The sequence below is a fragment of the Bombina bombina genome, chromosome 3, assembly GCF_027579735.1.
Source record: "Bombina bombina isolate aBomBom1 chromosome 3, aBomBom1.pri, whole genome shotgun sequence".
Taxonomy (NCBI): Eukaryota; Metazoa; Chordata; class Amphibia; order Anura; family Bombinatoridae; genus Bombina; species Bombina bombina.
In genome coordinates this window covers 748,577,532-748,721,710 of record NC_069501.1, presented here as the reverse complement: position 1 = coordinate 748,721,710, position 144,179 = coordinate 748,577,532, and positions in this window count along the sequence as shown.

Genomic DNA, 144,179 nt, shown 5'->3' with positions numbered 1-144,179 from the left:
AAATCAAGGTGAGTCAATTAAAAAGTCCAAACTTCAATCCAAAAAAATCCAATCCATGGAAAACAGTCCAAAAAAAATCCCAAAGAAAAACAGCAAAAAGGCTATTGAGCAATCTAGGTGCTTAAAAAATGTGTAATAAAAATGTGCAATAAAAATGAGTGATCCTTTAAAAATATAAAAAATAAAAAGCAACTGTTATTATCAAATGGCTAACAGTACTATACAAGTGATGAGCAGTGGTGTATAGCAAAATAATTCTTCAAAGCAGTGATTATGAGACAGTTCTATTCCTGTTGATAAAAGAGCAGAATGGGGCAGACTCCCAACGGTGAATGTATGATAGATGTAAAGAGATAGAATTTATATAGCGATATCCTCCTGTGAATAAAAACAAAAAACAAATAGTGCAGACAGTTTTTTAAAATGTGGGGATAATTAGAATTAGGCTTACCAGTACTCGGTCTACGTGTTTCGGCCCCAGTAAGGCCTTTATCAAGACTGGAGTACTGGAAAGCTTGGTAGCCTTAAATAGTGTAAAGTGATTAGTGACCGGATGTAGAGTTACCTGGGAGTTCCGGTATTCGTGTAATCAATAGTATCTTTAGATAATATCTTAAATTGCAGGCATCAATTAAAGTTTTATTCATACAATATATGCTTCATATAGGAAAATGCTCCCTAAAATCGCAATCTGTAATAGACGATCTGAAAGAAGCAATCTATAAAATCCCTAGTCTCCTATAGTAGTGACGTCACTTCCGGTATGAGAAAAAAGCCGATTGAATATAAAGAGTTTTTAGTACATTTATGCGGTGGCTAAAATATCCGTTTTAAGGGATCGGGTATTTATAGTTAGTAAATCGCTAGTGAATTGTTTTAAATCCAATCAGGCCTAATCGGGCCGAATTCTGGCTTCTGTTATTGGTCGTGACGTCACGACTACTGTCCGGCACCACTATTGGTGGCTAATAGAGGTGTTTGTGGTAAGGGGGATCTGATTGGTTGCTTAATCAAAGGCAAGTGACATGTCAGAAAAGAAGAAAGACAATGTGCTCGTATTTAGTTTAGACAGAGATAGCACAGCACATATGTTTGCAGTTTCCAAGCAATTGCAGTGAATGTATGTGTTCCAAGGAGTGGAAGTTACCTATATTAAAAGTGTGTATGTATATGTACATTAGAAGACAATGTCAAAAATCCTCACTGCAATATGTGTCAATTATTACAATTCCTTATATAGATTAAAAAAGCCTGGTTTAGACTAATTACTAAAAGGTTGGTAAATTGTAAATAGATGGGTATTTGAATACTCAAAGTCTTGAAACTTACTAGCCTAACAGACAATGTGGTAGAAATGTGGAATAATTCTCAAGGTTAATAATATCCACTTTCATATAGATTGGCCTATATTGTCTGTAGAATTATTATTCACATAGTTGAGAATATCAACTTTTAAGCAAATTAGCCTACATTGTCATTTTGGGTATCCACAATCGTAGTGTTAATCAGCACATGATGTATATACATAAATCATATCTATGGAGAATATAAATCATATCTCTGGAGGATATGGACTAGAGAGGGAACTAGGGATATCTAGATAGAGAGCCAGTGATGGCTAAAGGAAGGGTACCTAATCTAATAGATTAGTGAGATGATAGGCCAGTAATGGCTAAAAGAAGGAGTGAATCCACATATAAGGCTTAACATAACCTAAATAAAACTTGAATATGTGTGTTGATGGAGACAAATGAAGTTAGGGCTAGTATACTTCATTCCAGGTTTCTGGAAATGTGTCTCAATGATATCTAACCTAACCTCAATAATTGCTAAACTGGAGTAACAGGCTTACATGTGAAATAAAAGACTTCCGTGTGAGATAACCGAGCAGACTTGAAAACTTGGCGGACTAGGGAGGTGGACCAAGACAAATTTGAAGGACAAATGAAGTTAGGGCTAGTATACTTCATTCCAGGTTTCTGGAAATGTGTCTCAATGATATCTAACCTAACCTCAATAATTGCTAAACTGGAGTAACAGGCTTACATGTGAAATAAAAGACTTACGTGTGAGATAACCGAGCAGACTTGAAAACTTGGCGGACTAGGGAGGTGGACCAAGACAAATTTGAAGGACTAGGCAACAACTATTTTTGTTACTTGTATGTAAAACAATCAGACTGTGATATAAACATCTAGGATTGGCTCATGAGTAATTGAGCTGGAGAGTGACTGATGAAATCAGGGACTAATGTGTTTCATTACAGGTCTCTGGAGATGTGTCTCAATGATATCAGAGCCTAACCTAAATAGTTACTAGGCTAGAGTGAAGGGCTTATGTATGAGATAACCAAGCAAACTGGACTAAGACATGTTACAACTATTTTTAATACTTGTATGACAAATAACAAACAGAATATGATATAAACTACTATGATTGGCTCATAAATATTTGAGCTGGAGAGTGACTGAGCTGAATATGACAATGGACAAATCTAATGAGTGAAACAGTTGGACATATCTTGTGTAGAATATTAGCCTGTACCCACATGTGCCGTTTCTTAAAAAGGGACTATAATGGATAGTGGACAACTACTATTGGATCTGGCTGATGGCATTCCTATAAGCCAAATTATCATTCTAAAATTTAGGTAAGATAAACACTATACTGTCATATTGAAAAGGTGGGAGAGGTCCTCTTTGTTATTCAACCCTTTGGGATAAAGGCAGTCTAGAGTAAAGATCCATTTCGATTCGGTAATTAATAGTTGTTTCTCGAAGTTGCTTCCTCTCCATCCTTTATTCACCTTCTGGATGCCCATAAAGGTTAGATCTTTTGTGTTCCCATTGTGTTTAAGGGAAAAGTGTTTGTAGAGAGGTGTTTTTTCATGTTACATTTTTCGATTAGTAATATGTGTTCGCGTATCCTATCCTTAAGGAGTCTCGATGTTTGGCCTACATATTGTAGGCCACATGAACATTGTAACATATACACAACACCCTTATCGTGGCATCTGATCATATCATGGATCTTGTATACCTGTTTTGTATTATGGCACTGGAATGTAGTAGATTTAATTCCACATTTACATGCTTTGCATGACGGGCAGGGGAAGAATCCTTTAATCTTTCTCCCAAAGAAATCTTTTGTACCAACAGTCTTCTTCTTTGGTATACTTGGTGCAATCTTACTTCTCAAATTTTTGGTTTTTCTATAAATAAACCTCGGTTTTGTTGGTAGTCTTTCACTTATCATTTCATCTTCCTTCAGGAGCTCCCAGTGTTTATTAAAAATCCTCTCAATGATGTTTTTATTCTCACTATATTCAGTGATCATTGGGATGTTTAGGACTTCACTCTCATCCTCCATTGTTCTTATCTTTCTTCTATATTTTTTTAGCTCAGTCATTTCGATTTTTCTTACTTCTGAAATTTTTTGTTCCAACATTGTATCTTTGTATCCTCTTTCTAGGAATTTTGATTTAATTAATTTGGACTGTTCTTCCCACTTTTCTTTGGTGGAGCAGTTCTTCCTCATCCTTAGCATCTGCCCTTTTGGTATGTTGTTTTTCCAGTTGTCATGATGGCAACTGGTTTTATGTATATAGTCATTGCTATCCACCATTTTGAAATGTGTGGATGTTTCTATTTTGCCCTTATTTATCACAATCCTGTGGTCCAAAAAGGTGATTTCTGTGGTGCTCCACTCATATGTGAATTTCAAATTCTGCATGTTTTTGTTCATAATTTCCATCGTGAAATCTAGATCTGTCTTAGTCCCCTTCCATACCATCAGAATGTCGTCTATGTAGCACCGGTAGAGGACCAGGTCTGCGCTTACTGGGCAAGAATCCCAGAAGATACATTCCAACTTCCCCATGTAGAGGTTCGCGTAACTCGGTGCGAACCTGGTCCCCATAGCCGTGCCACAGACTTGTTGGTAGTAATTTCCGTTATCACAGAAATAATTATGGTTCAAGATATACTTGATGCTTTCCAGAATAAATTCCATTTGATTCGTCGGGACTTCTGGATCTCTTGCCAGGAAAAACTCAACCGCTTCTATCCCTTGGTAGTGAGGGATGCTGGTGTACAAGGATGTCAAATCGCATGTGACCAAAATGAACCCTTCTTCCCAACATAATTCATCCAATAGATTCAAAACTTGAGTCCTTAAGATAGGACGGAAGCTGTTTGACATATTTTTGTAGATTCAAATCTACATATTCAGATAGATTGCTACTCAGTGAGCCAATGCCAGATATTATTGGTCTTCCTGGAGGTGTCTGAAGCATTTTATGAATTTGTGGCAGATGATATATTACCAGAGTAATGGGATGGCTTACATTAATATAACTGAATTCTTTCTCATTTAGAATTCTTGATTCTTTCGCTTCATTTAACATCCTCATGAGCTCTTTCTTGTATGTTCCTACTGGATTAGACGGTAGTCTACGATAAGTGTTCAGATCGCCAAGAATCCTATCATTCTCCTTTCTGTAGTCACTCTCGTTCATGATAACAATCCCTCCTCCCTTATCTGCTGGTTTGATTATTATGTTATGATTGTTTTACAACTGTTTGATAGTTTTAATCTGCTGGTTCGACAGATTATGTTTCTTAATCTTGAGTTTCTTTGGTTGTAGATACCTTATTTCTTTACACACTACAGTTTTGAACGCCTCTATGGACGCTCCTTTACTACTCGTCGGATAGAAAACTGACTTGGGCTTTAAATTGGTGTGTATGTAGGGGTCTGATCCTTCCATACCATTAGATGTCCAAATCAGTCTCTCTAGTGAGAACATTTTCAGAGTGAGTTTTCTAATAAACTCATTTGTATTAACAAACATTTGAAATGTATTCAAACTTCTAGTTGGTGAGAATGATAGTCCCAACTTGAGAATGGAGTTTTCCTCCTTTGTCAATTCATGACTACTCAAATTGAAGATGCCACTAGATTCCTTTTAATCATCTGTATCTATGGCGTTAGAATCTGTATCCATGGCGATACCACTAGATTCCTTTTGGTCATCTGTATCCATGGCGATAGAACTGGATCTTTTCTTTACTTTGAGGCCCCCTCTACTTCCTCTATGAGTCTTCTTCCTGTTCTTGAAGTCATTGGTTCTTCCCATTCCACAGTCTTCTGCGATTTCGGAAATCTCTCCTTGCTGTAAGCGGGGTCTACCCCTAAAAAAGAAGGTGACTCTTCTCCACCATCTGTGTAGTTGTTATGACAATTTGGTGGTTCTCTTCTATTTATACTTTGTTGAGTTTTCCACTCATCCCTTGTGGGTATATCTCTTGGAGATTCCTCAGATTGTGTGCTGCCATTTCTCGTAGATCTCTCTTTGCACATAGGTGTTTTGTATGTATCTCTATTATCATAATCATAGTGGGTATAGTTCCTTCTCATGTGGTCATCCAAATATGACTCCTTTCTTTTGTAGTCATATACATTCTCATGACCATCCCGTCCTTGATGGAATTTGCCTTCATTATACTCTCTTCTTGGATAATCGTGATAATTTCTCCCCTTATTTGAATAAGTGGGAGTCCACCCTTGGGTATTGTTTCTTCTATTTTGCCAAAAATCCCTTTTCCTGTCTGGTGAGTAATCCTCTCTCCACCTCATATTTCTATTGTTATAATGTTCCCAATTTTCAGGTTGTCTTGCCAGGTTATAGTTATCCCCAGGTCTTGCCCAGTTGCCTCTTCTATATTGATTTTGTTGTGTATAATTGTTTCTATTATAGTAATATGTGTAGTCACTTATAGAGGCACTTGGTGGATCATACATATTTGTCTTATGTGATCTGTGTCTGTTCTGATGTGGTCTATCTATATACTTGGTTTTGTATATCATCCTGGCGACTAGTTTTAGATATAGGTTTATTTGCCTTAGTTTCAGTCTCAGAAGGCTCAATATTTTTATCAATGTCTGAGTCCCTCTGTGTGTCTCCATTTGTGCTATTACTTTACTTATTTTCTAACTCTCTAAGGAGTTTCTTAGTTTTCTTCTGAATAACGTCCTCTCTCACCTTTTTTATTTTCTTAACCAAGTTCTCTTTCTTTTCCATAATGTCCCTGGTTTCTTGTCCTGAACTCTCTAAATTAAGTAAAATATCTTTGTTCATTTTTATTTCACGGCCCATTTCTGAAGCTAGAGACTCCCTATATTCTATATAATTCTATATAATTCTATATTCTATATAATTCTATAATTAATTAACAAGGACTGTCTTCCATTTATCAGAAATAGATTCTGACAGGGGGAAGGCACATTTTTTATGAGTGATGAGACCCTTTGGTATAATATCCAGCTCAAGGCATTTTTTCAGAAAAGATATTTCAGCTTTAAATTTCACTTAAGACATTAGCAATTTCTCCAAATCCTTGAAAATGGATTGGATATCCAAAGTGTCATCATCTTCTACTAGACTATTTCTTAGTTTTACATCAGTGCGTACATCTATAAGGAGTAGGGCAAGAGAATCCATATAGTGGGTTTAGTAAAAACTATGTGAGATATCTAAATGAAAAGGATTGTACTAAATAGATAAAACAATAAATAAAGCAATAAATGAAACAAGCGGCAGCTAAACCTACTAGGCAGCAAGTGAACAAATGTGATAAATCAGAAGGATAGCGCCTAACTTGATACCCTTTAGCCTGAGGGACGGTGTGTGCCTAGTAACCACCAATAGATAACAATGAGATAAAGAGTAGTGACCTCAGGCGCCTTACCAACGGAGGCAAAGGGGGAAGACAAATGTAAATATCGAAATAAAAATATATATAATTTTATTCATACAACACTCATTGATCCATGCGTACAATACATGTATAAATCAATAGGAGGATGAAGTAAAAACATACATATACAATTGAATAAAACGTCGTATAAAAAACGATAGAAAGAGTATAATGCTTAATAAAGTGACACTCACTTAAGGGTAGCAGCGAGGACCTCTGCTAAACCCCAAGGAGGTGACTTAGGAGACGATGTGGCCGATAAATGAGACCTTCAGAGAGGGGTAGGATACTGGCCTCTAAAAGGTTTGCTGTAAGGTGTCGATAGCTAATTAAAAATGATTTGGTCTGCAAAGAGCATAGAAAAAAGCCACAAAAAGCTGGATATGATATGTGCTGAAATCAAGGTGAGTCAATTAAAAAGTCCAAACTCCAATCCAAAAAAATCCAATCCATGGAAAACAGTCCAAAAAAATCCCAAATAAAAACAGCAAAAAGGCTATTGAGCAATCTAGGTGCTTAAAAAATGTGTAATAAAAATGTGCAATACAAATGAGTGATCCTTTAAAAATATAAAAAATAAAAAGCAACTGTGATTATCGAATGTTTAACAGTACTATACAAGTTTTATAGATTGCTTCTTTCAGATCGTCTATTACAGATTGCCATTTTAGGGAGCATTTTTCTATATGAAGCATATATTGTATGAATAAAACTTTAATTGATGCCTGCAATTTAAGATATTATCTAAAGATACTATTGATTACACGAAAACCGGAACTCCCAGGTAACTCTACATCCGGTCACTAATCACTTTACCCTATTTAATGCTACCAAGCTTTCCAGTACTCCAGTCTTGATAAAGGCCTTACTGGGGCCGAAACGCGCAGACTGAGTACTGGTAAGCCTAATTCTAATTATCCCAATGTTTTAAAAAACTGTCTGCACTATTTGTTTTTTGTTTTTATTCACAGGAGGATATCGCTATATAAATTCTATCTCTTTACATCTATCATACATTCACTGTTGGGAGTCTACCCCATTCTGCTCTTTTATCAACAGGAATAGAACTGTCTCATACTCACTGCTTTGAAGAATTATTTTGCTATACACCACTGCTCATCACTTGTATAGTACTGTTAGACATTCGATAATCACAGTTGCTTTTTATTTTTTATATTTTTAAAGGATCACTCATTTTTATTGCACATTTTTACTACACAGTTTTTAAGCACCTAGATTGCTCAATAGCCTTTTTGCTGTTTTTCTTTGGGATTTTTTTGGACTGTTTTCCATGGATTGGATTTTTATGGATTGAAGTTTGGACTTTTTTTATTGACTCACCTTGATTTCAGCACATATCATATCCAGCTTTTTGTGGCTTTTTTCTATTCTCTTTGCACACCAAATCATTTTTAATTAGCTATCGACACCTTACAGCAAACTTTTAGAGGCCAGTATCCTACCCCTCTCTGAAGGTCTCATTTATCGGCCACATCGTCTCCTAAGTCACCTCCTTGGGGTTTAGCAGAGGTCCTCACTGCTACCCTTAAGTGAGTGTCACTTTATTAAGCATTATACTCTTTCTATCATTTTTTATACAACATTTTTTTCAATTGTATATGTATGTTTTTACTTCATCCTCCTATTGATTTATACATGTATTGTATGCATGGATCCATGAGTGTTGTATGAATAAAATTATATATATTTTTATTTCGATATTTACATTTGTCTTCCCCCTTTGCCTCCGTTGGTAAGGTGCCTGAGGTCACTACTCTTTATCTCATTGTTATCTGTTGGTGGTTACTAGGCACACACCGTCCCTCAGGCTAAAGGGTATCAAGTTAGGCGCTATCCTTCTGATAGGATTCTATCAGTCAATCGGAATTAAGGTAGGAAAAATCTGATTGGTTGATTTAATCAGCCAATCGGATTGAAGTTCAATCCAATTGGCTGATTGGATCAGCCAATAGAATTCGAGGTCAATTCTATTGGCTCATCCAATCAGCCAATTGGATTGGATGGGTAGTTTAGGTTTTTTTTAGAGTTATGTTTATTATTTTGGGGGGTTGGTTGGGTGGTGGGGTTTACTGTTGGGGGTTGTAAGGGTAACTAAATATATACTCTCTTTTGAAGCAGAGTTTAAGAAAAGGTGAGGATCACAACTGCATATAGAATGACATAGTGTGTAACCAATCCACAGCGTGTTAGAGTAGAACAATGCCTGATAGAGTTTAGTATAGATATTACTGCTCTAGTTAAGAATCATTTCTGCTGTGTACTTTAGAAGGGATAACTGGTAACAAGAGGGAGCTCCATTCACCAACCTGTTTATATGAGCCGTGATAACGGGCATCTTCTATCTTCACCCCAGCAGCATGGAGTGGAGCTATCCTGGACTGGCGATGACATCCTGCGCGGAGCATCCTCTTCATACAGTCACCACCGTACACTGAAGCTGAATGCAAGGTAGCCATTTCAAAATGGCGTATCTTGCTTTCCTATTGGCTGATTTGATTCTTGAAATTCAAATCAGCCAATAGTATGAGAGCTTCTGAAATCCTATTGGATGTTCAAAACAGCCAATAGGATCAGTGCTACTAAAATCCTATTGGCTGTTCAAATAAGCCAATAGTATTTTAGTAGCTCTAATCCTAATGTTCAAATCAGCTAATAGGATTTCAGTAGCTCTCATCCTATTGGCTGTTTTTAAAAGCCAATAGTATTTTAGAAGCTCTAATCCTATTAGTTGATTTGAATTTGAAGAATCAAATCAGCCAATAGGAATGCAAGGTACATAATTTTGAAACGGCCACCTTGCATTCAACTTCAGTGTACGCCAGTGACCGTATGAAGAGGGCACTCCACGCAGGATGTCATCGCCGGTCCAGGATAGCTCCACTCCATGCTGCCGGGATGAAGATAGAAGATGCCCCCACGATGGATGAAGATGTCGCCACCTTGTTGAAGACTTCTCGCCACCTGGATGAAGACTTCTCACCTGGATGGAGATGGATGTCCAGACTTCGGGAACCATGAGTAGAAATTCTGGGGTTAGTGTTAGGCATTTTTATTTTTTTGGGGGGTGGGTTTTTTCAGATTAGTACTTTGGGCAAAGTATAAAAGAGGTGAATGCCCTTTTAAGTGCAGTGAAAAAGAGCTGAATGCCCTTTTAAGGGCAATGTCCATACAAATGCCTCTTTAGGGGCAATTGGTAGCTTAGGTTTATTTAGAGTTAGGTTTTTTGGGGGGGTTGGTTGGGTGGTGGGTTTTACTTTTGGTGGTTTAAGAGTAACTAAATATATAGTCTCTTTTGAAACAGAGTTTAAGAAAAGGTGAGGATCACAACTGTAGTTAGAATGACATGAGTGTGTAAACAATCCACAGTGTGTTAGAGTAGAACAATGTCTGATAGAGTTTAGTATAGATATTACTGTAGCCATTTCAAAATGGCATACCTTGCATTCCTATTGGCTGACTTGATTCTTCAAATTCAAATCAGCCAATAGGATGAGAGCTTCTGAAATCATATTGGCTGTTTTGAAGCCAATGATTTCAGAAGTTCTCATCCTATTGTTCAAATCAGCCAATAGGATTCCAGTAGCTCTCATCCTATTGGCTGTTTTTAACAGCCAATAGGATTTCAGAAGCTCTAATCCTATTAGTTGATTTAAATTTGAAGAATCAAATCAGCCAATAGGAATGCAAGGTACACCATTTTAAAAAGGCAGGCTACCTTGCATTCAACTTCAGTGTGCGGCGGTGACCGTATGAAGAGGACGCTCCGCGCAGGATGTCATCACCGGTCCAGGATAGCTCCGCTCCACACTGCTGGGATGAAGATGTCGCCACCTGGATGAAGACTTCTCGCTGCCTGGATGAAGACTTCTCACCACCGGGATGGAGATGGATGTCCAGACTTCGGGAACTGTGAGTAGAAATTCTGGGGTTAGTGTTAGGTATTTTTTTTATTTTTTTGGGGTGTTTTTTTTTTAAATTAGGGCTTTGGGCAAAAGTGTAAAAGAGTTGAATGCCCCTTTATAAGGGCAGTTAAAAAGAGCTGAATGCCTTTTTAAGAGCAATGCCCATACAAATGCCCCTTTAGCTTAGGTATTTTTTAGAGTTAGGTTTTTTGGGGGGGGGTTGGTTGGGTGGTGGGTTTAACTGTTGGGGGGTGTATGGGTAACTAAATATATAATCTCTTTTGAAACAGAGTTTAAGAAAAGATGAGGAGGATGACAGAGTGTGTATGCAATCCACAGCGTGATAGAGTAGAACAATGTCTAATAGACTTTAGTATAGATATTTTTGCTGTAGTTAGGAGTAATATGTGCTGTGTACTTTAGAAGGAATAACTGCTAACAAGAGGGAGCTCCATTCACCATCCTGTGTATATGAGCCGTAGTAACCTCTGATGTCATGAAGAGGGGCGTGGCTAACGCCGGTCTGCAGCGAAGATGTCTATTTTTTTTACAGAGTGAAACTGTAGTAAGGTAGGTGATCAGGAGACAGGGTTCAGTTGCGAGGCTAATCAATAAATCCCTGCCGTAGATTATAGCTCAATCCGTTGAGCAAAGCAAAGTTAGTTCAACAGCCAAAAGGATGATAGGCAGTCCAGTTGAATTAGTGGCACAAGTGTACCAAAAGTCAAAGGCAGTCTCAAGGTAGCAGCTGGTAAAACTGCAAGCAGGTTTGTAGCAAAGTCCAAGAATTGTAAATCCTAGTACTATGATGATAAGCACTCATGTAGGAAAGAAATCCAACCTGGAGAGTTCCAGATTAAGTATTGCAGACAGGACAAGCTTAACACAGCACAAGCCAGTAAGGCAGGATAGCAACTGAAAGGATTTCTTCATTCACTTCCAAATTACTTGCCACCTGGAGAGGGGTGTGGGGGTGATTTATAGCATGCAATTAAAGGGAAGTTAGTAGAGCAATATGTTAAAGGGACGGTATGCTGACATTTTGATGACATATACCCCATCAAGAAAGCTGCCCAGCAGCTGTAGGTCGAGTTCTATCAGGGTTGCGTCTATGAAAAAGAGAGATTAGACAGGAAGCATAGAGTTGGTTGATGGTTCCCAAGAATCTTCCTCTAGAGAATAACCTTTCCATCTGATTAGATATTGTAATGCTGAAACTTCTGGTGGGGGAGGAGTCGTGCAGGTTACCTGTATGCCGGTGCTGTGAGAGGACGCCGTGTCAGCAGCTCCCCGCTCTCCGCTACTTGTCTGGTGTAGCGCTCCGTAGGGCATCGACCCTCTTGAGAGTTTGAAGTTCAGAAGAAGCCTTTTGGTGGCGACTGCCCGGCAGTCTGCTTATACATTTAATTGTCCTTGCCTGTGAAGGAGTATCTGTGGCCGCTGGAGGAGAGCCGTGGGAACCGCGCTGTTTGCTTCAAGGCTAGCGAAGACACCGGTGGCTGGCAGGATAGCGGTATTACATTGGGAGATTGAAGATGCAGTGGTAGCTGTATCATCGGAGTCCCAGTGCCGAAGCAGATTACTCCCTTTGCTGCTCCCTGGTGAGCGGGAGGGTGAAATCCAAGACTAGTACCACGCTAAAGATACCGGTGGCTGGTAGGACAGCGAAGCTGCAGAGTGAGCTTTAAGGCACAGTAGTTGCAGGTTCATTCGGTGACCCAGTGCTGCGGAAGGGTATGCCCCCAGTTGCTCCCTGGTGAGCGTGGAGCGTGGAGGGGACTTCAGGATTGTGTCTACGCCTAAAGACCTGGAGTACAGCAAGCTCAGGTATAGAGCGGATCTACAGTGGGCTGGGACTCGCAATCAAGTCAAGGTAAATCCTCTCCTTCGCTCAATTGTCTGCTGGTGTTATCGCTGCATAGACTCCTGGGGGAAAGTAAAAGCTTTAACATCCGCTTAAGGGCTGCTGTTATAGCAATCTGCTATCCTGTTGAAGCCGGGGTTTCTACATATAAAGCATCTCTCTTGGAAGAGAAAACTTTTCCCTATTTGGGTACTGGGGCAGGCTGTGAGGCTGAAGATACTGTATGAGGACGCCGATCCTTGGTTTGTCTCCCAATGTGCTTTGAGATACCGGTTCCTAGAGCCTTACTGGTGGGATAAAAGGCTGATCTGCGGCTTTGTGGAGATTTTTGTGGGTCTCCCCCAAATAGTCAGCATTATTCAGCACTGTGCTTTCCTCCTTACTTAATATGTGAAAGTGCTGTTACTATCTTGCCCTGTTCCCAGCGTGCTAGCCCCGGTGGGCTAATCCTAACAAATTTTGTTGTTATAGCCGATCATTGCTTGTTAAAGGGTGAGATCAGGAATAATCAACACCAAAGAATTTGTCTCCCTCTGAGAAAAGCCCTAATGGGGGTAAATACCTTCTTAAGCACAGAATTTTGAAGCTTGTGAAGACTATAAAAGCTAATATTCTGATCAGACGTTTTACAACTTGTAGGAAGGACTGCTTTCTTCTTTTTTTTTTTTTTTTTTTTTGGTGTATTTGTGCTTTTTTTTTGTTGCTTGTTTCATATTTCTGTTTGAAATTATTGATGTGGATTGTAATTCAGGGGCTGGCTATATCAACAAATTGTGTATTCTTGTATATGGTATAATCACTCTTGTGAGGAGGTTGAGGTTTAATTTTTGATTAACAAATGTCTGCTCCACTTTTGTTATAACCATAAATGAAACTGCTATGCCTGTATGTTAAGGATATATTAAATATTAGGTCCAGTCTATATGCATAGTGAACGATAGACTGATAGGTTAAACTTATTCTCCTTCTGGCTTATTGTTATGACCAGGATAGTTTAGACCCCCAATTTAGGCTGTGGTGTCTCTAAGATCACCCTTTTAATTAAGTCTGAATGTGTCTCCTTTAGGGTTTTTTTTTTTGTGGTGCTGAAGAAATTCAACAGTTTGTTCTAAGGGTAGTAACCCTGCTCGGATTGAAGGTATAGTTTTGGGTACTTGGTGGCATTTATCCGTTAAGAAGGATACCCTCTGGGCCTTTCTATTCTATAAGAAAATATCCACCTATACCTCTAGGTGTTTTCACTTATAGGAATCTTTATATTTGGTTGGATCACTTTTTTGAGTCTCACTTCACTTTATCTTATTTTCCTTAAATTCTATTCACTAGCACCAACTCTCTCCTTTTTTTTTTTTTTTTTTTTCTCTCTTCTTCTCTTTCTCGCTTTTTTGCTGGTTCACTAATTGTATGCACTGAGACATACTCTTATTTAATTAGATTATCACTTGCACGTACGGGGTCGGGTTTCCCGGAGCCTCGCCTCTATTTTTTCCTTACACATCTGATTTATTCACAATTCTCACCCCCTAATTTATGGATACGTTTCTAGCCCAGGGGAAACCCTCCTCTCCTAGAATGCCGAGTAAATCTAAAGACAAAAGAGCTAAAATACCCGATCCGAGCGCGGATGCCTCAGTGGAACCTATGACTAACCCGCCGGAAACACACTCTTTGATTTCCCAAATGTCTGAATTATTTTCTCCCCAATTTGAGTTGATAAAAAAAGAGTTGGGGTTAATTTCGACAGAAATTACTGTATTATCAACAGAAGTTAGACAATTTTCTCAAAGAATGCAGGAGGCAGAAAGTAGGATTTCTGACCTGGAGGACCAGGTTAATACGCAAGGAAGTGTAATCACCCTCCAGGAGTCTAAAATTTCTAATCTACAGGGACGGCTTGATGATCTCGAAGATAGGGCGAGAAGAAACAATATAAGAATTGTGGGTCTCCCAGAATCCCCTGAATTCGAAGACCTACTTCATTTTACTTCGATGGTGCTACCACAGAGACTGGGAGTCCCACAATCCTTGTTACCTATTACGATTGAGAGAGCCCACAGAATTGGTCCTAAAAAAACCTCAGAAACAGGGCAAGTTAGAAATAGAATGTGTATTTGTAAAGTATTAAACTTCCAGGACAAGATTGAAATAATGAAACTATTTAAGAAATTGAAGGATCCTTTAATTTTTGGTAACAGCAAAGTCCTTCTGTTCCAGGACTTTTCAGTGGAAACCTCCCAGAGAAGACAGACGATGGCCCCTCTTTGTACTCAGATTATTAATAAAGGTATTCAGTCGCGAATGATTTATCCCGCTAAAATAATAGTTGAGTTCGGGGGATCACGTCACGTCTTCTCGGAGGCGAGGGAAGTTAAAGAATTCCTTATAGATAAATGAGAAGAATAGCTGTTTTTGTTTCTTTTTCTTTAACTAAGTATCTTAGGTTTTTTTTAATGTATAATATAATATCATCTCTGATATATTTGAGGATGTTGGGAAGAATTTTTGTTAAAAATTTTTGTGCTGTATGGGATAAGTTAAGGTTGGGCGTTTATTTTATTTTTATTTATTTTTTTTGTCTTGTTGTTTCCTATTTTTTTTTTCCTTCTTATCTCTTTTTTTCTCCCTTCTCTCTCTCTCTCTCCCCCTTCTCCCTTCAGGCCCGTTTGATATTTAGTTTATTTCAGTTCCGAAGGTCATGGGACTAAGAATAACTTCTTGGAATGTGGGTGGGATCTCGTCTCCTCCGTAACGTAAACTTATTATCAAACTCTTAGCTAAGAGTAATCCTGATATTTCTTTTCTCCAGGAAACACACTTGGTAGAATCGGAAGCAAAAAAAACTTAAGATTAAGTGGGTAGGGGAAGTAGTTTCGTCTGCAGCTGGGTGGAGGAAGTGTGGAGTAGCAATTTTGTTAATAAAGTCTCTTGACTATAAGATTATTCAGGCCGAGATAGATCCGGAGGCCAGGTTTATTATCCTGCACATTTACATTAACAAGATAAAATTTACACTGTGTAATATTTATGGTCCCAATAAATTCAATCGTGAATTTTGGGACAAAATTAAAACCAAACTATTCCCTTATTTTAAAGAGAATTTAATAATCGGGGGAGACTTTAACATGACTCTATATCCAGAATTGGATAGGCTCTCTACTAAAAATATTTCAGAAAATAAGAGAAGTTCAAAGCATTTTGTGAGATTTTGTTACAAATTACAGGTGTATGATATCTGGCGTAGGTTGAACCCGGATATACAAAATTTTACTTGTGAATCAAAGGCACATAGAACATTCTCGCATATAGATCTTTTTTTGATTGCCGAGTCTCTTTCAAGTGATAATTTGGAGGCTGAAATAGGGGAGATCCTGATCTCGGATCAAGCTATAATCTCCGTCTCTTTTCTTATGCAGGAGAGAAAGGGTTATAAGATTCCGAGATTTTTTTATCCGCGGTTCCTCTCTGGTAACCCTAGATTTATGTCTTGGTTAAAGGAAAAATGGTATGAGTATGCTAGGCTTAATACTGCGTACCTTCATAAAATTGAAATCTTCTGGGAAGCCAGCAAGGCTGTTTTAAGAGGAGAAATTAAGGGGTACTTGAATGTTAGGAATAAGAAAATACGGGCCCGAGATATACAGTTGACAAATCAAGTAAGAAATGCCTTCCTGAATTATCGTCGTCAGCGATCCAGGAACAATTGGAATACTTATGTTAATGCTAAGAAGGAGAGAGACTCTGTGTTATTGCAAAAATCACAGGAAGAGGAATTAAAAATTAATTTACGGTTTAAGAGTTTTCATGGTAGTTCTGCTAAAAACCTAGCTAGATTAGTCAAAGCTAGAGAAAATAAAAATCATATTCCGGTGTTACAGCATGCAGGGAGGCTTTCCTCTGATTTGGAGGAGATTTCCGGAATCTTCTATGATTATTACCAACATTTATATGCAGAAGGAGATTTTAATTGTGATAGTGAATTGATCTTCTGGTCTGCAATTTCGGTGCCTAAAATTCAAGTCGAAGATTTGGATATGCTAAATGCTCCTATCACAGCCGAAGAGATAAGTTGCGCAATATCTCGGACTAAATCAAACAAAGCTGCAGGTCCCGACGGGTTACCCGCGGAATTTTATAAAACTCTTTCCGAGAAGGTTATACCAATCTTAGAGAAGCTTTATAACAATTACTTTGGAACGAGTGATGTAGTTTCCTCGTTTTTTTCAGCAGCTTATATATCATTGATTCTCAAAAAAGGAAAAAACCCAGAGGATCCGGCTTCTTATAGGCCCATATCAGTCCTTAATGCGGATTATAAAATCCTCGCTTCTATTATCTCGCATAGATTAGTTGTCTGTTTGGAGAAAATTATTCACCCTGAGGTGGGGTTTATGCCTTCACGGTGTTCCGCTAAGAATATAAGGAAATTAACAACTTTAGTTGATTACATTTGGAATTCAGACCAGTCTAAGGAGAGGCCTGACCTTAAGGATGTCGCAGTTCTTACGCTTGATGCAGTCAAAGCTTTTGACTGCATCTCATGGAAACACATGTTTTCAACGTTGGCCAAATTGGGGTTTTCTGGTAACTTTTTCAATTTTGTTCAAAAATTATATCAGAGACCTGTCTCTTATCTAATTGTCAATGGGTTGATCTCCCCCGAGATTATCCTGCAAAGAGGAACAAGACAAGGATGCCCGTTATCCCCCCTTCTTTTTAATATTGTACTGGAACCATTGGCAATCAAATTACGTCAAATTCTGCCGGGAATCTCCTTGGGGGGCCGAAATCTGAAAATATTACTCTATGCAGACGATATATTACTCTTCCTAAATAAAACAACGATTACTATTCCGAATGTGATCAATACTATAACTTTATTCAGTACATTCGCGGGTTACAAAATCAACATGGAGAAGAGTGAATTGATGTGGTTAGGGAGACAGGAGTGAGAGCATCCCTTGACTATTTTTCATAAGGTAGATGCTGTTAAATATTTGGGGTTGGAGATCAACAGAAATCCGAAATTCTGGTATCAGGCCAACTTTGGTAGGCTATTTCAGAAAGTTCAAGAAGATCTAAAATTATGGGTGGCATTTCCTCTTTCGCTATCAGCCTCGGTCAATCTGATTAAAATGATAAGTTTCCCAAAAATTTTATATTATCTGCAGAATTTTCCCCTTCTGATTTTAAACAAAGATCTGAAGAAGTTGGCATCTTGTTTTTCAAAGTTTATATGGAAATCTAAAAAGCCACGGCTATCGCTTAATCGGCTCGCGCAAAAATTCACAAGGGCTGGATTAGCGCTGCCCAGCATTAGACTTTATAATTATGCTTCTCTGTGCAAGTGTGCTCTTGATTGGTTATCCCGATCTGAGTTAGTTACTACATTTGATATGGAATCATTTATGGTAGAACCATGGTCTTTGAAAGCGCTAATTCATTGCACTCCCTGTTCCCTCCCTCATAAGGTCTCTTCTCTTATTTCATTTAAGAATATTTTTATAGCGTGGTATAGGGTTTGTAAACTGCTTAAAATGGAATTTTCATTTTCCGAATTTTTACCTATCAGGGGGAACCCTATGTTCTCTCCGGGTATAGACCAGAAATGTTTTTATGAGTGGCAGGCCAAGGGGTTAGAATATGTGTATCAACTTCTTAATGAGGACCGACAGATGCTTCCATGGGATACAATCCGAGAGCATTTTGCACTTCCTAGACTGAATCAATTTGCATGCTTTCAGATCCGACATTTTATTCATAACCAGAAATGGTATCATGGCGAGAGATATGATTGGTCCGAGGTCAAGATTTGTGTCAGAAAATTCGGTGCGGGTGATGCATCAATTTCGCTTATTTACAACATCATGCTTTCAAAGCAAGGTGTTCTTGAGGAAGATAAATTGCTTGAACATTGACTCCCTCACATTCCCTCTATAGACTTTGAGAAAATAAGTAATAGTTTAGCGAGAGTTGCTAAACTCCCGCTGCCGGCAAGTTGGAAGGAATCTCATTTAAAACTGCTGAACAACTCCTATTTAACTCCGGCCTCACTGGCCAAATTTTATCCTGCTAAAAACTTTCAGTGTGAACATTGTGCATATATGCGGGCCGATCTTCGCCATATGTTGTGGGGCTGTCCAAAGATTGCTCAACTATGGTCGAAAATCCAATTCTGGTTCAATAGAGTTTTTGTAAGGTCTATTTCCCTCACTTATGAAGATATAGTGTTGCTTTTTCTGGAACCAAGAGTGGATTCAAGCTTACATATCCTAAACACTATTATATTAACAGTTAGGTATAATATTTTAAAAAAATGGATAACGAAAAGCGCCCCCAACCTGTCTCAGACGATAAGAGATATTAAAGCTCAGATCATTTTTGAATCCTTTCATCTACAACTAGTATCTGAAAGAAAAGTCAAAGAATTTTTGGAAGGTTGAGCTCCAGTTATCAAGACATATCCAAATAGTTTACAGAGACAGATTCTAAGGCCGTTTTTGGCTTCGGTAAGTTTTGCAGAAATGGTCTTACTGTGTGTGTTTCCTGATACCGGGATTAGAAACAATAACTTGGTGGAGTAGCCTCAGTAAAGAATTGATTGACTAGAATTGGTCGGTGCTTATAGGATGCTGGAGGAGAAGGGGGAAGGAGTTTATATACTAAGTTCTTATTTCCCGTTTTTTTTTTTTTTTTTTTCTCCTTCCTGGTTTGTTCTCTTTTTTCTTTCTTTTTCTTTTCTCCTGTATATAGTGTAGACTGGAAAAAAGTAGCCATCTTTTTTGTTCTTTTTTCTTGTGGGATGATTGTTATAATTTCAAGGATTGTTTAAGCCTGTTTCAGCATAAGATGTACTATTGAAACTTTTTTTTGGTCCTGCGTGACGCTGAATTTGTAGAACACATGCATTTTTTTTTATTTTTATTTTGGCTACAACTAATAAAGATAATTAAAAAAAAAAAAGATATTGTAATGTACCCCTGTAGATATGAGAGTCAAGGATACGGTCTACTTTATAGAGATCTTCATCATCCTGCAGAGCGGATGAAGGACGTACCAGATTCTGTGAGTGGGTGGTAATGTAAGGCTTGAGGAAAGAGACGTGGAAGGTGAAATGTATGCGGTAATTCGAGGGAAGCTTGAGAGTCCTCGTATTTTCATTGACAACCTTGACAATCTCAAAAGGTCCAATAAAAAGTTCATACAATTCCTTGTTTGGAGTTTTGAGCTTTTGGTGCTTAGTTGATAAGGAGGAGCTGATCGTCTCTTTGAATCGTAGTGCATCTTTTGTCTGGCCTGCACTTCATTGATGTTTTCTTTTAGGAAATGGAAAATCTCAAGTAAATAGTTAGTGGTGTCGTCAACTTAAGGACAAGTAGATTCAGGCTGAGAGAAAAGATGGAAGTTCGGATTGAATTCGTAGTTAGCATAGAAAGGAAATGTTATAGTTGATGTATTTGTTGAGTTATTGTAGGCATGCTCTGTCATAGACAGACATGAGATGCATTGGTCTTGTTGAAAAAAGCAGTAGCATCTGATGTACTGTTCGAGCCACTGATTCACCCTCTCCATCTGCCCATTAGTCTGAGGATGGAAAGCAGTGGTGTAGCAATGTTCAATCTGTAGTGCTTTACAAAGTTGTCTCTAGAAGTGAGAGGTGAATTGGGTACCCCTATCGGTCACTATGGTAGTCGGAAAACCATGGAGTCTCACTATCTTGGAGAGAAATAGTTCAGCAGTCTTAGCTGATAAAGGCAGTTTTTTGTAAGGTATGAAGTGTGCCATTTTTGTGAGTAGATCAACAATGACTAAGATGGTATTATGTTTTTTGGAAGGAGGAAAATCTACATTGAAATTCATACCCACTAATTGCCATGGTCTATCGGGAATTTAGAGCAACATTAGTAAGCCATAAGGATGACGTTTTTCAGATTGGAGATTGTACATGTCTGACAAGACTGTATCTAAGCTTTTACTGTTTGGTCCAATGAAGGCCACCAGTCGTATCTTTTGATAAGATCAACAAAAAGTTTTTTGTATACCTGGATGTCCAGCAAAAGGAGAGTCAGGATGAGTTTGAAGGAGAGTCTCTGTCAAGGAGGGAGGTTCATATAGTTTCTTGTTTGAATAGTATAGTCGATCAGCTTCCAATTGAAGTTGCAATTTTGATAGGTTGGAGTCTTGCTTTTGTTTTTGTCGTAGGAGTTGGGAGAAGGTAGAGATTATACCCAGGAAATGATCAAGAGGAATGACCGGACTAGGTTGAGTCTCTGTAAAAGGCATTTTGTCCCTTCTGGATAGAGCATCTGCCTTTCTGTTCTTGGATCTGGGTCTATACTTGATATGATAATTAAACCTAGCAAAGTATAAGCTTTGTTTGCAGGTACTCTAAATTCCTGTGATCGGTGAATATCAGAATAGGTCATTTTGTGCCTTCAATAAATTTTATCAGTGTTCTAGAGAACATTTGATTACAAGCAGTTCTTTCTCCTCGATGGGGTAATTTAATTCTGGGTTGGTCATCAATCTTGAACAAAAAGCAATAGGTTCAACAGGAGAGTTGCATTGAGAAAGGACTCAAAATTGCGTATTCTGAGACGTCTACCTCCAGAATAAATTGATGGCCAGGGTCAGGAAAGGGAAGGATAGGAGCTTTGGTAATTTTTTCTTTTAGAAATTCAAAGGTGGCTTGTGCTGAAGAGGTCCATAGGAAAGAGCTGTATTTGCTGGTGAGACTACTCAGGGGTTTAGAGACAGATGAAAATCCTTTAATAAATTTGTGATAGAAGTTTGCAAATCCAAGAAAACGATGTACATCTTTCATTAGGGATGGAGTAGGCCATTGCTTCAACTTTACTTTCTTCCAAGATATGTGATAGCCAAGGAAGGAGATCTCAGTGGTGTGAAACAGGTATTTCTCCGATTTGGCATAGAGTTTGTGGGTTCTTAGTCTTCCTAGTACCTATCTGACGTGTTTCTTATAGTCTTAGATGTTATCAAAGTAAATGAGGATATCGTCAATATAAACAACCATGCATACGTCTAACAGATCTTTGAAGATGTCATTGATGAGGTATTGGAAAGTGGCAGGGGTGTTACAGAGACCAAATGGCATCAGAGTATACTCGTAAAGACTGTAGTGAGTTCTAAAATTTGTGAGCCATTTGTCTCCCTCCCTAATAAGGATTAAGCTGTAGGCACCCCTTAAGTCCAATTTAGTGTAGATCTTTACTTGGCGTAGATGTTTGATGAGTTCTGGGATCAGTGGAAGAGAGTACCTGTTCTTTATAGTTCTTATGTTGAGTTCCCTATAATCAATTATAGGTCTCAATGATTTGTCTTTATGAAGAATATGTCTGCTCCAGTTGGAGAAGTTGAGGGTCTTATAAAGCCCTTCAGTTGACTTTTGTTGATGTAGGAGTTCAGGTGATCTAGTTCCTGATGGGAGCGAGGGTATATATGCCCATATGGAATGGATTATCTAGGTAATAATTCAATCGAGCATTTGTATATACAATGTGGTGGTAGAGATTCCGCTTCCTTCTTACTAAGTAGATCTATGAAATCTTTATATTCATGCGGTAGATTAATTTCTGATAGTTGAAGGATGGTCAGATGAGGAAAACATGTTTGTTGACAGTATTCTGACTGTAAATCTACCTGAAGTTGATTCCAGTGGATGGTGGGTTGGTGTTGTTGTAACCATTGTAAGCCTAGAACCACGTAAAATAATGAAGAGGGTAAAACATCAAAAGAAATACATTCAACATGACCAGAAGAAGTTTTAGCCTTTAGAGGTATAGTTTGATGTGTTATAGGTCCAGTATTAATGAAAGAACCATCAATGACTCTAATAGAGACAGGGTTTGCCTTCAAAACAAGTGGTATTTTATTATTATATACAAGTGTAGAGTCTATGAAGTTTGAGTAAGCCCCAGAGTTGACAATAGCTTCAGTGTGGTGTAGGTGGTGGTCCCACTATAATGAGAGAGATATGGTACAGTAAGCAGCATTCTTAACTTTTGTAGTTAAACATACAATTTTATTGATAAACTTACTCTTCTTTTGTCGCTGTAGAACAGGGCAACCTTTTACTGTGTGACTGGGTGATGCACAGTACATGCATAGATTCATCTTTCTTCAGTGATTCTGTTCCTCTGGTTGTAGAGGACCCTTTATGAACCCAATATCTATTGGTTCGGTAGAATTATTGTTAGAGTAGGTTGTGGTGAACATAGGACTCCTATATGGTAAATCTGAGAACGGTTGCTCCAACTTCCTTTCTCTGAGCCTCCTATCAATTTGTATAGTTAGGGACATCAGGCCTTCTAATGTCTTGGGGAGGTCGGTTTGGGCTAATTTATCCTTAAGTGAATCTGATAAACCTAGCCTATACTGATTCCTTAAGTCAATTTCGCTCCATTCTGAATCCTTTATATACTGTTGAAATTCGGTTAAATATTCTTCAACAGGTCACCTCTCCTGTTTCAGGAATCTGATTTTGGCCTCTGCAGTGAGTTGCTTGTTAGTATCTTCATACAGTAGTCCCATTTTGTTGAAGAAATCATCAATAGAGGCTAAAATAGGGTCGTCATTTTCAAAGAATGAGTCTGCCGATAATCTGGGCTCCCTTCTGAGATAAGAAATCACTGTAAAAACCTTGACTCTTTCTGTGCAGTAGGTTTTGGGTTTTAGCATAAATAGCAGATTACATGTGTTTTTGAATTGCCTGAAATATGCTTTGTCTGTCATGATACAATGTTTCTTTAATTGGGAATATCCGCCCCTTTAACCTCTCAATAAAAATTACACCCTTCCCATGACCCCTATATAGGCTATACATTATGCCTTATCTAAATAAATAATTCAATACAACACAAGGATGGGTGTAAAGGCCGCAGCCCGCATTTATTTAAATAATGTTAAATAACATTCAGAAATTCAACAATTATTTTAATCATAAACTTCTAACTTTAAAACATAAGGTGCAAGAGCACCGAGATGTACCTTCCCCCGGTTTACAACCAGATACATCCCCCCAAAACTCTCCCGCCTCTTTAGGGAGATACCAGCTTACTTAACCTCCAGATCTAAATCACCCCGACATACCAACAAAACACCAAGCCTACTGCGACAAACTCAACAAACAGGGAGGGAGGGAGGGAAATTTTCCCTTGCGTTTGTATAAGCTACAGAGGACTGGAATATTCCCGCCCAAGCACCAAGTAACCGTTACTTGGCTCCGCCCCCATCAGCAGACGGCTCCATTCGCCAGAATAGGGGTCACATTCCCCTCCGTCAACTTCTTTCCTCCAGGGAGTCCTGACCCCTATATAGGCTATACATTATGCCTTATCTAAATAAATAATTCAATACAACACAAGGATGGGTGTAAAGGCCGCAGCCCGCAGCCCGCATTTATTTAAATAATTTTAAATAACATTCATAAATTCAACAATTATATTAATCATAAACTTCTAACTTTAAAACATAAGGTGCAAGAGCACCGAGATGTACCTTCCCCCGGTTTACAACCAGATACATCCCCCCAAAACTCTCCCGCCTCTTTAGGGAGGTACCAGCTTACTTAACCTCCAGATCTAAATCACCCCGCCACAGCACGCCACCGCGTGCTTACCCCACCCGGGCTAAGGCCTTTAACACTGCTTCTTTGATGTTAAAGTTAAAGAGGTGGAGCCCCACCTCATTTAAATGCACACCATCCTTTAAAAAGAAACAACGCCCAGTCTCCCCTTCAAATTCAACATGGCGAATGCCAAACCCCCCAATCCTACAAACAAAACTACTAATTGATCTATTCACCTTTTTTCTAGAGGCCTCCAGCTTCTTCACATCCCATGCTGCTCTCCAAACTGACCTGGGTTCAATGTCAGACCATACTATTACCATATCAGGGAACAACTCCCGCAACCTAACCAAATCCCTCTTAATTCTGTCCAGCAAATCCTTCTGGGATAGAAAACCTAAATCATTCCCACCTGCATGTACAATTAGAATCGCTGGAGGCCGAAATAGCCTAGCATAATCAACAATCTTTTTTAACAATTGATCCCACCTCAATCCTCTAGTCCCAAACCACCTCAACCTCACTGTCTCCTCATTCATCTTCAGCTGTGTGCCCTGATCTGTACTTGCCGCTGCCTTCCGGGCCCAATAAATGTAAGAATGCCCCACAATCCAACAATGTACTGGACCTGTCAAGACAAAAAATACAATCTAAACTCTCATATCAGGCCTGACATAAGACTTAAAACAACCAGACTTCCAGCCACCAATTCTCTTAATCACACTCTCACCCAAACCTAGATTGGCCGCCTCTGTCGCCGCCCCAATCCGAAAAGAATGAGTGCCAAACTCCTCAGCCACATAGCCCAAACTTGTCAACACCTTTCTAAACACAGCCAAAAACTGAAAACGCGAGAGACTTGAACCATCTTGATGCACAAATAAAGGCAAAAAAACAACTGGGCGCACCTCCAAAAAGGCCTCCAATACCAACACTGGACAACAATTCCCTTTAGTCTCTTTAATCTGGATCCACCTTCCCAACCCTTTTTGATCCGTCTTCGATTTCCTCAACCACACCCACAACACCTTATCCTTGATAGATACATCTCGGGCCCACAAACCTCCAGAATCATGCCTATTTGCTCCAACTAATTCGGATATACGAAAAGCACCAAAAAAAGGCCAACACAAAAGCAGCCCGAAATAAAAGAAATTCAAACTTAGACGAACATTCAACTCTCAAAGAACCTAATATCTGTCTCAAGGTATCAAATACCACCGGACGTCTCCTGTCATTACACACCTGACCTTTACATAAACCCCTTACAGCCAACCGAATGACAAACATCTTTGTTGAATCCTGCAATCCCAACAACTTAAAAAGGAAACTCATAGCTGCAATAGACTTTTGAACTTTTGACTTTGACCATCCCAAACTTTCATATTCACCCACCCATGCCAAGAAATCACTATTCCATCCCTCATTGGCAGACCCCATTCTTCTTCCAGACACATATTGAAACCAATGCCTCCACACAGATACATATGCCACCCAGGTACCTTGAGCTAGTGCTCCCCTGGCAAAACGGATTAGATCCAGAATTTCAAAACCCACAGCTCTGGCGGACATCCAACACCCTCCTTCTCCGCTTCTGGAGCCACTTCCCAGAACCTTTCCCACTGAAAGCGAGAAAGAGCATCAGCAATGACATTCTGACAACCTGGAACATGAACAGCACGAAATAAAACATTCATTTGCATACAGTCCAACACAAACAACCTCAAAAGTCGCACCACTGGCAATGAGCTAGATGTAAGTCTATTAATTGCGAATACAACTCCCAAGTTATCCATGTGGAAAACCACCTTTTTGTCCCTAAGCATATCTTTCCACACTTTTACTGCCACCACCAAAGGGAACAATTCCAGAAAAACCAAATTCTTATTGAGACCAGCCTGTTTCCACTCCACCGGCCATAACCCTGCAGACCAATGCCCCTGAAAATACGCACCATATCCCACGGAACCAGCTGCATCAGTATACAAATGAAGATCATAATTCGAGACTGCCAAAACTTGCATTATCTCGCATCCATTAAAATCCTCCAGAAAAACCATCCACATTTTTAAATCCTCTTTTAGTTCCCTACCGAACCGAATCCAATGGGACGGTTTCTTCACACCCGCTGTCGCTAAGGACAACTTCCTACAGAAAACTCGACCAACCGGAATAATCCTGCAGGCAAAATTTAGCTTGCCTACTAGCGATTGAACTTCTTTAAGCATGAGTTTTTTCTTTTTAAAACAGCTCTGAATGCAATTTTTTAAGTCAACCACCTTTTCCAAAGGCAAACGGCATTCCATATTCACAGAATCAATTTCAATGCCCAAAAAACTCAAAACTGTCTGAGGGCCTTCAGTCTTTTCATGAGTTATAGGAATGCCAAAATCAGATGCCACCTTAAAGAAGTGTTCCATCAGCTGCGCACAATCTTCCTCCCCTGCCCTACCAACAAAAAGGAAATCGTCAAGGTAATGCACCATTGACTTCAAACCTGATACTTGCCTGACGACCCATTCCACAAAAGTGCCAAACTTTTCAAAATACGCACATGATATGGAACAACCCATTGGCAGACACAAATCCACGTAAAAGGCCCCATCAAAATAACAGCCCAATAAGTGATGACACACCGGATGTACAGGTAAAAGCTGAAAGGCTGCTTCCACGTCCACCTTCCCCAACAAAGCACCAACACCCGCTGCCGACACCAACCTAACAGCCTGATCAAATGACGTATACCTCACCGCAGACACATCAGGATCTATACCGTCATTTACCGACGAACCTTTCGGGAAAGACAGATGGTGAATCAGACGTAACTGACCAGCCACTTTTTTGGGGACCACCCCCAATGGAGAAACCCTCAAATTCTTAAATGGTGGGTGACTGAAAGGCCCTGCTATTCTGCCCAATGCAACTTCCTTGACTAATTTACCTCGAACAACCTCCGGAAATTCTTTAGCAGACTTTAAATTCCCCGAAATTTGACAAGCCCCCCCTTCCTCAAAAGGAATCCAAAAACCAGAACTGAACCCCGTTAATAACAACTCCGCATCCCTCTCTTTCCCTCTCACCTTAGCGAATCGCTCTAGCCAAGGCACCATCCTTCTTACCCTCACTGGGGTCTTGGCCCTTAAAAGCAACCTCTCCTGCCTTTCCACTGCCACCTTTCTTGAAACATTTGGTCCAAGGGTGGGTTTCTTCACAACCGGAACATGCATGCTTGTATTTGCATCCGTTACCGAACTTACACACGCCTTCATTGTACTGGAAGCACAATCCTTTCCTAATGGCCACTGCCGCGCCTCCCCCAGAGACCCCCCCGGATGGGCTGTTACCCCCAGCATTTCCTCCTCCGAAACCATGAAAGGACCCACGCATCAGAGTCATCAACTCCAACCAGATCCCCATATCTCGGTCATCCCAACGCATCTCCGGCCTTACAGCCAAGCGCTGACGAAATTGTTCATCATAACGCCACCACGCCAATCCCCCGTATGTGCGGTAAGCCCCTGCTATCTCGTCATAATAGCAAAAAAGAGCTGAACACTGATCCGGAAACTTCTCACCAATTACAGCCGCTAAAATACAAAATGCTCTCGACCAGTTTGAAAGTGTTTTGGGTAGCTTACGGTAACGTTTCTTGCGTTCATCCTCTTCTTTCTTCTCCTTATCCTTTGTATCCTCCTTGATCTCCATCATCTGTTCGAGCGGTAATAATGAAAACAGCTCCAAAAATTCCCGTTTCCATATTTTTTCTTTTATATCTTGCGTCAAATGAATCCCCAGCGGTCCGATTGAGCATAAACATGGTCTTCTCATCGCGCTCTCTGGAACTTTCACAATGTCCCCCGACGAAGCCACGTCTTTTTTCTGCCCTTTGGTCCCCCCAGCTACTTGACCGCTGTCACCCGATCCCGACACCCCTACTGCAGCAAGAGCCACACTTCCCGTCTCAGCAACCACTCCCGGTACAGGAGCCCCACTTCCCGAACCCCCACTCCAGGCTAACGCAACATTCCCTCCCTGAGCTTCCGGCTGCTTTTCAAATTTTGCCAATAACTCCTTTAAACCGCTCACCAAAGCCTGCTGCACATTTCCTCCAACATGCTCACAACCATCCACACTCACTATTCTTGTAGCACCCTCACCTGTGGGCCTGGGCGCCGTAGCTGGCTGAGCTGCTCCGGATTCCCTCGCCTGTTCTGCTCCAATCACCACTGGTTGAGGCCTAATTACTTGTTCCCGAGGCCTATGCACCCCCCGTCTGTGCGAAGATGACCTAGACCTTCTCCTCCTTCCATTCCTTTCTGCTGTTCTTTCCAACCTTCCCCATGTAGGAGAACGCCTTTCCTGACGATGCCGCACTCTCTCTTTAGGAGACCGGGATCTACCACGACGCCGTACTTCACCAGACCTCCTAGGACTGTGGCGCTCACGGGTATCCCTACCGTGAGGCCGTATCTGTGGAGAGGAGACAGTGAAAGGCCTATTATGACATCCCTCCCTATCACTCCTAACACTCGCTACCCTAGACCTGACCACTGAATCTCCAACACCTTGCTGCCCCATCAAACCTGGTGATAAAGCCCTTATTAACTGTTCCAAAGTGGCCAGGTCCCCTACCTGCCGTTGTACCACCGGTCCCGCTGAGGTGCCTTCCCCGGGATCTTCCATATCCAAATCGCTGTATGTATAGTCAAAGCACAATGCATCTCCCTCCATGTCATGCCCTGACGGAACAACAGAAATATCTGTCCCACCGCCCACCTGGGCCCTTCCTTCCTGACCTAAACCTGCAGGAGATAAACATAATACATCAATTCCCCCTCTTTCCTTTTTTCCCTTACCTTTTCCAGATTGCTTCCCACCCCTCAAATTGCTTTTTCCCTTTCCCCTCATGCAAACCCCTTTTACATTATAACTTTTTCCTTCACAGTTTAATTGCCCCACACTACCTCTCCCCACCCCACAGCCCGCTTCAATTTGAACCTTACCTGATCTATTACCTTTTACTAATTTCCTCACACTCTTCAACCCCCTCCTAGAAACTCCCCGTACAGACTGACCTTCCTTAAAACTCCCTATAACCCCTTCAGCAACTTCCAAACCTTTTAATACAGCCTTTTTTGCAGCCCCCACTTTATCCCTCTTCAAAACTAATATTGTGCCTTCACTATCCCCTTCTACCAGCTCCCGCCTTTCCTGTGAGGCAACAGGATTTACATCCTTTGCCGCAGACACCTCCTGACAACTGTGAGTGGCTAAGGGATCCCCATCCCTAACCGTGTCAAATACCCCAGGTGTTCCTGAAATCTGTCCTGACAACTACATTTCTCCCATATGATCAAGGCCCAGCCCTCTCCCTTCAATTATCCTACCTGCCGTAGAACCGGTCCGGTTAGCCGCCTCCTCAGATTGCTCTGCCTCCAACGACCTCCGTACCGGCCTTCCTCCACTGCTCCTCTGCTCACCCGCCACAGCTTTGGACCGTCCCGCCGGGGGGCTCCGACACCGCTGGTCCTGATTTCTGGTGACAAGCGAACCGGAGGCCTGGACCGCCTCCGGGACCTGCCATCACTGCTCCCTTCTGAAGTGGCTCCCGGGAGATTGGCCGCCGCCAAATAATCCCGGAGCCATGCTGTCCCACATGCTGCCGCCATCCTGCTCACCTCTTCCATAATTAATTCCATTCTCTAAGGCCTATTCAAACGCAAGGTTCAAAATTTTCCCTTGCGTTTGTATAAGCTACAGAGGACTGGAATATTCCCGCCCAAGCACCAAGTAACCGTTACTTGGCTCCGCCCCCATCAGCAGACAGCTCCATTCGCCAGAATAGGGGTCACATTCCCCTCCGTCAACTTCTTTCCTCCATGGAGTCCTGATACTTTGCTTGATTTATTTTTTGTATGAGACACCTTCGTTTCAGTCAGTTCTCCTTGCGAAGTTTTCATCCCTTGTTATTCTGAAATTCAGCCCGTTACCTCTTAAATTGTGGGACACTAATAACATTCCGTTATACCTGTTCATCACTTACTACTTAAAGGAACTATTTATTTACCAACCGAAAAGACATCTTTATTTAAGTCAGCTGAACAACGCTGACAGTTTTCTCGGACAACAAAGCCTTGTGTGATGTCACTCATAGCCGCCTCCTCAGATTGCTCTGCCTCCAACGACCTCCGTACCGACCTTCCTCCACTGCTCCTCTGCTCACCCTCCACAGCTTTGGACCCCCCCCGCCGGGGGGCTCTGACACCGCTGGTCCTGATTTCTGGTGACAAGCGAACCGGAGGCCTGGACCGCCTCCGGGACCTGCCATCACTGCTCCCTTCTGAAGTGGCTCCCGGGAGATTGGCCGCCGCCAAATAATCCCGGAGCCATGCTGTCCCACGTGCTGCCGCCATCCTGCTCACCTCTTCCATAATTAATTCCATTCTCTAAGGCCTATTCAAATGCAAGGTTCAAAATTTTCCCTTGCGTTTGTATAAGCTACAGAGGACTGGAATATTCCCGCCCAAGCACCAAGTAACCGTTACTTGGCTCCGCCCCCATCAGCAGACGGCTCCATTCGCCAGAATAGGGGTCACATTCCCCTCCGTCAACTTCTTTCCTCCATGGAGTCCTGATACTTTGCTTGATTTATTTTTTGTATGAGACACCTTCGTTTCAGGCAGTTCTCCTTGCGAGGTTTTCATCCCTTGTTATTCTGAAATTCAGCCCGTTACCTCTTAAATTGTGGGACACTAATAACATTCCGTTATACCTGTTCATCACTTACTACTTAAAGGAACTATTTAACTACCAACCGAAAAGACATCTTTATTTAAGTCAGCTGAACAACGCTGACAGTTTTCTCGGACAACAAAGCCTTGTGTGATGTCACTCATAGCCGTTACGCTCACTCAGCTCACACCTCCGTGAACCACAGCCTCGATCTGGATCAAACACACGAGTAAAGCATAACGGAGATCTACTGCTTACTCACCCCTTTGCCTGCTTCACCGTCTGGGAACTAGGATGCTATCACCGGATCAGATTCACCAAAATCAGTGACCGTATACACAAGTGAATCACAGCTCTTGGAAGCTAGACAAGATAAGTAACGCAACATCCTTTCAGTAACTGTTTATATCGATCTATTGTCTGATACAATCTTATGAATTAATAACTTAATATTGCAATAGCTTAAAGTGAAACAGAGACTCAGTTTTAAGGGTGTTTATGTTACTTTGTTGTTTCTATGCTGATATACACTGGTCTGGCATATAGGATCTAAAAGCTCAAGATTTTAAACTCACAGCATTAAGACGTATATATGTGAGACCTGAATTATACCTATGTCTACATAATCCTATACTTCCAGAGCTCATGCACAGAATAACTGATTTGTTACTTTTGTGTTTGTCCTTCACAATCAAATTCTGAATAAATTCTGCAATTGTACCTAATCTCTCTCACTTTAGGCTTTAAGTGCAGGGCTGTATACAATTGCATACAAAATCTCTAAACAAAAGGGTAATTATCCATTAATATTAAAGTGGATCTTTACACTGTCACCTGCAAATTTATCAGGCATAAATACTTGGGGTTAAGGGCTGGTGTCATTAGAGGTATTTTTGGAAAGCATTGTGTCTTTAATGATGTCTCTGAGACTGTCATTTTGGTTTTGTAAACCCCTTAGTCCTTTGGATAAGAGATCCACACACTGTGAGAGGTTATATACAATGTTAGGTAATTATGCTGGATCCATTCTGAAGTGGCCAAGTAATATGTAAGGGTAACTAAATATATAATCTCTTTTGAAGCAGTTTAAGAAAAGGTGAGGATCAGTTAGAATGACAGAGTGTGTAAACAATCCACAGTGTGTTAGAGTAAAACAATGTCTGATAGAGTTTAGTATAGATATTTCTGCTGTAGTTAGGAATAATTTGTGCTGTGCACTCTAGAAGGGATAACTGGTTACAAGAGGGAGCTCCATAGCACCAACCTGTGTATATGAGCTGTGGCAAACTCTGACGTCATGAAGAGGGGCGTGGCTAATGCCGGTCTGCAGCAGGGATGTTCATTTTTATTATGGAGTGAAACTGTATTAAGGTAGGTGTCTAGGAGACATGATTCCGCTGTGAGGCTAATCAATAAGTCCCTGCAGTAGATGATAGCTCAATCCATTGAGCAAAGCAAAGTTAGTACAGCAGCCAAAAGGCTGATAGGCAGTCTGGTTGAATTAGTGGCACAAGTGTACCAAAAGTCAAAGGCAGTCTCAAGGTAGCAGCTGTTAAAACTGTAAGAAGGTTTGTAGCAAAGTCCAAGAATTGTTACTCCTAGTACTATGAGGATAAGCACTCATATAGAAAAGAAATCCAGATGGAGAGTTCCAGATTAAGTATAGCAGCCAGGACAAGCTTAACACAGCACAAGCCAGTAACGCAGAATAGTACCTGAAAGGATTTCTTAATTCACTTCCAAATTACTTGGCACCTGGTGAGGGGTGTGGGGGTGATTTATAGTGTGCAATTAAAGGGAATTTAGTAGAGGAATATGTTAAAGAGACAGTATGCTGATATTTTGATGACAGGGGGACTGTGTTTTTTTTCCCAGGTAAAAGAGCTTTTTAACTTAGGGCAATGCCCTACAAAAGGCCCTTTTAAGGGCTATTGGTAGTTTATTGTAGGTTAGGAGGTGTTTTTATTTTGGGGGGTCTTTTTATTTTTATAGGGCTGTAACAGGGGTGTATTATTGCCTAGGCAAACAAGGCACTGGCCTAGGGCAGCAGTTGAGTGGGGGGCGGCACTTTTTGCAACCTCTGTGGCAGTGGAAGTTTGTCAATTTAAGCACACAGCTGAGATTGCATTGCTTTGCAACGCAAACCTCAGCACAGTGCTTCCTCTAAGCTGGGTTTACTTCCTACTTGCTCATGTGATGCCTCCTTTAATAGACTCAGCCTCAGGAAACTGCTCAAAAGAAGCTGGTCTGTGTGAACACAAAACTGTTTAATATCATCTTACAATCAGGACACTTCCCAGAAACATGGACAGAAGGTCTTATTACCCCAATTCACAAACATGGGGATCTAACTGACCAAAATAACTAAAGGGGAGTCTGTGTAAACAGCAATGTGAGCAAACTCTTCTGCACAATCCTGTACCAGAGAATATTACAATTTGTAATAGACAGCAGAACCCTGCACATGAGTCAGATATGTTTCCTCCCTAAACAAAGAGCCACAGACCACATCTTCACATTACAAGCTATAACTAACAAGACTGTGAAAATCTCACCATGAGGGAAGGTGTTTGCATGTTTTGTGGACTATAAAAAAAGCATTTGACTCAATCTGGCACCCTGGCCTATACATGAAACTGCTGCAAAGTGGAATTGGTGGGAAGACATATAACATAATAAAGACCATGTATTCATCCTTTAAATGTAAAGTAAAAATAAACAAACTGCAAACAAAGAGCTTAGAACAAAAGAGAGGTGTCAGACAAGGATGCAGCCTCAGCCCCACATTATTCAACCTGTGCATTAATGATCTGCCCACAGTACTGGAGAAAAGCACAGCACCAGGTATATCCCTGAATGGGAAGGAAATCCATTGGGGCCTAGTTATCAAGCCGTCAACCTCAAATACGCTGGAATTCTGCAGCGTATTTGTGGCGAGGCTGATTCGCCTTAGTTATCAAAGGCTCGAGACCGGCAAAAGTAGAATTTTGTGACGTAAACTTCGATCCGCCGGACTCAGTCCGACACAGATCGATTCTTACGTCACTCCAGATGTTCCGCACACAAGTGCGGCACAATCTCACTACTTTTGCTAGTTATCAAAAAACTAGCAGGTACGCTCGGCACTTTTACGGCCCAGCGTATCTGGTTTTCAAACCACCACCCCTGGAGGTGGCGGATCCCATAGGAATCAATGGGAGTCTGACCATAGCGAAAGTACAAGTTCGCTGCTGACAGACATCCCATTGATTCCTATGGGAGCTGTCTATACCTAACACCCTAACATGTACCCCGAGTCTAAACACCGCTAATCTGACCCCCCCTACACCGCCGCAACTAAATAAAGTTATTACCCCCTAAACCGCCGCTCCCGGAGCCCACCGCAAGCTATTCTATACATATTAACCCCTAAACCGCCGCTCCCTGAACCCGCCGCAACCTATATTAAATGTATTAACCCCTATCCTGCCCCCCCTACACCGTCGCCACCTATAATAAAAATATTAACCCCTATCCTGCCCCCCACTACGCCGCCGCCACTGTAATAAAATTATTAACCCCTAAACCTAAGTCTAACCCTAACCCTAACGCCCCCCTAACTTAAATATTAATTAAATAAATCTAAATAAATTAACTCTTATTAACTAAATGAATCCTATTTAAAACTAAATACTTACCTTTAAAATAAACCCTAATATAGCTACAATATAAATAATAATTATATTCTAGCTATCTTAGGATTTATATTTATTTTACAGGTAACTTTCAATTTATTTTAACCATGTACAATAACTATTAAATAGTTATTAACTATTTAATAGCTTACCTAGCTAAAATAAAGAGAAATGTACCTGTGAAATAAATCCTAACCTAAGTTACAATTACACCTAACACTACACTATACTTTAATAAATTATTCCTATTTAAAAATAAATACTTACCTGTAAAATAAACCCTAAGATAGCTACAATATAATTAATAATTATATTATAGCTATCTTAGGATTTATATTTATTTTACAGGTAACTTTGTATTTATTTTAGCTAGTTAGAATAGTTATTAAATAGTTATTAACTATTTAATAACTACCTAGCTAAAAGAAATACAAAATTACCTGTAAAATAAATCCTAACCTAAGTTACAATTAAACCTAATACTACACTATCATTAAATTAACTAAATAAACTACCTACAAATAACTACAATTAAATACAATTACATAAACTAACTAAAGTACAAAAAATAAAAAAAGCTAAGTTACAAAAAATAAAAAAGTAAGTTACAAACATGTTAAAAATATTACAACAATTTTAAGCTACTTACACCTAATCTAAGCCCCCTAATAAAATAACAAACCCCCCCAAAATAAAAAAAATCCCTACCCTATTCTAAATTAAATAAATTTCAAAGCTCTTTTACCTTACCAGCCCTTAAAAGGGCCATTTGTGGGGGCATGCCCCAAAAAGTTCAGCTCTTTTGCCTGTAAAAGAAAAATACAACCCCCCCCAACATTAAAACCCACCAACCACATACCCCTAATCTAACCCAAACCCCCCTTACAAAAACCTAACACTAATCCCCTGAAGATCATCCTACCTTGAGTCGTCTTCACTCAGCCGAGCCACCGATGGAACTGAAGAGGACATCCGGAGCGGAAGAAGTTAATCCTCCAAGCGGCGCTGAAGAAATCTTCCATCCGATGAAGTCATCATCCAGGCGGCGCTGAAGAAGTCTTCAATCCGGCCGATGTCATCTTCAAAGAGGCGCTGAAGAGGTCTTCTATCCGGGCGAAGTCATCTTCCAAGCCGGGTCTTGAATCTTCCTTCCGCCGACGCGGAACCACCTTCTTCACCGACGGACTACGACGAATGACGGCTCCTTTAAGGGACGTCATCCAAGATGGCGTCCCCTCAATTCCGATTGGCTGATAGGATTCTATCAGCCAATCGGAATTAAGGTAGGAAAAATCTGATTGGCTGATGGAATCAGCCAATCAGATTGAGCTCGCATTCTATTGGCTGATTGGATCAGCCAATAGAATGCGAGCTCAATCTAATTGGCTGATTGGATCAGCCAATCGGATTGAACTTGAATCTGATTGGCTGATTCCATCAGCCAATCAGATTTTCCTACCTTAATTCCGATTGGCTGATAGAATCCTATCAGCCAATCGGAATTGAGGGGATGCCATCTTGGATGACGTCCCTTAAAGGAGCCGTCATTCGTCGTAGTCCGTCGGTGAAGAAGGTGGTTCCGCGTCGGCGGAAGGAAGATTCAAGACCCGGCTTGGAAGATGACTTCGCCCGGATAGAAGACCTCTTCAGCGCCTCTTTGAAGATGACATCGGCCGGATCGAAGACTTCTTCAGCGCCGCCTGGATGATGACTTCATCGGATGGAAGATTTCTTCAGCGCCGCTTGGAGGATTAACTTCTTCCGCTCCGGATGTCCTCTTCAGTTCCATCGGTGGCTCGGCTGAGTGAAGACGACTCAAGGTAGGATGATCTTCAGGGGATTAGTGTTAGGTTTTTGTAAGGGGGGTTTGGGTTAGATTAGGGGTATGTGGGTGGTGGGTTTTAATGTTGGGGGGGTTGTATTTTTCTTTTACAGGCAAAAGAGCTGAACTTTTTGGGGCATGCCCCCACAAATGGCCCTTTTAAGGGCTGGTAAGATAAAAGAGCTTTGAAATTTATTTAATTTAGAATAGGGTAGGGATTTTTTTTATTTTGGGGGGGTTTGTTATTTTATTAGGGGGCTTAGATTAGGTGTAAGTAGCTTAAAATTGTTGTAATATTTTTAACATGTTTGTAACTTACTTTTTATTTTTTGTAACTTAGCTTTTTTTATTTTTTGTACTTTAGTTAGTTTATGTAATTGTATTTAATTGTAGTTATTTGTAGGTAGTTTATTTAGATAATTTAATGATAGTGTAGTATTAGGTTTAATTGTAACTTAGGTTAGGATTTATTTTACAGGTAATTTTGTATTTCTTTTAGCTAGGTAGTTATTAAATAGTTAATAACTATTTAATAACTATTCTAACTAGCTAAAATAAATACAAAGTTACCTGTAAAATAAATATAAATCCTAAGATAGCTATAATATAATTATTAATTATATTGTAGCTATCTTAGGGTTTATTTTACAGGTAAGTATTTATTTTTAAATAGGAATAATTTATTAAAGTATAGTGTAGTGTTAGGTGTAATTGTAACTTAGGTTAGGATTTATTTCACAGGTACATTTCTCTTTATTTTAGCTAGGTAAGCTATTAAATAGTTAATAACTATTTAATAGTTATTTTACATGGTTAAAATAATTTGAAAGTTACCTGTAAAATAAATATAAATCCTAAGATAGCTATAATATAATTATTAATTATATTGTAGCTATCTTAGGGTTTATTTTAAAGGTAAGTATTTAGTTTTAAATAGGATTCATTTAGTTAATAAGAGTTAATTTATTTAGATTTATTTAATTAATATTTAAGTTAGGGGGGCGTTAGGGTTAGGGTTAGACTTAGGTTTAGGGGTTAATCATTTTATTACAGTGGCGGCGGCGTAGTGGGGGGCAGGATAGGGGTTAATAAATTTATTATAGGTGGCGACGGTGTAGGGGGGGCAGATTAGGGGTTAATAAATTTATTATAGGTGGCGACGGTGTAGGGGGGGCAGGATAGGGGTTAATAGGTTTAATATAGGTTGCGGCGGGTTCATGGAGCAGCGGTTTAGGGGTTAAACTATTTATTTAGTTGCGGAGAGGTGCAGGATCAGCAGGATAGGGGTTAATAATTTTATAATAGAGGGCGACGGTATAGGGGGGGCAGGATAGGGGTTACTAGGTATAATGTAGGTGGCAGCGGTGTCCGGGAGCGGCGGTTTAGGGGTTAATACATTTATAAGACTTGCGGCAGGGTCTAGGAGCGGCGGTTTAGGGGTTAATACATTTATAAGAGTTGCGGCAGGGTCTAGGAGCGGCGGTTTAGGGGTTAGTAACTTTATTTAGTTGCGGGAGGCTCCGGGGCGCCGGTATAGGGGGTAGAACAGTACAGTTTAGTGTGAGTGCTTAGTGACAGGCTAGCAATAAAGCTGGGAAAAAGCCGAAGGGCAGCGAGATCGGATGAGTGATAACTCTCACAGTCCGCTGCTCATCGCCCCGCGGCTTTTTGACAGCTTTATTTGATAACTTAGGCGTATTTTTTAAGGTCCGCGGCGGCGAAGGTAGGCGAGCTTAGGCGGACGTATTGGGCCGGCGAAGCCAATTGTCTCTTATATGCAGATGACCTGCACATTCTGTCCCCCACAGCAGTGGGTTTACAAGAAAAACTAGACAGACTGCAGACATACTGTAAGTCATGGGCAATGGAAGTGAATATGGAAAAAACTAAAGTTATGATTTATCTGAAAAAGCCCAAAAATCTCCAGCAAAAACTCAAATTCCTATTGTTCTCTAAATAGGGATAGCACACATTAAATTATACCTATCTTGGGCTTACACTGAGTACATCAGAAAGCTTTAAACTGGCTATCAAAACACTGCAAAAAAAAGCCCTTAGAGCCATCCATGCAATCAAGAAGCCGCTAGCCAGTCTAAACCCTCCTACAGAACTGTTACTTAAGATATTTGAAAGCACCATTGTACCAATCCGGCTGTATGGCTGTGAGGTCTGGGGCCCAGTACTGACCCAGAACTACCAAGAATGGGACGAAACTCTCACAGAAATTGCACAGCTCCAATTCTGTAAATATGCACTGCGATACACAGAAGTGCCCCTAACAATGGGTGCAGAACAGAGCTGGGAAGATTCCCATTGCTGCTACCGATGCAAAAAAGGGTGTACAAATTCTGGTGTCACCTTACAAATAGTGACACAAGTACACTTTACCACCAAGTACTCTGTGACCCAGCATCAAAAGCATTTAGAGATTGAGAATATATATCAGACCTGCAAAACCACATCAGTGAAAGCACAGACCATGAGATAGTGTCACCAAACACCTTACAAACAGCTCTGAAAGAGAGGTACACTGGGCACTGGGAGGAACAGATAGGACAACAGAACAAGCTGGAGTGTTACAGGTCTCTACAGAGAGAGAAAAACTAGCTAAGTATCTCACAAGTGTCATCAACCCAAAGCACAGACAGATACTCACTAAATACAAAATCTCTGACCACCAGCTGGAAATAGAGACTGGCAGATATCAGACAAAATGGAGACCCAGGGAAGCCAGACAAAGTGCACAGTGTAACATCGGGGACATAGCGACTGAAGCGCACTTCCTCTTGTACTGTACAAACTCTTAAGGGATAAATACTTCCCAAAAATAATGAAAGATATAACAGACGTCCAACAGATGTCTGAACAAGAAAGACTATGTGTACGCTTAGGAGAAAAAAACAAAGCTACAAGGATAGTAGCAAAATATGTAGCAGACTGTCACATGACCAGAACCCCCAATCAGATTAAATGAACTGTTGCCATATTTACCCACTATACTCCAACTTTATTAATTGTTATTGATATGTTTTATTGTAACATATTACTTTGGCAACACATGTAATAATGTCATGCTAATAAAGTATTCTTGACTTGACTTGAACTTTGCAGGAGTGGTAGAAACAGCTAGACTCTTGCCAAGTTATCTCACTGAAATCACATTGGTGGCACTGGTGTGTGCTCTGTAGTTGCTGGTAGGACACTCTGACACTTTTGCTGTTTGATGTGATAGTTTAAGGGCTATTTGATTTGTGTGATAGCATTCTGTTGCTAAACTATAAACACAGCACAAGAGAAAGGGATCCAGCTATCAGAGCAGATTTATATATATATATATATAAAAACACGGAAGGGAACTGCACTCTCATACCGGACCGGGTACACATCATATGACCCTGCAACATGCTCAGCCCTGGGTGCCACTGGCACTCACAGGAAGCTGTGCTGTCCCCAGAGCCACAAGCAGTTAACCCCAGACAGGTCCATTTTCCATAGGGAAAATTACAAAACAAATTAATACAACACACAGAGAAAACCCAGCACTCACTTACAAGCTCTCAGCTAAGATTTAAAAGCAAAAATGGAAAGGTTAGTCACCGCATCTGGCCAAATGGGACAAGATCAGGTACCACGTCAAGGTCCTTTCCAATACCTGAGACCCTAAAACAGCCACACAATGCAAGCTTTCAAATCCAAACAAACTGAAAACAAGGGAAGGGTGCACAGGAATATGTAACCACCCTAGACATATACAAAACACGGAAGGGAACTGCACTCTCATACCGGACCGGGTACACATCCTATGACCCTGCAACATGCTCAGCCCTGGGTGCCACTGGCACTCACAGGAAGCTGTGCTGTCCCCAGAGCCACAAGCAGTTAACCCCAGACAGGTCTGGGTGCAAGAACCATAGGGAAAATTACAAAACAAATTAATACAACACACAGAGAAAACCCAGTACTCACTTACAAGCTCTCAGCTAAGATTTAAAAGCAAAAATGGAAAGGTTAGTCAACGCACCTGGCCAAATGGGACAAGCTCAGGTACCACGTCAAGGTCCTTTCCAATACCTGAGACCCTAAAACAGCCACACAATGCAAGCTTTCAAATCCAAACAAACTGAAAACAAGGGAAGGGTGCACAGGAATATGTAACCACGCTAGACATATACAAAACACGGAAGGGAACTGCACTCTCATACCGGACCGGGTACACATCCTATGACCCTGCAACATGCTCAGCCCTGGGTGCCACTGGCACTCACAGGAAGCTGTGCTGTCCCAAGAGCCACAAGCAGTTAACCCCAGACAGGTCTGGGTGCAAGAACCATAGGGAAAATTACAAAAATTTAGGGTCTCAGGTATTGGAAAGGACCTTGACTTGGTACCTGAGCTTGTCCCATTTGGCAAGATGCGGTGACTAACCTTTCCATTTTTGCTTTTAAATCTTAGCTGAGAGCTTGTAAGTGAGTGCTGGGTTTTCTCTGTATGTTATATATATATATAAATATATATACACATGTTATTTAAAATGAAAGGGTTTGGCTTTAAAAAAAATGTGAATATTAAAAATGGAATTATTTTTTAAATACAGCATGTCATATTTACCATGTGCCAAAATAATTAACTTCTTTAGAAAAGATTCATGAATTTGAAAAGTTCCACAATATTTACTTATTACTATTAGATACTTCTTTTTTTCCGCTTTTTTACCTCTGTTTTTTGTTTGTTTTTTGCACCCTTTATCACAAATATCCCTTTTTTAATGGATAGAATTTGCACATTTACTTGAGAATGATGAACGTCATCAAAAATAATAATAAAAAAAAATCTGTCATTTTACAGCCTAACAAAAAAACAAACAAACAAACAAATATGGCTAAAAAGACCTAAAACCTGGGGGGGCAGCATAATTCTGAGTGACTAGGGCAGCACAAAACCTAAATATGCCACTGGGCTATTAGATTAGGTGTAATTGTTTTTATTTTTGATAATTTAGTTTATTATTTTTTGTAATCTTAGACGGCTAGATTACGAGTTTTTGTTGGTAATGGTGTGCGGTGCTAATGCTCCTTTTTTTCTCACCGCTCACTTAAGACAACGCTGGTATTACGAGTTTTCTGCAAGCCGGCGTTAGCCTCAGAAAAGTGAGCGTTGAGCAAAATTTAGCTCCACATCTCACTGTAATACCAGCGCTGCTTAAGTCAGCGGTAAGCTGGCTAAACGTGCTCGTGCACGATTTCCCCTTAGGAAACAATGGGGCTGAGCTGGCTATAAAAAAACCTAACACCTGCAAAAAAGCAGCGTTCAGCTCCTAACGCAGCCCAATTGTTTCCTATGGGGAAATACAAGTTATGTCTACACCTAACACCCTAACATGAACCCCGAGTCTAAACACCCCTAATATTACACTTATTAACCCCTAATCTGCCTGCCCTGACATCGTCGCCACCTGCATAATCTTTTTAACCCCTAATCTGCCACTCCGGAAACTGCCGCCACCTACATTCTACTAATGAACCCCTAATCTGCTGCCCCAAACATCGCCGAACCCTACATTATATTTATTAACCCCTAATCTGCCCCCCAACGTTGCCACAACTATATTAAATTTATTAACCCCTAATCTGCCGCCGCCAACGTCGCCACCCAGACAGGTCTGGGTGCAAGAACCATAGGGAAAATTACAAAACAAATTAATACAACACACAGAGAAAACCCAGCACTCACTTACAAGCTCTCAGCTAAGATTTAAAAGCAAAAATGGAAAGGTTAGTCACCGCATCTGGCCAAATGGGACAAGCTCAGGTACCACGTCAAGGTCCTTTTCAATACCTGAGACCCTAAAACAGCCACACAATGCAAGCTTTCAAATCCAAACAAACTGAAAACAAGGGAAGGGTGCACAGGAATATGTAACCACCCTAGACATATACAAAACACGGAAGGGAACTGCACTCTCATACCGGACCGGGTACACATCCTATGACCCTGCAACATGCTCAGCCCTGGGTGCCACTGGCACTCACAGGAAGCTGTGCTGTCCCCAGAGCCACAAGCAGTTAACCCCAGACAGGTCTGGGTGCAAGAACCATAGGGAAAATTACAAAACAAATTAATACAACACACAGAGAAAACCCAGCACTCACTTACAAGCTCTCAGCTAAGATTTAAAAGCAAAAATGGAAAGGTTAGTCACCGCATCTGGCCAAATGGGACAAGCTCAGGTACCACGTCAAGGTCCTTTTCAATACCTGAGACCCTTAAACAGGCACACAATGCAAGCTTTCAAATCCAAACAAACTGAAAACAAGGGAAGGGTGCACAGGAATATGTAACCACCCTAGACATATACAAAACATGGAAGGGAACTGCACTCTCATACCGGACCGGGTACACATCCTATGACCCTGCAACATGCTCAGCCCTGGGTGCCACTGGCACTCACAGGAAGCTGTGCTGTCTCCAGAGCCACAAGCAGTTAACCCCAGACAGGTCTGGGTGCAAGAACCATAGGGAAAATTACAAAACAAATTAATACAACACACAGAGAAAACCCAGCACTCACTTACAAGCTCTCAGCTAAGATTTAAAAGCAAAAATGGAAAGGTTAGTCACCGCATCTGGCCAAATGGGACAAGCGCAGGTACCACGTCAAGGTCCTTTCCAATACCTGAGACCCTAAAACAGCCACACAATGCAAGCTTTCAAATCCAAACAAACTGAAAACAAGGGAAGGATGCACAGGAATATGTAACCACGCTAGGCATATACAAAACACGGAAGTGAACTGCACTCTCATACCGGACCGGGTACACATCCTATGACCCTGCAACATGCTCAGCCCTGGGTGCCACTGGCACTCACAGAAAGCTGTGCTGTCCCCAGAGTCACAAGCAGTTAACCCCAGACAGGTCTGGGTGCAAGAACCATAGGGAAAATTACAAAACAAATTAATACAACACACAGAGAAAACCCAGCACTCACTTACAAGCTCTCAGCTAAGATTTAAAAGCAAAAATGGAAAGGTTAGTCACCGCATATGGCCAAATGGGACAAGCTCAGGTACCACGTCAAGGTCCTTTTCAATACCTGAGACCCTAAAACAGCCACACAATGCAAGCTTTCAAATCCAAACAAACTGAAAACAAGGGGAGGGTGCACAGGAATATGTAACCACCCTAGACATATACAAAACACGGAAGGGAACTGCACTCTCATACCGGACCGGGTACACATCCTATGACCCTGCAACATGCTCAGCCCTGGGTGCCACTGGCACTCACAGGAAGCTGTGCTGTCCCCAGAGCCACAAGCAGTTAACCCCAGACAGGTCTGGGTGCAAGAACCATAGGGAAAATTACAAAACAAATTAATACAACACACAGAGAAAACCCAGCACTCACTTACAAGCTCTCAGCTAAGATTTAAAAGCAAAAATGGAAAGGTTAGTCACCGCATCTGGCCAAATGGGACAAGCTCAGGTACCAGGTCAAGGTCCTTTTCAATACCTGAGACCCTAAAACAGGCACACAATGCAAGCTTTCAAATCCAAACAAACTGAAAACAAGGGAAGGGTGCACAGGAATATGTAACCACCCTAGACATATACAAAACACAGAAGGGAACTGCACTCTCATACCGGACCGGGTACACATCCTATGACCCTGCAACATGCTCAGCCCTGGGTGCCACTGGCACTCACAGGAAGCTGTGCTGTCCCCAGAGCCACAAGCAGTTAACCCCAGACAGGTCTGGGTGCAAGAACCATAGGGAAAATTACAAAACAAATTAATACAACACACAGATAAAAACCCAGCACTCACTTACAAGCTCTCAGCTAAGATTTAAAAGCAAAAATGGAAAGGTTAGTCACCGCATCTGGCCAAAAGGGACAAGCTCAGGTACCACGTCAAGGTCCTTTCCAATACCTGAGACCCTAAAACAGCCACACAATGCAAGCTTTCAAATCCAAACAAACTGAAAACAAGGGAAGGGTGCACAGGAATATGTAACCACGCTAGACATATACAAAACACGGAAGGGAACTGCACTCTCATACTGGACCGGGTACACATCCTATGACCCTGCAACATGCTCAGCCCTGGGTGCCACTGGCACTCACAGGAAGCTGTGCTGTCTCCAGAGCCACAAGCAGTTAACCCCAGACAGGTCTGGGTGCAAGAACCATAGGGAAAATTACAAAAATTTAGGGTCTCAGGCATTGGAAAGGACCTTGACGTGGTACCTGAGCTTGTCCCATTTGGCCAGATGCGGTGACTAACCTTTCCATTTTTGCTTTTAAATCTTAGCTGAGAGCTTGTAAGTGAGTGCTGGGTTTTCTCTGTGTGTTATATATATATATATATAAATATATATACACATGTTATTTAAAATGAAAGGGTTTGGCTTTAAAAAAAATGTGAATATTAAAAATGGAATTATTTTTTAAATACAGCATGTCATATTTACCATGTGCCAAAATAATTAACTTCTTTTGAAAAGATTCATGAATTTGAAAAGTTCCACAATATTTACTTATTACTATTAGATACTTCTCTTTTTCCGCTTTTTTACCTCTGTTTTTGTTTGTTTTTTGCACCCTTTATCACAAATATCCCTTTTTTAATGGATAGAATTTGCACATTTACTTGAGAATGATGAACGTCATCAAAAATAATAATAAAAAAAAAAATCTGTCATTTTACATCCTAACAAAAAAACAAACAAACAAACAAATATGGCTAAAAAGACCTAAAACCTGGGGGGGGCAGCATAATTCTGAGTGACTAGGGCAGCACAAAACCTAAATATGCCACTGGGCTATTAGATTAGGTGTAATTGTTTTTATTTTTGATAATTTAGTTTATTATTTTTTGTAATCTTAGACGGCTAGATTACGAGTTTTTGTCGGTAATGGTGTGCGGTGCTAATGCTCCTTTTTTTCTCACCGCTCACTTAAAACAACGCTGGTATTACGAGTTTTCTGCAAGCCGGCGTTAGCCTCAGAAAAGTGAGCGTTGAGCAAAATTTAGCTCCACATCTCACTGTAATACCAGCGCTGCTTAAGTCAGCGGTAAGCTGGCTAAACGTGCTTGTGCACGATTTCCCCTTAGGAAACAATGGGGCTGAGCTGGCTATAAAATAAAACCTAACACCTGCAATAAAGCAGCGTTCAGCTCCTAACGCAGCCCAATTGTTTCCTATGGGGAAATACAAGTTATGTCTACACCTAACATGAACCCCGAGTATAAACACCCCTAATATTACACTTATTAACCCCTAATCTGCCTGCCCCGACATCGTCGCCACCTGCATAATCTTTTTAACCCCTAATCTGCCACTCCGGAAACTGCCGCCACCTACATTATACTAATGAACCCCTAATCTGCTGCCCCAAACATCGCCGAACCCTACAATATATTTATTAACCCCTAATCTGCCCCCCAACGTTGCCACAACTATATTCAATTTATTAACCCCTAATCTGCCGTCGCCAACGTCGCCGCCACTATAATAAAGTTATTAACCCCTAAACGTAAGTCTAACCCTAACCCTACCCCCCCTAACTTAAATATAATTTAAATACATCTAAATAAATTATTCCTATTTAAAACTAAATACTTACCTGTAAAATAAACCCTAAGATTACTACAATATAAATAATAATTACATTGTAGCTATGTCAAGATTTATTTTTATTTTACAGGCAACTGTATTTATTTTAACTAGGTACAATAGTTATTAAATAGTTATTAACTATTTAATAACTTCCTAGCTAAAATAAGTTCAAATTTACCTGTAAAATAAACCCTAACCTAAGTTACAATTACACCTAACACTACACTATCATTAAATTAATTACATGAAATACCTACAATTACAGGTATACTAAATTACAAACAGCCCTTAAAAGGGCCTTTTGCTGGGCATTGCCCCAAAGTAATCACCTCTTTTACCTGTAAAAAAAAAATACAATACCCCCCCAACATTAAAACCCACCACCCACACACCCAACCCTACTCTAAAACCCACCCAATCCCCCCTTAATTAAACCTAACACTAACCCCCTGAAGATCACCCTACCTTGAGCCGTCTTCACCCAGCCGGGCACAAGTGGACCTCCAGACCGGCAGAAGTCTTCATCCGATCCGGCCAGAAGAGGACATCCAGACCAGCGGAAGTCTTCATCCAGGCAGCTTCTTCTATCTTCTTCCATCCGGAGCAGAGCGGGTCCATCTTGAAGACATCTGATGCGGAGCATCCTCTTCCATCCGACGGCGACTAAAGAATTAAGGTTCCTTTAAGTGACGTCATCCAAGATGGCGTCCCTTCAATTCCGATTGGCTGATAGAATCCTATCAGCCAATTGGAATTAAGGTAGGAAAAATACTATTGACTGATGCAATCAGCCAATAGAATTGAAGTTCAATCCTATTGGCTGATCCAATCAGTCAATAGGATTGAACTTGCATTCTATTGGCTGTTCCAATGGGGTTGCATTATGGCGATTTGCTATTCCGCGATTGCAGGTGTTAATTTTTTTCTAACACTCAGAGGCCCATTTATCAAGCTTCAAATGCTCCATAATGTTGCTCCATAATGTTGTCTGCCTGCTCTGAGCAGGCGGACAGACATCGCCGGAATTCAACCCAATCGAGTAGGATCAGGTTGATTGACACCCGATTGGCCGCAAGTCTGCAGGAGGTGGCGTTGCAACAGCAGCTCTTGTGAGCTGCTGATGCAATGCTGAATACGGAGAGCGTATTGCTCTCCGCATTCAGCGATATCTGTCAGACCTGATCCTCATTGTCGGATCAGGTCCGACAGACATTTGATAAATAAGCCTCTCTCTCTCTATTGATGTCTATGGGGAAAGCGTGCACGAGCAAGTAAACTCAGCCCTTGGCTTTTGTGCGGTATGGAGCTTAACGCATCATAACGCAAAGCACAAGGAGGCTTTTCAGTAACTCATAATGGCAGCGCTATGGAGAGTGCAATAACACATTTTTTGTTAGTTTTGCACCCTGTTTAGCGCAAAACTCATAATCTAGGTGAATGTAAATAAAACAATACCATTTTAAATACCATTAAAATTTAAATAAGCAATATTGTGGATGGCAGCATTACGATTATTACCATTTGTTATTCTTAACCCACTTTGTTACAAAAATAATCGGATAGATTACGAGTCTTGTGTTAGGCTTAAAAAGCAGTGTTGGCCGGTCCCAACGCTGCTTTTTAATGCCCGCTGGTATTGCGAGTCTTGCAGGTACAGGGGTACCGCTCACTTTTTTGTCCAGACTCGGAAATACCGCAAATCCACTTACGTCAATTGCATATCCTATATTTTCAATGGGACTTGCATAGCGCCGGTATTACGAGTCTGCCAAAAAGTGAGCGATAGATCCTCTCCTGTCAAGACTGGTACCGCATTTGAAAGTCAGTAGTTAAGAGTTTTAAACTACAACGCTGTAGCATAAAGCTCTTAACTAAAGTGCTAAAAAGTACACTAACACCCATGAACTACCTATTAACCCCTAAACCGAGGCCCTCCCGCATCGCAAACACTAAAATAAATATTTTAACCCCTAATCTGTCGAACTGGATATCACCGCCACTATAATAAATATATTAACCCCTAAACCGCCACACTCCCGCATCGCAAACACTAGTTAAATATTATTAGCCCCTAATCTGCCGGCCCTATCATCGCCACCACCTACCTACATTTATTAACCCCTAATCTGCCATCCCCAAAGTCGCCGCCTAAACCTAAGCCTAACCCTAACCCCACCTAACTTATATATAATTTAAATAAATCTAAATAAAATTACTACAATTAACTAAATAATTCATATTTAAAACTAAATACTTACCTATAAAATAAACCCTAAGCTAGCTACAATATAACTAATAGTTACATTGTAGCTAGCTTAGGATATATATTTAGTTTACAGGCAACTTTGTATTTATTTTAACTAGGTACAATAGTTATTAAATAATTATTAACTTTTTAATAACTACCTAGTTAAAATAAAGGCAAATTTACCTGTAAAATAAAACCTAACCTGTTACAAATACACTTAACACTACACTAAAATTAAATTAATTACCTAAATTAAATAGAATTAATTACTATTAAATAAAATTATCTAAAGTATAAAAAAACAACACTAAATTACACAAAATAATAAACAAATTACAAGATTTTTAAACTAATTACACCTAATCTAATACCCCTAACAAAATAAAAAAGCCCCCCCAAAATAAAAAAGCCCTACCCTACACTAAATTACAAATAGCCCTTAAAAGGGCCTTTTGCGGGGCATTGCCCCAAAGTAATCAGCTCTTTTACCTGAAAAAAATTACAATCCCCCCCCCAACATTAAAACCCACCACCCACACAACCAACCCTACTCTAAAACTCACCCAATCCCCCCTTAAAAAAAACCTAACACTAACCCCCTGAAGATCACCTTACCGGGAGATGTCTTCACCTAACCAGGCCAAAGTCCTCAACGAAGCCGTGAGTCTTCATCCAAGCCGGGCAAAGTGGTCCTCCAGACGGGCAAAAGTCTTTACCCAGACGGCATCTTCTATCTTCATCAATCCGGCGCGGAGCGGGTCCATCTTCAAGACATCCGACGCAGAGCATCCTCTTCCGACGACTAAACTCAGAATGAAGGTTCCTTTAAATGATGTCATCCAAGATGGCGTCCCTTCAATTCCGATTGTCTGATAGAATTCTATTGGAATTAAGGTAGAAAAAAATCCTATTTGGTGATGCAATCAGCCAATAGGATTGAAGTTAAATCCTATTGGCTGATACAATCAGCCAATAGGATTGAGCTGGCATTCTATTGGCTGTTCCAATAAGCCAATAGAATGCCAGTTCAATCCTATTGGTTTATTGCATCAGCCAATAGGATTTTTTCTACCTTAATTCCGATTGGCTGATAGAATTCTATCAGCTAATCGGAATTGAAGGGACGCCATCTTGAATGACGTCATTTAAAGGAACCTTCATTCTGTGTTTAGTCGTCAGAAAAAGAGGATGTCTTGAAGATGGATGAAGATAGAAGATGCCATCTGGATGAAGACTTCTGCCCCTCTGGAGGACCACTTCGCTCGGCTTGGATGAAGACTTCTCCCGGTTTCGTTGAGGTTAGGTTTTTTTAAGGGAGGATTGGGTGGGTTTTAGAGTAGGGTTGGTTGTGTGGATGGTGGGTTTTAATGTTGGGGGGGGATTTGTACTTTTTTTTACAGGTAAAAGAGCTGTGCAATGTCCCGCAAAAGGCCCTTTTAAGGGCTATTTGTAATTTAGTTTAGGGTATGGCTTTTTTTATTTTGTTAGGGGGATTAGATTAGGTGTAATTAGTTTAAAAATCTTGTAATTTGTTTATTATTTTCTGTAATTTAGTGTTTTTTTGTACTTTAGATAATTTTATTTAATAGTAATTAATTGTATTTAATTGTATTTAATTTAGGTAATTAATTTAATTGTAGTGTAGTGTTAGGTGTAGCTATCTTAGGGTTTATTTTATAGGTAAGTATTTAGTTTTAAATAGGAATTATTTAGTTAATTGTAGTAATTTTATTTAGATTTATTTAAATGATATTTAAGTTAGGGGGGTTAGGGTTAGACTTAGGTTTAGGGGTTAATATGTTTATTATAGTGGTGGCGACGTTGGGGGCGGCAGATTAGGGTTTTATAAATGTAGTTAGGTTGCAGCGACATTGGGGGTGGCAAATTAGGAGTTAATAAATATAATGTAGGTGTCGGAGATGTTGGGGGCAGCAGATTAGGGGTTCATAAGTATAATGTAGGTAGCGGTGGTGTCCGGAGCGGCAGATTAAGGGATAATAATATAATGTAGGTGTCAGCGATGTCGGGGGCGGCAGATTAGGGGTTAATAAGTGTAATATTAGCGGTGTTTAGACTCGGGGTTCATGTTAGGGTGTTAGGTGTAGACATAAATGTATTTTCCCCATAGGAATCAATGGGGCTGCGTTAGGAGCTAAACGCTGCTTTTTTGCAGGTGCTAGGTTTTTTTTCAGCTGGCTCTCTCCATTGATTCCTATGGGGAAATCGTGCACGAGCACATTTTACCAGCTCGCCGCTAACGTAAGCAGCGCTGGTATTGAGGTGAGATGTGGAGCTAAATTTTGCTCTATGCTTACTTTTTTGCGGTTAACGCCGGGTTTGTATAAACCCGTAATACCAGAGCTGTCTGTAAGTAAGCGGTGAGCATAAACTGCTTGTTAGCACCGCACCCCTGTTAACGCAAAACTCTAGGTAATCTAGGCCAATTTTAGCAGAAATATCCTAAATAAAATAAATGTTTCTTTAACAACTAGCATTTTTATAATTGTATCTGCACACACCTTATAATGCTGACTGCCACAAAATGTTTAGAACTCAGCAAAATAGTTTAGCTGGTTTCTTTTCTCAAGAATAAAAATCTGCTCAAACAATAGTTTGCTAATGTATTAAAACATTTCATCAGCTGTGTCAGCTGAATCATTATTTTCTGAGAAAATGTTGTGACAGATGAGGTGTATTATATGCCTTAAAATGTTGTACATAAAGAAACATGAACCTGCAGTGAACCCCATTTCACTTTATTTTAATGGCAAAATGCCCAAAAGCATCAGCCCCTACCAGAGGTTGGTAATGTGAGCCTGCTGCAGTCTTCACACTGAACACTGTGCCCTATTCTTCTGCTTTTTTTTTTTTCTTCCCGACAGTCCTGCATTTTAATTTTTAGTTTGGGGCTCTAATTTTTCAGCTCACATGGTGCTCACACATTTGTTCACATATTTACTGATGTTTTCCGTTTTACTTCCACAGCTGACATATTTAATAAAAAATAAACAGAATAAACAGAAGCTTGAGGGAGATCAAGTCTATCATGGTTTACACAATATAGCCAGCTTGTGGGTAGCAAAATATATAATCTAAAGTATAAGGAAAATTCATTACAAAACTACTGTGTCTCTAAACAAGAAATATGCTGTTTTTTTATGCCCATTAATATGTTAAAAACAGACATATGCACCATATTTAAAGAAAAAATATAATTAACAAAAGAAGAAGCAAAATGAAGTTGTAAATACACTGCACTAGAATCATTCTGTTAAAACACCTGGATAACGGCTTCCCTGGGTCTTGCTAGATTGTGATGGGTTAGGAGGTCTGGCCCTCTTCCACTAGAAGATTTTCAATGGCTCTGTGTTCAAGGACTACCCCAGTGGTTCCCAGGACATGTCCTGAACCTTCCACATCATGTCCAACTATGCATACAAAATACCTAGGCTCTACCCACTACCCAGCTGCGGTTCCATCATTTAAAGTTATGATTTCCGCCAACAAAATGCCAGTGAGTGGACAACTTCCTACAAATTCCTTAATCTCCCCTCTCCCAGGAAATGTTGAGAAAAAGGGAATACTAACACTCACCTTCATAACAATTAAGAGACAGTATAAAGCATTAGTTAACAAAACTATAGACACTATCTATTGCTTAACCCCTTTGGCCGCTTTCAGAGCTTTTACAGAGTTGGCCTCACTAATAGTGGTGAAACTGTGCTATTTCTGCCTGTCTCACTGGTGAGACATCCTGGAAACAGAGCTATGGGGGTCAATTTATCATATGCCGGGCGGACATGATTCACTGTAGAAAATCATGCCCATCCGGTATCACAAAATGCCGACAGCATACGTTGTCGGCATTTAACATTGCACAAGCGTTTCTTGTGAAATGCTTTTGCAATGCTGCACCCTGCACATCCACCACTAGCAGGGGGTGCAGGACTTTAAAACAAGACAAAAAAGTTGCATAAACACATACAATACATTTAACAGTACAGTTAAACTCATATTAACACTGTCTGATAAAAAAAAATTACAAAAAAAACTGTATTAGAACTATAAAAGGGCTCAAAAGGCTGCAAATTGCTTTAACATAGAGATACATACACACACACACACACACACACACATATATATATATATATATATATATATATTTTGGTTTAAATGTGTGTACATATGTATGTATTTATATGTTTTACTGTATGTGTAATGTAAATATTTCACATTCCAATGTTCTTCACTTACAGGATAATGTACGTTTTATTGTAAATACATATTGCTATATGTATCTATATATAACTATACCTATATCTGTATTGAAATACTAAATATAAAACTTAAAAAAATAATAATTGTTTAAAATGATACATACTGTAAAATATTCTAAATAATCCATTTATATATATACTAGTCCTAAAGCTAGGCTGACCATATTGCCGCTTTAAAAAGGGACACATATGAAAAATACATATGTCAGGTTTCTTATACAAAACATTTCTTTAAACAGCCCTGAAAAGAGCCCTGACATATGTGTTTTTCATATATGTCCCTTTTTAAAGCAGCAATATGGTCACCCTACCTAAAGCCCGCATACACGGGACATTTTTTTGCAGTACAGCGGTCCCACCCCTTGCTCTATCTCTCCCCCCTCTCTTTTGCTCTCTCACTTCCCCTCTCTTTTGCTCTATCTCTATTCAACATCATTTTTGCTCTCTCTCCCCCTCTTTTTTGCTCTCTATATCCCCCTCTCCTTTGCTCTCTCTCTCCCCCTCTCTTTTGCTCTCTCTCTCTCCTCCCTCTCTTTTGCTCTCTCTCCCTCCCTCTCTTGCTCTCTCTCTCCCCCTCTCTTTTGCTCTCTCTCTCCCGCCTCTCTTTTGCTCTCTCTCCCATCTCTCTTTTGCTCTCTCTCCCCTGTCTTTTGCTCTCTTGCCACCTTCTCTTTTGCTTTTACTCCCCCCTCTTTTGCTCTTTCTCACCTCTCTTTTGCTCTCTCTCTCCTCTCTCTTTTGCTCTCTCTCCCCCCTCTTTTTTGTTCTCTCGCTCCCATCTCTTTTGCTCTCTCTCCACTCTCTTTTGTTCTCTCCCCTCTATTTTGCTCTCTCTACCCTCTTTTTCTCTCTCTCCCCTCTTTTGCTCTCTCTCCCCTCTCTTTCTCTCTCTCTCACTCCCCTCTCTTTCTCTCTCTCCCCTCTCTTTTTGCTTTTGCTCTCCCCTCTCTTTTGCTCTCTCTCTCTCCCCCCTCTTTTTTCCTCGCTCTCTCTCTCCCCCTCTATTTTGCTTTTTCTTTTTCCCCTCTGTTTTGCTCTCTCTCCCCCCTCTCTTTTGCTCTTTCTCCCCATCTCTTTTGCTCTCTCTCCCCCTCTATTTGTGCTCTCTCCCCCTCTCTTTTGCACTCTCCCTCCCCCCTCTCTTCTTCTCTCTCTCCCCCTCTCTTTTGCTCTCTCTCCCATCTTTTAATCTCTCTCCCCCTCTTTTTTATCTCTTTCCCCCTACTCTTTTGCTTTCTCTCTTTTCCTCTCTTTTGCTCTCTCCCCCCTCTTTTGCTCTCTCTCCCCTCTCTTTTGCTCTCTCACTCCCCCTCTCTTTTGCTTTCTCTCCCCCCTCTTTTTTGCTCTCTATCTCCCATCTCTTTTGCTCTCTCTCCCTTCTCTTTTGCTCTCTCCCCTCTCTTTTGCTCTCTCTCCAATTTATTTTGCTCTCTCTCCCCTCTATTTTGCTCTCCTCCCTATTTTGCACTCTCTCCCCTCTCTTTTGCTCTCTCCCCCTATTTTTCTCTCTCTACCCTCTCTTTTGCTCTATCTCTCCCCCCTCTTATGCTCTCTCTCCACTCCCTTTTGCTCTCTCTCCCCCCTCTTTTGCTATTTCTTTACCCTATATTTTTCTCTCTCACCCTCTCACTTGCTCTCTCCCCCCTCTCTTTTGCTCTCTCTCTCCCCCTCTCTATCCCACCTCCCATTTGCTCTCTCCCCTCTCTTTTGCTCTCTCTCCCCCTCTCTTTTGCTCTTTCTCTTCCCTGTATTTTGCTCTCTCACGCCTCTCTTTTGCGCTCTCTCCCCCCTCTCTTTTGCTCTCTCTTCCCCTCTATTTGCACTCTTCTCCCCTCCCTTTTGTGCTCTCTCTCCCCCTCTCTTTTGTGCTCTCTCTCCCCCTCTCTTTTGCTCTCTCTCTCCTCTCTTTTGCTCTCTCTCCCCACTCTCTTTTGCACTACCCTCTTAATTTTGCTCTATCTCCTATTTTGCTCTCTCTCTCCCTCTTTTGCTCTCTCCCCCCTCTCTTTTGCTCTCTCCCCCTCTCTTTTGCTTTCTTTCCCCCTTCTATTTTGCTTTCTCTCCTCCCTCTTTTGCTCTTCCACCCTTTTTTGCTCTCTCTCTCTCCCCTCTTTTGCTCTCTCTCCCCTTTTTTTGCTCTCTCTCCCCGCTCTTTTGCTCTCTCTCCTCTCTCTTTGGCTCTCTCTTCCTCTCTCTCTCCCCCTCTCTTTTACTTTCTCTCTCTCCCACTCTTTTTGCTCTCTCCACCCTCTTTTGCTCTCTCTCCCCTCTCTGTCGCTCTCTCCACTCTCTTTTGCTCTCTCTCTCCCCTCTTTTGCTATCTCTCCACTCTCTTTTGCGCTCTCTCCCCTCTCTTTTGTTCTCTCTTCCCTCTCTTTTGCTCTCTCTCCCCTCTTTTGCTCTCTTCCCCCCTCTTTTGCTCTCTCTCCCCCCTCTTTTGCTCTCTCTCTCTCCCCTTTCTTTTTGCTCGCTCCCCCCTCTTTTGCTCTCTCTCTCTCCCCTCACTTGCTCTCTCTCCCCCCCTCTCTTTAGCTCTCCTTTTCCCCCTTCTTTTGCTCTATCTTTCTCCCCTCTCTTTTGTTCCCTCTCTCCACCCTATCTTTGCTCTCTCTCTCTCTCTCTCTCTCTCTCTCCCCCCTCTATCTTGCTTTCTCTCTCCCACCTCTCTTTTGCTATCTCTCTATACCCCCTCTCTCCATACCCCTCTCTCCCCCTCTCCCCCTCTCTTCTGCTCTCTCTCTTCTCTTTTGATCTCTCTCCCCTCTTTTGCTCTCTCCCCCCTATCTTTTGCTCTCTCTCCCCTCTCTTTTGCTATCTCTTCCCCCTCTTTTACTCTCTCCCTCCTATCTTTTGCTCTCCCTCTCCCTTATCTTTTCCTCTCTCCCCCTCTTTATTTTACTCTTTCTCTCTCCCCCTCTCTTTTGCTCTCTCTTCCCCCTCTGTTGCTCTCTCTCCCCCTCTCTTTTGCTCTCTCCCCCCTCTCTTTTGAGCTCTCACCCCCTTTATTTTGCTCTCTCTCTTCCAATCTCTTTTGTTCTCTTCCCCCCTCTCTTTTGCTCTCTCTCTTTCTTCTCTCTTTTGCTCTCTTTCCCCACTCTCTTTTGCACTCTCTTACCCCTCTTTTGCTCACTCTCCCCCCTCTCTTTTGCTCTCTCTCCAATCCTATTTTTTGCTCTATCTCCTCCTCTCTTTTATGCTCTCTCTCCCTCTCTTTTGCTCTCTCTCTTCCAATTGTTTTTGCTCTATTTCCCTCCTCTCTTTTGTTCTCTCTCCCAACTCTCTTTTGTTCTCTCTCCCACTCTCTTTTGCTCTCCCTCCCCCTATCTTTTGCTCTCCCTCCCCCCTATCTTTTGCTCTCCCTCCCCCCCTATCTTTTGCTCTCACTCTCCCCCTCTCTTTTGCTCTTTCACTTCTCCCTCTCTTTTACTCTCTCTCCCCCTCTCTTTTGCTCTCTCTCTCCCCCCTCTCATTTGCTCTCTCTCCCCCTCTCTTTGGCTCTCTCTCCCCTCTCTGTTTTGTTCTTTCTCCCCCTCTATTTGCGTTCTTTCCCTCTGTCTTTTGTACTCTCTCCCTCTCTTATGATATCTCTCCCCTCTCTTCTCCTCTCTTCCCCCTCTTTTGCTCTTTCTCCCCCCTCTTTTGCTTCTCTCCCTCTCTTTTACTCTCTCTCCCCCTCTATTTTTCTCTCTTTCCCCCTTCTGTTTTGCTTTCTCCCCCCTTTTGCTCTCTCTCCCCCTCTCTTTTGCTTTCTCTCTCTCCCCCTCACTTTTGCTATCTCTCTCCCCCTCTATTTTGCTCTCTCTCCCTCTCTTTTGATATCTCTCCCCTCTCTTTTGCTCTCTTCCCCCTCTTTTGCTCTCTCACCCCCCCTTTTGCTTCTCTCCCTCTCTTTTTTTGCTCTCTTTCCCCCTTCTGTTTCGCTTTCTCCCCCCTTTTGCTCTTTCTCTACCCTCTTTTGCTCACTATCTCCCCTCTTTTGCTCTCTCTCCCCCATTCTTTTGATCTCTCTCCCTCCTCTTTTGCTCTCTCCCCTCTTATTTGCTCTCTCCCCCTCTCTTTTACTCTCTCCCCCCCCCCCTTCTTTTTCACTCTCGCTCCCCTCTCTTTTGCTCCCTCCCCTCTCTTGCTCTCTAAAAAACTCTCTTTTGCTCTCTCTCCCCTCTCTTTTGTGCTCTCTTCCCTCTCTTTTGCTCTTTCCTCCCTCTTTTGCTCTCTCCCCCTCTTTTGCTATCTCTCTCTCTCCCCCTCTCTTGCTCTCTCTTCCCCTCTTTCTTGCTCTCTCTCCCCCCTCTCTTTTGCTCTCTCTCTCCCCCTCTCTCTCCCATCTCTATTTTGCTCTCTTTCTCCCACCTCTCTTTTACTCTCTCTCCCCCTCTCTTTTGTGCTCTCTTCCCTCTCGTTCGCTCTTCCCTCCCTCTTTTGCTCTCTCCCCCTCTTTTGCTATCTCTCTCCCTCTCTCTCCCCCTCTCTTGCTCTCTCTCTCCCCCTCTCCCTTGCTCTCTCTCCCCCCTCTATTTTGCTTTCTCTCTACCACTCTCTCTCCCATCTCTATTTTGCTCTCTTTCTCCACCTCTATTTTGCTCTCTCTCCCCCTCTCTTTTGCTCTCTCTCCCCCTCTCTCTCCCATCTCTCTTTTGCTCTCTTTCTCCCACCTCTCTTTTACTCTCTCTCCCCCTCTCTTTTGTGCTCTCTTCCCTCTCGTTCGCTCTTCCCTCCCTCTTTTGCTCTCTCCCCCTCTTTTGCTATCTCTCTCCCTCTCTCTCCCCCTCTCTTGCTCTCTCTCTCCCCCTCTCCCTTGCTCTCTCTCTCCCCCTCTCTTTTGCTCTCTCTCTCTACCCCTCTCTCTCCCATCTCTATTTTGCTCTCTTTCTCCCACCTCTCTTTTGCTCTCTCTCCCCCTCTCTTTTGCTCTCTTTCTCCCCTCTCTGTTTTGTTCTCTCTCTCCCTCTATTTGCATTCTTTCCCTTTGTCTTTTGCTCTCTCTCTCCCCTCTCTTTGTCTCTCTCCCCTCTCTGTTTTGTTTTCTCTCCCCCTCTATTTGCGTTCTTTCCCTCTGTCTTTTGCGCTCTCTCTCCCCCTCTCTTTTGCTCTCTTTCTCTCCCCCTCACTTTTGCTATCTCTCTCCCCCTCTATTTTGCTCTCTCTCTCCCTCTCTTTTGATATCTCTCCCCTCTCTTTTGCTCTCTTCCCCCTCTTTTGCTCTCTCACCCCCCCCCTTTTGCTTCTCTCCCTCTCTTTTTTTGCTCTCTTTCCCCCTTCTGTTTCGCTTTCTCCCCCCTTTTGCTCTTTCTCTACCCTCTTTTGCTCCCTCTCTCCCCCTCTTTTGCTCTCTCTCCCCCATTCTTTTGATCTCTCTCCCTCCTCTTTTGCTCTCTCCCCTCTTATTTGCTCTCTCCCCCTCTCTTTTACTCTCTCTCCCCCCTTCTTTTTTACTCTCGCTCCCCTCTCTTTTGCTCCCTCCCCTCTCTTGCTCTCTAAAAACTCTCTTTTGCTCTCTCTCCCCTCTCTTTTGTGCTCTCTTCCCTCTCTTTTGCTCTTTCCTCCCTCTTTTGCTCTCTCCCCCTCTTTTGCTATCTCTCTCTCTCCCCCTCTCTTGCTCTCTCTCTTCCCCTCTTTCTTGCTCTCTCTCCCCCTCTCTTTTGCTCTCTCTCTCTCCCTCTCTCTCCCATCTCTATTTTGCTCTCTTTCTCCCACCTCTCTTTTACTCTCTCTCCCCCTCTCTTTTGTGCTCTCTTCCCTCTCGTTCGCTCTTCCCTCCCTCTTTTGCTCTCTCCCCCTCTTTTGCTATCTCTCTCCCTCTCTCTCCCCCTCTCTTGCTCTCTCTCTCCCCCTCTCCCTTGCTCTCTCTCCCCCCTCTATTTTGCTTTCTCTCTACCACTCTCTCTCCCATCTCTATTTTGCTCTCTTTCTCCACCTCTATTTTGCTCTCTCTCCCCCTCTCTTTTGCTCTCTTTCTCCCCTCTCTGTTTTGTTCTCTCTCTCCCTCTATTTGCATTCTTTCCCTTTGTCTTTTGCTCTCTCTCTCCCCTCTCTTTGTCTCTCCCCTCTCTGTTTTGTTTTCTCTCTCCCTCTATGTGCTTCTTTCCCTCTGTCTTTTGCGCTCTCTCTCCCCCTCTCTTTTGCTTTCTCTCTCTCCCCCTCACTTTTGCTATCTCTCTCCCCCTCTATTTTGCTCTCTCTCCCTCTCTTTTGATATCTCTCCCCTCTCTTTTGCTCTCTTCCCCCTCTTTTGCTCTCTCTCCCCCCTCTTTTGCTTCTCTCCCTCTCTTTTTTTGCTCTCTTTCCCCCTTCTGTTTCGCTTTCTCCCCCCTTTTGCTCTTTCTCTACCCTCTTTTGCTCCCTCTCTCCCCCTCTTTTGCTCTCTCTCCCCCATTCTTTTGATCTCTGTCCCTCCTCTTTTGCTCTCTCCCCTCTTATTTGCTCTCTCCCCCTCTCTTTTACTCTCTCTCCCCCCTCTTTTTTACTCTCTCTCCCCTCTCTTTTGCTCCCTCCCCTCTCTTGCTCTCTAAAAACTCTCTTTTGCTCTTTTTCCCCTCTCTTTTGTGCTGTCTTCCCTCTCTTTTGATCTTTCCTCCCTCTTTTGCTCTCTCCCCCTCTTTTGCTTTCTCTCTCCCTCTCTCTCCCCCTCTCTTGCTCTCTCTCTTCCCCTCTCTCTTGCTCTCTCTCCCCCGTCTCTTTAGCTCTCTCTCTCCCCCTCTCTCTCCCATCTCTATTTTGCTCTCTTTCTCCCACCTCTCTTTTGCTCTCTCTCCTGCTCTCTTTTGCTCTCCCTCTATCCCCCTCACTTTTGCTCTCTCTCTCCCACCTCTCTTTTGCTCTCTCTCCCCCTCTCTTTTGCTCTCTCTCTCCCTCTCTTTTGATATCTTTCCCCCCTCTTTTGCTCTCACTCCCCCCACTTTTGCTTCTCTCCCTCTTTTTTACTCTCTCTCCCCCTCTATTTTGCTCTCTTTCCCGCTTCTGTTTTGCTTTCTTCCCCCTTTTGCTCTCTCTCCACCCTCTTTTGCTCACTATCTCCCCTCTTTTGCTCTCTCTCCCCCACTCTTTTGCTCTCTCTCCCTCCTCTTTTGCTCTCTCTCCCGTCTTATTTGCTCTCTCCCCCTCTATTTTGCTCTCTCCCCCCCTCTTTTTTGCTCTCTATCTCCCCTCTCCTTTGCTCTCTCTCCCCTCTCTTTTGCTCTCTCTCCTTGATTGCTCTCTAAAAACTCTCTTTTGCTCTCTCTCCCCTCTCTTTTGTGCTCTCTTCCTTCTCTTTCGCTCTTTCCTCCCTCTTTTGCTCTATCTCCCCCACTTTTGCTATCTCTCTCCCTCTCTCTCCCCCTCTCTTGCTCTCTCTCTTCCCCTCTCTCTTGCACTCTCTCCCCCTCTCTTTTGCTCTCTCTCTCCCCCTCTCTCTCCCATCTCTCTTTTGCTCTCTTTCTCCCACCTCTCTTTTACTCTCTCTCCCCCTCTCTTTTGCTCTCTCTCTCCCCCTCTCTCTCCCATCTCTCTTTTGCTCTCTTTCTCCCACCTCTCTTTTACTCTCTCTCCCCCTCTCTTTTGTGCTCTCTTCCCTCTCGTTCGCTCTTCCCTCCATCTTTTGCTCTCTCCCCCTCTTTTGCTATCTCTCTCCCTCTCTCTCCCCCTCTCTTGCTCTCTCTCTCCCCCTCTCCTTTGCTCTCTGTCCCCCCTCTCTTTTGCTTTCTCTCTACCCCTCTCTCTCCCATCTCTATTTTGCTCTCTTTCTACACCTCTATTTTGCTCTCTCTCCCCCTCTCTTTTGCTCTCTTTCTCCCCTCTCTGTTTTGTTTTCTCTCCCCCTCTATTTGCGTTCTATGAGCAAAAGAGAGTTTTTAGAGAGCAAGAGGGGAGAGAGAGCAAAAGAGAGTTTTTAGAGAGCAAGAGGGGAGAGAGAGCAAAAGAGAGGGGAGATAGAGTAAAAAAAGAGGGGGGAGAGAGAGCAGAAGAGAAGGGGGGAGAGCAAATAAGAGGGGAGAGGGAGCAAAAGTGGAGGGAGAAAGAGCAAGAGTGGGGGAGAGAGAGCAAAAGAGGGGGAGAGAGGGAGCAAAAGAGGGTGGAGAGAGAGCAAAAGGGGGGAGAAAGCAAAACAGAAGGGGGAAAGACCAAAATAGAGGGGGAGAGAGAGTAAAAGAGAGGGGGGGAGAGATTAAAAGAGAGGGAGAGAAGCAAAAGAGGGGGGAGAGAGAGCAAAAGAGGAGGAAGAGAGCAAAAGAGAGTGGAGAGATATCAAAAGAGAGGGAGAGAGAGAGCAAAATAGAGGGGGAGAGAGATAGCAAAAGTGAGGGGGAGAGAGAGAGAGCAAAAGAGAGGGGGAGAGATAGCGCAAAAGACAGAGGAAAGAATGCAAATAGAGGGGGAGAATGCTCTCTGTCTCCCCCTCTCCCTATCTCTCTCTCTCTCTCCCCCCTCTCTTTTGCTTTCTCTCTACCCCTCTCTCTCCCATCTCTATTTTGCTCTCTTTCTCCACCTCTATTTTGCTCTCTCTCCCCCTCTCTTTTGCTCTCTTTCTCCACCTCTATTTTGCTCTCTCTCCCCCTCTCTTTTGCTCTCTTTCTCCCCTCTCTGTTTTGTTTTCTCTCCCCCTCTATTTGCGTTCTTTCCCTCTGTCTTTTATGCTCTCTCTCCCCCTCTCTTTTGCTTTCTCTCTCTCCCCCTCACTTTTGCTATCTCTCTCCCCCTCTATTTTGCTCTCTCTCCTTCTCTTTTGATATCTCTCCCCTCTCTTTTGCTCTCTTCCCCCTCTTTTGCTCTCTCTCCCCCCTCTTTTGCTTCTCTCCCTCTCTTTTTTTGCTCTCTTTCCCCCTTCTGTTTCGCTTTCTCCCCCCTTTTGCTCTTTCTCTACCCTCTTTTGCTCCCTCTCTCCCCCTCTTTTGCTCTCTCTCCCCCATTCTTTTGATCTCTCTCCCTCCTCTTTTGCTCTCTCCCCTCTTATTTGCTCTCTCCCCCTCTCTTTTACTCTCTCTCCCCCCTCTTTTTTACTCTCTCTCCCCTCTCTTTTGCTCCCTCCCCTCTCTTGCTCTCTAAAAACTCTCTTTTGCTCTCTTTCCCCTCTCTTTTGTGCTCTCTTCCCTCTCTTTTGATCTTTCCTCCCTCTTTTGCTCTCTCCCCCCTCTTTTGCTATCTCTCTCCCTCTCTCTCCCCCTCTCTTGCTCTCTCTCTTCCCCTCTCTCCTGCTCTCTCCCCCCCTCTCTTTAGCTCTCTCTCTCCCCCTCTCTCTCCCATCTCTATTTTGCTCTCTTTCTCCCACCTCTCTTTTGCTCTCTCTCCCGCTCTCTTTTGCTCTCTCTCTATCCCCCTCACTTTTGCTCTCTCTCTCCCACCTCTCTTTTGCTCTCTCTCCCCCTCTCTTTTGCTCTGTCTCTCTCCCTCTCTTTTGATATATTTCCCCCCTCTTTTGCTCTCACTCCCCCCTCTTTTGCTTCTCTCCCTCTTTTTTACTCTCTCTCCCCCTCTATTTTGCTCTCTTTCCCGCTTCTGTTTTGCTTTCTTCCCCCTTTTGCTCTCTCTCCACCCTATTTTGCTCCCTCTCTCCCCCTCTTTTGCTCTCTCTCTCCCCCACTCTTTTGCTCTCTCTCCCTCCTATTTTGCTCTCTCTCCCCTCTTATTTGCTCTCTCCCCCTCTCTTTTGCTCTCTCCCTCCCTCTTTTTTGCTCTCTATCTCCCCTCTCCTTTGCTCTCTCTCCCCTCTCTTTTGCTCTCTCTCCTTGCTTGCTCTCTAAAAACTCTCTTTTGCTCTCTCTCCCCTCTCTTTTGTGCTCTCTTCCTTCTCTTTCGCTCTTTCCTCCCTCTTTTGCTCTATCTCCCCCACTTTTGCTATCTATCTCCCTCTCTCTCCCCCTCTCTTGCTCTCTCTCTTCCCCTCTCTCTTGCTCTCTCTCCCCCTCTCTTTTGCTCTCTCTCTCCCCCTCTCTCTCCCATCTCTCTTTTGCTCTCTTTCTCCCACCTCTCTTTTACTTTCTCTCCCCCTCTCTTTTGCTCTCTCTCCCCTCTCTTTTGCTCTCTCTCTTCCCTCACATTTGATCTCTCTCCCCATTTCTATTGCACCCTCTCACACCCTCTTGTGCTCTCTATCTCCCCCTCTCTTTTGCTCTCTATCTCCCCCTCTCTTTTGCTCTCTCTCCCCCCTATTTTGCTCTCTCTCCTCCTCTTTTTCTCTCTCTCCCCCTCTCTTTTGCTCTCTCTCCGCCCTCTTTTGCTCTCTCTCCCCCTCTTTTGCTCTCTCTCCCCTCTCTTTTGCTCTCTCTCCTCTTGTATGCTTTCTCTCCCCTCTTTTGCTCTCTTTTGCTCTCTCCTCCCTCTATTGCTATCGCTCTCCCCTGTCTTTTGTTCTCGCTCTCTCCCTTCTTTTGCTCTCTCTCCCCTCTCTTTTGCTCACTCTCCCCCCTCTTTTGCTATCGCTCTCCCCTGTCTTTTGTTCTCGCTCTCTCCCCTCTCTTGCTCTCTCTCTCCCTCCTCTCTTTTGATATTGCTCTCGCCCCTCTCTTTTGCTCTCTCTCTCCCCCCTCTATTTTGCTCTCTCCTCCCTCTCTTTTTATCTCTCTCCCCTCTCTCTTTTGCTCTCTCTTGCTCCCATCTCTTTTGCTCTCTCTCTCTCCCCCTTTTTTGTTTTCTTTCCCCCTCTCTTTTGCTCTCTCTCCCCCCTCTCTTTTTCTCAATCTTCCCACTTTCTTTTGCTCTCTCTTGCTCTCCTCTCTTTTGCTCTTGCTCTCCCCCTCTTTTGTTCTCTTTCCCCCTCTCTTTTGCTCTCTCTCCCCCTCTTTTGCTCTCTCTCTCCTCTCTTTTGCTTTCTCTCTCCCCCCTCTTTTGCTCTCTCTCCCCACTCTCCTTTGCTCTCTTTCCCCCCCTTTTTTTTGCTCTCGATCCCCCAATTTGCTCTCTCCCTGTTAGGGTGCCAGGAAGCGCAAAAATAATCTCACCTTTAATAATATCAAAAAATAATAAAAAGTCCACAAGTAAAATAACAAGCCAGGAGTCAAAGCCAGAGCTGGTAGTCAGCCGAGCCGAGTCAGGAGCCAAAGCAAGTAGTCAGACAAGCCAGAATCAGGAACATGGAGAACAGCAGAGTCAGGAACAAGCCAGGGATCAGGAACCAGGAGGGACATCAGACAGCCAGGTAAGACACAGGTACTGGAACACAGGAACTCACAAACAGGTCTAAAACAATCAAATGTACATAAATGTGTGCGAAAAGACTTGCACAACAAAAAAAGGCTGCAGGTAACTGGACTAGTGTAATACTGGACCCATTTAAATAAGTTTAGACAAAGAAAAGTGAGAACAATGTAATAATCAAATCACACACACATCCCCATTTATACTAAATAACTTTATTGAAGAAAAAAAACAAAAAGACAGTTAAAAGTAAACAGGTCTCCGCTATAGAAGAGACCTTTTTCAGTTTAGTCTTTGCTTATTTGTCATATTGCCACTGGCTGGCGCCTTAGATTATAGCAGTCTTACTTGGGAATGGATGCTTGCTGATTGCCTCTAACTTCCACCGCTAATAGTGCCAGCGTTATGCTACAGTTTGGGCTAAATTAATATTACTCTCTATAAGTAATAGTAATTAATAGTATAGACACTTTATTCCTTAGGCAACCGTATCCTGGTGCGTTACTTATACAACATTAATATTAATGGGCTATATATATCGATACAAGTAGCTAGCTCACACCTGTGGATTCGTGCAGGGTGTGTGATTAGGCTAATGTTTGCACCAAGGAATATAGGGAGCCAATGATATATGATCTCAGGCTTCAGTGAGAGTGAGATTTGGTGCTGAACGTATAACTTGTTACATCTTAATACTGGCCTTGAACTTTATAACACGGCTAAATTTAAAATACACCTGTTGATTTTGAATATCGCAAGCACTACAGAAAATCGTATATCTTATAGGAACAGCTACTGATAGTGACCCATTATACTGACTGCTACGTTATTTCCATCGCTAACAGCGGTGCAAACATTTGATTAGAAAAATAAAATCCTATTTAGTTATTGGACAGATACAATAACTCTAGTGGTTGCATATATAGCAACTGGGACATAGAATATCTGCCTAACGGTATAACCAATCTAATGTTGTTACAAAAATATTAGCAGATCTTATATATCTTAGATCCGTAATCGCCAGTTGCAATATTTGCAAAAAATAGTTATAGCCAACCTTTAATCAGTTTGGAACTAGCTACCAAACACATTTATTTTTGTGTTGGTTAGTTATTCTCATATATTGATTCTCCAGCACACCCATCATATAATATTGCAATTGTTCCTTACCTGGAGGTTGTGATTCTTGCAAAGACTTTTATAAAGGAGAGATTTATATTTATACTGTCTATAAATCATTGGTGTATTCCCTGGGGTGAATTATTATAATATATTTGTATACCCAGGTAGCAACCTACAATTATCCACTTTCGTGCTTTTCGATAAGAAATTATATCACACTGAGTTTCAGCTAGTTTTAATAGTGTTTGTGTGAGTGCATGAGTATGAGTCCAGTCGGGCTCCTATTTTTTCTTCAATAAAGTTATTTAGTATAAATGGGGATGTGTGTGTGATTTGATTATTACATTGTTCTCACTTTTCTTTGTCTAAACTTATTTAAATGGGTCCAGTATTACACTAGTCCAGTTACCTGCAGCCTTTTTTTGTTGTGCAAGTCTTTTCGCACACATTTATGTACATTTGGATGTATATCACTGCTTGAGGTTCTGGAGTTCAGGGACTGTTAATATTATTAGATTCGATTTTGCACCCCTGAATTTCAATAGCAAACCCATTTCTCCTCTCCCTCACCATCTCTAGTTTAACAGGTCTAAAACAATGCAAGGGCAAAGCATACAAAACAGAGGCCCTTTAAATAATAATTTGCACACTCTATCCCCCTCACTTTTGCTCTCTCTCCCCCTTCTCTTTCTCTTTTGCTCTCTTCCCCTCTTGTTTGCTCTCTCTCTCCCCTCTCTTTTGCTCTCTCCCCCAACTTTTGCTCTCTCTCCCCTCTATTGCTCTCTCTCTCCTCTTATTTGCTCTCTCTTTTGCTCTCTCTCTCCTCTCTTTTGCTCTCTCTCTCCCCCTCTTTTGCTCTCTCTCTCCCCCTCTTTTGCTCTCTCTCTCCTCCCCTCTTTTGCTCTCTCTCCCCCTCTTTTGCTCTCTATCCCCTCTCTTTTGCTTTCTCTCTCCTCATCTATTTTGCTCTCTCTCTCTCCCCCCTCTCTTTTGCTCTCTTTCCCCCTTTTTTTGCTCTCTCTCCCCCGATTTGCTCTCTCTTTGTCAGGGTGCCAGGAATCAGACTGAGACGAAAAGTGCAAAAATAATCACACCTTTAATAATTACAAAAAATAATAAAAAGTCCACAAGTCAAATAACAAGCCAGGAGTCAAAGCCAGAGCTGGTAGTCAGACGAGCTGAGTCAGGAGCCAAAGTGAGTAGTCAGACGAGCCAAGTCAAGAGCCAAAGCAAGTAGTCAGACAAGCCAGAATCAGGAACAAGGAGAACAGCAGAGTCAGGAACAAGCCAGGGAACAAGAACCAGGAGGGACATCAGACAGCCAGGAAATACACAGGAACTGGAACACAGGAACTCACAAACAGGTCTGAGACAATGCAAGGGCAAAGTATACAAAACAGAGGCCCTTTAAATAATAAGTGATTACATCACAATTCTGAGACTGCAAACTGTCTCACACGGATGATGTACACCAGTCTGGCAATAAGAGGGCGTGCAGGAAATGAGCAGCATCACACACTCTGTACCAGATTCAGTAAGAGGTGAGTAAAATAGCTGCCATCAGCACATGGCAAACATATCAGGGAAAAAGCCCTGACACTCCCCCCTCTCTTTTGCTCTCTCTTCCCCCTCTCTTTTGCTCTCTCTCCCCCCTCTCTTTTGCGCTCTCTCCACCCTCTATTTCACACTCTGCCCCCCCCCTCTCTTTTGCTCTCTCTCCCCCTCTCTTTTGCGCTCTCTCTCTCCCACCTTATTTTTGCTCTCTCTCCCCCTCTCTTTTGCTCTCCCCCCTCTCTTTTGCTCTCTCCCCCCTCTTTTGCTCTCTCTCCCCTCTATTTTGCTCTCTCTCCCCCTCCTTTGCTCTCTCTCACTCCTGCTTTTGCTCTCTATCTGCCTCTTTTGCTCTCTCTCCCCTCTATTTTGCTTTCTTTCTCTCTCCTCCTCTCTTTTGCTCTCTCTCTCCCCCCTCTTTTGCTCTCTCTCTCCCCTCTCTTTTGCTCTCTCTCCTCTCTTTTGCTCTCTCTCCCATCTCTTTTGATCTCTCTCTCCTCTTTAGCTCTCCCCCCTCTTTTGCTCTCTCTCCCCTCTCTTTTGCTCTCTCCCACTGTTTTGCTTTCTCTCCCCTCTATTTTGCACTCTCTCCCCCCTTTTTGTGCTCTCTCTCCCTCTCTTGGGCTCTCTCTCCCCCTCTCTTTTGTTCTCTACCCCCAGTCTTTTGCTCACTCTCACCCCTCTTTTACTCACTATCTCCACATCTCTTTTGAGCTCTCGCCCCCTCTTTTTTGCTCTCTACCCCTCTCTTTTGCTCTCTCTCCCCCTCTCTTTTGCTCTCCCTCCCCTTTCTTTTGCTCTCTCTCCCCCCTTCTATTTTGTTCTATCTCAGTCTCCTCTCTTGTGTGCTCTCTCTCTTGGCCATAGCCTTGCCCGGCCCTACCCCATCACGCCTTGACGGTCCTGCCCCCGTCATGCCTGGTCGGCCCTGTCTTCTTCATGCCTGTCTAGCCTTGCCCCATCACGGATCAGGTGCCAGGTGAGTTTGTTGAAGGCTAGGTGTATTTTTCCTCGCACAGTCTCTACCGTGCATGGCAGCTTTGGACAAACATACTTGGCCTTTTATATTGTAGGATATATATATATATATATATATATATATATATATATATAAATTTCTTTTTTACAGCATATATAATAATTTTAAATAATTATACATTTTTTAAATATTTCATATATAATGTTTCAATACGAGCACAACTCAACGCATTCAAAAAGCCTCCGTCTAGGTCACTGGTTTTGAAACTGTGGGGTGCACCTCCCCATGGGGTCTCCACAGCATTTAAGGGGAGACGCAGGAAATGAGGAGCTGATTTTTTTTTGCCACTTGAGACTGAGCACGCAGTGCACTTACCGCAGGCCGGGTTTGCGGGACCGAAGACCTAGTGTAAAGTGTAAGGGATAAAAAATGTGCACCAAACACAATATACTATATTAAAATAAAGTGTTACAGTCATATACAGGGAGTGCAGAATTATTAGGCAAATGAGTATTTTGACCACATCATCCTCTTTATGCATGTTGTCTTACTCCAAGCTGTATAGGCTCGAAAGCCTACTACCAATTAAGCATATTAGGTGATGTGCATCTCTGTAATGAGAAGGGGTGTGGTCTAATGACATCAACACCCTATATCAGGTGTGCATAATTATTAGGCAACTTCCTTTCCTTTGGCAAAATGGGTCAAAAGAAGGACTTGACAGGCTCAGAAAAGTAAAAAATAGTGAGATATCTTGCAGAGGGATGCAGCACTCTTAAAATTGCAAAGCTTCTGAAGCGTGATCATCGAACAATCAAGCGTTTCATTCAAAATAGTCAACAGGGTCGCAAGAAGCGTGTGGAAAAACCAAGGCGCAAAATAACTGCCCATGAACTGAGAAAAGTCAAGCGTGCAGCTGCCAAGATGCCACTTGCCACCAGTTTGGCCATATTTCAGAGCTGCAACATCACTGGAGTGCCCAAAAGCACAAGGTGTGCAATACTCAGAGACATGGCCAAGGTAAGAAAGGCTGAAAGACGACCACTACTGAACAAGACACACAAGCTGAAACGTCAAGACTGGGCCAAGAAATATCTCAAGACTGATTTTTCTAAGGTTTTATGGACTGATGAAATGAGAGTGAGTCTTGATGGGCCAGATGGATGGGCCCATGGCTGGATTGGTAAAGGGCAGAGAGCTCCAGTCCGACTCAGACGCCAGCAAGGTGGAGGTGGAGTACTGGTTTGGGCTGGTATCATCAAAGATGAGCTTGTGGGGCCTTTTCGGGTTGAGGATGGAGTCAAGCTCAACTCCCAGTCCTACTGCCAGTTTCTGGAAGACACCTTCTTCAAGCAGTGGTACAGGAAGAAGTCTGCATCCTTCAAGAAAAACATGATTTTCATGCAGGACAATGCTCCATCACACGCGTCCAAGTACTCCACAGCGTGGCTGGCAAGAAAGGGTATAAAAGAAGAAAATCTAATGACATGGCCTCCTTGTTCACCTGATCTGAACCCCATTGAGAACCTGTGGTCCATCATAAAATGTGAGATTTACAAGGAGGGAAAACAGTACACCTCTCTGAACAGTGTCTGGGAGGCTGTGGTTGCTGCTGCACGCAATTTTGATGGTGAACAGATCAAAACACTGACAGAATCCATGGATGACAGGCTTTTGAGTGTCCTTGCAAATAAAGGTGGCTATATTGGTCACTGATTTGTTTTTGTTTTGTTTTTGAATGTCAGAAATGTATATTTGTGAATGTTGAGATGTTATATTGGTTTCACTGGTAAAAATAAATAATTGAAATGGGTAAATATTTGTTTTTTGTTAAGTTGCCTAATAATTATGCACAGTATTAGTCATCTGCACACACAGATATCCCCCTAAAATAGCTATAACTAAAAACAAACTAAAAACTACTTCCAAAACTATTCAGCTTTGATATTAATGAGTTTTTTGGGTTCATTGAGAACATGGTTGTTGTTCAATAATAAAATTAATCCTCAAAAATACAACTTGCCTAATAATTCTGCACAGGTATACACTATCATATAAATTATTTTTAAAAGGTTAAAGAGTTTTTAAAAGTTTAAAGGTATAATGTATTTGTGTGTGTGTGTATATATATATATATATATATATATATATATATATATATATATATATATATATATATATATATAAATATATATATATGTGTATATATAAACAAGTATAGCAGGTGCACTCAATATATATACAGTATATATATATATATATATATATATATATATATATATATAATGTCAAAATAACAAGAGTATTGCAGTTTTCAGTAATACCTTTTTTATTGGACTTTACATAATGAAAGACAACCTTTCACTCGCCTAGATTACGAGTTTTGCGTTAGCCTTAAAAAGCAGCGTTGAGAGGTCCCAACGCTGCTTTTTAACGGCCGCTGGTATTACGAGTCTGGCAGGTACAGGTGTACTGCTCACTTTTTCTCCACAACTTGAGCATACCGCGAATCCCCTTACGTCAATTGCGTATCCTATCTTTTTAATGGGATTTTCCTAAAGCTGGTATTACGAGTCTTGGAGAAAGTGAACGGTACACCCTCTCCTGTCAAGACTCCTAACGCATTTAAAAGTCAGTAGTTAAGAGTTTTATGGGCTAACGCCGTAACATAAAACTCTTAACTAAAGTGCTAAAAAGTACACTAACACCCATAAACTACCTATTAACCCCTAAACCGACCCCCCCCCCACATCGCAAACACTTAACTAAAGTTTTTAACCCCTAATCTGCTGACCGGACATCGCCACAACTTAAATAAATGTATTAACCCCTAAACCGCCGCACTCCCACCTCGCAAACACTAGTTAAATTTTATTAACTCCTAATCTGCCGTCCCTAACATCGCCGAAACCTACCTACATTAATTAACCTCTAATCTGCCACCCACAACGTCGCCGACACTAAACTACATTTATTAACCCCTAAACCTAAGTCTAATCCTAACCCTAACACCCCCCTTAAATATAATTTAAATAAAACGAAATAAAATAACTACATTAACTAAATTATTCCTATGTAAAACTAAATACTTACCTGTAAAATAAACCCTAACGCCTAGATTTAGAGTTCTGCGTTAGCCGTCAAAACCAGCGTTAGGGGGTCCTAACGCTGGTTTTGGCCTACCGCTGGTATTTAGAGTCTTGTAGATAAGGGTCTAACGCTCACTTTCCAGCCGCGACTTTTCCATACCGCAGATACCCTTACGTCAATTGCGTATCCTATCTTTTCAATGGGATCTTTCTAACGCCGGTATTTAGAGTCTTGGCTGAACTTTAACGACAAGACTCCAGCCGCAGAAAAAAGTCAGGAGTTAAGAGCTTTATGGGCTAATGCCGGTTCATAAAGCTCTTAACTACTGTGCTCTAAAGTACACTAACACCCATAAACTACCTATGCACCCCTAAATCGAGGCCCCCCCACATCGCCGCCACTCTATTAAAATTTTTTAACCCCTAATCTGCCGACCGCACACCAACGCAAGCTACATTATCCCTATGTACCCCTAATCTGCTGCCCCTAACATCGCTGACCCCTACATAATATTTATTACCCCCTAATCTGCCCCCCCCCCATGTCGCCTCTACCTACCTACACTTATTAACCCCTAATCTGCCGACCGGACCTAGCTGCTACTATAATAAATGTATAAACCCCTAAACCTCCTTACTCCTGCCTCAAAAACCCTATAATAAATTTTATTAACCCCTAATCTGCCCTCCCTAACATCGCCAACACCTAACTTCAAGTATTAACCCCTAATCTGTTGACCGGACCTTGCCGCTACTCTAATAAATGTATTAACCCCTAAAGCTAAGTCTAACCCTAACACCCCCCTAAGTTAAATATAATTTAAATCTAACGAAATAAAATAAATCTTATTAAATAAATTAATCCTATTTAAAACTAAATACTTACTTGTAAAATAAACCCTAATATAGCTACAATATAACTAATAATTATATTGTAGCTATTTTAGGATTAATATTTATTTTACAGGCAACTTTGTATTTATTTTAACTAGGTACAATAACTATTAAATAGTTAATAACTATTTAATAGATACCTAGTTAAAATAATTACAAAATTACCTGTAAAATAAATCATAACCTAAGTTTCAATTAAACCTAACACTACACTATCAATAAATTAATTAAATAAACTACCTACAATTATCTACAATTAAATCAACTAAACTAAATTACAAATAAACAAACACTAAATTACAAGAAACCCCACTAAATTACAAAAAATAAAAAAAGATTACATGAGTTTTAAACTAATTACACCTACTCTAAGCCCCCTAAAAAAATAACAAAGCCCTCCAAAATAAAAAAAATGCCCTACCCTATTCTAAAATAAAAATTTAACAGCTCTTTTACCTTACCAGCCCTTAAAATGGCCTTTAGCGGGGCATGCCCCAAAGAAAACAGCTCTTTTGCATTTAAATAAACATACAATACCCCCCCCAACATTACAACCCACCACCCACATACTCCTAATCTAACCCAAACCCCCCTTAAAAAACCTAACACTAAGCCCCTGAAGATCTCCCTACCTTATCTTCACCACGCCGGGTATCACCGATCCGTCCAGAAGAGGTCCATAAGAGGGTCAGAAGTCTTCATCCTATCCTGCAAGAAGAGGTCCAGAAGAGGGTCCGAAGTCTTCATCCTATCCGGCAAGTAGAGGGCATCCGGACTGGTAGACATCTTCATCCAGACGGCATCTTCTATCTTCTTCCATCCGGCGCGGAGCGGGACCATCTTGAAGCAGCCGACGCAGATCCATCCTCTTCTTCCGGCGACTCCCGACGAATGAAAGTTCCATTAAGTGACGTCATCCAAGATAGCGTCCCTCGAATTCCGATTGGCTGATAGGATTCTATCAGCCAATCGGAATTAAGGTAGGAAAAATCTGATTGGCTTATTGAATCAGCCAATCAGATTCAAGTTCAATCCGATTGGCTGATTCAATCAGCCAATCAGATTGAGCTTGCATTCTATTGGCTGTTCCGATCAGCCAATAGAATGCGAGCTCAATCTGATTGGCTGATTGGAACAGCCAATCGTATTGAACTTGAATCTGATTGAATCTGAATGAAGGTTCCTTTAAATGACATCATCCAAGATGGCGTCCCTTGAATTCCAATTGGCTGATAGGATTCTATCAGCCAATCGGAATTAAGGTAGGAAAAATCCTATTGGCTGATCCAATCAGCCAGTAGGATTGAGCTTGCATTCTATTGGCGGTTCCAATCATCCAATAGAATGTGTGCTCAATCCTATTGGCTGATTGCAATCCTATTGGCTCAATGCTATTGGCTGGTTTTTGGAAATTGTGCATAAGCACGTTTAGCCAGCTTACCGCTACCGTAAGCAACGCTGGTATTGAGGTGAGATGTGGAGCTAAATTTTGCTCTCCGCTCACTTTTTAGAGGCTAACGCCGGGTTGAAAAAAACCTGTAATACCAGCGTTGTTTGTAGATGAGCAGTGAGTTGGAACTGAGCATTAGCAACGCACAGCCTCACCGACAAAACTCGTAATCTACCCAACTGTTTTCTTTCATCCTCAGGTCTAAAGAAATATGATAAAATTTGTTCACTGACATCTTGGAAAGTAAGGGGGCTATGGGGATAGTACAGGAGGAAGGGAAAGTTCACTGTGAGAATTTGAAGAGTGTTGTAAAATACAGGTCAGTCTGATATTGAAAAATGCTGGTGTGGGGCACCTGCATGGTAAGTGCTGGATAATCTTAAAGCAGAATTGCATGCTGAGATATACTGTATGTATTTAACATATTCACCTATAATGCACAGGCAGTCACTGATGTTAACATGTACATATGTGACAAAAAGCTGGAATCTGCATGAAGTCCTGTGCTTTACATGTCAAAATATGTCACTATTTTCATTTAAAATATGTTCTGTTCCTGAGTGCTTTTAAAGTTCCTTTTCTGTATTTTAATTGTGAGGTTTCAAATAAAGTGTCCAGTCTATGTGAAATGGTGTCCAACTGGGGTACAGTTTTTATTTTCCTTGTGATTTTTTAATAGAGTATCTATGCAGATGCACCCTAAGGTGCAGTTTTTGTCCAGTTCCCCTATGTAGCTTTTCCAGTCATGTGCTGTGCGCTTTATTATAAATACAACATTTGCAGATATACTGGAGTACTCTCGCTTAATTTTGTGATTGTGACAGGCTGTGCTGTTACTACGTATGTGTCAGTACAAATAATGATGTGTGTGAAGCAATGTGACAAATATAAATCCACACAAGAATGTGTGGAGGGTGTTCAGTGCCAATTAATAAATGAATCTATGAAAAGAATAGAAGCACCATAGGGAGCACTCGTTTGTAGAGTATACAAATATAAGTAGGAAAGATTACACTGTACAGTACAGAGTTAATATAAATGTATAATCTTTAATAATATTAAAAATTAAAAATCCGTTAACCACAGAATTATATCCACATGACAAACACACAAAAATGTAAAAATTAAAGAATTAAACCTGTGTGGAGCTGTGATACACACACACACTATATAAATGACCATAAATAGGTGGCAAATATTTAACTTAGATGCGGTCAATGGAAAACATAACCCACTAACAGTTAAACTAAATAAATACTGAGCAGGGAAATGAACAGGGAAATGCTAATATGGAATGCTTCTAAAATAGCCAGGGACACAGTCCCAAACATATAAGTCTATCTATCCCTCACAGTGGTCATAAAACAGATGTATTAACAAGTATGCATCTAAGTATTGATATTACATTAACCCATATGTGGAACAATTTTCACGCATATATGCTAACAGCTCAAACCAGGTTGTATTTGTCTGATGCGCATTTTGCCTCAGCTTTTTCAAAGGCGAACCTGAGTGGAGACTCTCCTACCTTTAAATAACATTTATTGACCAATCCTGGGGTCATGTCACATGCATGGCCTCATATTAACTGATTCGATCCCACCATCTACTTTGTTATACATTAAACAAATGGCAGATTATATGACACACACATGTTTATTACCATTATTCTATCTTGCTTGTGACTTATTGTATGTTTTGTAAATAAAAAGTGTTTACGCACCCCTATTTAGAAGTTACATCTGAATAACAGGACGTGTGTTTTTAGTGCAATCCCTTTGGCACTGTGTTGTGTAGTGCTTTACAATAGGGGTGCGTAAATACAGTTTATTTACAAAACATACAATAAGTCACAAGCAAGATAGAATAATGGTAATAAACATTTGTGTGTCATATAATCTGCCTTTTGGTTAATGTATGACAAAGTAGATGGTGGAATCAAATCGGTTAATATGAGATAATGAACAAAGTCTGTGTTGACGTTTTTGACAGCTTGCATGTAAAACGCTATTACCCAATTGGAGGTGAGAGGCGGGTTTTGAGACAAATCTGTCAATGAAGTCTAAATCACGTGACGGATCGCATGACTGGTCTCGACCAATCACCGGAAGTCTTGTCGGATAGTCTAATATGAGGGTGTGTGTGTGACACGACCCCAGGATTGGTCAATAAACATTATTTAAAGGAAGAAGAATCTCCATTCAGTTTCACCTTTGAAAAAGCAGAGGCAAAATGTGCATCAGGGGAATACAACCTGGTGTGATTTGTTAGCATATATGTGTGCAAATTGTGCACAAGAAGAAACAAATTCAGTGCTAAGTCTGCAACCTAATACTCGGCTAGATTATGAGTTGTGCGTTAGGGTAAAAAAGCAGCGTTAAGAGGTCCTAACGCTGCTTTTTTACACCCGCTGGTATTACGAGTCTTGAAGGTTTAGGTGTACCGCACACTTCTTTGGCCTTATCGCAAAATGACTTACGTAAACTTTGTAAAGTCTTTTTTCTATGGGACTTCCTTAGCGCCGGTATTACGAGTCTGTCCTAGTAGGCCAAAAAGTGAGTGGTACAGCCTACCCTGTCAAGATCCCTAACGCATTTAAAAATCAGTAGTTATGAGTTTTACACTACAACGCTGTAGCATAAAACTCATAACTAAAGTTCTAAAAAGTACACTAACACCCATAAACTACCTATTAACCCCTAAACCGAGGCCCTCCCGCATCGCAAACACTATAATAAATTTTGTAACCCCTAATCTGCCGCTCTGGACACTACTGCCACCTACATTATATTTATGAACCCCTAATCTGCTGCCCCCAACTTCGCCGACACCTACATTATATTTATTAACCCCTAATCTGCCGCCGCAGCCTACCTACGCTTTTTAACCCAAAATCTGTCACCCCCAATGTTGCCGCCACTATAATAAACATATTAACCCCTAAACCGCTGCACTCCCACCTCGCAAACATTAGTTAAATATTATTAACCCCTAATCTGCCGTCCCTAACATCGCTGCCACCTACCTACATTTATTAACCCCTAATCTGCCGCCCCAACATCACCGCCACTATAGTAAAGTTATTAACCCCTAAACCTAAGTCTAACCCTAAACCTAACTCCCACTAACTTAAATATAATTTAAATAAATCTAAATAAAAATTCCTATCATTAACTAAATAATTCCTATTTAAAACTAAATACTTACCTATAAAATAAACCCTAAGCTAGATACAATATAACTAATAGTTACATTGTAGCTAGCTTAGGGTTTATTTTTATTTTACAGGAAAGTTTGTATTTATTTTAACTAGGTAGAATAGTTATTTAATAGTTATTAACTATTTAATAGCTACCTAGCTAAAATAAATACAAATATACCTGTAAAATAAAACCTAACCTAATTACACCTAACACTACACTATAATTAAATTAATTCCCTAAACTAACTACAATTAATTACAATTAAATTCAATTATCTAAATTACGAAAAAAAAAAACCACTAAATTACAGAAAATAATAAAATAATTACAATTTTTTAAACTAATTACACCTAATCTAATCCCCCTAATAAAATAAAAAAGCCCCCCAAAATAATAAAAATCCCTACCCTATACTAAATTACAAATAGCCCTTAAAAGGGCCTTTTGCAGGGCATTGCCCCAAAGTAATCAGCTCTTTTACCTGTAAAAAAAATACAATACCCCCCCAACATTGAAACCCACCACCCACACACCCAACCCTACTCTAAAACCCACCCAATCCCCCTTAATAAAAAACTAACCCCTTGAAGATCACCTTACCTTGAGACATCTTCACCCAACCGGGCAGAAGTGGTCCTCCAGATGGCCAGAAGTCTTCATCTGATCCGGGCAGAAGAGGTCCTCCAGACGGCCAGAAGTCTTCATCCGATCCGGGCAGAAGAGGTCCTCCAGACGGGCAGAAGTCTTCATCCAGATGGCATCTTCTATCCTCATCCATCTGGAGCAGAGCGGGTCCATCTTTAAGACATCCGACGCGGAGCATCCTCTTCTTTCCGACGACTAACACTAAATAACGGTACCTTTAAGTGATGTCATCCAAGATGGCGTCCCTCCAATTCTGATTGGCTGATAGAATTCTATCAGCCAATCGGAATTAAGGTAGAAAAAATCCTATTGGCTGATCCAATCAGCCAATAGGATTGAGCTTGCATTCTATTGGCTGATTGGAACAGCCAATATAATGCGAGTTCAATCCTATTAGCTGATTGGATCAGCCAATAGGATTTTTTCTACCTTAATTCTGATTGGCTGATAGAATTCTATCAGCCAATCAGAATTGAAGGGACACCATCTTGGATGACGTCACTTAAAGGTACCGTCATTTAGTCATTGGATGAAGACAGAATGAAGATAGAAGATGCCGTCTGGATGAAGACTTCTGCCCGTCTGGAGGACCTCTTCTGCCTGGTTGGGTGAAGACGTTTCAAGGTAGGGTGATCTTCAATGGGTTAGTGTTAGGTTTTATTAAGGGGTGATTGGGTGGGTTTTAGAGTAGGGTTGGGTGTGTGGGGGGTAGGTTTTAATGTTGGGGGGGTTATTGTATTTTTTCTACAGGTAAAAGAGCTGATTACTTTGGGGCAATGCCCCGCAAAAGGTCCTTTTAAGGGCTATTTGTAATTTAGTATAGGGTAGGGATTTTTATTATTTTGGGGGGCTTTTTTATTTTATTAGGTGGATCAGATTAGGTGTAATTAGTGTAAAAAATATTTAATTATTTTATTTTTTTCTGTAATTTAGTATTTGTTTTTTTTCCCGTAATTTAGATAATTGAATTTAATTTAAATTTAAATTTGTATTTATTTTAACTAGGTAGCTATTAAATAGTTAATAACTATTTAATAACTTTTGTACCTAGTTGAAATAAATACAAAATTGCCTGTAAAATAAAAATAAACCCTAAGCTAGGTACAATGTAACTATTAGTTATTTTGTATCTAGCTTATGGTTTATTTTTTAGGTAAGTATTTAGTTTTAAATAGGAATACTTTATTTAATTCTAGTAATTTTATTTAGATTATTTTAAATTATATTTAAATTAGGGGGTGTTAGGGTTAGGGTTAGACTTAGGTTTAGGGATTAATAACTTTATTATAGTGGCGGCGACGTTGGGGGCGGCAGATTAGGGGTTAATAAGTGTAGTTAGATTGTGGTAACATTGGGGAAGGCAGATTAGGGATTAATAAATATAATGTAGGTGGCGGCGATGTTGGGGGCAGCAGATTAGGGGTTCATTAGTATAATGTAGGTGGTGGCGGTGTCCGGAGTGGCAGATTAGGGGTTAATAATATAATGCAGGTGTCGGCGATGTTGGGGGCGGCAGATTAGGTGTTAATAAGTGTAATATTAGGGGTATTTAGACTCGGGGTTCATGTTAGGGTGTTAGGTGTAGACATAAAAAGTATTTTCCCATAGGAATAAATGGGGCTGCGTTAGGAGCTGAATGCTGCTTTTTTGCAGGTGTTAGGGTTTTTTTTCAGCCGAATCTGCCCCATTGATTCCTATGGGGAAATCGTGCATGAGCACATTTAGCCAGCTCACCACTACCATAAGAAACGCTGGTATTGAGGTGAGATGTGGAGCTAAATTTTGCTCTCCACTCACTTTTCTTGTGGTTAACGCTGGATTTTAAAAAACTGTAATACCAGCGTTGTTTGTAGGTGAGTGTTGAGCATAAACTGAATGTTAGCACCACACCCCTGTGACCGCAAAACTCGTAATCTAGGTGAATGATAGCTACATTATAACTAATAGTTACATTGTAGCTAGCTTAAGGTTTATTTTTATTTTACAGGCAACTATGTATTTATTTTAACTAGGTAGAATAGTTATTAAATAGTTATTAGCTATTTAATATCTACCAAGTTAAAATGAAGACAAATTTACCTGTAAAATAAAACCTAACATAAGTTACAATTACACCTAACACTAGACTATAATTAAATTATTTCCCTAAACTAACTACAATTAATTACAATTAAATACAATTATCTAAGTTACGGAAACCCCCCCCACAAAATTACAGAAAATAAAATAATTACAAGTTTTTTAAACTAATTACACCTAATCTAATCCCCCTAATAAAATAACCCCCCCCCCCAATAATAAAAATCCCTACACTAAATGACAAATAGCCCTTAAATGGGCTTTTTGCGGGGCATTGCCCCAAAGTAATCAGCTCTTTTACCTGTAAAAAAAAAGTACAATACCCCCCAACATTAAAACCCTCCACCCACACACCAACCCTACTCTAAAACCCACCTAATCCCCCCTTAAAGGGACAGTACACTGTAAAATAGTTTTTCCCTTAATGTGTTTACAATTGCTTTTTTTGCCAACTGCAGAGTAAAAAATGTATGAAAAATAGCTTTTTAAGGCTTATTTGTGTATATTAAAGCTCTGATTTTGTGTTTTGAAGCCACAACCTAATAAAATGGGTTGAGCTTGTAGGTATAATCAGATCTCATTACTGTATCACATTGTGTCATATACCTGCTTCTTTATCTTATATCTGTCCTTAAAACAATCACCAGTACTTTGAGAGAACAATGGAAAATCAACATTGTATTACCTTATCTCTGCTATATCCCACTGGAGTGTAATTTCTTCTGCTGGCTGTGTTTACAAAGCTTATCTATAGCTGGTACGCGCGGCCACAAACTTTCAGAATAGGTGGGGATACCACATGCTAAATCAACAATTTCAAATGCCAATATAAGGGTAAAGGAGCTACTTGTAAACAATTTAATACACTCCAGCAGTTAAAGTGGATCATTGGGAACAAATTAAAGGGGAGAAATGTTTTGAGTAAACTGTCCCTTTAATAAAACATAACACTAACCCCTTGAAGATAACCCTACCTTGAGAAGTCTTCACCCAACTGGGCCGAAGTCCTCAATGAAGCCGGGCGAAGTGTTCCTCCAATCTTCTATCTGCCCGTCTGGAGGACCTCTTCTTCCCGGCTTGGATGAAGACTTCTGCCCGTCTGAAATGTTCACTTCGCCTAGCTTCGTTGAGGACTTTGGCCCGGTTGGGTGAAGATTTCTCAAGGTAGGGTTATCTTCAAGTGGTTAGTGTTAGGCTTTTTATTATTTCGGAGGGCTTTTTTATTTTATTAGGGGGATTAGATTAGGTGTAATTAGTTTAAAAAACTTGCAATTATTTTATTATTTTCTGTAATTATTTTTTTTTCCGTAATTTAGATAATTGTATTTAATTGTAATTAATTGCAGTTAGTTTAGGGAATTAATTTAATTATAGTGTAGTGTTAGGTGTAATTGTAACTTATGTTAGGTTTTATTTTACAGGTAAGTTTGTATTTATTTTAGCTAGGTAGTTATTAAATATTTAATAACTATTTAGTAACTATTCTACTTGGTTAAAATAAATACAAAGTTGCCTGTAAAATAAAAATAAACGCTAAGCTAGCTACAATGTAACTATTAGTTATATTGCAGCTATCTTAGGGTTTATTTTATAGGTAAGTATTTAGTTTTAAATAGGAATAATTTAGTTAATTGTAGTAATTTTATTTAGATGTATTTAAATTATATTTAAGTTAGGGCGGTTAGGGTTAGACTTAGTTTTAGGGTTAATAACTTTAATATAGTGGCGGCGACATTGTGGGCGGCAGATTAAGGGTTAATAAATGTAGTTAGGTTGTGGCGACATTGGGGGCGTCAGATTAGGGGTTAATAAATATAATGTAGGTGTCGGCGATATCAGGGGCAGAAGATTAGGGGTTCATAAGTATAATGTAGGTGGCGGCGGTGTCCGGAGCGGCAGATTAGGAGCTAATAAGTATAATGCAGGTGTCGGCGATGTCGGGTGTGGCAGATTAGGGGTTAATAAGTGTAAGATTAAGGGTGTTTAGACTCTGGGTTTATGTTAGGGTGTTAGGTGTAGACATAAATTTTATTTCCCCATAGGAATCAATAGGGCTGCATTAGGAGCTTTACGCTGCTTTTTTGCAGGTGTTAGTTTTTTTTCAGCCAGCTCAGCCCCATTGATTCCTATGGGGAAATCGTGCACGAGCACGTTTAGCCAGTTCACCGCTACCGTAAGCAGCGCTGTTATTGAGGGGAGATGTTGAGCAAAATTTTGCTCAACGCTCACTTTTCTGCGGCTAACGCCGGGCTTGTAAAAACCCTTAATACCAGCGTTGTCTGTAAGTGAGCGGTGAGCATTAACTGCTCATTAGCACTGCACAGCTTTACCGACAAAACTCATAATCTAGCCGTATATTCTTTTATATTTAAAATGTCTTTATCTTTTGCTTCATCAAGTAACCTGGTAAGTCTTAATGATAATTTATGGGTCGGATCCAATGATAATTTTTTATATGTTTCTATATCTCCCAATAATCTATCTGCTTCTGCTATGTAGTTGGTTTTATCCATCACTACTACCCCCCACCTTTGTCCGCTGGTTTTCTTTCTTTGTATGTTACATTATTGAGAACATTTCTCTTCACCTTAGCATTTTTTATGTCCTTTTGGACTAATTTTTCAAAAAGTTCAAGGTTCCTACCTTTATCATTTGTAGGGTAAAATTTAGATTTAGGTTTATATTGAGAATGTTTTATGTCTGGAACTGCTAAATTCTTATCAATTTCTGGTTTATTTCCCCAATTTGCTAAGATTGGATTTTTCATATAATATCTTTTTAGTGTCAATATTTTTACAAATTGACTGACCTGTATATGAGTTTGAAATTTATTTAATCTTGATGTAGGTGCAAAATTTAATCCCAATTCTAAAACTCTCTTTTCCTCATCACTTAATACTTTTGTGCTCAAATTAAAAACACCAGTTTTCTTGATTACCTCACTCTTTTGTTCTCTCCTTCGTTTTCCCTTTCCTCCTGACCCTCTCTTTCTCACTTTCTTATGGGTAGATCGTTTTTGTGCTCTAAAACTCTTGATGTACCTCTTTTTTGTGGGATCATCTCTAAAAAATAGTTGATACTTTCAGGTAACTGTTAATTTTCTAGAGGGTTTCAGTATATATACCTATGATGACTATTCTGATATTGATCCCCCCTATTTGAGGGTTCATTTCTTGTTTGCCAGTTCTTTCTATTTGAATATTGATAGTCATCCCTCTCATTTTTTATATGGGGGTGTGGATTCCAATTACTTCTCCTATAATTATCTTGATAATGTGAATAATTTTGATTATGTGTGGTTTTTATGTCTATTTGTGTGAATTCCTGATGTGTATCTATTCCTAGTATTATAAGTGTTGGTGATTTTTTTTATAATATTTTTTGTGTGAGTATTTCCTTTGGTTTTCAGTGTCTGCTGCTCAGGGCCGTTTCTAGAGAATCTGGCTTCCAGGGCAAAATTCCAAAATGTGCCTCACAGATTCTAAAGTCCCCCTCCTAGACATTGCGTGTCACTCTGTCATTTAGAGGTCAGCTCCAAAGCAGTAGTGCACTACTGGGACCTAGCTGAACACAACTGGTGAGCAAATGACAAGAGACAAATGTGTGTTGCGGCCAACCACCAGTTAGCTCCTAGTAGTGCATTGCTGCTGCTAAGGATATGTACATATGCTTTTCAACAATGGATAAAAAGAGAACAAGAATAATATAATTATCTTACATTTTTTGGTGTATCCTGAATTATGAAAGTTTAATTTTGACTTTCCTATCCCTTTCAATGTGTCCTTTTTCTACTACAATGTTTTTTTCCAAATATTTTGATATTATCTAAAAATATATTTATATATTTTACTAATTGCCATTATATTTATACTTTTCTTATAGCTATGCATATTTATTTGTTTAATGCATATCAATCCCTTTAAATTCTTATCCAAAATGTATCTACAAAACATCCAATAGACTTTAAAGCTGAACTTTGCAAAAGAAGTCATCAGGTAATATTTTCTATAGGATTGCAATATGTCACTGGGTGTATTTGTAACATATTTAGGGGTCTATTACAATTATTTAGAAAAGTTCTAACAATTTTTTTTTACAAAATTCACTATTAAAGTCTACAAGATTGTTGCACATAAATAATTTGAAAAAGAACTGTTATAGCTGTTTATTTTAAAAATATACTATACACACAGGCAGTAATAGACAGAGACATGCACACCAAGGCCCCAATTTATCAAAGGTCTTGCGGACCTGATCCGACACTGCGGATCAGGTCCACAAGACCTCACTAAATGCGGAGAGCAATGCGCTCTCCGCATTTAACATTGCACCAGCACCTCACAAGAGCTGCTGGTGCAACGCCACCCCCTCCTGACTCGCGGCCACCAGCAGGGAGGTGTCAATCAACCCGATTGTATTCGATCGGGTTGATTTCCGGCGATTCCTGTCCGCCTGATCAGAGCAGGCGGACAGGGTTATGGAGCAACGGTCTTTAGACCACACAAACAGTAATAGACAGAGACATGCACACACAGGCAGCAATAGACAGAGACATGCACACACAGGCAGTAACAGACAGAGACATGCACACACAGGCAGAAATAGACAGACATTCACACACAGGCAGTAATAGACAGACATGCACACACAGGCAATAATAGGCAGAGACATGCACACACAGGCAATAATAGACAGACATGCACACACAGGCAGTAATAGACAGAGATATGCACACACAGGCAATAATAGACAGAGACATGCACACACAGGCAGTAATAGACAGAGACATGCACACACAGGCAGTAACAGACAGAGACATGCACACACAGGCAGAAATAGACAGACATTTACACACAGGCAGTAATAGACAGACATGCACACACAGGCAATAATAGACAGAGACATGCACACACAGGCAGTAATAGACAGACATGCACACACAGGCAATAATAGACAGAGACATGCACACACAGGCAGTAATAGACAGAGAATTTCACACACAGGCAGGGATAGATAGGCATACACACACACACACACAAAGGCAGTAATAGGCAGATACACACACACAGGCAGGGATAGATAGGCATACAAACACTCAGGCAGTAATAGCACACACACACACACAGGCAGGGATAGATAGGCACACACACTCAGGCAGTAATAGCAGACACACACACAGGCAGGGATAGATAGGCACACACACTCAGGCAGTAATAGCAGACACACACACAGGCAGGGATAGATAGGCACACACACTCAGGCAGTAATAGCAGACACAAGCACTCACATGTGAATTTGTGAAAACGTGCCATTGTCATTATGTAGTAAATGACACATACACACACCCATCACTATTAAGCATGTGTAAACAATAACGGCTAGATTACGAGTTTTTGTCGGTAAGGCTTGAGGTGCTAACACGCAGTTTATGCTCACCTACAGACAACGCTGGTATTACTTTATTTTTTTAAACCCGGCGTTAGCCACAGAAAAGTGAGCGTAGAGCAAAATTTAGCTCCACATCTCACCTCAATAACAGCGTTGCTTACGGTAGCAGTGAGCTGGCTAAACGTGCTTGTGTACGACTTTCCCATAGGAATCAATGGTGCAGATTTGGCTGAAAAAAACCTTAACACCTGCAAAAAAGCAGCGTTCAGCTCCTAACGCAGCCCCATTGATTCCTTTTTATGTTTACACCTAACACCCTAACATAAACCCCGAGTCTAAACACCCCTAATCTTACACTTATTAACCCCTAATCTGCCGCCCCCAACATCGCCGCCACCTACATTATATTTATTAACCCCTAATCTGCCTTCCCCAATGTCTCCGCAACCTAACTACACTTATTAACCCCTAATCTGCCACCCCAACGTCGCCGCCACTATAATAAAGTTATTAACCCCTTAACCTAAGTCTAACCCTAACACTCCTTAACTTAAATATAATTTAAAATAATCTAAATAAAATTACTATAATTAAATAAAGTATTCCTATTTAAAACTAAATACTTACCTATAAAATAAACCCTAAGCTAGCTACAATATAACTAATAGTTACATTGTAGCTAGCTTAGGTTTTGTTTTTATTTTACAGGCAACTTTGTATTTATTTTAACTAGGTAGAATAGTTATTAAATAGTTACTAACTATTTAATAGCTACCTAGCTAAAATAAAGACAAACTTACCTGTAAAATAAAACCTAACCTAAGTTACAATTACACCTAACACTACACTATAATTAAATACATTCCCTACATTAAATTAAATTAATTAATATTAAATAAAATAAACTAAAGTACAAAAAAAACAAAACACTAAATTACAGAAATAATAAAATAATTACAATTTTTTTAAACTAATTACACCTAAGTTCAATCCTATTGGCTGATTCAATCAGCCAATAGGATTTTTTCTACCTTAATACCGATTGGCTGATAGAATTCTATCAGCCAATAGGAATTGAAGGGACGCCATCTTGGATGACGTCACTTAAAGGTACCATCATTTAGTGTTAGTCGTTGGAAAGAAGAGGATGCTCTGCGTCGGATATCTTGAAGATGGACCCGCTCCGCTTCGGATGGATGAAGATAGAAGATGCTGTCTGGATGAAGACTTCTGGCCGTCTGGAGGACCTCTTCTTCCCAGATAGGATGAAGACTTCGGGCCATCTGGAGGACCACTTCTGCCCGGTTGGGTGAAGACGTCTCAAGGTAGGGTGATCTTCAAGGGGTTAGTGTTAGGTTTTATTAAGGGGGGATTGGGTGGGTTTTAGAGTAGGGTTGGGTGTGTGGGTGGTGGGCTTTAATGTTGGGGGGTATTGTCTTTTTTTTTACAGGTAAAAGAGCTGATTACTTTGGGGCAATGCCCTGCAAAAAGCCCTTTTGGGTAGGGATTTTTATTATTTTGGGGGTCTTTTTTATTTTATTAGGGGGATTAGATTAGGTGTAATTAGTTTAAAAAAATGTAATTATTTTATTATTTTCTTTAATTGAGTGTTTTTTTCATAATTTAGATAATTGTATTTAATTTTCTTTAATTGTAGTTAGTTTAGAGAATTTATTAAATTATAGTGTCAATTTGTATTTATTTTAGCTAGGTAGTTATTAAATAGTTAACAACTATTTAATAACTATTCTACCTAGTTAAAATAAATACAAAGTTGCCTGTAAAATAAAAATAAACCCTGAGATAGCTACAATGTAATTATTAGTTATATTGTAGCTAGCTTCAGGTTTATTTTATAGGTAAGTATTTAGTTTTAAATAGGAATAATTTAGGCAATTGTAGTAATTTTATTTAGATTATTTTAAATTATATTTAAGTTAGAGGGGTGTTAGGGTTAGACTTAGGTTTAGGGGTTAATACATTTAATATAGTGGCGGCGGCGTTGGGGGCAGCAGATTAGGGGTTAATACATGTAGGTAGGTGTCAGCAATGTTAGGGACGGCAGATTAGGGGTTAATAAAATTTAACTAATGTTTGCGAGCCGGGAGTGCGGCGGTTTAGGGGTTAATTTATTTATTGAAGTGGTGGCGATGTCCGGTCGGCAGATTAGGGGTTAAAAATGTTATTTAAGTGTTTGCGATGTGGGGGGGGGGGGCTCGGTTTAGGGGTTAATAGGTTGTTTATGGGTGTTAGTGTACTTTTTAGCACTTTAGTTAAGAGTTTTATGTTACGGTGTTAGACCATGAAACTCATAACTACTGACTTTTAAATGCGGTACAAGTCTTGACAGCAGAGGGTGTACCGCTCACTTTTTCCAAGACTCGTAATACCGGCGTTAGGAAAATCCCATTGAAAAGATAGGATATGTAATTGACGTAAGGGGATTCGCGGTATGCTCGAGTTGCGGAAAAAAAGTGAGCGGTACACCTGCACCTGCCAGACTCATAATACCAGCTGGCGTTAAAAAGTAGCGTTGGGACCTCTCAACGCTGCTTTTTAAGGCTAACACAAGACTCGTAATCTAGGCGAAAGTAAATAAATTTAAAAAAGGCATAATGTCAAAAAGATTTTTTTTTTTATTCAACAGTCCTTAACAGAAAACCTGTTCCTTAGTATGTGGGAACCCAATTTTTATAGAACACCTTTTTTAATTAGCTCAGTAAAACAAAAAATTTGGACATATCATTATGTAAAGGCCATGAATAATTTGTCAAATGCATAAAACATCACCTCTTCAGATCAGTGAGATGGGAGACCTCAGGGTGATTCCTCTCCTTTTTACTTTCAGTTTTAGCTCTAAGTAGTAAGTAGTTTAATGTATATGCTTGTGATCTGTTTTTTTTTTACCTTTGCTATACCAGTTGTTTATCAAGCAAGCACTGCCACTTTAACACAATAAAACTTTTGTTTTAAAGTACTCCCACTGCCCCCTAATGCTCCCCTCCCCTAGAAATGGCCCTGCGGCTGATTACATACAGCCTCAGTGCTAGTAGCTAATTCCATAACTTCTTCTTCTAGTATATTATAATTTATGATCTCTAAATAGTCATTTTTGTCCCTATTTAGTTTCCTCCATTTCACCTCTTGTAACTCTTTATTGAGTGTGGTTAGTTTTATCATAATATCAGTTTGTAAAAGGATGATGTGATTTTTTTACCAAGTACGAAAGGGTTTGACCCAACATTGGGCTTAACAACAAAGCTTATAACTCATATGATTGGATGGTATTGAGGGGCGTGATGCCCCTCTAAGGTGTTTATTGGTTGAGCGGATCCCTGTGAAGTCTCTATTAGAGAAGGGGATATAGTTGTGTTTTACTTTTTATGTTTATCTCCATTTTTGTCAGATCGCCCAGAAGCCATTGTATATATGTACACATTCATACATTTTTTAGTAGGCACTATTTGAGTGAGTTAAAACAAATTATATGTATACATTTATTGAGTATAAATACGCTGTTTAACCTATCACTTGGTTTTTGCACATGGACAGCCATGATTGGCTTGATTGAGGGGGAGGGTTTTACAGGCCTTTAAAAGTTTGTCATTTGTAAGTATTGTTTGTCAGAAGAAGGGACTGTGTTTTGTCCCGAAACATCAATAAATAAAATATTCACTATTCATTAACGGCTGAAGACCAGTGAGTGCTTATTTACTGAATATAGATATATAAAACAAAACAGCAGTGTGTGCGCACACTCTCACCAAAAGAGCAACAACAGCCAGGGTGCTTTTAGAATAAGAAGTCCAAAGAGAGAATAAAGCACTCACTGGTCTTCAGTCAACAAAAGACAAAAACTAATTTATTGTTATGTGACGTTTCAGGGTAAACAAGCCCCTTCCTCTGACAAACAAACAGTGAGTAAAATGAAACTTTTAGAGTTATGATAGGCCCTCCTATAGCAGTCTGCCAGTTGGAGAGCAGCGTGTGCAAAAAACAATACATCTCTGAACTAATTGCTAATAATCTGTGTTGTATATGTGAATAAAACAATAAAATGTTGTGTCAATATATCAGATTCTAGGGTTTGTGAAACATGTCTCAAGGGTACCAAAACTGATAAAAAGGATAACACTAACGCGTAAACTCTATAAAAAAAAAGGCGGCCGAGAATGGATACACCTCATTGGTGGATTGTAACTCACCCCCCCCCCCCATGGCATGGTCTTATACTAAGAGGCAAAACAAACTGACAGGTAGAAGAGAGGAACAAATCTAACGTATCACTTGGTTTTTGCACACAGACAGCCATGATTGGCTTGATTTAGGGGGAGGGTTTTACAGGCCTTTAAAAGTTTGTCATTTGTAAGTATTGTTTGTCAGAAGAAGAGATTGTGTTTTGTCCCAAAACGTCACTAAATAAAATACTCACTATACCTTAACAGCTGAAGACCAGTGAGTGCTTATTTACTGAATATATATTTGAATACTAAAGAGCACCATGGCGGTTGTGGTTTGGATGGTGAGAGTACACACACATACATATTTAGACATGTGTATGTATGTATATCAATGTTAAAGCCCTTTGCATGCTTTTTTTGTAACACCTGAGACCTCATATCTTTGAGCCCTTATAAGTTTTTAAATGCCTTTAAAAAAAAAAAAAAAAATATATATATATATTAGATAGTGTTATTATGAGTGTAATTGTACTTTTAATTATATTTTTTATGTGTTTTGTCCAACTTTTAAGTCGAGCAAAACAGTTAACCAGAATTCTGATGTCAATTGTGCCTGTGCAAATACATTTACTTTTAACTTGTAATATGTGCACTACTTCCGATGCACGCAAAGAAAAGTGATAAACACCTTTACATTCATGTTATTGCACTGGTTTTCAAACTATCGCCTAGATTACGAGTCTTGCGTTAGGGGTCCCAACGCTGCTTTTTAACGCCCGCTGGTATTACGAGTCGGACAGGTACAGGTGTACCGGTCACTTTTTTTCCGCGACTCGAGCATACCGCAAATCCCCTTACGTCAATTGCGTATCCTATCTTTTTAATGGGATTTTCCTAACGCCGGTATTAGGAGTCTTGGAAAAAGTGAGCAGTACAGTCTCTTCTGTCAAGACTCCTAAAGCATTTAAAAGTCAGTAGTTAAGAGTTTTATGGGCTAACGCCGTAACATAAGACTCTTAACTAAAGTGCTAAAAAGTATACTAACACCCATAATCTACCTATTAACCCCTAAACCAAGCCCCCCCCCCCACATCGCAAACACTTAAATAAAGTTGTTAACCCCTAATCTGCCGACTGGACATCGCCGCCACTTAAATAAATATATTAACCCCTAAACCGCTGCACTCCCGCCTCGCAAACACTAGTTTAATTTTATTAACCCCTAATCTGCCGTCCCTAACATCGCCGACACCTACCTACAATTATTAACCCCTAATCTGTCGCCCCCAACGTCGCCACCACTATATTAAAGGTATTAACCCCTAAACTAAAGTCTAACCCTAACCCTAACACCCCCTAACTTAAATATAATTTAAATATAAATAAAATTACTGCAATTAATTTAATTATTCCTATTTAAAACTAAATACTTACCTATAAAATAAACCTTAAGCTAGCTAAAATATAACTAATAGTTAAATTGTAGCTATCTCAGGGTTTATTTTTATTTTACAGGCAACTTTGTATTTATTTTTACTAGGTAGAATAGTTATTAAATAGTTATTAACTATTTAATATCTACCTAGCTAAAATAAATACAAATATAACTGTAAAATAAACCCTAACCTAAGTTACAATTACACCTAACACTACACTATAAATAAATTAATTTCCTAAACTAACTAAAATTAATTACAATTAAGTAAACTAAAGTACGAAAAACAACAAACACTAAATTACGGAAAAAAATAATTACAATTTTTTAAAACGAATTACACCTAATCTAATCCCCCTAATAAAATAAAAAATACCCCCAAAATAATAAAATTCCCTACCCTATACTGAATTACAAATAGCCCTTAAAAGGGCCTTTTGCGGGACATTGCCCCAAAGTAATCAGCTCTTTTACCTGTAAAAAAAAATACAATACCCCCCAAACATTAAAACCCACACACCCAACCCATCTCTAAAACCAACCCAATCTCCCCTTAATGAAACCTAACACTAACCCCTTGAAGATCACCCTATCTTGAGACGTCTTCACCCAGCCGAGCACAAGTGGTCCTCCAGAGGGGCCGAAGTCTTCATCCGATCCGGGCAGAAGACCTCCAGATGGCCAGATGTCTTCATCCAGACGGCATCTTCTATCTTCATCCATCCGGAGCGGAGTGGGTCCATCTTCAATCCAGCTGATGCGGAGCCTCCTCTTCAAACGAAGTACAAATGAAGAAGGAAGGTTCCCTTAAATGACGTCATCAAAGATGGCGTCCCTTCAATTCCGATTGACTGATAGGATTCTATCAGCCAATTGGAATTAAGGTAGGAAAAATCCTATTGGCTGATGCAATTAGCCAATAGATTTGAAGTTCAATCCTATTGGCTGATCCAATCAGCCAATAGGATTGAGCTCGCATTCTATTGGCTGTTTCAATCAGAAAATAGAATGCAAGCTCAATTATATTGGCCGATTGCATCAGCCAATAGGATTTTTCCTAGAAGACAATAATGGAAAGAGGGCGCCTCATAGCATAATACAGTTTTTTCAGGTGGATATATGCTGTTTAGAAATGCGCTTACCAAAGTGTGTGGCACTGTGCTGTGACCAGTGCAAATCCGCTTACTAGCACTTAACAGTGGCTAGTACACTGGATATGATTCACCTCGCTGTGACCACCTCTCGGTTGGATTGCTGCACCATTGCGGAGAGTATCTGTTTGCTTTCTGTGTTAGTGAAAGCACTGGAACAAAGAAATTTTAGAACAACTTCCGAATAAAATGTAAAATGCTTTATTCTTATGATGCAATTCTCAACCACATAACTGGTTGTTTCCTAAGATAAAAAGTGAATGAAAATGGTTACAATTAGTAACAATATATACACAATCGCCTAGATTTAGAGTTTTGCCGGTAAAGACCCGCGGTGCTAACACTGCTTTTTTTTCCAGCGCTCCCTTAAGACAACGCTGGTATTTATAGTTGTCTGAATGGCTGCGTTAGCCTCAGAAAAGGGAGCGTTGAGCATAATTTAGCTCCACTTCAATTCTCAATACCAGCGTTGCCTATGGTAGCGGTAAGCTGGAAAAACGTGCTTGTGCACGATATCCCCATAGGAAACAATGGGGCTGAGCTGGCTGAAAAAAAACCTAACACCTGCAAAAAAGCAGCGTTCAGCTCCTAACGCAGCCCCATTGTTTCCTATGGGGAAACACTCTCTAAGTCTACACCTAACAACCTAACATGAACCTTACACTTATTAACCCGTAATCTGCCGCCCCCGCTATCACTGACACCTAAATTATATTATTAACCCCTAATCTGCCGCTCCGGACACCGCCGTAACCTACATTATACCTATGAACCCCTAATCTACTGCCCCCAACATCGCCGACACCTATATTATATTTATTACCCCCTAATCTGCCCCCCCCAACATCGCCGCAACCTACCTACAATTATTAACCCCTCATCTGCCGACCGGACCTCACCAGCACTATAATAAATGTATTTACCCCTAAACTGCCGCACTCCCGCCTCGCAAACACTATAATAAATAGTATTAACCCCTAATCTGCCCTCCCTAACATCGCCGCCACCTACCTACAATTATTAACCCCTAATCTCCCACCCCCAATGTCGCTGCTACTATAATACATTTATTAACCCCTAAACCTAAGTCTAACCCTAACCCTAACTTAAAAATCATTTAAATTAATCTAAATAAATTTACTATCATTAAATACATTTTTCCTATTTAAAAATAAATACTTAACTATAAAATAAACACTAATATAGCTACAATATAACTATTAGTTACATTGTAGCTATTTTAGGATTTATATTTATTTTACAGGCAACTTTGCATTTATTTTAAATAGGTACAATAGCTATTAAATAGTTAATAACTATTTAATAGCTACCTAGTTAAAATAATTACAAAATTACCTGTAAAATAAATCCTAACCTAAGTTACAAATACACCTAACACTACACTATCAATAAATTAATTAAATAAATTAACTACAATTAGCTAAACTAAAATACAATTAAATCAACTAATCTATAATACAAAAACAAACAACACTAAATTACAGAAAATAAAAAAAAAATACAAGAAGTTTAAACTAATTACACCTAATCTAAGCCCCCTAATAAAATAAAAAAGCCCCCCAAAATAATAAAATGCCCTACCCTATTCTAAATTACAAAGTAATCAGCTCTTTTACCAGCCTTTAAAAGGGCTTTTTGGAGGGCATTGCCCCAAAGTAATCAGCTCTTTTACCTGTAAAAAAAAATACAACCCCCCAACATTAAATCCCACCACCCACATACCCCTACTCTAACCCACCCAAACCCCCCTTAAATAAACCTAACACTAACCCCCTGAAGATCTCCCTACCTTGAGTCGTCTTCACCCAGCCAAGCCAAATTCTTCATCCATGCGGAGCAAGAAGATGTCCTCCATCCAGTAGAAGTCTTCATCCAAGCGGGGCAAGAAGAGGTCCTCCATCCGGTAGAAGTCTTCAATCAAACGGGGTCTTCTATCTTCATCCATCCGGAGCGGAGCAGAGCCATCTTTCAGCCAGCCGACACGGAGCCATACTTTTCAACTGACGGACTAACGACGAATGACGGTTCCTTTAAGGGACGTCATCCAAGATGGCGTCCCTCGAATTCCGATTGGAATTCAGGTAAAAAAATCTGATTGGCTGATTGAATCAGCCAATCAGATTGAAGTTCAATCTGAACAGCCAATAGAATGTGAGGTCAATCCGATTGGCTGATTGGATCAGCTAATCGGATTGAACTTCAATCTGATTGGCTGACTGAATCAGCCAATCAGATTTTCTTACCTTAATTCCAATTGGTTGATAGAATCCTATCAGCCAATCGGAATTGGAGGGTTGCCATCTTGGATGACGTCCCTTAAAGGAACTGTCATTCGTCGTTAGTCCGTCGGTTGAAGAGGATGGCTCCGCGTCGGCTGGCTGGAAGATGACTCCGCTCCGGATGGATGAAGATAGAAGACCCCGCTTGGATGAAGACTTCTACTGGATGGAGGACCTCTTCTTGCCCCGCTTGGATGAAGACTTCTACCGGATGGAGGACATCTTCTTGCTCCACTTGGATGAAGAATTTGGCTTGGCTGGGTGAAGACAACTCAAGGTAGGGAGATCTTCAGGGGGTTAGTGTTAGGTTTATTTAAGGGGGGTTTGGGTGGGTTAGAGTAGGGTATGTGGGTGGTGGGTTTTAATGTTGGGAGAAGGGGGGTTATATTTTTTTTACAGGTAAAAGAGCTGATTACTTTGGGGCAATGCCCCGCAAAAGGCCCTTTTAATGGCTGGTAAAAGAGCTGATTACTTTGTAATTTAGAATAGGGTAGGGCATTTTATTATTTTGGGGGGCTTTTTTATTTTATTAGGGGGCTTAGATTAGGTGTAATTAGTTTAAACTTCTTGTAAAAAATGTTTAATTTCTGTAATTTAGTGTTTGTTTTTTCTTTGTATTATTAATATACATATTCACACAACAGTCCGGATAGATCTGGCTAATTCTGGAGGTTTAACATTTTGGGCAATTTTATTTTATTTTATTGTTGAAAATGTCATGTGTTATATTTATAGGTGAGGGTTAGGTTTGTTAATATGTGTTATATATATTAGGAAAATGAAGGCTAGAAATATAGCGTATCTCTTATATATGAAAAATTATGTAGATCTCATAAGTTTGATAGTTCAGATACAAATGTTAGGTCAAAGTTGATGAATTATACGTATCTCAATTAGGTTTGATAAAAGTATTTGGGAGTCCTGTGCAATTTTACAAAATTGTCACTATTTGAAATAACTACTGTTTTATATTTTCCAAATAGTCATCTTGGGATTACTCATAGATTTGAATATTTAAGATTTTATATACATCAACTGTGAATTATATCGGTTAGCAAGTTTGAATTGTTTTTTTGATCATTCATTGGTTTTAACATTAGTGACAACTTGCGTTTTTATAAAACACATTTTGTATATATTGTTACTAATTGTAACCATTTTCATTCGCTTTTTATCTGAGGAAACAACCAGTTATGTGGTTGAGAAATGCGTCATAAGAATAAAGCATTTACATTTTATTCGAAAGTTGTTCTAAAATTATTTTGTTCCAGTGCTTTCACTAACACAGAAAGCAAACAGATACTCTCCGCAACGGTGCAGCAATCCAACCGAGAGGTGGTCACAGGGAGGTGAATCGTATCCAGTGTACTAGCCACTGTTAAGTGCTAGCGGATTTGCACTGGTCACAGCACAGTGCCACACACTTTAGTAAGCGCATTTCTAAACAGCATATATCCACCTGAAAAAACTGTATTATGCTATGAGGCACCCTCTTTCCATTCTTGTCTTCTAAGCAGTTTTGTCCCCGCACTCCGGGATCAAGAGGAGCAGCCTCACTTATCAACATCAGTTGTGACTATCGCCTACGAATATAAATTGCAAATGCTGGGTTCAGAAGTCTAGTATGGTAGACCCATATGTGAATGTTTATGGCATACAGCTTTTTTACTCCAGACATTTTAAACTTTAAATTTTTTGGGTAACGCGCCTTTTGTTTCCCCTTCTGGGATACTATACAAAAAGATTTTTCCTACCTTAATTCCGATTAGCTGATAGAATCCTATCAGCCAATCGGAATTGAAGGGATTCCATCTTGGATGACATCATTTAAAGGAACCTTCATTCTTCATTTGGACTTCATTTGAAGAGGATGCTCTGCGTCGGCTGGATTGAAGATGGACCTGCTCCGCTCCGGATGGATGAAGATAGAAGATGCCGTCTGGATGAAGACTTTTGGCCATCTGGAGGTCCTCTTCTGCCAAGATCGGATGAAGACTTCGGTCCCTCTGGAGGACCACTTGTGCCTGGAAGGGTGATCTTCAAGGGGTTAGTGTTAGGTTTTATTAAGGGGGGATTGGGTGGGTTTTAGAGTAGGGTTGGGTGTGTGGGTGGTGTGTTATAATATTGGGGGGGTATTGTATTTTTCTATACAGGTAAAAGAGCTGATTACTTTGGGGCAATGTCCTGCAAAAGGCCCTTTTAAGGGCTATTTGTAATTTAGTATAGGGTAGGGAATTTTATTATTTTGGGGGTATTTTTTATTTTATTAGGGGAATTAGAGTAGGTGTAATTAGTTTAAAAAAATTGTAATTATTTTTTTATTTTCTGTAATTTAGTGTTTGTTGTTTTTCGTACTTTAGTTTATTTAATTTAATTGTATTTCATTTTAATTAATTTTGGGAATTAATTTAATTAGATTGTAGAGTTAGGTGTAATTGTAGCTTAGGTGAGGATTTATTTTACAGGTAAATTTGTATTTATTATAGCTAGGTAGTTATTAAATAGTTAATAACTATTTAATAACTATTCTACCTAGTTAAAATAAATACAAAGTTGTCTGTAAAATTAAAATAGACCCTGAGATAGCTACGATGTAAATATTAGTTATATTGTAGCTAGCTTAGGGTTTATTTTATAGGTAAGTATTTAGTTTTAAATAGGAATAATTTATTTAATTGTAGTAATTTTATTTTGATTATTTTAAATTAGATTTAAATTAGGGGGGTGTTAGGGTTAGGATTAGATTTAGGTTTAGGGGTTAATATGTTTATTATAGTGGCGGGAACATTGGGGGCGGCAGATTAGAGGTTAATAAATGTAGTTAGGTTGCGGCGACGTTGGGGGCAGCATAGTAGGGGTTAATAAATATAATGTAGGGTTCAGCGATGTTGGGGTCAGCAGATTAGGGGTTCATAAGTATAATGCAGTTGGCGGCGGTGTCCGGAGCGGCAGATTAGGGGTTAATAATATAATGCAGGTGGTGACGATGTCGGGGGTGGCAGATTAGGGGTTAATAAGTGTAAGATTAGGGGTGTTTAGACTCGGGGTTCATGTTAGGGTGTTAGGTGTAGACATAAAAAGTATTTCCCTATAGGAAACAATGGGGCTGCGTTAGGAGCTGAACGCTGCTTTTTTGCAGGTGTTAGTTTTTTTTTCAGCCAGCTCAGCTGCATTGTTTCCTATGGGGAAATAGTGCACGAGCATGTTTAACCAGCTCACCTCTACCGTAAGCAGCGCTGGTATTACAGTGAGATGTGGAGCTAAATTTTGCTCTACGCTCACTTTTTAGAGGCTAACGCCAGGTTTGTAAAAACCTGTATTACCAGCGTTGTTTTAAGTGAGCGGTGATAAAAAAAGGAGCGTTAGCACCGCAAGCCTTACCAACAAAAACTCGTAATCTAGCCATATGTGTTCTTCACAAAGAAAAAATGTACTTTTTTATAAAATATATATTTCTATATATACAGTATATATCTGATACTGTTCATGTAAAATACATATCTATACATATATATCTATAGGAATAGATATATAGGTATAGGTATGTACAGATATAATAAATATATATATATATATATACACTTATATAAATAAGTATAAAATGGACATATTCTGCTATGTGAATAACATTAGAATGTGAAATATTATTTCCTGTTGTGTTTAGCAATATACGCTGTTTGGGTTAGCGCACCAGTATGGGTGTTAGTTGTTTTTTTTATATGTTTTCCCGCTCATTTGAATTCTATGAGAAAAGTTAACATGGTTGCAATATTTTTTTGCATGCGTTGGGTATACGCTAGCCAAACTTTCAACTTACAACTTGTAATATGAGAGCAACCCAATGCCAGCAAAGAGCCTCCACCTAGCAACGTTAACGAGGAAGCGTGAGTGCTAAATTGTGCTCCACTCATCATCTAGCTCTAAATTTGAGATGCTCCTGTGTTGTTTAACCCCTTAATGACCAACGACGTGCAGGGTACGTCCTCCAAAAAAATGTCCTTAACGACCAAGGACGTACCCTGCACGTCGTTGGTCTTTGAAAGCAGTGGAAGCAATCCTGATCACTTCCAGCTGCTTTCATGTTATTGCAGTGATGCCTCGATATAGAGGCATCCTGCAATAACTTTTTTAAGCAGTCCGATGCAGAGAGAGCCACTCTGTGGCCCTCTCTGCATCGGCTATGATCGTTGGTGGGTGGGAGCGTGTCCAGGGAGGCCATCAGTAGAGGAGGGGGGCGGGATTGCGCATGCGCACGCGTGCACGTGCACGGGAGCATGCACGTGTGAAACTGCCCAAAAGTTAGAATTGAAGTGGAAGAGGCACAAGGTGGGACTCAGTGGGAGAGAGGGTGGGAATAAAAAATAATAATGATCTGGGAGAGGGTGGGGGGTTGGGTGTTAAGGGGGGTAAGCTACACTACAGAAAATCTTAAAATAAACTTTTGATTTCAAACTGGGTACTGGCAGACAGCTGCCAGTACCCAATATGGTGCACAATAAGGCAGAGGAGGGGGGTAGAGAGCTGTTTGGGGGGGATCAGGGAGGTTGGGGCTAAGGGGGGGGGGTCCTACACAGCAGAATTATTTATTTATTTTAAACAAAAAAAAAAAACTTTTATTTTAGTACTGGCAGACTTTCTGCCAGTACTTAAGATGGCGACAATTGTGGGGTGGGGGAGGGAAGACAGCTGTTTGGGAGGGATCAGGGGGTGTGATGTGTCAGTTGGGAGGCTGATCTCTACACTAAAGCTAAAATTAACCCTGCAAGCTCCTTATAAGCTACCTAATTAACCCCTTCACTGCTAGCCATAATACACGTGTGATGCGCAGCAGCATTTAGCGGCCTTCTAATTACCAAAAAGCAACGCCAAAGTCATATATGTCTGCTATTTCTGAACAAAGGGGATCCTAGAGAAGCAACCATGTGTGCCATAATTGCACAAGCTGTTAGTAAATAATTTCAGTGAGAAACATAAAATTGTGAAAAATGTAGCGTTTTTTTCAATTTGATCGCATTTGGCGGTGAAATGGTGGCATGAAAGATACCAAAATGTGCCTAGATCAATACTTGGGGTTGTCTACTGCACTACACTAAAGCTAAAATTAACTCTACAAGCTCCCTACATGCTCCCTAACTAACCCCTTCACTGCTGGGCATAATACACGTGTGGTGCACAGTGGCATTTAGCGGCCTTCTAATTACCAAAAAGCAACGCCAAAGCCATATATGTCTGCTATTTCTGAACAAAGGGGATCCCAGAGAAGCATTTACAACCATTTATGCCATAATTGCACAAGTTGTTTGTAAATAATTTCAGTGAGAAACCTAAAGTTTGTGAAAACATTTGTGAAAAAGTGAACGATTTTTTTTATTTGATGGCATTTGGCGGTGAAATGGTGGCATGAAATATACCAAAATGGGCCTAGATCAATACTTTGGGATGTCTTCTAAAAAAAAATATATACATGTCAGGGGATATTCAGGGATTCCTGAAAGATATCAGTGTCCCAATGTAACTAGCGCTAATTTTGAAAAAAAGTGGTTTGGAAATTGCAAAGTGCTACATGTATTTATTGCCCTTTAACTTGCAAAAAAAGCAAAGAACATGTAAAAATAGGGTATTTCTAAACTCTGGACAAAATTTAGAAACTATTTAGCATGGGAGTTTTTTGGTGGTTGTAGATGTGTAACAGATTTTGGGGATCAATGTTAGAAAAAGTGTGTTTTTTCCATTTTTTCCTCATATTTTATAATTTTTTTATAGTAAATTATAATATATGATGAAAATAATGACATCTTTAGAAAGTCCATTTAATGGCGAGAAAAACGATATATAATATGTGTGGGTACAGTAAATGAGTAAGAGGAAAATTACAGCTAAACACAAACACTGCAAAAATGTAAAAATAGCCTTGGTCCCAAACGGACAGAAAATGGAAAAGTGCTGTGGTCATTAAGGGGTTAAGACAATAGTGAAGACATAGTACATTAGTATTATTTAATATATTTGGGGCAGTACTGTGAGATGTGTCTGTCATATTTACTCACTAATTCTGATGGCCACTTAAGCATTTGCACTCCAGGTGAAATAGGGAATGGAAAGAATACTGAAGAGTCTTAAATAATACAAGTGAATTCTAAATAATATATTAAAACCCATTTTACCAGCACATAAAATAAGAACTCTGAAAAAAACTAAATGCAAAGTTTGCTGTTCCTTTGCTTATAAATAACTCATTTTTAAACCCATAATTTAATATTTCTACTATTCCTAAATGCTTAAAATATGTTAATCTTAAAAAAGAGTGTTACATTTTTGCAATATGAATGAACCATAATGTTTAACAAATTCTACTGTTTAGGGATTTTTAATTTTAACATTTTACAAACTTTTTTCATACATTACACCAATTATTTGGGACCGTCTGTGGCATTATATCATGTAATATTTTGTATTCAATATTGATAAAAGTATTTGCTGTTCTCAAATTTTACTTAACATTATAAATAAAATATATAAAAATGCACTATTTAGTTTATTCCATATTTTTTATTTGTACTTCTTTGAAGGGACCATAAAATAAAAATTAATGTTTCATGATTTAGATAGAGCTTGTAATTTTAAACAACTTTCCTTATTATTTCTGTTATCTAATTTGCTTTGTTCTCCTGGTATTCTTTGTTAAAATAATAATAATAAAAAAACACCAAGTAGGCTCAGGAGCAGAAATGTACTAGTTGGAGGTCACTGCTGATTGGTAGCTGCACAAACTTATCAAATGTCATCATCTAGCTCCCAGTAGTGCCTTGTTGTTCCTTCAACATAGGATACCAAGAAAATGAAGCAGATGACAGAAGTAAACTGTAATGTTGTTTAAATTGATATGTTCTATCTGAATCAAGAAAGAACAAAGCAGGTTTCATGTCCATTCTTTTTATTCTTTATTTTTTTTTCAAGATCCTCTACCTATGCAATCAATCCAATCTGAAAGACATTTTGCCTATGCAAGTAGGTTTTTAATAAATGAGTAAGGCAGCACATTTTATCCTGTAATCCATCAAATATAATATACAGACGTCTTTTTAAATGGACTGATAAACTGCTCTATATTTATATATTTGAAGGAATTAACGAATAAAAGAGTTTATGGAGAAGTGATATCAAAAATTGCAGGATTAGACAAATAACTGGGATCTAAAGTTTAACATTAGAAAATGATGCATTTAGGAAAAATCCAAAGGTTAATTACAGCCTCAATGACAACTTTAATGACTGTTACGAAAGTGAAGTAGGACTTGGGAATTATTATTTTAGATGATTTAAAATTTAGTAAAAATATAGTATTGCAGTGAGTAAAGGCAGTAGAATGCTTGGTTGTACTGCAGCAGAAATAGTAAGGTTCTTATGCCACTTTAGATCTCTAGTTAGGCCTTATCTTGTGTGCCGTTTTTGAGGCCAATTTAATATTAGGTTGGGCGGACGAGGTTCGCTGTGATGAACCTTGTGTGCCCAACCTCAAGGCGAGCAGGCAGTAATACAGTGCCAGAATTTAACAGTGCACAAGCCGCTGCTTGTGCAATGCCACCCCTGCTATTGCATTGCCAATCACGCACAAAAAGTGGCTGTCAATCATCCCGATCAGATCAGGATGATTGAAATCCACAAAACTTTAGATGGCAGAGAGGTTAAGTAGAAGTGGTCATAATGATGGCTCTTCGAAGCTGCTATAACACAACTTGGTAAATGGAGCCCCATATGTCCAGAAAGATATAAACAAACTGGAATCTGTTAAAAGGTAGGTTTATAAAATGGTATATGTTCTAAAATATAGTATCCTGCTCTTGAAGATGCCCAGGTGTACTCCTGGGGAAATGCGTCGAGATTGCTGTCCTATCTGGGCTTCCGTAGAAGATCACAGCTGAGGGGGAGGTAGACGTTTCTAACAGCAGTGGATCACTTCAAAACAGGAGCGGGACTTTCTCAGTCAAAATCTATGTTTCTATTTAAGTAAATCATTAAAGTGCCATAAAACAGGTTGAGATCTGTGCATATCATAAAAGGGCTAATTAAGTAAAATTAATTTGCATAAAAATTATGTTTAAAAATTCAAAATAATTTAAAAAAATAAGCAAAATTAGTTACAAAGCCATGCTGTCTGGAGCAGTCTGCTCAACCCACCCTTATCAGTGTTTAGACACAGGCGTTGTATTTCAACTGAGTTCACAGCTTCTAGGCATGCTCCAGCAGATAATCCCTATGCACTTTTGCATTCTACCAAAACAATAATAGATATAGATACAGCCATAGACGGTAATGTGAGGGTGAGTTAGAGCTTTACAATTCAGAAACTAAAAAGAAAGGGTTAATGGTGAGGCACTGCAGTATAAATTTGCAGGTAAAGTAATTAAACTACATATTATTATATTTTGTCTCTATCCCAACTTGTTTTATGTCCCTTTAATGAAGGGACAGTAATATCCTTGAATTTATATAAAAATAAAAAATTGTATAACACTTTAGTAGGAAAACAACTATTTGTTTCTTATCAAGAACACTATAATGGTAGTCATGCAAATGGATTTGGACGAATGGTTTTGCTGTGTTCTTTGCATTCATTTGAAAAAAAGGAGCATCCCTTTTTAGAAATAAAAGAATGCATGCAACAAAAAAAATTATAATAATTTATTCATGAGGTTAGAGAAAGGTATATTTGCAGGTGGAAAAGTCTTCAAGTTTACAGTCTTACACTATTGAACATAGATCCAGCAATGTCCTTGAAAGTCAATTGATTAATGTTTCAGATAATAATTATATAGCTTCACTTTTGTTCTTGAAAATTATGGCCCCACTAAAATGATATATATATATATATATATATATATATATATATATATATATATATATATATATATATATATATATATATATATATATATATATAACAAAAAAATGTTCTGATGCTGGCTTGTAACACTAGCAACTACTTTACCTTTATTTAAGTTTAAGCTGTTGTCCAGAAGACTTTCTACATAGGAAATAGTGGACAAACAGATTTACATTGACAAATTCTGAACGACCCCTTAGATAAATATTGGATAATATTTATTTTTTACGGGGGTTGAATTATCAATGTCCGCTGCACATCGATAAATGCTGACAGCATATTCTGTCAGCATTTATCATTGCACAAGCATTTCACAAAATGACTGTTGAGGGGCACTGTGAGAGCAGCTCCCCATAATTTATGGTAGCAATACAATATATCTGCCTGCAATTTTAACCATTACCAAGAATTCTGTTAGAGAACATTTACAAAGATCTTCTGGCATATACAAAATGCTTATATTTTTATGTTTTATGTTTATTTTTTTTAAATTGTCTTGCTTTCTTTATGCTTCTTAATATTATGGCTTCACATGCTTAACAAGAGGATGACTACTTATAAAATGCAGTAATAATGGAGTTTGTTTATTTCCTTTTTTAACTGTAAAAATCAGTTGAAAATGCAAAAATCCACAGTTTTTTTTTAATTTGACTCAATTTATGCTTAATACATAGGGATCCATTTCTAAAGGCTTTAACCCTTAATCTGCCAAATACACGTGTAATTCAGCTTTCCACTTTAGGGCTAGATTATGAGAAGCGCTAACTTTGCACACGAGCGATGAAAATAAATGGATTCACTTCAGTGGAATTGAATTTAACGTGGGTCAGGATAGCTGTTTAGATATAACTCTGGTATATACCTGAGTACAGTCAGCTAGCTTTCTTAGCACCATTACACCTGGTGCCATTAAACCTGTGAGTGGTCATTTTTAAGTATCTGTTATTTGAGTGATACAGAATTACACTATGTGGTGCCCCATCTTTTGCTTTATTTATTCCAGAATCTGAGACTGTGGCCTCTCCTGTTTCAAAGAAGTGCGCTATTACAAGTTGAAAGTAAAAAGTTTTTGCTTGCGTGCTAACCCGACACACATAAAGAGCATACATATTTCTAAATATATCTCATGGTATTTTGGTACAATATATATGTATACTATATATATATATATATATATATATATATATATATATATATATATATATATATATATACATATATATGCAAATATTTATAAATACATAGAACATATTCTGCTATGTGCAGAACATTGGAATGTCTAATATTTACAGTAAATACACAGTATAACACTTTATTAAAAATTAATATTGCATAAATATGATTTTACATGTTTTCCTATACTTGACAGCAAAGATAGTTCTTCCTATAGTTCTTCCTAGAGAGAGAGAGAGAAAGAGAGAGAGAGAGAGAGAGAGAGAAAGAGCTCATTAGCAGTGGCAAAATGTTTTTCAGTTGTAACCTTGGTCACAACAACATGCTAAGTACAAAACTGACGCTTATAAAAGTACAGTTAACTGACATGCTTTGCACATACTAGCACAATGCTAACATTGTATTCAGAGCAAGCCATAACAAATTTAGGCCAAGTTTCCATTAATGTGGTGAATTGTGGAAACTGGTTATATAACCATTTAGCTCCGCTAAAGTCTATGTGGATTCTTTGGGGCCTATTTATCAAGCCGTCAACCCCAAATATGCTGGAATTCCACAGCGTAATTGTGGCAATCCTGATTCGCCTTATTTATCAAAGCCTACAGACCGGCAAAAGTAGAATTTTATGACGTGACATACGATCCGCCGGTCTCAGTCCGACACAGATCAATGCTTACGTCACTACAGATGTTCCGAATACAAATTCAGCACTATCTGACTACTTTTGCAATACAGCGGATGCCATAGGAATCAATGTGAGTCTGAAAGCAGTGAAAACTTATGTTTGCTGCTGCCCGATATACCATTGATTCCTATGGGAGAATAAAGTTATGTTTACAACTAACACCCTAACATAAGCCCCGAGTCTAAGCATCCCTAATATGCCGCCGCATACACCGCCGCCACCTACATTATACTTATTAACCCCTAATCTGCTGCCCCTACACCGCCACCACCTACATAAAAGTATTAACCCCTATCCCGCCGCTCCCGGAGCCCACCACAACTAAATAAATGTATTAACCCCTAAACCGCCAGCACCCACATCGCCATAAACTAAATTAGCCTATTAACCCCTAAACCTGACAACCCTCTAACTTTATATTAAATATTAACTCATTCCTATCTTATAATAAATTTAAACTTACCTTTAGATTTAAATTAAACTATATTAAACTTCTAATTAATCTATTTTAACTATTATAATAAAATTACATTAAATTATATTAAAATACTAATTAACCTATTCTAACTATTATAATAAAATTACATTAAACTATATTAAACTAATAATTAACCTATTCTAACTATTATACTACAACTACATTAAACTATATTAAATTAATAATTAAACTGCCCTAACTTTTATACTACAATTACATTAACCTATATTAAAATAATAATTAATCTAACCAAACTTTTATACTACAATTACATTAAACTATATTAAAATAATAATTAATCTAACCTAATTTTTATACTAAAATTACATTAAACTACAAATTAAATTAACTATATTATATATTTAAACACCTTACCCTACTTAAATAATTTAAATCTACACTAAAAAATTACAAAATTACAAAAAACTAAGTTGCAAAAAATAACAAACACTAAGTTACACAAAAAAATAAACACTAAGTTACAAAAAAACATAATTTATGCTTACCTGATAAATTCCTTTCTCCTGTAGTGTAGTCAGTCCACGGGTCATCCATTACTTATGGGATATTAACTCCTCCCCAACAGGAAGTGCAAGAGGATCACCCAAGCAGAGCTGCTATATAGCTCCTCCCCTCTACGTCATACCCAGTCATTCGACCGAAACCAAACGAGAAAGGAGAAACTATAGGGTGCAGTGGTGACTGGAGTTTAATTTAAATTTTAGACCTGCCATAAAAAACAGGGCGGGCCATGGACTGACTACACTACAGGAGAAAGGAATTTATCAGGTAAGCATAAATTATGTTTTCTCCTGTTAAGTGTAGTCAGTCCACGGGTCATCCATTACTTATGGGATACCAATACCAAAGCTAAAGTACACGGATGACGGGAGGGACAGGCAGGATCTTTACACGGAAGGAACCACTGCCTGAAGAACCTTTCTCCCAAAAACAGCCTCAGAAGAAGCAAAAGTGTCAAATTTGTAAAATTTGGAAAAAGTATGAAGAGAAGACCAAGTTGCAGCCTTGCAAATCTGTTCAACAGAGGCCTCATTCTTAAAGGCCCACGTGGAAGCCACAGCTCTCGTAGAATGAGCTGTAATTCTTTCAGGAGGCTGCTGTCCAGCAGTCTCATAGGCTAAACGTATTATACTACGAAGCCAAAAAGAGAGAGAGGTAGCAGATGCTTTTTGACCTCTCCTCTGTCCAGAATAAACTACAAACAGGGAAGAAGTTTGGCGAAAATCTTTAGTTGCCTGTAAATAAAATTTCAGGGCACGGACTACGTCTAGATTGTGCAGAAGTCGTTCCTTCTTCGAAGAAGGGTTAGGGCACAATGATGGAACAACAATCTCTTGATTGATATTCTTGTTAGTGACTACCTTAGGTAAGAACCCAGGTTTAGTACGCAGAACTACCTTGTCTGAATGAAAAATCAGATAAGGAGAATCACAATGTAAGGCCAATAACTCAGAGACTCTACGAGCCGAGGAAATAGCCATTAAAAACAGAACTTTCCAAGATAACAGCTTGATATCAATGGAATGAAGGGGTTCAAATGGAACACCCTGTAAAACGTTAAGAACTAAGTTTAAGCTCCACGGTGGAGCAACAGTCTTAAACACAGGCTTAATCCTGGCCAAAGCCTGACAAAAAGCCTGAACGTCTGGAACTTCTGACAGACGTTTGTGTAAAAGGATGGACAGAGCTGAGATCTGTCCCTTTAAAGAACTTGCAGATAAACCCTTTTCTAAACCTTCTTGTAGAAAAGACAATATCCTAGGAATCCTAACCTTACTCTATGAGTAACTCTTGGATTCGCACCAGTGTAAATATTTACGCCATATCTTATGGTAAATCTTCCTCGTAACAGGTTTCCTAGCCTGTATTAAGGTATCAATTACTGACTCCGAAAAACCACGCTTTGATAAAATCAAGCGTTCAATCTCCATGCAGTCAGCTTCAGAGAAATTAGATTTTGATGTTTGAAAGGACCCTGAATTAGAAGGTCCTGTCTCAGAGGCAGTGACCAAGGTGGACAGGATGACATGTCCACTAGATCTGCATACCAGGTCCTGCGTGGCCACGCAGGCGCTATTAGAATCACCGATGCTTTCTCCTGTTTGATCCTGGCAATCAATCGAGGAAGCATCGGGAAGGGTGGAAACACATAAGCCATCTTGAAGGTCCAAGGTGCTGTCAGAGCATCTATCAGGACCGCTCCCGGGTCCCTGGATCTGGACCCGTAACAGGGAAGCTTGGCATTCTGGCGAGACGCCATGAGATCCATATCTGGTTTGCCCCAACGTCGAAGTATTTGGGCAAAGACCTCCGGATGAAGTTCCCACTCCCCTGGATGAAAAGTCTGGCGACTTAGAAAATCCGCCTCCCAGTTCTCCACGCCTGGGATGTGGATCGCTGACAGGTGGCAAGAGTGAGACTCTGCCCAGCGAATTATCTTTGAAACTTCCATCATCGCTAGGGAACTCCTTGTCCCTCCCTGATGGTTGATGTAAGCCACAGTCGTGATGTTGTCCGACTGATACCTGATGAACCTCAGAGTTGCTAACTGAGGCCAAGACAGAAGGGCATTGAGAACTGCTCTCAATTCCAGGATGTTTATTGGAAGGAGACTCTCCTCCTGAGTCCATGATCCCTGAGCCTTCAGGGAATTCCAGACAGCGCCCCAACCTAGTAGGCTGGCGTCTGTTGTTACAATTGTCCAGTCTGGCCTGCTGAAGGGCATCCCCCCTGATAGATGTGGCCGAGAAAGCCACCATAGAAGAGAATCTCTGGTCTCTTGATCCAGATTCAGCATAGGGGACAAATCTGAGTAATCCCCATTCCACTTCCATTCCATTCCAGTTGCAGCGGTCTGAGATGCAGGCGTGCAAAAGGTACTATGTCCATTGCCGTTACCATTAAGCCGATTACCTCCATGCATTGAACCACTGACGGGTGTTGAATGGAATGAAGGACACGGCAAGCATTTAGAAGCTTTGTTAACCTGTCCTCTGTCAGGTAAATTTTCATTTCTACAGAATCTATAAGAGTCCCCAAGAAGGGAACTCTTGTGAGTGGCAATAGAGAACTCTTTTCTACGTTCACCTTCCACCCATGCGACCTTAGAAATGCCAGAACTAACTCTGTATGAGACTTGGCAGTTTGGAAATTTGACGCTTGTATCAGAATGTCGTCTAGGTACGGAGCTACCGCTATTCCTCGCGGTCTTAGTACCGCCAGAAGAGAGCCCAGGACCTTTGTAAAGATTCTTGGAGCCGTAGCTAACCCGAAGGGAAGAGCTACAAACTGATAATGCCTGTCTAGGAAGGCAAACCTTAGGTACCGGTAATGATCCTTGTGAATCGGTATGTGAAGGTACGCATCCTTTAGATCCACTGTGGTCATGTACTGACCCTTTTGGATCATGGGTAAGATTGTCCAAATAGTTTCCATTTTGAACGATGGAACTCTTAGGAATTTGTTTAGGATCTTTAAATCCAAGATTGGTCTGAAGGTTCCTTCTTTCTTGGGAACCACAAACAGATTTGAGTAAAACCCTTGTCCGTGTTCCGACCGCGGAACCGGGTGGATCACTCCCATTAGCAAAAGATCTTGAACACAGCGTAGAAATGCCTCTTTCTTTGTCTGGTTTGTTGACAACCTTGAAAGATGAAATCTCCCTTTGGGAGGAGAAGCTTTGAAGTCCAGAAGATATCCCTGGGATACGATCTCTAACGCCCAGGGATCCTGGACATCTCTTGCCCAAGCCTGGGCGAAGAGAGAAAGTCTGCCCCCTACTAGATCCGTTTCCGGATCGGGGGCCCTCACTACATGCTGTCTTAGGGGCGGCAGCAGGTTTTCTGGCCTGCTTGCCCTTGTTCCAGTTCTGGTTAGGTTTCCAGCCCTGTCTGTAACGAGCAACAGTTCCTTCCTGTTTTGGAGCGGAGGAAGTTGATGCTGCTCCTGCCTTGAAGTTACGAAAGGCATGAAAATTAGACTGTCTAGCCCTTGGTTTGGCTCTGTCCTGAGGCAGGGCATGTCCCTTACCTCCAGTAATGTCAGCGATAATTTCTTTCAAACCGGGCCCAAATAATGTCTGCCCCTTGAAAGGTATGTTAAGCAATTTAGATTTAGAAGTCACATCGGCTGACCAGGATTTTAGCCACAGCGCTCTGCGCGCCTGGATGGCGAATCCGGAATTCTTAGCCGTAAGCTTAGTTAAATGTACTACGGCATCAGAAATAAATGAATTAGCTAGCTTAAGGACTTTAAGCTTGTCTATAATTTCATCCAATGGAACTGAGCTAATGGTCTCTTCTAGAGACTCAAACCAAAATGCCGCCGCAGCCGTGACAGGCGCAATGCATGCGAGGGGTTGTAATATAAAACCTTGTTGAGTAAACATTTTCTTAAGGTAACCCTCTAACTTTTTGTCCATTGGGTCTGAAAAGGCACAGCTATCCTCCACCGGGATAGTGGTACGCTTAGCCAGAGTAGAAACTGCTCCTTCCACCTTAGGGACCGTCTGCCATAAGTCCCGTGTGGTGGCGTCTATTGGAAACATTTTTCTAAATATAGGAGGGGGGGAAAAGGGCACACCGGGCCTATCCCACTCCTTGGTAATAATTTCTGTAAGCCTTTTAGGTATAGGAAAAACGTCAGTACACGCCGGTACCGCATAGTATCTATCCAGCCTACATCATTTCTCTGGAATTGCAACCGTGTTACAATCATTCAGAGCCGCTAATACCTCCCCTAATAATACACGGAGGTTCTCAAGCTTAAATTTAAAATTTTAAATGTCTGAGTCCAGTCTATTTGGATCAGATCCGTCACCCACAGAATGAAGCTCTCCGTCTTCATGTTCTGCCATTTGTGATGCAGTATCAGACATGGCTCTAACATTATCAGTGTACTCTGTTCTTACCCCAGAGTGGTCGCGTTTACCTCTAAGTTCTGGTAATTTAGATAAAACTTCAGTCATAACATTAGCCATGTCTTGTAAAGTGATTTGTAATGGCCGCCCTGATGTACTTGGCATCGCAATATCACGCACCTCCTGAGCGGGAGATGCAGGTACTGACACGTGAGGAGAGTTAGTCGGCATAACTTTCCCCTCGTTGTCTGGTGAAATTTTCTTAAAATGTACAGATTGGCTTTTATTTAAAGTAGCATCAATGCAATTAGTACACAAATTTCTATTGGGCTCCACATTGGCTTTTGAACATATTGCACAAAGAGATTCCTCTATGTCAGACATGTTAAAACAAACTAGCAATTAGCCTAGCAAGCTTGGAAAATACTTTTCAAATAAATTTGCAAGCAATATAACAAACGTTACTGTGCCTTTAAGAAGCACACAAAAACTGTCACAGTTGAAATAACAATGAACCGGATTAGTTATAGAAACCAAATTTTCACAGTAAATGCATAAAGTTAGCAAAGGATTGCACTCATTAGCAATGGATGATTAACCCCTTAATATCAGAAAAACGGATAACAATTGAAAATATAAGCGTTTTAATCACAGTCAAAGCACAGTCTCACAGGTCTGCTGTGAGTGATTACCTCCCTCAAAACTAGTTTTGAAGACCCCTGAGCTCTGTAGAGACGTCCTGGATCATGCAGGGAGAAGAAGGCAGACTGTGACTGAATTTCTAATGAGCAGTAAAAGCGCCAAAATAGGCCCCTCCCACTCACAATACAACAGTGAGGGAAGCTCAGTAAACTGTTTTAATTCAAAACAAACGACAGCCATGTGGAAAATAACGCCCAAAACAATTTTTCACCAAGTACCTCAGATAAATAAACGATTAACATGCCAGCAAACGTTTAAAATATAATTTATGAAATGTTATTAAGAAGCCTGCTGCTAGTCGCTCACACTGCAGATTAGGCTAAAAGTTATATGTATACAGTATTTTCCCAGTGAAGTGCCATTCCCCAGAAATACTAATTGTAAACATACATACATATCAGCCTGATACCAGTTGCTACTACTGCATTTAAGGCTGTACTTACATTACATAGGTATTAGCAGTATTTTCTCAGTCAATTCCATTCCTTAGAAAATAATATACTGCAACATACCTCTTTGCAGGTGAACCTGCCCGCTGTCCCCTGTTCTGAAGTTACCTCGCTCCTCAGAATGGCCGAGAACAGCAAATGGATCTTAGTTACGTCCGCTAAGATCATACACAAACTCAGGTAGATTCTTCTTCTAATGCTGCCTGAGAAAAAACAACACACTCCGGTGCCGTTTAAAATAACAAACTTTTGATTGAAGAAATAAAAACTAAGTTTAACAACCACAGTCCTCTCACACATCCTATCTATTAGTTGGGTGCAAGAGAATGACTGGGTATGACGTAGAGGGGAGGAGCTATATAGCAGCTCTGCTTGGGTGATCCTCTTGCACTTCCTGTTGGGGAGGAGTTAATATCCCATAAGTAATGGATGACCCGTGGACTGACTACACTTAACAGGAGAAATAAAAAATAAATTATCAAAGCTCTAAACTAATTACACCTAATCTAAGGGCCCTATGAAAATAAAAAAGCCCCCCCAAAATAAAAAAAACCCTAGCCTATAATAAACTACAAATAGCCCTTAAAAGGGCCTTTTGCAGGGGCATTGCCCCAAAGTAATCAGCTCTTTTACCTGTAAAAAAAATACAAATACCCCCCAACAGTAAAACCCACCACCCACACAACCAACCCCCCAAATAAAAACCTAATCTAAAAAAACCTAAGCCCCCATTGCCCTGTAAAGGGCATTTGTATGGGCATTGCCCTTAAAAGGGCAGTTAGCTTTATTGCAGCACAAAACCCTAATCTAAAAATAAAACACACCCAATAAACCCTTAAAATAACCTAACACTAACCACAGAAGATTTACTTACAGTTTTGAAGATCCGACATCCATCCTCCAAGAAGCCGGGAGAAGTCCTCAACGAAGTGTCCGAAGTCTTCATCCAAGCCCGCAGAAGTCTTCACCCAGACGGCATCTTCATCCATCCAGTGCGGAGCGGCTCCATCTTCAAGACATCCGACGCAGAGCATCCTCTTCCTTCCGACGACTACCGATGAATGAAGGTTCCTTTAAATGACGTCATCCAGCTGATTGGATCAGCCAATAGGATGAAAGCTCAATCCTATTGGCTGATTGCAACAGCCAATAGGATTTTTTCAACGTTAATTCCGATTGGTTGATCGAATTCTATCAGCCAATCGGAATCTAAGGGACGCCGTCTTGGATGACGTCATTTAAAGGAACCTTCATTCATCGGTAGTCGTCGGAAGGAAGAGGATGCTCCGCGTCAGATGTCTTTAAGATGGAGCCGCTCCATGCCGTCTGGGTGAAGACTTCTGCGGGCTTGGATGAAGACTTCGGCCACTTCGTTGAGGACTTCTCCCGGCTTCTTGGAGGATGGATGTCGGATCTTCAAAACTGTAAGTAAAGCTTCTGGGGTTAGTGTTAGGTTTTTTAAGGGTTTATTGGGTGGGTTTTATTTTTATATTAGGGTTTTGGGCTGCAATAGAGCTAACTGCCCTTTAAAGGGCAATGCCCGGGGGGGGCGGAGTCAACTGCCGAGCTGAATGGCAGCACTTTTCAGAGGCTCTGCAAAAATAATTAACTAAAGCCAGATAAATTACTCTAATTTGGCATAAATATCAGTCATTTAGCTCACAAATCAGAGAGGATACAAGCAACAACCACCCTACTGCCAATATATATTATATAAGGAATATATTGGTGAAGCAAGAAGAGCAGCTGCGGTACAACGCATAACGCCTGTAAGACCAACACAGCCTACTTCACCTGCAACTAACCGCTCACTCTAACTTTGCTGCCGGAGCGACATCTGACACCGGGAGACCTCTCTGTGCCCAGGAGGAGCGGGGCTCCACTCCGAGGCCGCCGCCGCGGCTCGGATTCTAACCAGAGGCGGTGCAGATCTGAAGAAACAGGCCCACGCAGAGCGGAACACATGACAAGGTGAGAGCCTGATACGGGCGATCTGAGGCTAAGCTACTTACCCACAGACGACTACCAAGCTGTTCCGGAGGTGCCCGAGCCTGAAGCCTGAAGCTAAACGGCCAAGCTGCGGTGTTGGGAGCGGAGAGCAGTGGCGCGAACAGCCGCCATCTTGGATACAACCTGACAGGCCTAACACACTCTGTGGAGCTCCCGAGAACATCTAACTTGCCTCAATCAGTATCCAGTGGGGAGGTGAGTGGAGACTGGGGAGAGGTGCAGCCATCCATACCGGAGGACCTCTGAGTAAGTCTTTAAAACACACACAACGTGGACATTTGTATATTTGGGGGAAAAGTAATTCAGCCCACATTAAAAATATAAAACGAATAGAGGCATAGATTGGACTTGGGGCCCCAAAGTCAATACACACAACGGCCACATTAACAACTGAAATATAGCAGCCACTATAATCATCTATACCTTGGCAAGGACTACTGCTGCAAAATTCAACACACTTTTGCAAACCTCTATAAAGGAGTCTATCTGAGAACTTTAGAGTAAAAGATCAATGCTGAGGGGGTCTAATGAATCTCTAATCTAAAATGTAAGCCACCCCCCAAATTATACTGGGAAAGAAGATGCTTTAGCGATATACAGAAGCACACTAGGGCCATTATCAATATGATATAGAAACATTATTTTTGGCCTCTTGTTAACTGTAATTTTTTATCTACTGCCTGCCTGAATAGCCATATCAGTAGAAACACTAGGTTACCTCAGAAATCACTGGTGTTTCCACAATATATTATCTATAAGTTAACTGAACAGCCATCTCAGATATACCTCTTCATCTGCAAGATGTCCTCTAAAAGATCAGCTAAAGGGGAGAAACCAACAAAACCATCAGCCATGTCAACTTTTTTTAAAGCCTCCCAAGCAAGTAAACAACCCCCAGACACAGAGGGAGATGAAGAATCTGACACTGACTCTCACCAGTTGACAAATGATAACAGTCCACTAACAAAAGCTGACCTCAAAAACCTAGTGTCCAAAAAAGACATTGCTGATAATTTTGAGAAATTATGGGAAAAAATTGATTCCATACATTCATCCGTGACTAGCAGCCTCTCTGAAATTAAATCTGACCTGTTTGAGATGGGTAACAGAATTGAGACATTAGAAGACCAAAAGGATGCCATGGTGGATCAGATGGATGAAATAGAGCAAACCATGACTACACAACAACAATTACTAGAGGAATTCCAAGATAAAATTGAAGATCTGGAGAATAGGAGCAGGAGAAATAACATCCGCCTCAAAGGAGTCCCTGAAGAAATCACTTCCACGGAAACCCCTGCATACCTCACCCAGCTCTTCACTCAAATCACCAACTCCCCAGCAGACTATGTCTTTCCTATTGAGAGAGCACATAGAGCGTTAAAACCTAAACCCAAACCAGGCCTACCGCCGAGAGACATTATAATTAAATTAACGTTTTTTCCAGATAAAGATAAAATTCTACAAGCTGCAAGAAAACACCCAACCTTCAAATATCAAGGAAATGTTATTCAATTCTACCAAGACCTTAGTGTGAGAACACTCCAACGGAGAGGGACCTTGCGTCCGCTTACCACTATTCTTAGAAAACATCAGATACAATATAGATGGGGATTTCCATTTGCCCTATACATACTAAAAGACTCTAAGACGATCACACTAAAAGATCCAGAGGACATTCCAGAGATCTGCAAGATTCTAGACCTAGAAATCCCTAATATCCCAACTTCCACAACAAGCCCAACAAAAAGCAAAGATCCAGGCAGGCAGCCAGAACTATCTAAATGGCAAAAAATCAACCATAAGAAACAAAAAAACAAGGAAACAAGAGGCAAAATCTCCTAGAAAACCTAACCAAAGATCATAACTACAAAAATATATGTTAGATTCCCCCTACAAAGGGAAACTGCAAAGAAGAATGACTAGAAGAACTAAAGAATGATGAAAGCCTAACCCGCCTCAAGAATATATAGAGAAGAGACTTTACCGGCTCTATCCCTAGATGGGGACTTCATGACGGGACTCGATTTTTTTTTTGAAAGTTCTTTTACAGTTCTGTTTACAAAGGCCGTATAATGTGGTGAAGATTGATCTTCCCCCAGTATGATAGACTTTTCTGTGTTTATTTTTCATGATACTTCATAAATTACTAACTAAAGGTCCTACTGTTGAGGACTATAAAATGTTGTTTATTCTGTATTCAATAATGTTTTCTTTTTTTGACTCCCCTCCCTCCCCCAGTGACGACACATCAGAGACCACTAAATGTAATCCTGATCTCCGGCAGGTAATTCAACTAAGTATCCAGCCCAGTGATCCTCAGGTAAAAAAATTCCTTTTACAACATACACACATAGACACACCACTATGAACCCTAAAATAAAAATATTATCCCACAATGTGAGGGGATTAAACACTGACGTTAAAAGAAGAATTGCGATGACGCAATACACAGCCCTTCAAGCTAACATACTGTTCCTCCAGGAAACTCATTTACTTAAAGATAAGATTCCCAAATATTGGGCAAAACACTTTAACATCCACTATCATTCCACGACAACAGCTAAAAAAAGAGGCACATCCATCCTGATACACTCATCACTCAATTTTACTACAGAAACCATAATAACAGACACTGAGGGAAGATACCTGATTGTCAAAGGTAGAATACAAGATTCAGAAATTACATTATGTAATGTATACGCACCAAATGAGAATCAACATAAATTTTTTTCACCACATATCATACTTACTCACACAATGGTCACATGCTAAAATATTCTTAGCCGGAGATTTCAATGTCACTATGTCGCATATTAATCCCACTAATATCAAATCATTGACCAACAAACAAGCTAGACACAATCATATTGTTAAATCAATTAAAGACAATCTACACCCCCACTCTTTGATAGAGACATGGCATACCCTGTATGGTCAGACAGACGATACAACGTTCTACTCAGCAGCACACAAAACCTATGTCAGACTTGATTATATATATGTGAGTCAGATTTTACAACCTCTTCTAGATAGTTCTCAGATACACACTTGTGTGTGGTCTGACCACTCCATAATCACTCTACAAATTAACGGCATAAGTGACCCAGGTAGAACCAGAACTTGGACTTTTGACTCTTCTTACATTAAAAACCCCCAAATACATGACAAAGTACTACAACAATTAACTGAATACTGGCACATAAACACAGACACCTCAACTAACCCAGGGATTACTTGGGCAGCACATAAGGCAGTCATGAGGGGGATTCTGATAAAAGAAAAAGCAAAACAGGTTCGGAAATATAGACAACAAGTACAACAACTACACGCAGAGATTGAGGGATTAGAAAGGCGACATAAACACAATAAAAATAAAGCCAACCTAAAGATACTTCAAACTAAAAGATCTGCCCTAGCTTCACTACTCCACACACAAGCCACTAGAGCCATTCACAAACTCCAGGCACAATACTTTATTTTCGCGAACAAACCGGACAGATACATGGCACACAAAATTAGAAAGAGATGTAGGGCCTCCACAATTCCGCTAATAGAGACGCTAAATAACGCTACGACCTCACACCCGCAAGAAATTGTAGATACTTTTGCAATGTATTATGGAGAATTATATAATGGGAAAAAAGTTACACATAACAAAGAGACAGAAACACTCACCTCAACATTCTTTTCCCAAACCCTATTACCGAATATAACCATTGAACAAAAGGAAACAATTAACGCACCCATCTCCACCATAGAAATACTAGGGGCCATCAAAGATCTTAAAACTGGAAAGGCGGCAGGACCAGATGGATTCCCAGCCGAATACTATAAACTATTTAAAAACTCACTAGTCCCACATCTGGTGAAATTCTGTAATCACATGATGGAAGGAGGAGAGATCCCTCCAGAATTATTAGCTGCTAAGATAGTGGTAATCCCCAAACCAGGAAGAGACCATAAAAAATGCCAGAACTACCGCCCAATATCTCTCATAAATCAGGATCTTAAAATATTTACAAAAGTAATAGCAAACCGCCTTAAACACATCATTCCCCACTTAGTTCATCCAGATCAGGTGGGATTTATCAAGGACAGGGAAGCCCCAGACAATATCCGAAAGGTTACTAATTTGATACAATTCTTAAGAGAGACATGGACGCCTTCTCTGCTCTTATCTTTGGATGCAGAGAAGGCGTTTGACAGAATAGACTGGAACTATATGTTTTCGGTACTACAGCACATGGGTTTCGAGGGAGCATTTATAAAAGCCTTAAAAGTTATATACTCTTGCCCAGAAGCTCAGGTCTCATCAACAGGATATAAGTCAAAACCCTTCCCTATTTGTAATGGCACTAGACAGGGATGTCCCTTATCCCCATTACTTTTTGCACTCTGTATAGAACCACTAGCAATCACGATTCGCTCACAAACCGATATATCAGGGGTCAAGATAAACACATCAGAATACAAACTATCCCTCTTTGCTGACGATATTTTATTGACCTTGACGAACCCATCAATATCTTTACCCAATCTCTATCAATTAATAAAGCACTTCTCAATTATCTCGGGATTTAAAATCAATCCAGATAAATGTGAAGCCTTGCCCATTGCGATATCCCAGCAGACTCAGACATCATTAGAAACACAATATAATTTTAAATGGATGAGACACACACTAAAATACCTGGGAATACAACTCCCAACTTGCTCCACACAACTATACAAAGTAAATTACACACCATTATTCAGACAAATAAAACGAGACTTGATAAAATGGAAGAGTTTTAATTTCTCATGGCTGGGGAGAATAGCGGCGGTGAAAATGAATGCTATGCCACGAATCCTATACTTATTTAGAACCCTCCCTATAAAAATAAATAAAACAGACTTAGAAACAATGCAAAAAGAAATTTCAATATTTATCAGAGGAGATAAAACGAACAGGGTAGCAAAGGCCGTTTTAACCAGACATAAGTCGCTAGGGGGCGTTGGAGCTCCAAACCTAATGGACTACTACAATGCAGCCAGACTAGCTCAGGACTCACTGCTCTTGAAAAGGCCGAAGGAAATTATATGGCCCACACTCGAAGCGAAAATAGGGGGTTGGGATGAGACAGATTCAATTATCTGGGACCCTGGGAAAGCACAAGGGGAGGGGAAGACACCCAAACCTTACACTACCAACCTCACTATAAAGACCTGGAAGACAGCGAGAACAAAATATAAACTCTTACCACAGTACTCCCTATCAACACCGCTTAGACACATAATGTCAGAGGAACTCTGGGCTCAGCTTAAAAAATGGGAAAATAAGGGCTTGTACAGAGTAGCAGACTACCTTACAGGACGAAACATAATGACATTCAATCAATTGCAGACAAAGATAGACCCACTGAAACTACACTGGTATATGTATCTACAGATACACTCAGCCTTACAAACATATCTAAAACACCCTAGAGAAGAGACCACCACACCAATAGAAATCTTCTGTAAAACGGAGAACCATAACAAACATACTATATCTTTACTATATGTGTCTATACAGGCCAACCACAATACCTCCAAGACTATGATTATGCTGGCATGGGAACAGGAACTACTTATTAGTAAAAACATAAAAGAATGGGAATCAATGTTCCAGAATGCTGGGAAGGGGTTGATTAGTGTAGATCTTAAGGAAAATGTCAACAAAACTATCTATCGGTGGTACTTGACCCCGACAAGAACGGCCCATATGCACCCACAGGGCAGCAGGTTATGTTATAGAGGCTGTGGAGAAATAGGGACATATAGACACATGTGGTGGGACTGTAGAGAAGTGCAAGGGATATGGAACAGACTATCTAACTTCCTGAGCCAGATCCTAGATGAGAAAATCAGTCTCACGATTCAACAAGCTCTATTACACGAACATATCGGGAAATATAATAAACACATAAATACATTCTGTAGGATCCTATGCACGATCACAAGGATATGCATTGCCAAATACTGGAAGACTGGAGTTCCAACTTGGACAGAGATATACAACAAAATTCATCATACATATACCATGTATGAGTTAGCGTCACACACACTAGATAACAAAGAAACAGTCCAATCAGTATGGTATTACTGGATTAGCAAAGGCTCCTCAACCCCATGAGATAGCTGGAGAAAAGAGATCTAAGTGGCCATAAAAATACAGACAAACTAAACTCATTGATATACATACAACATAGACTAAGGAAGGATGTGTCGTCACCCCCCCCCCCCTCCCTACCCTTACCTCTGATGTCCCCCTTTTCAACTTTTTAATTTTTCAATTCCAAGTTCCCCATCCCTATGATTAATAAATAATGTACTTTAAGATATGGGATATCTCTAGGTACATGAGATCATCCTTAGTTAAAAAAAGTTTCAGCAGGATTTATGTAAATAGAGTAATATAATTACAAGGAGTAAGAAGAACCATCAATATGGAGAATGCAGCTTAAAGATAATGGCAATATACAGTTTAAATGTTGACAACCTCCTGTTGAATATACGATATCAATGCTCATGTATGGATAAAACTGTAGAGTGAAGACATTTAGATAACCAGTAGACAATGCTTTGCTATTAATAACTATACAGACTAGCTATCTGAAACTTGTGTGACTCTGTAAACATGTAACAATGTATATCCCAATTTAGAGGACAACAGAAGAAAAGACAATTAATGTTATATTTTTTTATTTATGTATTCTTGTTCTTCAAAAAAAAAAATATGTAAAACAATAAAAACTATTTAAACATAAAGGGCAATGCCCATACAAATGCCCTTTTCACGGCAATGGGGAGCTTAGGTTTTTTTTAATTAGGTTTTCATTTGTGGGGTTGGTTGTGTGGGTGGTGGGTTTTACTGTTGGTGGTATTTGTATTTTTTTTTATAGGTAAAAGAGCTGATTACTTTGGGGCAATGCCTTTTAAAGGCTATTTGTGGTTTATTGTAAGCTAGGGGGGTATTTTGGGGGGCTTTTTTATTTTCATAGGGCCCTTAGATTAGGTGTAATTAGTTTAAAGCTTTGATAATTTCTTTTTTATTTTTTGTAACTTAGTGTTTATTTATTTGTGCAACTTACTGTTTGTTATTTTTTGTAACTTAGTTTTTTGTAACTTTGTAATTTTTTAGAGTAGATTTACATTATTTGAGTAGGGTTAGGTGTTTAAATATATAATATAGTTAATTTGTAGTTTAATGTAATTTTAGTATAAAAGTTAGGTTAGATTAATTATTATTTTAATATAGTTTAATGTAATTGTAGTATAAAAGTTAGGGTAGATTAATTATTAATTTAATATAGTTTAATGTAGTTGTAGTATAATAGTTGCAATAGGTTAATTATTATAGTTTAATGTAATTTTATTATAATAGTTAGAATGGGTCAATTAGTAGTTTATTATAGTTTAATTTAAATCTAAAGGTAAGTTTAAATTTATTATAAGATAGGAATGAGTTAATATTTAATATAAAGTTAGCAGGTTGTTAGGTTTAGGGGTTAATAGGTTAATTTAATTTATGGCGATGTGGGGGCTGGCGGTTTAGGGGTTAATACATCTATTTAGTTGCGGTGGGCTCCGGGAGTGGCGGTTTAGGAGTTAATAACTTTATTTAGTTGCGACGGGATCCGGGAGCGGCGGTATAGAGGGTAAACAGTTTAGTATAGTGTGGGTGTTTAGTGACAGTCTACAAATAAAGCAGGTAAAAAGCCGAAGAGCAGCGAGATCGATGACTGTTAGTTAACAACAGTCCCCTGCTCATCGCCCCGTACGTGGCGCGTGGCTTTTTGACAGCTTTTTTGTTAAATATGGAGAGCGTATTCAGGTCCGCGGCAGTGATGTTAGGCGATCTCAGGCGAGCGTATTGGTGCCGGCGAATGCAGCACAGTTGACGGCTTGATAAATAAGCCCCTTAATGTTACCAAACTTTACCACCTCAATGGAAACTAGGCCTTAGTTGCTTATAAGTTTACCTTTCTAAACTAATATAAAACAAAATCCAGTGAAGGGTGTTTATGTTATTAGGCCCGCAACATTTGTAAAGTTTACTTATACAACCAAAATAATTAATTTATCAACATTTAAATTTTGTTATTGTTTATATACATTAAATTAGTTATGCCTGCAACATGTATGATATACAAATTAGGGTTAGATTACAAGTGGCACGCAAACTGTTGCACCCAAGTGATAAGGGGTATGTCGTGGCGGAGTGTCAGAAGTAGCTCGTATTTCAAGTTGAAAGTAAACATGTTCGCTTAAGTGCAATTCAATTTAACATGCAGCAAATTAGTGCAACTTCAAAGCTCTGGTTAACTGTTAAGTGAGACAAAAAAGTGGAACAAAACACATAAAAAATAAATTAAAAGGGACAGTCTACACCAGAATTTTTATTGTTTAGAAAGATAGATAATCCCTTTATTACCCATTCCCCAGTTTTGCATAACCAACATAGTTATATTAATACACTTTTTGCCTCTGTGATTACCTTGTATCTAAGCTTCTGCAGAGTGCCCTGTTATTTTAGTTCTTTTGATGACATGCATTTTAGCCAATCAGTACTGATTCCTAGGTAACACCACAAGCGTGAGCACAATGTTATCTAAATGGCACGCATGAACTAACGCCCTCTAGTTGTGAAAAACTGTCAAAATGCATTCAAATATGAGGCGGCCTTCAAGGAATTAGAAATTAGCATATGAGCCTATCAAGGTTTAGCTTTCAACTAAGAATACCAAGATAACAAAGCAAAAATTATGATTAAAGTAAATTGGAAAGTTGTTTAAAATTGCATGCCCTATCTAAATCATTTATTTTTGACTAGACTGTCCCTTTAAAAGTACAGTTACACTTATAATAACATTATCTAATAAAAATTATTTTAAAAGATATAGCATAAAAAAGTTATAAGGGCTCAAACATATGAGGTCTCAGGTGTTTGAAAAATCAATTTTGAGAATTAACACCTTTATGCCAATCTATTGCCATAAAAATATTAGGGAAGCTTTTGCAACCATTTGTCTTTTGACTGCTCAAGTTTTGTGTAAATAATTTCAATGAGAAGCCAAAAGTTTGTGAAAAAATGTAAAGTTTTTTTGTAATATAATCGTATTTTGCATACATCTGACGTTATTAAAGGTACACTGAACCCAAAAAATTTATTTTGTGATTCAGATAGAGCATGAAATTTTAAGCAACTTTCTAATTTACTCCTATTATCAAATTTTCTTTATTCTCTTGATATCTTTATTTGAAATGCAAGAATGTAAGTTTAGATGCCGGCCCATTTTTGGTGAACAACCTAGGTTGTCCTTGCTGATTGGTGGATAAATTCATCCACCAATCAAAAACTGCTGTCCAGAGTCCTGAACCAAGAAAAAAAGCTTAGATGCATTTTTTTCAAATAAAGATAGCAAGAGAATGAAGAAACATTGATAATAGGAATAAATTAGAAAGTTGCTTAAAATTGCATGCTCTATCTGAATCACGAAAGAAAAAATTTGGTTCAGTGTCCCTTTAAACATACCAAAATAGGCTTATATCAACACCTTTAAAAATATATATAGTTTTTGGAGTCAATTATGAAAAATTGGGCAGTTCTTCTATACTAAATTAGAGTTTCCCCATTGCATTGTTTTAGAAAATGGTATACATTTAAGCAGATAAAGACCTTAAAATAGTCAAAAATAATCTATCTATCTATACATCTATATACTGTAAGTGATCTTAGCTTAATGACAGGATGCCAATCAACAAATTTTGAGATTTTTTTCTATAATTAGATATGTACTGGTTTTTAGAGAAATTTTATATTTAATCTTTTTATAAACTGTATTTCTTTATTTTACTTTTTGGTAATTTTACAATAATTTCTTAATTCTTAGCATAAATAGCTAATTTAAACTGTAATACACTTTAAGCACTTTTTATATTTTATGTATAAAAAAATATACAAAGTGAATTTATATCTATTGATATATATTAATATAGTATATATTAATATAGAACATGTTTGCTACAGTCCAATCACAATATTATAATTTAAACACGATCAGACAATCATGATCACAATATTATGAAATTTGAATATTACAAATGCGAAATGCGATCACAATATTGTGAAATATGGTAATGCAAAATCAAAATTTTGTGAGATATGAATATTGTGATTGCAAATGTGCATTCTCAAAATAATGTAAATATGAATATTGAAAAGTTCAATTACAATTTTAACATAATTTAAAAACCATGCCTAAGGATGCAATAGAAGATTAGTAAAATCCCATTTACAGTTTACATACACATTCTAACAATATACTATACAATCCCACAGCTACTTTAGTTTTAATTGGAAGTGTTTTTTTTGTTGTCTTTATTAACAAAGTTGATTACAGACATGGCAAATATATAGGCGTTCTGTGTGAGTTTCAAGTGCGTTCCATGGAAGTAACCTGTATGTTAACGGGGAAACATCATCATGGGTTTCTAATATTCAAAGCACTGTCCTCCATGTTAGCTGTCTTTTTTCAGCCATGTCAGTCTCAACTGCTTTCTGTGTCAATATTTTCCAGTGTGACAAATCTAGTGAATGTACATTGAAACTGAATATATATATATATATATATATATATATATATATATATATATATATATATATATATATATATATATATATATATATATATATATATATATATATATATGTATAATTTGAAGTGTTACTACACATAAAAAATGTTTTATTTTGGAGAACGTACAGTGTATTTTGTGTAAACGTGATTTAGAGACAGCCCCCCACTGCCTATATTGCAGCTCTGTGGCAACGTCAGCATTATATCCTATGGGAGATACCTCCACTTGTCAGCACAATGAGGTTCTGAACACTTTTATAGTATATATAATCAACAGACCTATAGACTGCCAGCCTGGCAAACCCAAACAGGCAATCTCATATATATGCTCCACTAGGATGCAGATTAACAAATGAGTAGTTGTCATAGCCGCCCCTCTTTAAGTTGATACCTTCACATGTTGGATCATTACTTATAAGTAGATTTGTGTCAATTCCATAAGCCTTTTCAATATATTTGTAAAATTATCCTCTATCAGGATATTGATTTACTGTCAAATCTATGAGATATTTCTACCTTTTAATATGATATATGAACTTCATCCTGTCGATTATTATATTAGTTTATAATACAGATTCTCAAATACATGACAAGCATTTAACATCTGCCTTTCTAGGTTTTTTGCTTTATTTAATTATTAAAACAATACACAGATAATTACTTTATAGAGCCTTTTTCTGGAAGAAAGCTGTTTTAATTTCAGGTTCATTTAAAACTCTGTGGTTACTTTCAGCTACGTTATATAAAACATCCTTGAGTCATGCTTATTCCTGGACTTATTGTTAGCACTTTAATAGCACAAGCACTCTAGCTATTGGCTATATAGATGCCTTGGTGGGTTTTCTCTGGTAAAGTACCTTTGTACTTGAATCCAGTTGTTCACAAGTAGGGGTATTGTTAACAATAGGCCTTAGTTGCCAAATTATTACTGTGCATATATTTTTAACTGACCTTGGCTTAATTACTTTTTATTTAGAGGGAAAGAAAATATTAATTGCCCTTTTAGGTTTGTCAACCTTTGAAATTTTAATATAGCAATACTTGATTTTGAAAAAAATGAAGAAATCACTGCCAGACCTCTGTACAGGACTGAGAAATGTAGGACTCTTCTGGCAGCTTGTAAGCTCCATTTAATTATCTACAAATGTTGAATCAGAGCGTCTTCAGCTGCAGGCCAGCACGAGCGAGCCTGCAGCCACCTATACGCCAACTATAAATGCCAAATATCATTGGAAGTAAACTTTTAACACGGGCGGGTTAGTGCGTGTATTACAAAATTGAAAGTAAAAGCTTGAACAAACCCTATGCAGGCTAACTTCAGGACTTCACCTATCACGACAGCGTTAACTTCTTCCCATAGACTTTAATGGAGCGGGCTGTTAAAAAACCTAAACATTTATCCCTTTCACATTAACCCAATAATGTGTTAAACCTACACAGATAAACCTGTAGTTATGAATATTTTGCATTTCAATGTTCTTCACATAGAAGAGCTCATTTACTTTCAACTTGTAATATGTGCACAATAGCACTCCACTAGTAATCAAGTCCATAGTTGGATATTGGGCTAATAACCTTTTTTTTTTATTATTTGTGACTTGAAGTAATTTATAAAAACATGTAATTTCACTTATCTCCTGGACCCTAAGGGGGCTAACTCTTTAACACAATTCCTGTACACACACACACACAAATTACTTGAAAAAACTGGCTGGATCCAGGGAAACTTATGGTGAATACATTAGCAGAGCCAGTGCTAAATAAGCTGAGGGAGGGACTTAAAAGTGGTGTTACAGAGGTGCAGAAAAAAACTCACTAATACCCACAGTGTATTGTAACTGCCCTGCTAGATTGCCACTTGGTTTTTATTGCTTTTAATAAATAGTTTTAAATCAGTATATTCAAAAGTAATCAGCTTCTCTTTTGACTGAGAGAACAATTTTACTAAATGTTGTTAACAATATGAAGCTGAGTTACAGCTCTGGAAAGTTTAACTAATATCCAAGTAGTTCTAGGAAATCTTCATTTTAACATGCTATCAACAGTATTATACAATGTGCTTTTTTGTTTCTATTTATTTCTGGCAAACTGCATTGAAAGCTGAAACTTTAGTTAAAATCCTTTCACAGAAGTGACAGTATGTCATGCAATCACTGTGCTTAAATTCTATCACCATACTACCCATGAAGACACCAATCGTAGCCTGGTTTTAATTTCATTAGATCCATAGTGCTACATTCAACTAAGCCACACGTGGAGCATACTGGCTTACATACCCGGAATGGCTAAAGGGCATACAGGGCAAATGCCTGGTGGGCCGGGCTCTTATGTGGGGTTTGCAGCTATATAAAAGCTCCACCCTCTCTTAAAATGTGTAAGAATAGGAAAGCTGTTTTACTCTGCCTATTTATAAAGCATTTGTGTATATTTTCTATCTGGCTGTTATGCAGAGGCACTTCAGGACAAGAGATCTGGTATATTATGGCTCCTTGCTGACAGAGGTCTAACTGATGTGGGCTGCTCTGCCTTTCAAATGCCTGGGCTCATTTTTTGTCCCAGTCCAGTCCTGCTAGCTGATCACTATAAAGAGGAACATAACTATATTTGATGCACTACATTCAACTGTGGTGCCAGAGGAACATTTCAAAAGCAATAGATGATGTCACGTAAGTGCCCACTAACACCAATGAAATGGGGCTTTTATTTGTACCATATATGAGAAATGAAGTGCTGCTTTTCAAAATATCTGCACACACATTACATAATGGCCTCTAGTTATCAAGCCTTCAACCGCAAATACGCTGGAATAACGCAGCATATTTGTGGCAAGGCTGATTCGCCATAGTTATCAAACCCTACAGCCCGGCAAAAGTAAAATTTAGTGACATAACATACGATCTGCCGGACTCAGTCCGACACAGATAGATGGTTACGTTACTACAGATGTTCCGAACGCAAGTTCGGCACAATCTGACTACTTTTGGTAGTTATCAAATACCTACCAGGTACGCTCGCCACTATTCCGGGCCAATGTATCTGGTTTTCAATCCACCGCCCTGGAGGCGGCGGATACCATAGGAATCAATGGGAGTCTGACAGCAGCGAAAGCTCATGTTCGCTGCTGCCCGATATCCCATTGATTTCTATGGGAATGTCTGCACCTAACACCCTAACATGTACCCCGAGTCTAAACACCCCTAATCTGCCCCCCTTACACCGCCGCCACCTACTTTATACTTATTAACCCCTAAACTGCCGCTCCCGGTGGTGGCGGGGTCCGGGGGCAGCGGTTTAGGGGTTCAACAATTAATTTATTTGCGGCGGTGTCCAGGATCGGCAGGATAGGGGTTAATAACTTTATGTAGGTGGCAGCGGTATAGGGGACGGCAGACTAGGGGTTAATAGGTATAATGTAGGTGGCAGCGGGGTCCAGGAGCGGCGGTTTAGGGGTTATTATATTTATTATAGTGTCGGCGGGGTCCGGGAGCGGCGGTTTAGGGGTTAATATATTTATTATAGTTGCGGTGGGGTCCAGGAGCGGCTGTTTAGGGGGTAATAACTTTATTTAGGTGCGGGGGGCTCCGGGAGTGGCGGTTTAGGGGGTAAAACAGTATAGTTTAGTGTGGGTGCTTAGTGACAGGCTAGCAAGAAAGCTGCGAAGAAGCCGATGAGCAGTGAGATTGATGACTGTCAGTTAACAATAGTCCGCTGCTCATTGCACCGTACTTGGTGCGCGGCTTCTTGACAGCTTTCTTGAGAACTTTGACGAATGTATTCAGGTCCGCGGCGGCAATGGTAGGCGAGCTTAGGCGAGCGTATTGGGCCAGAAGTAGACTGCTTGATACATAGAGGCCAATGTATGTTAATTATATCAGCAATAAAGCCCTGCATTTGAAAAGGTCTTTATACACCATAAATGCTTTTAAAATGCAAAGTCATCCATGGCGAAAGTAAACCTTTGCAATGTAGGAAATTGTTTGTACAAATGTTTGCATGAGAGCAGGGGACGGGGTTTCAGATGATGCTTCTCTGGAGGCCCTGAAGGCATGCGGACAGGGTCTCTTTATAAGAACCTTTGATTGCATGAAAAATGGTGCATTGCAAGAGGTGTGCATACAATAATTGCTGAAATATAAAGTCTGTACATAAAACATTCATTCGGTATGCAGATCTCTTAAAATGCAAGCTTGAATTGCTTATATATAGGGCCGAATTATCAAGCTCCGAATGAAACTTGATGCCCCTGTTTCCGTGTGAGCCTTCAGGCTCACCAGAAACAGCAGTTATGCAGTTATGAAGCAGCAGTCTATAGACCTCTGAGGCTGCGGTCTACAATCCACATGATCGTATACTATCTGGCTGATTGACACCCCTGCTAGCTTCCGATTGGCCGTGAATCTGCAGGGGGTGGCATTGCACAAGCAGTTCTGGTGAACTGTTTGAGCAATGTTAAATGCTGACAGCATATGCTGTCGGCATTCAGCAATGTCTGTCGGACATGATACACTACAGAGTATCATGTTGGACAGACATTGATAAATCGGACCCTTATTGTTCATATAAAAACATTTGACAATGTTGTCATATACAATGCACATATAACATCTTTATTATGTATGCCATCCTTTGGCAATGCAACTCTTAATATACACAAGTACATGCTGCATGTCAAAGGTTTGCCTTAACAATACCATTTTCATTTATGCATCGTATATATCTGCAAGAATTGCAAATAAAAGTTAAAAACTGTATAAAAGTAAATGTTTTTAAAACATTTAAAGAGCAAAACAAAAATAACTAAATCAATTTACATGGGACAGTCAATATACTCTAGTCACCTGCGATGTGGCCTCACTTTACACTAGTATAAGCCACGAGTTAGGTCTTGAAGCAATTCAATTCTATTTGGATAGTGACCAAACACTATTAAAAGAACAGAAAGATTTTATTCTAAAAGCATAAAGTTTATTTTGGAACAAAACTATTTTTCATTTGACAAACGTTTCCATCTGCAATTAAAAGGAACTGCCAAGAGCACCAGATTCGCACCTAGCTATGCCAATTTGTTTATGGGTCATTGGGAGAAATTTTTTTCCGCCAACATGGGCTAGGTGCGAATCTTGTGCTATACAAAAAAGATATATCTGATGATGGTATGGAAAGGAGAAGTACAAGAGCTGCATGATTTAATATCTGATATGAATAACAATCAAATAGGCTTACAATTCACACCCATAGCTAACCGAATATTACTTTTCTAGATTTAGACATAGAAATCGTAGGGGAAGAAGTAGTTACCACTACCCATTTTAAAAAAGTTGATGCCAATAACCTAAATAATTACAAAAGTTGTCACTTACAAAAGTGGTAAGACAATATTCCTAAAGGGCAGTACCTTAGGATTAAAATAGACCCATAGATTACGATACTCAAATAATACTCCTAGAACAGAAACTTATGGAGAGAGGTTATGACCAAGTAATTACAGAAAAAGCCAAGATGGAAATAAACAATAGAGACAGAAGTAGTCTTTTAGTTAATACCACACACAAAAATACTCCTGATAGCAGCAAATCAGATGAAATACAGATAGACGTCCCATTTATCACAGACTATAATTGTGATAACAAAATAATGACAAAAATTTTAAATAAACATTGGCACCTTATCCAAATGGACCCAATAATTGTTGACAAACTCAAAGAACGACCTAGACTAATATATAGAAAAGCTCAACATTTTAAAAGCTTATTAGCTCCCAGTGAACTGAAACAGAACAAACATAAAGAATACTAGCAAAATTTGATTGGGAACCCCCTACGAGGATTTTTGCCTTGTTTTGGTTGCAGGTCATGTCAGTTTTCCAGTAAAATAAAATTTCTGATTTTATTATTATTATTATACTTTATTTATTAAGCGCCAACATATTCCGCAGAGCTGTCCATGGATACAATTCATTTAAATAAAACAATACAAGACTTGTAAGATACAGGACAAAATTTACAAACACATAAAGGAGGGATTGAGGGCCCTATTCCCGTCAGAATTTACAATCTAGAAGGGTAGGAGGTTGAGAAACAGGAGGTGAGGACTGCAAGATTGAGAAGGATGTTAATACAGAGTTAGATGAGGGAAATGTTAGGTAAGTGAAATTAATTTATTATTGAGTTGGGTGGTAGGCTTCCCTGAACAGAAAAGTCTTCAAGGAGCATTTAAAGGAAGAAAGATTAGGGCAAAGCCTGACAGCACAAGGGAGAGTGTTCCAGAGGGTAGGTGCTGCATGACAGAAGTCCTGCAGTCTAGCATGAGAGGAGGTGATAGTTGTGGATGCAAGGAGCAGGTCATTGTTGGATCTTAGTGGACGGGCTGGAGTATACTTGTGTATTAGAGAGGATAGGTAGAGGGGAGCGGCGTTGGTGAGAGTTTTGTATGTAAGGGTTAGAATTTTGAATTTAATTCTGCTGTGAATGGGGAGCCAATGAAGGGACTCACAGAGAGGTGCAGCAGATACAGATCGACAGGAAAGGGGGATCAGCCTGGCAGAGGCATTTAGGATGGATTGAAGGGGGGAGAGGCGGGAAAGAGGAAGGCCAGCGAGTAGGTTATTGCAGTAGTCAAGTCGGGAGATAACAAGGGAGTGGATAATTTGCTTTGTGGTGTCAGCGCTCAGAAAAGGGTGAATTTTGGAAATATTGCATAGATGATTGCGGCAGGATGTAGAAAGCGATTGGATATGGGGGATTAAGGATAGGTTTGAGTCAAGTGTGACTCCAAGGCAGCAGACTTGGGGCAATGGGGAAATGGTGATGCCGTCAACAGGGATAGAGAAGTCAGAAGTCGGCGCAGAGCTTGAGGGGGGGATAAGAAGGAGCTCAGTCTTGGACATGTTAATCTTTAGGTGATTTCCCCTTCTAATAACTTTAAACGTGTAATAAAGGACACCATAAGTGTACATGCAATAAAATGTATTTAGGTGAAACCACTAGGACCCTAAGAGAACATATACGGGAACACTTCTCTTGTATAGATAGTGGAACCCCAGAAACACATATTTATAGTAATTTTAGGGAGGCCCACAATATAAACCTCCAACATTTCCTATATTGGGGAATTATGAAAGTGAACCCAGATTGGAGAGGTGGGAATCTAGAACGTAAATTGCTCAAATTAGAGGCAGAACTTATATATAAGATTGATACATTGTATCCTTCAGGATTGAATTCTGAAATAGATATCTCTCCCTTCTTATAATATTGAAACATTGTGTTTTTTTAACACTAAATAGAATTGTGTCTTCTTGCTTGCTACTAAATCATGGTTAAGAATTATAACAATGTATACCATAGGTTTTTCTTTTTTGTTTTATTATTGAGTCATGTAACATACAGTAGAACATTATTTGATATATAAACTATGTCTTCATGTCCATTATTGGAAATTCCACATTAAGAAAACCTTTGAATCTAAGAATGCAAAATTACACCTTTAGTAAACTCTGGAGCCAACTATCATCCAATAGGAATAGAAGGAGGGCTTTATAAGGAGCAAAGCAAAATTAGACAATATGTCTTGATAAAGCCCACAAGTGTGCGAAACACATTGACCAGGACCCAGTTTTGCTTTGCTATATTGTTCGTAAGTACACCTACCCTGAGGAGTTTCGAGTTTGAACAGAGGGAGGTGTATGTGGACATAAACTTTTTATTTGAAATCCGCATCCACCAACAAAGTGATTTACTATCCACTATTAGTGGTAATCTTCAACTCCAATTCAACTGTACTCACAATAGTGCTATTGTCACCTTTAACATCTTCCCTGGTGACCTTTGACCAGGACGTCACACGGCGAACACATCACTCAGACAGAGCCAAGAAGGATAGCTAATGGCATCACCTGTACTAACGAGGTACACTAGACGACAAACAAACTCTGCCAAGGAGGACTGCATTATCCACTCGGAGCGGTGTTAAGTGCTTTGCCAAGGAGGGCAGCTATCGACTATACCAGCCCAGAAGCAGTATAACTAACAAACAAACCGCCCAACTTTTACTAGAAGGTATTTACCTTAAACTTTTTTACATTCAGCTATCCTTGGATACATAGAATGATCTGCTTGGAGGATTTAAATTGACATATTCTCCACCCTATAAGGTACTTACAATTAATATACCCTTATAAAAGGAGACATCGGTATATATCTGAACTTTTTAGCATTGTACCATTTCCTTTATGTGGACCATACAGTATATAAATTGATTTTATGTTGACACTATTTTAGGTTATATTTTTGGGGAGATGTCCCCTTTTTATATATTATTAAATATACTATTATCCACCTTATTTCAGGTTGTTATATTGTTTCCTTTATATTTCAGCGATAGCATCACCTTGTTATTTAGTAACACCCATATAACACCCATTGTGGTTACTTTTTATTTCATAAATAGAGGAGTGGACACAGCGCCAACAAGAGGCCACAGGATGAATATAATCACAGAGAGATAAAAGGTTATTTATTACACAGTACTTCCAAAATAAAAAGCTATACAAAGCTATACACATAACTCCTATACATAAAAATAGAAATAAAAATAAAAATAAAAATTCAAAGAATAACTGACAGGAGTGGCTCAAAGGTCATAAGATGTTGAGCTAAAAAAGGTAGGTAGACCAAAATAGTCCCTAGGACTGAAATAGTGACAAATGATCAATTAAGCAACACACCAGAAATATAGTGTAAGCTGGGAATACATCAACAAAAATGTGAAATAAAATAACAGTTTGGATAAAGATACAGATAGTATATGTGCAAAAAATATATGCACCAAAAAAATACAATCAATATGTTTAGTGTGTGATTGGTGCCTGTGCACTGCAGTGCAAAAAAGAAAAAGCAATGAATAAAAACAATATAATTTGCAAAATAGTGACAAATGTAGGTGAGTGTAAATAAACTCCACAAATGGTAAATAATAAACAGTAATAAACACAAATAAAAGAGTGTGAGTTAAAACTGAATGAGTGAGACAATAAATTCAATATATAACTGAAAAAACTTGGAAAAAATTGAAAAATTGAAAAAAGTGTTGATCAACAAGTGTTAATGAAAAACGAAAAAATCGAATAAAAATGAGTTAAAAATAGAAAAAAAAAGGGGTGATCAAAAGGTGAAAAAGAGGTAGTTCCTCCAAAGTTTAGTTGCTAGAACAAATCCAAATTCCAATAGATATCCTAGGTCATAGATAGATGGAGTTGCCAGTTGGGTCCAATCAACTGTCAGCTGCTCCTAATAGTGTCCCTGTAAAAAAGGTTCACAACATAGTGTATCCAATATAAAAGATGGGATAAATATTATAATAGTGCTTACCAATAAGTCAACGCGTTTCTGCCCTCAAAATAGGGCCTTTCTCAAGACCTCAGTTATTATTGTGCCTCTAGCTTTGGCAATACAGTTGTAGTGACTGTCATGCTAATAAAGCTTAATTGAATTGAATTAACTAAACTGTTAATATATATATATATATATATATATATATACTAGTAATAAAGCCCGTGTACACGGGCCATTTTTTGCAGTACAGCGGTCCCACCCCTTGCTCTCTCCCCCCTCTCTTTTGCTCTCTCTTCCCCCTCTCTTTTGCTTTCTCTCCCCCCTCTCTTTTGCTTTCTCTCCCCCCTCTCTTTTGCTTTCTCTCCCCCCTCTCCTTTGCTCTCTCTCTTCCCTCTTTTGCTCTCTCTCTCTCCCCTCTTTTGCTCTCTCTCTCCCCTCTTTTGCTCTCTCTCCCCCCTCTTTTGTTCTCTCCCCCCTCTTTAGCTCTCTCCCCCCCCTCTTTGGCTTTCCCTCCCCCTCTTTGGCTCTCTCTCTCCCCTCTTTGGCTCTCTCTCCCCCCTCTTTGGCTCTATCCCCTCTTTTGCTTTCTCTCCTCTTTGGCTCTCTCTCTCCCCCCTCTTTGGCTCCCCCCCTTTGGCTCTCTCCCCCCCTTTGGCCCTCCCCCCTTTGGCTCTCTCCCCCCCCTTTGGCTCCCCCCCTTTGGCTCTCTACCCCCCCTTTGGCTCTTCCCCCCCCTCTTTGTCTCTCTCTCCCCCCTCTTTGGCTCTGTCCCCCCCCCTTTGGCTCCCCCCCCCCCTCTTTGGCTCTCTGTCCCCCCTCTTTGGCTCTCCCCCCCCCCTCTTTGGCTCTCTCTCCCCCATCTTTGGCTCTCTCTCCCCCTCTTTGCTCTCTCCCCTCTTTTGCTCTCTCTGCTCTTTGGCTCTCTTTCCTCTTTGGCTCTCTCTCTCCCCCCCTTTGGCTCTCTCCCCCCCTTTGGCTCTCTCCCCCCTCTTTGGCTCTCTCCCCCCCTCTTTTGCTCTCTCTCTCCCCTCTTTTGCTCTCTCCCCCCTCTTTGGCTCTCCCCCCCTTTGGCTCCCCCCCTATGGCTCTCTCCCCCCCCTCTTTGGCTCTCTCTCCCCCCTCTTTGACTCTCCCCCCCTTTGGCTCCCCCCCTATGGCTCTCCCCCCCCCCCTCTTTGGCTCTCTCTCCCCCCTCTTTGGCTCTCTCTCCCCCCTCTTTTTCTCTCTCCCCTCTTTGGCTCTCTCTCCTCTTTGGCTCTCTTTCCTCTTTGGCTCTCTCTCTCCCCCTCTTTGGCTCTCCCCCCCTTTGGCTCCCCCCCCCTCTTTGGCTCTCCCCCCCCCCTTGGCTTTCCCCCCCCGTTTGGCTCTCCCCCCCCCCTCTTTGGCTCTCCCCCCCCTCTTTGGCTCTCTCTCCCCCCTCTTTGGCTCTCTCTCCCCCCCCTCTTTGGCTCTCTCTCCCCCCTCTTTTGCTCTCTCTCCTCTTTGGCTCTCTCTTTTCTTTGGCTCTCTTTCCTCTTTGGCTCTCTCTCCTCTTTGGCTCTCTTTCCTCTTTGGCTCTCCCCCTATTTGGCCCTTCTCCACCCCTCTCCTGCTCCCTCTCTGGCTCTGTCTTCATTACTTTGCCTCTCTGGCCATGCCCCCATCGCGGCACCCTGCCCGGCCATGCCCCATCATGGCGACACTTGCCCAACCATGCCCCTCGCAATGCCCGGCCACGCCCATTGCGGCGCCTGGCCACGCCCCCATTGCAACCTTCCCGTCGGCCACGCTCCCTGACAGTGAGATATATATATATATATATATATATATATATATATATATATATATACATACTGTTTTAGGCTACAATGTGTGATTTTGTAAAATTTTGGGGTGGTGGTGTGAGGCAGGATTTTTTTAATATATATATATAATATATATTTAATCACTGTTCTATGCAATCATTGATTAGTTGTAGCAGGTTTAGGTAATTTGCAACATGTAAGAAAAAAAAACCCACTGACATTAATGTATAAGGACCTTTATTTTTGTAAAATTCAATAAAAAAGGATTTTCAAAAGGTGTGTCCCAGGCTTCAAAACAATGCACAGTCTTCTAAAATAACAACAGTATTATATGATTTTAAAAAATTTATTAGAATGCAGATATTATTTTTTTTTATTAAAGTGCTCACAAAGATAACACACAAATCTTTGGGCTTAATAAACAAAATCAAATGAGTGACAAAGACATTTTCAAATTAAATTATGCTCTCAATAATTAATCAGCCATTTAAGCATATATAGTCACCCCAAATTAATTTGTGCCTTTCTAAGTAACATTCACAAAACGTCCATTTGTATTATCTCATTCACAGTCTGAAATTGTGCTTTCTACAATCCGGTATTAAAGTGTTATATAGTGTTAAAAAGGGGTTATGCATTCTTTCTTCCTCTTTTTAACACTGAGTCGTTAGTGTTGTTAAAGTGGCTACGGTCGCTCCTTAGGGACACACCCTAAGGAGTGACTGTAGCCATTGTAAAAACGTCAACACTGTGCAATGCTGCCCCCAGCTCATGCTAGACCAATAGCGAACATGTCTGGGGTGATTTTAATCCACCATTCGACCTTGTAGCAAAGAGCCTTCAAAGCTGCTTATGCAGCTTGATAAATAGAGTCCAATATCTCTAATTTCAGGAAATCTCAGAATAGGTCATACACTAGTTAAGTAATCACCTTGGACTATGACCTTAACAGGAATTTCTCTTCAATGACTATACGTGGCATTGGAGAATCATTTTGCCTATTTGCATCTTACCATTTTCCATTACGTTATAGTCATCCAAAACTAGACGTGCCTCAGTTTCTCTAGTAAGCTAATGTGACAAATCTTATTGCCTTATGGTACTGCAAGACATTTTCTAAAGTTGTCTTTAAAGTATATGGAACAAAAGCTAAATAGACACACTTGCCGAATAAAATGTTCAGAGTACTATACACTTCTGAACAAGTGGTTTCCAGCTGCTATTGAGGATTAGAAGAGACATGGCAGAATATATAGATTGTTTAACAGCATATAGTCTCCTGATGTAGTAAGAATAAATCTAATAAAGATGATAATCTGATTAAGTGAAATAGAAACATTTTTGTCAAAAGCAATTTTTGTGTGCTGGAGGCAGTCAATTAAATAAAGATAGAGATAAAGCCAGATTTCCAAGTTGAAGCATCGTCAATGCAGCAGAACTACAGTATAAGAATGGCAAGAGTAAGAGTCAAAGTGAGGTGAGTTATAGACATTATATTACTGAGGTCAGTTTTGCTCTGTATGGGCCAGATTACTAGTTGAGCACTGTTTAAAGCTCACGCTAGAGCGTTAACTGCTCTAGAAGTAAGCTTTTTGCTTGTGTCATTTTGCGCTCATGTTACAAGTTGAAAGTAAAAAGTTATTGCCGTGCTAACCCGACAAGCTTAAAAGGCCAAAATTAGAATATCACATGCACAATAACCTATTCCACCATAGAAGTCAATAGAGAAAAAAAGTAGAAAAACACCCAACTCTCGAGCAAACACGATTGCATATTCTCAAGTGTGCTAACCCAACATGAAAATATGAATATTTCACAATCCAATATTCTGCACATAGAAGAATATTTTCTATGTATTCATAAATATATATTTCTACATATAGCTAATGGCATTTTGGTGCAAAATATATCTATACCTATATTTATACATGATTATATATAGGTATATATATATATATATATATATATATATATATATATATATATATATATATATAATATAGGTATATATATATATATATATATATATATATTATTATATATATTGCATAAATATGCTTTTACATGTTTCCATCTACTTAGTGGGCTCAATACAGTTATATATGTCTATATATGTATGCATATTTATTTATGTGTATATATATATATATATATATATATATATCTATAAATTATTATTATTATTATTCTTTATTTATAAAACGCCAACAGATTCCGCAGCGCTGTTCATAGGTAACAAAGATAAAAGGACAGTACAATATGAGACACCAGACAAAATTTAACAAACAAATACAGGAGGAATTGGGAGCCCTGTTCCCGTGGGAACTTACAATCTAAATATACACATATATATACATATACAGATATATGCACATGTACACACATATATACATATACAGTATATATATATATATATATATATATATATATATATATATATATATATATATATATACAGTATATAAAAGATAAAGGAACAATCCGCACAAATAGCTCTCAAACAAAAAGTGTCCACTTTATTCTGTGATCCAAACGTATCATAAAACAGCAATAGCAGCAATTAAAAAAAAAAAAAGTAATGTGCTGCAGTTTGTACTATGTACAATGGGTAACTATGGCCTAGATGTTAGGGTGAATAGGAGCACTAGTGTGGGCGTGGTCTGACGCATTTCAGCTCCTATGGAGCCTTACTCATACACAGCATGATGCCCCTCTGTTATGCAGAGCTATATAGGCTAACCTATTTAGTGATTGGTCACTATGACCCACTCCTGCTAACCAATGGCTAAATGTGTAAAGGAGGGAGAAAGAAATAAACCGCCCAGTTAATCAATTGATAAAGTAACTAAATATGGATTAATATAATTGTGTATATAAGAAAAGATTATTTAAAAAATAATAATTAATTTAATATTAATATTTAATGTTACTCAAAAGCAAAAGAATCAAGGCGTCAACATAAATGCCCCCTAACTTAGTGAAAACTGAAATCTATTAAAGGGACACTGAACCCAATTTTTTTCTTTTGTGATTCAGATAGAGTATGCAATTTTAAGCAACTTTCTAATTTTCTCCTATTATCAATTTTTCTTCGTTCTCTTGCTATCTTTATTTGAAAAAGAAGGCATCTAAGCTTTTTTGGGTTCAGAACTCTCGATAGCACTTTTTTTATTGGTGGATGAATTTATCCACAAATCAGCTAGGACAACTCAGGTTGTTCACCAAAAATGGGCCGGCATCTAAACTTACATTCTTGTATTTCAAATAAAGATACCAAGAGAATGAAGACAATTTGATAATAGGAGTAAATTAGAAAGTTGCTTAAAATGTCATGCTCTATCTGAATCACAAAAGAAAAAATTTGGGTTCAGTGTCCCTTTAATAATAATAGGGAAGGGCGATTGAAGTTATGGAATCAAGTATACTATCCCTTTAAAAATCAATGAAGAGCTTTTGATAACCTAGATTAAATCCTAGTCTGATTCCAAATCAAATTTGTATTTATGATTCGATGTATGAAACTCAATTTTAAATTTAAATGAAATAAGACTTATGAGTGGCTTACTCAAGTGTGCTTATTGTAATTTGATGTAATACTTAATACTTGTGTATTCTCTCCTACAATGTAAGTAACCTCTCTTTCTTTATTGTTGGTGAATAATTGGGAACCTTTTATAGTGCCTGACTTGGAGCTTTAAGGGATATTAAAATATATAATCATATCCTTAGAAATGAATATATATATATATATATATATATATAATATAGTGTAATACAAACTACATCAACCTTGCTATAGGTAGGTGTGTGTGTGTGAGACTCAATCCTTATAGATATTGGTATTTATGGCAAATAACATATGGTTGTATCTGCCTAATTTACCAGTGGTTTATCAAGTCGGTCTCTATGTTGACACCAGATGGTTGTATTGTAACTAGGGTAAAGATCCAGAAGGCTTCTTTCTTCAGAAGATCCCTGGATCTGTCCCCTCCCCTTGGTTTATTGGCAATATGATCAATTACCATCCACAAAAAATCCCTCACATCCCTACTATGTACTTCAACAAAATGTTTGGTGGCCCCTGTGGCTAAATGACCACGCTCAATGTCATTGATATGGGCTTGTATCCTCTCCCTTGCTTTTCAAGAGGTACACCCCACATACTGCTTATCACATTTGAGACATGTGATCTAATAGATCACAAATGTGGACCTACAATTAGTACATTGAAGATGTGAATATACTTTCTGGGTGGTCATTGATTGAAACAGCTTGCTCACTGCAACATATCCACAAGCCTTGCAAGTACTGTTGCCACATTTAAAATGTCTTTTCTGTGACAACCAACTACTCTTATGTTTAGGTTTATTTAGTAGTGAAGGGGATACTCGATTCCCTATTGTCATATTACATCTAGGTACACAGAAACATCCTTCCCTTATTTCCTCCTTCAGATTGTCGTCAGCCAATAAAATTGGCAATTTTTTTCCTTAGGATCTTGCACACTGAGTAATATTGTGAGCTATATGTCTTTTTTCTAGCTTTATTCTGCTTTTTTGCATCCTCTAGCAAAGTAGATCTGTCTTTTTGCAGTTCATCATTAAGAGCTCTGGATAGAATATTCTTATTATATCCCCACTCTAGAAACTCTCTCTCTCATGCAAAAAGCTGTCATCCTCTGAACAGTTCCGACGAAGTCCTAGGAACTGACCTTTAGCTATTCCATAACTGGTATGCTTGGGATGGCAGCTCCTTGCATGCAGAAACGTATTAGATGCTATTGGTTTAACATATAATGATGTACTCACCCTTTTTTCATTGGACAAACCTATCAAGGTAATATCAAGATAGGGTATTTGGATTTTTTCATAGCTTGAAGTAAAACTCAAGCCTACCTTATTATCATTGAGGTAGTTAATAAAAAGTTCACAGGTTGTCTGTGAATCGGACCAAACAAACAGGATATCATCTATATAGCGTTAATAGCTAGTTATAGATGCCAGAAATGGATTTTGGTCAGTATATAGGTGCATAAGCTCCCACCAGCCCATAAAGATATTGACATAGGCTGGGGTGAACTTCGCACCCATGGCTGTCCCCCTTTGTTGCAAATAGAAATTCCCTGAAAACTCAAAATAATTGTGGGTTAGCAAAAAGTCTAACACTCTCAAGATGTATTGTTTTAAATCTGCATTGTAAGTGCTAAACTTGTCCAACATAAATTTGGTGGCTTCTAGCCCTTTGTCGTGTAAGATGGCTGAATAAAGCCCAACCACATCAACTGTAAGCCAACCCATATTAGCGTTCCAGGTATGATCTTTCATCAATCTTAAAAGGTATTTGGTGTCCCTAAGGAACGAGGGTAGCTTATAGACTAGAGGTTGCAATAATGATTCCAACCAATTGGACACATTTTTTAATTGCTGGAGTAATAAATAGTTAAATTTAAGAGGAGTATAATCTAGCAATATTTGGCCTATCAACCCCAAATTTCGTTAGTTCTATATATGGGAAGTTTAAAGCTAAAATTGAGTCAATAATAGTATATATATATAAACAAACGAGACTGCATAAAAGTAACTTTCTATATATCTAGCTATTATAAGGAAATTAATGCTAAATAAAGGCTATATAGCTATATTAAATGTATCATAATAGCTATGGGGTCGCTGTGGCATAGTGCTTAAGTCTAATGCCTCTTAAGCCAAAGGTTGTGAGTTCAAACCCGGCCTCAACTGCTGAAAAAACTTTATATGTATATGATTTTTCTATATGTGTCTTTAATAGATGTGTTAGAAGTTGGCGTTGTAAATGACTAAAAATGAGTACCTTCTTTTAAGTTGAATTTGCAATTCAACACTAGCTGTGTCTTTCTATAAAATGCTACATAAAGACACTTATAAGATTAAGATTAACCTATGTAAATTAAAAAAAAAAAAAATTCCAAGCTGTCAAGCCGATTGAGGCTAAATCCTATTGTATACATTTGATTGGAGTAAATGTTTGAGGGCGTATACCTGTACACAGGTAAAAAGGCTACAGGTGTAGAGGTTCAGGTATGGTCTATGATTAAGGCAGTCAGGATCCGCCGAAACATGTAAGACTGAAACCGAACCTCACATCAGCTCCTATGGTTTTAAGTGTGTGTCTCTGAATTTTTTTGCAACAATTGTTTGTGAAAGAAAATTGCTACAATACATTCACAGTGTTTTGGAAGTATTGGATGGATCCGCCTCTTCTTTTCTACTTCATATAATGATGTACTCACCCTTTTTCATTGGGCAAACCTATCAAGGTAATATCAAGATAGGGTATTTGGATTTTTTCATAGCTTGAAGTAAAACTCAAGCCTACCTTATTATCATTGAGGTAGTTAATAAAAAGTTCACAGGTTGTCTGTGAATCGGACCAAACAAACAGGATATCATCTATATAGTGTTAATAGCTAGTAATAGATGCAAGAAATGGATTTTGGTCAGTATATAGGTGCATAAGCTCCCACCAGCCCATAAAGATATTGACATAGGCTGGGGCGAACTTCGCACCCATGGCTGTCCCCCTTTGTTGCAAATAGAAATTCCCTGAAAACTCAAAATAATTGTGGGTTAGCAAAAAGTCTAACACTCTCAAGATGTATTGTTTTAAATCTGCATTGTAAGTGCTAAACTTGTCCAACATAAATTTGGTGGCTTCTAGCCCTTTGTCGTGTAAGATGGCTGAATAAAGCCCAACCACATCAACTGTAAGCCAACCCATATTAGCGTTCCAGGTATGATCTTTCATCAATCTTAAAAGGTATTTGGTGTCCCTAAGGAACGAGGGTAGCTTATAGACTAGAGGTTGCAATAATGATTCCAACCAATTGGACACATTTTCAAACAAGGAATTAATGCCTGAGATGATGGGATGTCCTTTCACCTCCTCCAAGGACTTATGCACCTTGGGGAGGTGATGGAATATCGGAACTACTGGATGTTTAATGTGAAGGAATTCAAAGGTCTCATCATCAATTAATCCCTGGTATCTACCGTCATCAAGCAAATCCAAAATGAGGGCTCCAAAGTGTTGTGTAGGATCTCTGGGCAACCTAATGTACACATCCCTGTCCAAACGTTGCCTTTCTGCTTCCATTATGTAATATGATTTGTCCAACACCACTATGGAGCCCCCCTTATTGGACTGCTTGATGATGATATTGTCCCTTTGCTGGAGTTTTTTAAGGGCTGACTTTTGATTTTCTGTCAAGTTGCCCTTGGTTTTTGAATCTTCCTTTTCTAATTTCAGTAGATCCTCCACCATTCTTTTATGGAAAGATTCCAACACTTGTCCCCTATACTGATTGGGATAAAAGATGGATTTGGGATTGAAGCCCTTATGGCAACCCACTAAACTCTCTTCTACCAAACTTTCAGATTCCAATGTATGTAGGCTCAAAAAATCCCTAGCTTAAATGGGGTTGAGATACTCATATTGTGGAGTGGTATCAGGAGTCAAAATCCCTTATCTACCAACGAATTAAGTTTGTAAAATTTCTTTAATGTGAGACCAAGAATGAATCTATTGATGTAAATTAAGGTGTCAAAACATTAAATATAGAAGTTGGGACAAAGTTTAGACCTAGGCTGAGGACCTCCAACTCATCTTTAGTCAAGGGGACCCCAGATAGATTTATGATGTTGGATCTCTGTACTTGTTGGCCTGCCTGCCCCTCCTCAGTGGATACTGATCCCTCTGCACCCCTTGTCTTCCTATGCCTCTTCCTCCTCCTTCCTCTTGTCCCTGAGCCAACTGAAAAACCTGTTGCCCTGTTGGAATGTCAGCTTCTTGTGTGTTTTGTGCTTACTTATACTTGTTACCCCCAGAAGGTTTGGAAGTATCTGATCTTTTTAAGATCGCTGTTGTGCCTGGCTGTTCATTAGCTTTATTAGATTCTATGGTTTCTGTATTGTGCTCATTAGGTCGGGCTAAAGATTGGGAGGGGGTATGCATATGTGGTACATTGGATCCAGTTGCCTGGACTAATTCTGCTCCTTCTTCATCAGTGGATTGTCCACTAGACATGAATGTCACAAAGTCCTGAAGATCATCATCCAAATTTGATTCTGGGTCTGTATCTGAAAAGGACACTCTCTTCTGGGTCTTATTCCTTTCTTTAGGCTGGTACATCATTTTGTTAGCTTGGTTCCCATTTCTTGAGTTTTTCTTGGGGTTCCAATTATAAACCCTGTTGTTTTTATAGTCCTCTGAGTCTCTTGAGTATTTCCTAAACTTTATAATGTCCAGTTCTTGCTTAGCTCTGTCCACAGTGAGTTGCAAGATACTATCCAATTTGGAATAAACGATGCTCCATGAAGGTGTTAAGGTCCATTTGGATGTTTTTGATACTTTCTCTGGCCTCCATAAGCTTATATTCTTTGTACTTGATGATAAGCGTCATAAGCCTAAGTGAACATTCAGATAATATAATGTTCCATTCTGAAACAAATTTTTCATATGTGTTTATAAATGCTGGTAATTTCTTAATGCATAGTCCCCTAGGGACCATGCTCAATGATAAATACTTCTCTAAGGTACATTTGTCCCACCATAGTATGTATTCCTTAATAAGTGCACTCTCCATTCTATAAAAAAATCAGATATATCCAAAAGATTCAGCTAGTTTTCAAAGGTCTCCTCTAGGCTGGGTCTACTCCCCTCCAAATTAGCCACTGTTTGCATGGAGTAAAACTGTTGGGCCATCTTACCCTTGCTTTATGATACGTGTATTAGTTTAAACATATTAAATGAATCATCAGCTGTGTGTTTCCATCAAGTAAAAGCACAAATTCATATGCATAGATGTGTGGATGATATAATGTTGTAACTTTCACACCCTCATGCACATATATATTGCGGGAGGAAACACTTATTCTACTAGCTTTGCGAGTATTCTGGAGGCTGATATGAGTGATTAGTAATAATGGAAAATAAAGCTGAAGTCTCAGCCTCTAACTGGTGTCTCGCAATTAATAGCTTAATCTATAAGTGTTTGTGCAAATTATACATTTAGACAATAAACAAGATTTGCAGCTTTAATCAGCAAACATGACATATTAAATGACAAACATGAAGTATCCAAGTTAGCCTAAGGCAAGAACAGAGTCAAAACCAGTTCTGATTTAATATGGGTGTACTACCGTGGCTAAGATTAGCGTTACCAATCATATACCAAAAGGTCAGTACAACCATATATGCCGTTGCAATAATCCTGACAATGTCTCAATATATTTAATATTTATACATATTTAGACATGTATATATGTATGTATCTAGCCCTTTACCTGCCTTTTTTTTCCAAACACCTGAGACCTCATATCTTTGAGCCCTTATACAGTATCCCACAAAAGTGAGTACACCCCTCACATTTTTGTAAATATTTTATTATATGTTTTCATGTGACAACACAGAGGAAATTACACTTTTCTACAATGTAAAATAGTGAGGGTACAGCCTTTGTAAATTTGCTGTCCCCTCAAAATAACTCAACACACAGCCATTAATGTCTAAACCATTGGCAACAAAAGTGAGTACGCCCCGGGAGGAAATGTCCAAATTGGGCCCAAAGTGTCAATATTTTGTGTGGCCACTATTATTTTCCAGCACTGCCTTAACCCTCTTGGGCATGGAGTTCACAAGAGCTTCACAGGTTGCCACTGTAGTCCTCTTCCACTCCTCCATGACAACATCACGGAGCTGATGTATGTTAGAGACCTTGCGCTCCCTCACCTTTCATTTAAGGATGCCCCACAGATGCTCAATAGGGTTTAGGTCTGGAGACATGCTTGGCCAGTCCATCACCTTTGCCCTCAGCTTTTTTATCAAGGCAATGGTCATCTTGGAGATGTGTTTGGGGTCATTATCATATTCGAAAACTGCCCTGTGGCCCAGTCTCTGAAGGGAGGGGATCATTCTCTGCTTCTGTATGTCACAGTGCATGTTGGCATTCCTGGTTCCCTCAATGAACTGTAGCTCCCCAGTGCCGGCAGCACTCATGCAGGCCCAGACCATGACACTCCCACCA